The 122,442-nt window shown below is 39.4% G+C and overlaps 3 protein-coding genes across 4 annotated transcripts; 2 read left to right on the plus strand and 1 right to left on the minus strand.

Moving 5' to 3' along the window:
- Window positions 1-5,214: 5,214 nt before the first annotated feature.
- On the minus strand, window positions 5,215-109,464 carry CDC73 (cell division cycle 73). The gene is made up of 17 exons (XM_033067299.1): window positions 109,300-109,464; window positions 103,730-103,835; window positions 102,694-102,763; window positions 101,629-101,691; window positions 101,488-101,540; window positions 101,076-101,164; window positions 99,505-99,721; window positions 89,070-89,168; window positions 87,757-87,835; window positions 77,894-77,958; window positions 24,548-24,605; window positions 21,512-21,547; window positions 21,026-21,113; window positions 12,613-12,774; window positions 10,833-10,933; window positions 7,635-7,776; window positions 5,215-6,811 (listed from the first exon to the last, which is right to left on the minus strand). The coding sequence occupies exons 1-17, from the start codon at window positions 109,428-109,430 to the stop codon at window positions 6,775-6,777; spliced, it is 1,596 nt and encodes a 531-aa protein (XP_032923190.1). The 5' UTR covers window positions 109,431-109,464; the 3' UTR covers window positions 5,215-6,774.
- Window positions 45,978-54,146, plus strand: LOC117000020 (beta-1,3-galactosyltransferase 2). Its single transcript, XM_033067300.2, has 2 exons — window positions 45,978-46,575; window positions 51,323-54,146. The coding sequence occupies exon 2, from the start codon at window positions 51,455-51,457 to the stop codon at window positions 52,721-52,723; it is 1,269 nt and encodes a 422-aa protein (XP_032923191.1). The 5' UTR covers window positions 45,978-46,575; window positions 51,323-51,454; the 3' UTR covers window positions 52,724-54,146.
- Window positions 109,465-114,400: 4,936 nt separating the features above from the next.
- On the plus strand, window positions 114,401-117,538 carry GLRX2 (glutaredoxin 2). 2 transcript variants are annotated; one of them, XM_033067174.2, is made up of 4 exons: window positions 114,401-114,485; window positions 115,399-115,468; window positions 116,187-116,363; window positions 116,876-117,538. In XM_033067174.2, the coding sequence occupies exons 1-4, from the start codon at window positions 114,436-114,438 to the stop codon at window positions 116,993-116,995; spliced, it is 417 nt and encodes a 138-aa protein (XP_032923065.1). In that variant the 5' UTR covers window positions 114,401-114,435; the 3' UTR covers window positions 116,996-117,538. The 2 variants fall into 2 exon arrangements, with proteins under 2 accessions (XP_032923065.1, XP_032923066.1); XM_033067175.2 differs by lacking the exon at window positions 114,401-114,485 and adding an exon at window positions 114,491-114,563.
- Window positions 117,539-122,442: the final 4,904 nt, after the last annotated feature.

A 122,442-nucleotide genomic window follows, 5' to 3' on the forward strand; every position in this document is an offset into this window, starting at 1 on the left:
GAATTTATTACCATTCTGCAGACTTGACATGTGACGGATGAGAATGTTTTGAAGACACCTGCTTGACACTTCACATCTCATATCAAATGGGTAAATCCCTGACATATTCCATGCATTTTGAAGACTCCTGGCACATTTTATTATCCTGAAATTCTCAAAGGCTATTTATTGCTCTTGGAAATGACCTTCAGTCTGTATCAGTGTAAAAACAAGCCCTGAGAGGGAAATTACTAAATGCAGAGTTCTCCTTACCTATGATTTCTTATGTAGCTTAAGGTATTGATTATTGTCTCAGGCTGTATGCCCAAATGTCAGCTGTGTTCTGAAAGGAATTAACACATGGAGAACACCACACTTTAATTTTGATACATTACAAAAGTCATGATATAAAAAATAACAATGTACATTCATGATGGACGCACATTTCTCAGTAGAACAGGAATGCACATACACATAAACAGAAAATTAACTGCTATTATTTACTTGCTATTTGGGTGAAAGAAAAGGCAAGATGAAGGCAGACCAATAGCTACTGACCAAAGCCAGAAAAATCCAATATGAAGTGAAAATAAAATTCAAGAGGAATTTTAAACCAGTGAGTGAATTTTTGATCACTCAATTTGACAAAGGTAAAGCAAGATTATTTGGAACACAATTTAGGGTATTAATCCACACAGCATAAATCTGTTGCATAGAGACTTTGCAATGCATTGTTCCATATGCATTTCAGTTTAATAATTTCTATGTTGTTTGGGTTTGGTGGTGGTTTTTTAAGTTGATTTTGTTGTTGGGTGGTTCCTGCAGGTTGTGTGGGTGTTTTTTCTTTTTTTGGTTGTTTTGGTTTTAATCTTTAATCCTATTGTTACCTTTTAAAAAACTTCTCAGCAACCAGACTAATTGCTTCCATTGTACATAAAACATGGGCTCTTTCCTACAACTTTTATTGCAGAATAAAAAGATGTCCTGTCTCCAGTGGAACTTGCAATCCAAGCATGGACACTTCTGCTGATGAGGGGTTCAGCCCAGATGTCCCACTACAGACACAGCTGGTGAGGTGCTGTTCAGCCACACCCTCTTTTTCTGTGACCTCTTTTAAGTTCATGCTGCAATATTTACTGATAACTCCTAGCCCTGGAAAACCATCAAATCCACGCTTTCTGCTCTTGGGATTAGTATTAGTTGCTGTGCTCATCTCATAATTCTTACTCAATTGTAAATAGCTCTATTATAAGACTTGACTAGCATCTGAAAAACAAGTATCAAATTTTTAGTTTTTCACTGTTCATAATTTTTTTTAATTTGATCTGTCTCACTAAATCAGTAACAAAAGCAGTGTGGTGCTCCTCTACCCTTTGCCAGCTATGAACAAAGGCTGTCAGGTAATTAAATGTTTAGATTTCACTTGGTCTCAGGTTAAGAATGACTCAGTGGAACTCAGGATAATCACTCTGCACCTAAGACTAATCTGCAGTAACAGGGAGAACTCTGCAGTTAAAGGTCCTTGGAGAATAATTAGCGACAGACCAATAATTAAGGAAATACTAACAACTGTATGCCTTCAGTATTTTTATGTTCAAAACTTCAAAGCTTCATTGCTACAGGTCAAAACTAAACTAGAAAAAAGCAGGATGAAATACTCAGTAGGTCATACATGCATTTTTACCAGTTTTGAGGTTTTTGTTTGTTTGGGGTTTTTTAGATTGTAAACAGCTTTCAAACTTCAGGCAGAAGTTTGTGCTTCTTGTGCTTCCACTGCCCTGTCTGTGCCCTGTCAGGGCAGAGGAATAATTCCTAAAGGTGTGCTTACACAGAAAGACTGTGGGCTAGGGAACAGTCCCAGTCTGGCAGAAACAAAGCAGAACAAGTCAGGGAAGCAGAAGGGTGGCTGGACAGGGCTCTGGAAAGGATTTCAAGAGGGAAGGAACAAGTGAAACATTAGAAGCTGTTTCTTTAAGCTATTTTTTACATCCTATTTCACCAATAAAATACATTCAGTGTTACGAAACTACAGGTTTGGTCTTAACTGATAGGAAGATGAGAAACACGCTTTGTTTCTTCTTTCAGGGCCTAGTTGACTGTTGCAATTACAAAGACATCCCACCTTTTAAAGGCCACGAGATATTTTTCCTAGGAATTTTCAAAAGCTGGACTTGAGCTAATGCTGAACTGTAACTCTGTAAAAAATCATTAATATAGTTCAGATCTTAAATAACAGGTCATGTGACAAGATATTTCCAAAAATTTAAATTTAACAGTCTATTAAACACAAGTTTATGACAGTTATGTCATAGTTTAAAGGTTTAAGTCTAATTGAAATTTTATTTTCTCTGTCATTCAATAGCTGTTCCCATAGGGTTCTTTTGAGATTTCACTTGAATTTCAACCTTCAAAACCACTATTAAAATTTGAGCCTACTGACACTATAAGGCCAGAACTTATAACCCACACACTCATAAAATCTACAAACTTTCAAGCAACTGCAGCTGAAGATTTACCTCTGACAGTTTCCAGTGAGACATGCAGGAACCTTGTGAAGCAAGTAAACAGTTTTTCTGCACTTGAAATACACCAAAAGAATTTACAGATGGAAATTAAAAATAGACACTAAGTTATTTTTCTCACAGATTTTCTGTACCACCTCGTATCTTTCATTTTTACATGTGAACTAGTATCTGCAATAAAGTTTGAAACATTTGAGATTGCTCTTCACATTTGCAGAACATGCTGAGTTGGAAGGATCCACAAGGATCATCAGAAGTTACCAACTGGACCACTGTCCCATCAGACACCATGTTTATCCTTGCAAGTGCCCGAGCTGCACTCCAACAGCTCCAACCTCAGTTATCTGTGTCCTGTCCCTGCCTCAGAATCCTGGTGTTGTGCAGTCTCAAAGTAAACCCAAACCTAAGACAGGAAACTACACTGCTGTGATTGAAGCAACCGTTCAGCAAAGGAAGCAGGACTGCCACCTTTCAAAAAAATCCATTCAGTTACAAATGAGCAACTCAAGATATGACATTTGGAGATTCCAGTTTGTGGTACATTTTTTCACACATTAGCTGAACTGTAACCTACTTGGCCAGCAGTTTCTTCAGGCAGGGATTTTAATTTTTCATGAACACATTGCTCTAATAAAGTACTTGGCATTAGTTATGGCATTTGAATTAAAATGCATTCATGACATTAAATTTTAAAACCACTAAGCCATTAATTTCGAGCAGCTTTTTTTTTTCCTAGTACAGTGTTTGCAAGAATTAGCAACTAAATGCGTATTTCACCAGCAAAAGAATAAAGGCTGTACTAATAAAACTTACTTTTGCATGTCCCTGTAGAAAATGGCAATATTTTATACATCAACTGCACAGCAAATGAAAGCCAAAAACAAATTTGCTGTTCCAAATTTGCTGTCAAATACAACATAATAGTTTAACTTATGATGAAGGGCAACTTAGCACACAATTTGCTATCTAGATTTTCTTCTGAATTCAGACATAAAAAGGTTTACAGCACAGCAGAACAGTTCCATAAATTGTCTAGCTCAAGCCCTGACTTTAGTACCTATTTGTAAAACCATTCTCCTACAAAAATTTTCAGGTAATAACTAAATAGCTGAGCCTACTCAGCTGAGGATGCTGATCTGCCATTTCTTCAGGTATGCAAGTCTCTGCAGTTGCCCTACTTTACCTTACCAAAAAATTCCCCTTTTGTCTGCTTTGTTCAGACTAACATTCAAAAGCTCAAATAGTATAAATCACAGGTATTTAAGTTTTTTATGTAAAATCATTACTTCAGGCACAACTACTGGCCCCACTAACCCTGTTACTACAAGCAATGATCACCTGCTGACACTAAATGAAGCCAATAACAGACTTCAAACCAGTCCTCAACTTCTCATGCTTCATCTCACTCATCCCATACTTATGGAACAGTGCAGTTAGATTACACACTGAGGGTGTGTAATAGCAACAGCCAATTTGATATTTGATATTTGATTCTCACGCTCGTGTCATTCTATTGTTCAATAAACTGCAGTCAGGGAAGTAGCTCAGCTACAGCTGTGCATTTGAATTGAATACAATTTACACACTTTATACACCTCTAAGTAGTGCATCAGATTTGCTCAGCAATAAGAAAGCAGCTCAGTAAAACAGATGTCTGCTCCTTCAGCTTCCCCACTTCATAGTATCAGTTTTCTTTACTACTTTACATTAACTTGTAGATAAATTAAGCATAAGTGTCTAAAATTCCAGCTGTGTTGCAAAATGCTGCTGGTAAGGCTAAATTTTTAAGTCCAAGTAGTTTCATAATCTATGTGCAGTTATTTATGAAGGCAGCAGGAATGCTATTCTGACAACCTAATTAAACTTCCAATAATGTCAGCAGGAATCTGATTGCAAAATGGCTCATTTTATAAACATCACTACTTTTATGACTGACAAAAATATGCACAATCAGGTGCCAGCTCCTTCATAAATTCATATTGTATAACTTGGGTCACAAACTGCTTGCCAGTATAAAATTCTAAGATGTTAAAGGTCTGTCCTCAACCCACAAAAATCAAACACAGGTCACACAAAGATTTCATGGATGTTGCTCTTCTGCCCATTCCACATCCATGTAACTTCAGTAGTTTCAGAGGACTTAACTGCCAATAAATACACAAATCTACATCTAAACCAAGCCATCTCCTGTATACAACACTGGATCTGGGATTACACCTGCATTGAAAACACAAATGAAGTACAGGACACAGAAAAGATGAGTGACCCTTGCCTATTGCAAACCCACTCTATGGTCTGCACATCACACTGCATGTGAAGCACACACTTCTCCAAAATTTGCTTTTCAAGTTGATTGCCTAGAAGCCTCTTTAAAACATTTTAAAGCAGAAATGAACTGTAAATTGAACCACTTGCTTGTGGTACCAGTTGCTGTGTTGGAAGAAGCCATTACAGCTTTGCTCTGTTCAGTACAGGTTAAAACCAAGTACTCAATGTTTCAGCCAGCTCTAGTATGACATGACACACTTCTAACATGCTTAAGTACAGGGAGAACACAGTAACAGGGTACTGCCCACCTGCCCACACAAGCAGCAGACATCCCAGTAGCTCTGTAGTGCCCACTCTTCCCAATCACCATGCTGAATTAATTCCAAAATCCAGGGTCAGCTGCTTCTTACCTTGCAATTCACAGGGGGTTGTTTTGGCGGTTTGAGTTTTTACATTTCCATTAAGACCATTTGAAAATGGTCTCAATATAGCAGGGATGGTAACATACAATTAGAAGTACAACCTCACAGTCTTCATAAGCTTAAGACATAGTTCTAAAAATCTCTTATGATTATGTGACTTTGGGTTTTATTAAAAATGAAATTAACATCAAATAAAAACCAAAACAGAATAGGTAGAACATTTTATTTTTGTCAAACCTTAAATGTAAAGTATATTAAAAAAACATGGTTTGGAATTTCAAGAACAGGAATATAAACATGTATTTTCTATCCCAGAAAAAAAAATCATGCAGGTGTTACAGTATTTGATCATTCTCTACATTCACTGGTATGCAACATCAACTTAATGTTATTCCATAGATACAGAAATGCTGTAAATTGGTACAAATACCAGGATCCTCTGGCCTCACACTGTAGATGAAGCAAATCTGTTCTTTGGTAATTGGAGAAGGCTGATTTTCCATTCCAATGCAGGACTCTTAGGAGGCCTTATTAGCCATTCAGCTCAGAAAATTACAACTCCTGTAGACAGTCTGGGCTACTTTTTTCACAAGAAAATAGTATTAGAGGTAAAAATGCAAAGAAGTCAAAATTATTCGTTCCTTGTGGTGGCTGTTCCAGGAAAAAAAACATTCCAACTCTCTCCTCCTCTATTCATCATTTAATCTAGGTAACATTTAGACTCATATGCAAAGGTATTTGCTAGATGGGAATGTACACATGCATACTTTAAAGAAAGAGACGTGTGTGGAGAATGGCAATTTAAAGTTAACATGACTTGAAGGTATGTCTATAATAGATTTAATAAACTGGGACATTACAAATCCAAAAAAAGTGTTATTAGATTTTTGATCTTCCCTTTTTCAACAAAGACTGACAGAATATACATATACAGGCTGACATTTTGATTTATCGAAAACAACTTCCACTTTGCTCAGTTTGCAAGTCCTACTGACTAAAATGTAATATCATTCACAACAAAATATTTTCAGTAAGTGAAACAGTAAGCAAAGAAAACCCCAAACTAAGCTCAGAAGCTAAGTGGTTTAGAAAGCCTGGGAACATCTATGTGTGCATCAGTGTGTCTATAACTTTTTTGTACACTATATCTATAGACACACCCACACATTTATTTACACACGCCCGTGCGCACACGCACACACGCACACACACATGGGGATCCTGCCGTGGAGATCCAGCTATTACCTACTCAGGGACAAAACACATCATTTAAAAATGTGGCTAATTTAACAAAACAGAGAAGAAACTGCTGCTATCAAAATATACAATTTGGATTGCAGACTAGAAGGCTAACAACATTAAAAAAATAGTTTTAAGCAAAACCCCTTTGCTTCTGAATAACAACAGGTATCAACCTGCCATAGCATGAATCATCCAAATAAGATTTTATAAAAAGTTTAAACTGTGACCCTTCCTCATTTGTAAAGTTCTTGACATATATAGTGCGAGCTCTGGTCTCCAAACTGGAGCCCCTTTCATTGTTTTCAATACATACTTCAGGAAATAAATGGCAGCTGAAGGATTCAGAATCTCAAGTGAGATTTGTGCTTTACCATATACCTGGAAAGAAAATTAACAGAATACAGCATTACTACCCTTGTGGCATTTATAGGAGTTTCATTCATAGCAATAAAAAGTACAGGCATTGTTAAAAGAGACCTCTTAGGGAATTAGGAAGTTGCTAAAGAGATGCAATACGTTATGCACAGGATCTGTCCCACTAAAAAACAGCCAGCTACAGCCTTTCCTCAAAGAAAACTCCATTTTCCAAGGCACTGCATGACCTCTAACATTGAAAGACTGTTGTATGGACAACTAGCTCAGTCTGGAAGTTCAGATATATTGTTCATCTGAGACTTTTAAATAGAAAGCCACAGAAAATTTCATTATTGGAATTATTTTGACAATTCCCACAGGATTTTTCTTTTTCACTCAATCATTCAAGCAGCAACATGAAAAAAATTAAACATTCATGAAATGCATGGGCTTTTCTCCCTTCCCTCAATATTTCTTCAACTGCTTCCTAATAATAAAGTTTCTTCTCTACAACATGAACAAGGTAGTGCAGTGAACTTCTCCATCTCTGGGTTCTGACCCAGAAAATCAGTCAGAAGGTGGGGAACCATGGGACTAATCAGTGATTAATGGCAACTACCCTTCTTTTAAATCCACATTTTAGAGAGTATTACTTACAGTCTGTAAACATGTACCACCACATTTTATTAACTGTATCATCAGGGGAAAATTAAAAAACCCCAGTATTTCCAAGCTAAAGCATTGTTCAGATGTCTTAAGCTGTAAACAATTCCCTGATAACCAGAACTTTTAATTCCCACCGAAACCAAAAAGCATGACCATGAAGGACTTTGAGCAGGAAGCATACCTGTCCAAAGTTTCCCAGAAGCGTAGGAATACCGGCCTGTCCAAGTGTCTTTTGTGGTAGCTGAGCTCTAACACTGTTACATCCCATTTCTGCACGTTGGGATCCAGGCGCACCTCATCGTATTTGAGATGAAAAGCTTTAACTACAGCAAACAAGAAAGCATTTGGTACAAACATGAAGACTTTAGTGTCTCTTGATTGGTCAAAGGAAATTTCCACCCCACTCTGCCTTTTCCAGAATGAAGCCTGAGAGTAAAATTAACAAGCCCATAATCCAAAGAAGTCAGCTACTCACTGAAGGGCACAGTTAAATATAGAGGTCAGGGGCTCTCAGGCTATTCCAGGATGAAGGGAAAGGGCAGCCCCTACTTTTAGATGCACAGATTCCAAGGGAACAGCAGAAACACACAGTCAATTCAAGTACATTCTCTTCAAGAAACAAGTTCTTTCTGAAAATCTCTCAACTGTGAAAGAATTAAAAATATTAAAAAAAAGGTATTTCTGAGACCTTTGAATAGGAAACCTGGCTATCTCCTAAAAGAATCTCTACAAGATTGATAGTAGAATGCCAGTGTAACCCCCAAAAGCTGCATAAAGCATTCTGAGAAATTTAGTAACTGCCTATTTCCATTGATCTAGTACTCAGTTAAAAATGGTAAAATATTAACTGGTATTTTTCTCTTGGGAAGTATTGTCACATGTTAATTAGGTAAAGCCTAAGCATTTACACAGTGAGCATTAAAACCAACATATTGTACAATTCCTATCTGGTAACCCAATCTGATGATTTCAGTAGTACTGGAAAAGTAAAACAAGCCATCAGTCTTGTGGAAACTAGTTATTTTTAATGCCATGGTTGTATCTTCTTTGGATACCAATTTTGTCTTCCACAAAATCAGTTCTCTTTTCCAGATCCATATGGGAACTTCCTAGAAGGCTTGCATGTGAAATTAGCTCTTTTTTTTGGTTGACAAACTAAAGAAATTATCATCTGACTTGTATCTCTGCCAGATAAATTTCCAAGCTCTGTGATTAAGAATACATATACATTATCTCTGCTATACATTGTTGCATGTATTCATATAACTTCAGAAAAAACAAATAAAGATATACCAGGGTCATGCATTTACAGAAAACTCCAACACCTGACAGTCTCTGAATTCAAGTTAAACATTATTAAACACAAGAGGATTCACTTCTGAAACAAATCACTATTAAAGCTGTGATGTGCTCTGGGAGGAACACCTTTAAAATGGTGGTCAAAATTAAGTATTGGTTCATGAAACTGAGAGCATTCAAAACTTCATTACAAACATTCAGTTGTAAATGTGAAGTTAGGCTGGTTTGGTATATGAACATGAAACAGTCAGAAGGCCATGCTTAAGGAAAACTAAGGAGCACAGTTTTAGAGACTCGGCTAATGAAATGTGTCTGTGACAAAGCAACTGATCACATAAAACCAGTTTGGCAGGCTCTGACCCAGTACACATTTTATTGAGGAGTTCTTTCTGGTAAGCTACCTGCTTGTTTTTCAAGACAGCCTTGAATACATGGTAACCACCACAGACCCAGAGACAGAAGAAATGCAAACTGCAGATGAAACAATGAACAGCTGCAAATCCCAGAAACCACATTTGTGAAGACTACTGAGCACTATAAATATGGTAAAACAATAGCTTCAGACAAAAACAGATACATAAAATTTGACTGACACTGTCTGTGCTCCCTTAATTTACCTGTTTTCATTTGAGGGGTGAGCAAATTCATTAGGGACAGTTCTAGAAATACATTTCTCTCAGTAAACTATTTTTAAAATACCATGCTTTGAAGGAATGGAATGCATTTCTAAATTGAAGACCCATTTCAATGTATGAATCAAGACCAGATATCCCTCTTTCACTTGAAAAACATAAGAATTTGTACACCTTCAGCCTGAACTGTGCAGGCTGTGACTGTGATCTTTTGGCATGTGGAGACCAGGAATACCAAAGCAAGCCAGAGCAATTCCTATGGCCCTCCATATATGTATATATAAAAATGATAAAATTAATAGGAAGCAGCATGTAGCTGCTAGTTAGACCTTCAGTATTTCACTACATTTTTCTTGGCTTTGCTTTTCACAATTGCCATTTTCTCAGTATCTTTACTTTGAAGTGCTATTTCCTTCTTTCATTAGTCTCTTTTGTTAAACTCTCTCCTGTGGCATAGTTTTACTTTCACAATTACTTTCAGGCTCCTTCTCTTTCCCTACTCATTCTCAATCCCCTCTTTAAGTGACTCATTCTGTTTTCTTGTTCACAGACCCATCCTTAGCTTCCTGTCCCACTCGAGTTTCTTCCTTGCTGCTCACCAAAGCAGCATTCTCTTTCCAGATTCTACATCCCATACCAAAGATGGGAACACAAAATCTGATCAAACCTGTTTCCTCATCACACTGACTGATGACAGGACTGGACTAAGGTGGGTTTGGGTCTGCTGCCTTTTGATTGTTTTGGGGGTTTTTGTATGTGTGTGTGTGTATATATACATATATGTATGTGTTGGTTTGGCATTTCTTAAAACAATCTGAAACTATAGGAGACCATCAAAAGGTCTGTTTTCTAAGGCAACTCCAAACTGAAGCAACAGAGAAGCTGACAGATTCCTTAGATATAATGGCCTATCCCTCTGTCAGATGGGTGACCTATGCCAGAGAAGTGCCTCAAAGCACCACAAGTGTGGGGACAAAAAAAACCTGTTCAGATCTGTACAATGCTAACATCTACCTCACTTGAAACTTAAACATTTTAAAACTCTCAAGCTTTTGTCAGACACCAGATCATATTTTCAATGCTTTCTGAGTGGCACACTAGGTGATTAATCCTCTCTTCAAAATAGCATTGGAATGTGAAGACAGCCTGTAAACCTGTTACCCATGAATTGTTGGGATATGCATTGTCTGTTCACCCTTTTTTTAGAAGATTTGTACACCAGCTATTTGTGACTCTTACAGCTGACAGCTCTGAGAATATTTCCATGAGTTTCCACAGATCAGAGCAGAACAAACCACAGGGGGCATGGGAATACTTGGCACTGTGAGGAGACCAAAGCCCGAAGTCTGCTCAGCCACCTGCACCCAACAGCACTTTGGTAGCACTCTGTCATGAGCATAAACACCCTACAAGAAACCCCAAACCAAGGAACAAAATAAATCCCTTACTTTTTGCAAAGATATCAACAGGAGATCCATCGGGCAGGAGCCAAGGCCAGCCCTTGAACTGCCAGGCTGGCCCCTGGACAAACACGGCCACCACGCGGTCCCTGGAACACACAGAGGGATGGACATGGGCACAGCCTGCAACATTCCAGTCACCTGCTGTCCTGAACAGGCATGGCTGCTTCTTTTATAGAGCAGGACAGCACATCTAACAACCACACCTCCAGCACAATTGCTTTTCCTCTTGTAAAGAAAAAAAAAAATTCCTGTGATTCCTCCAGGCTTTCAGCCTTGTCCCTTTGCAGAAGGCAGCTCAGTTTCTCAGGTTACAGTTTTTGAAGTCAGTGTTTATTCGTGGTCATCATTACATTGCTTTTGAAAAGTGCTCCAACATTTTCAGAGATAGTCTGGAAATGGCACTTGAAACTGAGATGTGCAGATTTAAAAGCCTTTATTCTCAACACTGTTGACTTCCAGGATGAAAATTAGCGAGAAGCAACAGCTGCTAAATTTCTGCAAAGTGACATTTCAGCTATTTGAAGAGTACACAACAAGTACCTGTGGTCTAAGAAAATTAATTTGCAATAAAGATTAAGCTTTTGCATTAGTAAAACATTTTAAAAACCACCTTTGAGAATAAATGACCTCCCCACGTATGGTCTTGAACATTTACATCATCCAACCATGGGTCCTACCTACCACAACAAATAATTACCTCTCTAATCCCCCAAATTTATCATTAAATCCACTAAATCCAAATGAAAAGGAATAATCAAAATGAAGTTTTGTGGTCTGAAGTGTTTTTTTGCAGGTTTTATAATGGCTTCCTTGGGTAAAACCAAGATAAAAAACCACACACCACTTCATGTCTTTGGTCAGAAGTACTTTAGAAAGTAGTTTAGATGGTTCTTAAAGGTTTGATCATTAAACATTTTAAGTGCTATTTAATATTCAGAATTTTAAATGCACTGATTTCTGATTAGTTCAAGTTCTAAATACAGAGAATAATTGATTAGGAACAGAACCCTTTCAAAGTATTCCTTTGAAATTACAAGACCACCAAATAGGTCACTGTCCACATCCCAGATCGTCTCGCTTGTGAGGAGGAAGTAAAATGCTGCATAATGCACTTTATCAAATAACAAAAAGATGTCAAACAACAATAAAAACACTTCTCCAGAGTTTTGGCTACAGACCAAATAATCCATTTCCAGCTTTTTCATAAAAGGAAAAACTATCTACAACTCCCTTTCTCTAGCTAGGGCTCTTCCTTCAAAAGTAAGATTCCAATAGTTCCAATACTGGAATCACAGTTCAGTCCTCACTGTCTGATGTATTTTCTTTCTTTAACTAATGAAAAAGTTGGCATGTCAGACACTGATGGCCTGCACAGCAATCTTCCCAACAGACCCTCCCTCAGAAAGCAGACAGGAGAGGAGAGGTTTTCTTGCACATCATGGTTCAGTGACTTGCATGTTACACTACCACAAACCAGAACAATAACATGAACATTTCTATTGGAATTTCTGGAACATTCCTGGCAAACACAATAATATTAGCTGTGCTGTTCACACTGTTAAAATACAAAGTGCTGCAAGTTTCAAAGATCTTCTAGATTAATTTAGTTTCATATTATTTTCAGCTGAAGACTCCTATATAGTTAATAAAATCCATCCTTATAGCTGTATCTTCATTTTCAGTAGATTCCAGAGCATTTTATTGCTCCCCTCCAAATTCTGCACTGTCCTGGGTAAGAAATTGTGTGAAGGAGAAATGTTCTTACCAGTCTTGTGGCATAAGTTTCAGAGGTTGGTCTACAACTCGGTAAGGGACAGTGACGCTGACTGTGGTTCCCCCCGGCTGCATCTGGTCCTTCCTCCTCTGTATCAGAGTCTCATTCTCTCGCTGACAGCCCTGCTTCTTCTTCTCATCTGATGGTACAAACCTTAGGGAATAACAAACCCCTCAGTAGACAAGGGCAATTTACTTGATGGAATCAGCAGGAAAAGAAAGAGCTTTATCAGAACCTGGCATTACTGACAGCAGTCACTGAAGTCACTTCGTTCTCACAATCAAGTCTCTGTCACTACTCACTCAGAACACCAAAAAAACATAAGAGTAATATTTCAGAAGCACTCATGATAAAAACAGTCACACTAAAAGGCCCTCAGTGCCTCATAAATACAGCCTGACCTGTTCTCAGATATTTAGGGCCTTACACAAAAACATTTGCAGATGAGGAGCCAGACCACAGTCTGCAAAGTGACCACAACTCTTCATTTAGTGACCAAGGGTAACCTGGACATTAAAACAATTGCTTCCTGGAGCAAATTTTAAGAGCTCTTGGAGCCATTAGAATTATTACCAACTAGAATTCTCTCAAAAAAGCTGGGATTTTTGGTCAAAAATACTTATGAGTTTTATTTTTTTGGAGGATGGTGATTTTGCATTATCAATGATTCATCTGGTTACTATGATGCATGACACTACAGGTTTTTCTGGGTTTTTTTCTGAACAAATTCTGTGATGGAATAAGTGCTTGTAAAACGCAGATCATGTGGCCTTCATGTCATATATAACCTCCACATGACAAAAATTAATGCTAAAATGCAAAAATAAAGATGTGACACAGCTTTCCTCCCTCTGATTAATTACAGATCCTTAATCTTTCAACCCCCTCACCTTAAAAAACAAATGCAATTGCATTTCAAGGCCCTCTTCTTTATGGTGATAATAAAACACCCAGAACAGGTCTCAAAATTGGCATCATAAATGTGAGAGTAGCATGGTCCTTTTAGCTGATAAATCTCAGTGGATTTTGAGATAGATAAAAGAAAAGTAACAGAGTCATGCCTTTCACAGGACTGGAAGTGTGTCATGAAAAGGGAAGTTGATGTGACCAGCAGCACCTTCCAGGCCAGCACAAGAACAAAGTTCAGGTCTGTGTTCTCCTAATATTCTATTCAGAACCACCCAGCTGCACTACAACCCTGTCTGCTGCTGACATTTCATTGCCAAAGCTTCTGGTAAAAAAAAAAAAAACCTCTGTTTCTCTTAACTGCAGTAGTTAGCAGGAGGATTTGTGGTACATTTTAAAAGCACAGTACATAGTTGGTAACATTTCTCTTCATTACAGTGCACACGGTGCTTTTGAGCAGTTTACTACATCTTTTGGGTAAGTTGTTTGCAGCATTTCTATTTGTTCTCGTCAATTTATTTCTATTTGAATACTAAAAACCAAATTTGAATGTGCTTTAACAGGCAGACTGCACTTCCTATTGTTGGATAAACAGGAAAAAAGAATGCAAGATTGAATATGAAGAAAGTTGATTATTCACTGAACTGGAAAACAGTAGTTTTCACTACATAACCAATGAGAAAATGGCATTTTGGGGAAAAAAAACAAACAAGCAAGCAAACATGTTTTAAGGCAGCAGGTGAAAATTGTCAATAAACCTCCAAGCAAAACTGTTTTACTTTCCCAATGTAAATTGGGATGACATCCCCTCACACTCCTCATGATTTAACAGTGTTTCAGAAAAATAAAGTCAAAGCAATTTCTGAAATGTGTGTCCAAATGTATTCAATTGATACAACTGCACTGGGAAATTAAAAAACGCTCAATACCTGCAAATAACTCTGAATGGTGCATTAAAGCTGACTAGAACTGCAAATACAGAAAAAGTATCACAGGTGATAATGAGGAGCCATAAATTAAATTATGCTTGTCTGTCTAGTACATGTGAAACACCATCAAAGGAAATACAGATAAAAAAGCTGTACAGGACACTGGGAGAAAAGAACACACTGGTCACCTAGAACATATTTTTTAGAAGATAATAATTTCCCTAATAATTGAAGTAATTAGCAAACAGTTAATATTTACATAGATTTTATCCATCACAACAGACTGACACATACAATTGCATGCTACACAGAGGCATTCAGTTCTGAACTGGAAAAAGCCACCCAATGTGCCACCAGAATTGAAGTATTTCTCATCAGTTTGCTGATTTAAGAACTCCAGAGTGAGGTGTACCTTGATAATCAACACTCCTAATGCCCTGTCCTGCCAATGCCTCACAGGTTCTGCTTTGTCAAGAGTAACTGATAACTCTGGAACCTAAAATGAGGATTTGTTTGGTGGTCCTTCAGCTTTTAATAAAACTACTTGTGAGTCTCTCATCACCCATTAGAACTAAAAGAATCTGGGTTGAAAATAAAGAAGATAATTTTTTAAAAAAATAATTAGAGAAACAAGCCCTCAAACACCTTTTATCCAACTGGCAGTGTTTACAGGAAAAGTCAGGGTCACCCAAAATGGTGAGCAGCTTCAGAAGAATTTTGTTATTCTCCATCCCCTACATTAAACAAGAACAAACTCTTAGAGAATATGTAAATAAAAACCAAACAGCTTTATACACATTACAGTGATAATCAAGTATTCATCTGAACAGGGATCTAAAAGGTCACATTTTAAATTTAATTTGTAAATGTGAGGAAGCAAACACATTTTAAATGGAAACAGGAAAGCAAAGCAGCCCTGCCAAATGAGAGCAGAGGCAATATAGCTGTGTTGCAGAGTAACAACTTCACCACCCCGAGCCCTTCACATTCTCTGCTTTAAGTGTTTCTGTGTTTAAGAATTCATTTAAACATCAGGTTTGGGCACTTTCTGCCCATTTCAGCCAGAAACTGTCACAGCCATTGAAGCACTATTCACTTGCACTCAGTTATGCCCCCTCTAGACAATGGCTTCAGCTTTATTTCCTGGAAAAAATCTGAATTTTTGAGTGCAATTCTCTAGGACACAACACAGAGCTATCTTGTTAAAAAAAACTACTGATGAGCAGATTCAAAAGGCACAGCAGAGAAGATAACTGTCACAAAGCAAGCACTGAAGCAAGCACTTACATACAGACAAACACAAAGAGTGTAAGAATAAAGGACAGCTTACAGAAAGTTTATGGAATATATGTCTGCATTTCCAGGAATCATTGACTCAATAAGCACAGTAAAAGTCATGTGCTCAAGAACTGACAATCAATAGAAATTACTGTATGATTATATATATATATGGCCTATGTCATCACTACCCAGATATAAAACTCTAGTGTAAGAAAACTCAGTATTAAACACCAAAAATCCCATCTTCTCTTGGAGATTATTGATAATATTACTATCTAATACTATAGCCAGGGGTTTAACTACACATTTTTACTTGACAACTTTTAATACACCAGAAATGGGTTCTGAAACCTGAGTGTGCAGGAGCTTACAGCTTCTTGCTGCTTCTCCCAATTAATATTCCCTATTAAAAAAAAAAAATCCATATCTTAGAATGCATTTTTATGCCCCTAGCAGGGGTAGGAAATTGTTAGCCCTCACTGTTAATTGCCAGAATCATTATCCACATGAAAAATGGTGCACTCTCACTTTGCAAAGGCAGCAGGTCCCTTCCCTAAGGTAACAGGCAGCAATTGAACATCAGACTGTGGGAGGTAGCTGGTCACACACCATCCACTGAACTGCCTGAGCCACTCCTGCCTGGGCTCTAAACTCACACCCACTGGCAGCACAGCCTTTAGAACACTTGCACTGCAGCCACGTCAGCACCCTCTGGCCCCCAGCTAGGGCACACTGAAAAATGCATGAAAGCAGAATAAGGCAACCTACCAGCAACTGAGATCATCACAATTCACATTTGATTGTGTTCAGAACTGGAGACTTATTTTTACCACCCTTTCAGTATTTCTGTTAAATTACAGTATCAAAAGCTTTAGACACCTATTTTTGCAGCTTCTTTACACCACATCATGTCTAATCTATCCCAGATACTTCACTAGGTATCAAAGCTGGATAAATCTCCAGCGAGTTGCCTGGCCACATATGGTTAAATGTATCACAAGCAAGAGTATCATCATAATAAAAATACATAATCACCATTTAATCATTCTCATCTGCCTGATGGAATTACTGCTTCACTTTGGCGCCATTTAAAGCAGAAGCCTTGCCTCTGACAAGCCTGACCTTGAGTCACGATTTCACACAGCAATTGTGATATCCAGTGTTGCACTCAGATAGTAAGCAAGAATAAAATGTATTATAGAAAATATTTTAAAGAAGCAACACAACATACCAGAATGCATTGCAGTTCTGATTTTAAATTAAATGTTATCTTTTTACTATTTTAGAAACTCTTCATTTTATGTTGTACTTGGCTCCTTAGAAAAGTAACCTTTCAAAAAAACTTAGCAAGAATATTTGCATATTATCTAGCAGGTGAATTATATATATTTAAAATCACACACAGAAATGTCTCCCTTCAAAATCTAAGTTGCAACAAATATATTGAATAGAAAAATTAGATATCTTAAACCCAAAGCATGGAACTGGTTTAAGATTTTGATTTTGTCATATGCACTTCCTTCTGCACATGATAATTTTCCTGCTTTCCATATTCTCTACCTTGAAAGAGAGCCTAACATAAGTGATAAAGTAAGATGCTAAGCATCATACAAATGTCAGCCAAATTTGGCATGGAAAACTAATATACTACAGAGTTATGAAAAGGCTTAGTAAAAATCTTGGTATAATAAATAGATTTCTCTCAGTTCTTGGCAATTCAATTTAAGTCCTACCACAGAACTGAATGAAGAATCTCCTGTTTATTTTACAACCATCACCCTAAAATACCTGGCAATTACACCACAAATAATTTTTTTCATGTCCAAAGTGATAATGCATTGCAGTCCAGTTCCTTTTAAAAAAAAAAATCAATCCAGGATTGTAAACAAAAATATCCTAAAAGACAGATTCCCAGCTATGATTTGATCATATTTTTGATCTCTATTTCTGATCTTTAATTTCAGCTGATTTTTTTCCTTCTTTTAAGAAACATTTAAATGGACAGAATCACAAAAGTTGGTTTATGAAAGCCAAATTCTGGTTCTTTATGATCACACACTTCACAGACTGTGCTGCCTCAGGGATATCCATATCCCAACCACTATGGGGGGGCATCATCCTCCCAGTCTTCTACGTTTCTTCACAGTATCCTCTTCCAGCTCCAAAAATATCTCCTGCTTCTGCTGTATCACCAATCCTCTCTGATGGCAAATACAAGCAGGGTATCTCCAGAAATACAAAAAATGCAAATCTACCTGCATCTTCCTCAGCAAGGGTAAGGGAGGGAAAATTAATTTAGGTGTGTCTTTTCTACCTGGACAATATTTCTTTATCCCAACATTTGTGGCAATGAAAGGAGTCTCTGAAATCTCTGCTCTTCTGTCAAATTCAGCTGCAAGTGGGGAATGAGTTAAAGAAGGTGCTGACTTAGAGGCAGAAATTAGCTAAGTCTTCTTTCCTTGGAAAACCATCACGTATCTATCAATCACTCTCTACATCAAGGCTAGTTCTACACTCTGCATACCTTAACAGTAAAAACAAACCCTGAAGCCATCCCTGAATAAAGTACTTCCATCAATCTGAATGCAAACAAATACAGGCCAGGTGGCATATTTTCCAGAAGAGTGCTAGACCTGTCATGGCTAAATTAATATTTTACTCTTCTGAATTCTGCTATTGCACTTCTGATTCATTAACATACCTTGCTTCTCCCCTTTCTCTTTCATGTAGGTTAACTACACAGTTTGAACCCCTAAACTTCCTTTCAGTTTCTTATGGATCATGCTCATTGCACTCTAAATATGAGCATCCTCTTGGGATGGCCTTGTCAAGTTGACTGCAACTCTGCCCCAGTGGAGCTGAGAACAGCAGAAAACTCTGACTCCTGGCACAGATGCACTTAGACATGACAGACCGACTGTCCTGGCTTTGCCTTAATTGAATTTTTGGTGAGGAGGAAAAAGGGTCAGCCACAGAAGTGACTTTCCCAAGGACAAACATCACAGCTTCCTTCACAGCTGACAGAACCAATAGCAGGCTGGCACTGAGAGCACAAGAAGCACCTGTAGACCCAGGTGAGATTAACCCTTGCAGCACTGCCATGAATAACTACAGCCACGATCAACTGAGAGCAGCCCTGCAGCTGCTGCCTGGTAGGGATCGTGTAAACCCACAGCGAGAGGCAATTCCCTGAGGCAGGGCCTGGGCAAGACCACCCTTCTCAGCACTGAAAAATTCCATTTGAGAACTAATAAATAGTCTTCTCCAAACAGAGCAAAGGAAAGGTGAAGGCACATGAAGAAAACAACAGAGCAACACCAAGGTCAGTGAAGAAGGGGCCGAATCCCAGAGGAAAAAAAGAGAGGTGATGCTCTGGTTTTGGAGATGAAAAGCTTTTACAAGCCAAGGTGAGAATACAATACACCAGACTATTTCCCTGTAATTCATAAAGTGTATGAGGGGACGCAGTGTTCATCCACAGCTGAGAAGACAACTGGAAAATACAGATGTTGAAAGAAGCTGTAATCTGACTTGAACAGAGACAGAGAAGTTTGCTACCAGAGACAGAAGAGAACCTATGCTTCTATACTAGAACAGTTCACCCTTAAAAAATTGCACTCCATAAACCAGTGACCCACCAAATTGTGAGAAGATTGCCAAAACGTGGGAGGGACTTCACCATTGCAGATTTCTGGGTGGGCTGCTGCTTGTGAAAAATAAACCCGGGAGAAATTGTTTCCTGTATCATGGCAGGAGAGACTCCTCTCCCTAAGCTGAAGAAATTCAGATTTCTTTTCATTTTTAGAAGTGGTAAACTGTCTCAAAATCCCAAGTTTTGTCTCATTACATTGTCAGTGGGAAACAGAAAGAGACCAGGGGAGGAAAGATGCTCTAAAGTTTTATTTTAGTTCTTATCATTCTCCTTTTAATTCTGTTAATAAAGTTTTCTTTACATCCTTTAAAGTTTTGAGCCTGTTTTGCCCCTAAAGTATTTTCTCCTAATCCTTATCTCAACCCCATGAGCTTTAGTTTAACTGGTTATTTTCCTCTGCTCTGCTCCAATTACAGCAGAGGAAGATGAGTAGATGATTTTCCTGAGTGCACTGGCATTATCCAGCAGTCAATCTGCTGCACAGGTGCTTCATTCCTTTCTGGGAACATCTGTGCCAGGAGGTCACAGTTTTACACAGGAATTACATAGCTGTAAAAGCCAGGGCTTGTGAGTTTTTCCCCTAAATATAAAAACCCACATCAACAAAAAATACTCTCCATCAACGCAATTAGGTCAGTGCTGTGATGGCTTGCACATTAAACTGTAATGTTAAAAGCCAGCCTTCTCTCAAAGTATTTCAGCAGAGACACAGAGAGTCCAGTACACTCACTGGATCTCTGATGGCCTGTGGCAGTAAGATAGGAACTGGGACTAGCTGCAGATCAGAAGGCACCTGTATCTCAGAGCACAGTTTTAAACAATTCTAGGGCATCTCCAGCAGAAGCTGTACCACCACAACAGCCTGGTTCGGAGGAAAAACAGTGCAACAGTATCACAAAAGATGTGTGCTGGAGGTGATAAAAAGATGACCCTTCCATTTTTTGGACATACCATTGCATACAACATACAACAGTGTATTTCTCTGTGAAAATGACTGTGTCAAAAAAATTACCTGATATTTACTGATAAGCAAGTCTAAAAACTATGGTCTGTTGGACAAGCAGAAAGATTCATTCACTCACATTGAATTAAATCTTAGAATCAGATGTGTGATGCAATAAACAAGTTTTGTCAACTCACTGAAATATGCCTGGATGCATTTGCATCAATACTTAATGACAATATCTGAACTTGAGAAAAAATTCTTTATTTGCTAGGCTGATATACCCCATCTCATCACCTCCTTTACAGAAACTGTGGTCCTGCCCCAAAATCTTTTCTGAGCTCCATGAGCTCCCTTGGTCAGCTTCTCTCAGCCTTCTCCTATGGGAAGGGTTCACTTGCATGTGGCTGCACAGATGTGACATCAAAGAAAAGCACTGCACACATTCCAACTGCTACTGCAAGAGTTTCCTACATCTGCCCACAGGTCACAACTGAGCCAAAACTCTTGATTTGGGTTTTTGCTTTTTTCCTACTAGTCAAAAGAAATTAATTTCTTTTACACTCTGGTCTGTAAAACTAGCTTGTCACAAGAGAGTAAATGAACCCTCTAGCTCAATTACTAATTAGGTGCTAGTATAACTTTGTATCTGAAAACAAATTGTTATACAGTATGTTCTAATCAGCTACTTACTTCAGATCTTGCAGAAGGTCCTTTGCATTAAGCATTGTTATTAAAGAGGTCGTGGCTGCTGGAATAATGATTATGGGAGTTCGAGATCCTGTAGAGATAATAAAGTTAAGACTTGCCTGGAGGGGATTTTTTTTTGTTGTGTTTGCTGTTGTTTCCTTCCCTCTTTTTTTCATTAAAGGAACTGTACATAACAAAACCCTTGCTTAAGAGGTTCCAATCATGAAAACATAGTCAAGGAAAACAGTAGTAAAGCTTTTCTAAAGTCAAGGTTTTCATTCACCAAAAAGCAGATCCCTGTATCACGAGTCTCTCAACATGTGTGGGATCCATATTTAGCAAAACAGAATGCTATTATGCTGCACAGAATACATGCTACATAATACTGCTTGCTTATATTGTTGCTTGTACTGTCAGAGAAACAAAAATGGAAACGTGGGCACAATTCAAACAAAAATGAAAAGGATCATGTAACTAAAATTGACTCACCTTTTTTCTGGTTTGGAGGTGGTCTTGCCTGAGAAACTGGGGGAAAAAAAACAAAAAAACCCCATCAGAATGACTAGGATATAAATCCAAATGTCATTGCAAGGCATCTGTTTAATTGCAGGAGTGAATAGGGAAGAGCGACACTACAGTTATTAGGTCATTTTTACAGATGTAAGACACCAAGATGAAGAAGAGATTTATAATTTGGGTTTGAGTATTCAGAAAACAAACAGCTTTTGACCACCTGAAACAGATCTTAGAAGAATTGAGTCAATCTCTCCCAGTTTTACTGAATCTACTCATCCCCCCTCCACAAAAAAATAGGACATGACACCATGGACAAAAATTCCCAGCAACCTTGAAAAAGGCTGCTTGTAGATCTTCAGTAGTGCTGAACCAACAGGAAAATCTTAACAATGAACTGATCTTTACACTTCACTTTTTCATTAGTAGTTATTACTGCACACGACATCCATAGGATTTAGCTATCCTGAACAGATACAGAGCTTTCAACAATCAAAACCTGAATTTCAGATTTATTCAGGTTAATTTAGGATTGCAGTTTGATTTACATGAGGTCTTCAGGAGCCAGACACAGTGAAGCTTGACATTGAAGGGGAAAACCACCCAAGCAACCAAAAAAAGAAAAAAAATATATAAAAAGGGAAAAAAAAACCCAAAGAAACCCACAAAACCACTGTTGGACTGGTAGAAACCAAAAAACTGCCCCCCACCTCTCCAGTAAAATGTTTCCCCTTCAGTCTTCCAGGTTGTGACCATCTCAGCACAGGAGACACTACGCTCTAAGAGTGGAAAAGCATCTTTGTTTCTTCACTTTGGTGCTATTACTGACCTACCTGGTTTCCCCAAATAAACATTTTATAGTTCAGTTTTCAGGAGCCCTAATTTCAGGAGAGAAGTGTAGCACTTGATAATCATCATCATCCACATTTATCATAATTCAGAAAATGGTGAGTAGTAGAGAGATTGATGCAGACTAACTCAAGTCTCAACTGCTACTCTGCATGACAAATTTCATTAATTGACTTCCAATTGCTTAGCACCAACTTGCTCATGTTTATTTATGACCAACTGTTTCACAAACTTCCTAGAACAGTATAAATATTCACAGCACATACTTGCCATTGTTGAAATATTGAGACCATATCCTTAATTATCTTTTCCTGACACTGTCAAATGCCCAGATATAATTGGCAACACTATATTGAACTACATGAACTTTACCTACCCAGTGATTTTTAATTTTTTTTTAATCTAGGTATCTCCGTAAAGTTAAAATGTTCTTGAAATGATGGGCAGAGCCAGCTGTCTTAAGGCGAAAAACAACAAAACAAAAAGGAGGGGGAGGGAGAATAAGCGTCTGTAAGAAATTTAACAGCTGTACAAAGACAGGTTAGGAGAAAAGTTGGTAATGCAAAATGGTGCCAAAAAATATGATTTAAGAGTGCCTCTCAATATTTTCTTTCAATCACTACTGTACAACAGTAGTTAGCCTAATTTAACTAATGCTTCCTATGTGCAAAGCAGCATCCTCCTGGAAACAGCAGGTTTCAGTTGCTTTGACTGCTAAGAATAGAACAGCTGAATTCTTTAAATATCCAAATATCAAAATGCAAAAATATCCTAGACTAGGCAGAAAGAGAAACCTCTTCTAACTACACCTGTCTTCTTTATTCTCTCTTCAATTTCCAATATAGATGCAAGAAAATGGATGGGTCTGGTCTTGGAGCACAGCAGTATCAGTATCACCTATATAATCTTTTGTATATAATATACAAACTCCACACTGCTGGCAGGAAATGCCCAAGAAGTCACAGCCAGCAGCAGGGACTATGACAACTCAGTCACATTTCTGTTCTTGCCACTTCTACCCTTTTCATACTGCTGTCTGTCAACTCCATCTGCATTAGGATGCTTAACGGGGCTAGTGAGATAAGTGTGACAGGCAGCATGACCTTTCCAGTTCCAAAATAACCAAACAGAAGGATCTGTGCACAACAGTATTTAGGCATGCTGAGAACATTCAATATTAGAATGGATTTTGGGTGAAGAAGCAGCTTTACAATATTAAATCTCAGCATTAAATCCTGCAAACAAATCTCAAGGAATTAGCAAGGCGCACACGGAAAGCATTTAGAGTCTCAACAAGGACACAGAGTATCCCAGCAGTACTTCTAGAAAAAGTATACTCATTTTAACTGGTACTTTGTTTCCAAGCCCCCCAGAATATCCCCAGGACCTTCATGACACCATCTTGTCCTGAAATAGCAACTTTCACTTGAGACCTTCTTCCACCAAACCACCAAACTCTCAAAGTATGCAAACCAGGGGCAAATCTGCACATCAGTGTGCAAACACTGTCCCTCTTATGTACTGGTCTTACACTCTTCTAAAAACTCGTCCTAAGGGTTTCCTATTTAAACAAAGTACATTTATCATCCCATCACTGCATCAAAACTCGAGATTCAATCTGACAGACAAATGGACTTGGTAGCCAAAATCTACTAAACAGAATTTAAAACCCAGTTGAGGATTTCTGCCCCATTACAAATACCTTATGTGCTTAAGAAGCGTGAAGAAGTAATGATAACACATTCAGAGAACTACTTAAATCTGATATATTAATTCTAGAAGTAAAAATATATCTATTTTTGAGATTTGCTATTCTGTTTAAGTTGTTTATCCCTGGAGTATTAACCAGCTCTTGTTACATATTTGAGTGGGAATTTTGTGAAATTTTAATTGGGGACATACCAAGCCCACAACCAAGAAGTTCTTGACTTGAGCAGTGCATCCTTTCAATGGGCTAACTGGGCAACACAGTGAAGAGCATGACCCTAAATCCCATGGTATAATGTTAAACAAAATTGGCTATGGGTTTTTTCCAATATATGCACAGTTAAAGGCCAAAAAAAAAAGACCCATACTTCATTCTTGAGCTAACTAAAGCTTTAAATAAAGTCCTTTGAAACTCATGCACAGGTGGGACAGAAGCACACGTGACAGCCACCTTACCTGGTCGTGGCACAGGCTGTGCTGCCGGAGTTTGTGTTTTTCGAGCAGATGCACCTTCCTTTGAAAAGACAGAAGAGGCAACATTATCAGCCGACCTTTGTGTCAGGTACACAAGTTTTTCAAATCAACACAGAGGTACAGAAAGTATCCTGATAATGAGAGCAGTTTCCACTAAAGAGATGGAAGAAAATAGAGAAAATATTCCAAACTCTTTACAGATCTTGGTTTAGGCTTAGGGAAGACAGACAACCTCAAACTTTTACAGTCTTAAATTTTAACCAATCATAAACTTAATTTAATATATATTCAAAGAAACCTTTCCTACTTACAGTATTGTTTCATTTTACCTACTATTACTTTCACCAAAGGTTAGCAATGCAAATATAAGCAACTGGCTGTAGAAATTTCCAAACAAGATCCATTTATGCTTTGGATGGAAAACCAGGACCAAGAAGTTGCAATACATTCCTGACTTGAGGAGTTTTAGTGCCCAGAAATAGCACTCTCATGATAATTAGTTCTGCTCATGCCTTATCCAATTACCTTAATGTAACACACAAAAGACCTGCACTACTGTTTATTCTTGTTAACTCCCCAGAGTCAACACAGCATCAGAGAAAACAGTGAGGTCACATGTCTGCTTCCAAAGTAACATAATTCCTGCAAGAACAAATTCTGCTCTCAGTTACTGCTGTGAAACCGCACTGAACATTACACAGCATCAACATGCTAAAAAGCTGCAGTATATTCCAATTCTATTTGCAGAGCTGACAGGAAAAAAACCTTTTTAACATGAAACCATGGATTTTATCTGCAGATTTCTTAAACAGTATGTGAGGTATCCTACAAGCATAAGAAAGTGAGAGAGGTCAGAGATCCCACCAGGCAAAAACCTGTTGGACAGGACTCCAATACAGCATTATCAGACTTCTTTATCCATGCATAAGTAACTGCGTGTTTTGTAATGCAAAATAGAAGAAGGCTAGTGAGAGGGCTCACTCCATTATTTAAACAACACTTAGAGGAACTGCTTTTAAGTTTCCATCATGAAAGTTAGAACTCTTTATCTCATGATCTCTGAAGTACAAATAGAAGCTCCCAGACAAGCCCATAGAAAACACAAATTTACTCAGAGCCTCTCTTCCCTGAGCGTTAGTGAAGCCACCCATGATTAGTTACAATAAGCTGGAGCTGACATTTGGTGCAGTGAGCAGCTTTTATAAGTTTTACAGGCAGCAACCTCTCATTAATCTTTAGTATAAGGATTTAACCCTGCACTGCAAGTAATGGGTCTATCCCAAATTTTGCTGTACTCTTTTCTGATTATTAAAATACCAACATTTATGTAGGGCAGTTGAGTCAGTACCTGTTATTTTAAGACTTGCTTTTACAGCAGCAGAGGAAAGGTATTTTTGCCAATGTTCTTTCACAATAATTACTCAGAAAATTATAAAACTGAAAATACAACCACATTCTAGAGGAGGAGCAACAGGAGAGGCTGACTACCTTTGAGACAAGCTTTGCAACTGAGAAACATCTTTCTTTTTACTTCCACTTTCCAAGACAGCAAAAATAAAACATTTTGCACCTCTTTCTGTAGAGAGAGATACCATGTTCTGTGTCAAAAGAATGATTCTGTGCTGCTCATTACTCACTTTGAAGAAACCAAGAATTCCCCCATAACACTTCTTTAAATTCATAGTTGATGAAATGGAAAGAAAATTATCAAGCTAAAGAAACATCAACTCGTGCAATGCCAAGTTTCAGGTTTCTAAATGCAGTTCAGATGCATAACCATTACTGTGCTGTCCCACACCTTCATTTCTCCTTCCACCCCTATGGAATCAGCAGAGCAGCCTTGCTGCCTCTCAGAGTGCCTCTGGCACTCATCCAGTGCTTCCCATGTCTCAAACACACCCTGCAGTGAAGGGAGGCAACCAGGAGCTGCTGCAGAGAAACTTGTCAAGAATTATAACCAAATAAGAACCAAAGCCAAAACAGTGGCTTGACCCTAATGAAGTAACTGGCAAATTATCTGTTTGGGAGTTCTTCACACTCTCCTCTGAATTCCTGCTCTACAGTGATTCATGGGCAACTTAGTGCAGGTGCCTAAAACAAAAAAGGAAGGCTTTGAGAACATGGCAACTGAAAGAAATAAAATACATCTCCTCCAAACCAACAACAAAGTACAGGGGGAAAAAATAACACATAAAAATATTTGATTAATAGTGGGAAATAAATTCATTTAAATCAGTAAGTTCTACTTCCATGCCAACGACCATTCTATTCATAAGACCAAATTCTGCAAATCAATAAATTATGGAGGTCACAGCTTTAAGTTGTATAAATTGGTACTTTAGACTATGATAATCACAGGAATAAACCTCTCTCAGCTCACAACTCCTGATACTGAGGTATCCTCAAAGCTAGGCTGTCACCTGATTGAAGGTATACCATCAATCCTTTGGAGAGATTTACACCCCTTTTCTTTTCACAATTTTCAGTGATCTAACCATCACCTCCTATTCTGTAAAAGCTGCAGTCAATGTAGCAAAAGAAACTCTGATAAATATTTCACCCCCACATTTCTCAGAAGATTTGTACAGAGAAATGTATACTGCTAAGGCGAGGAAAAGATCAGAAGTACAGAGCTGTGATGGTTGACAACACCTGCAAGCGGAGAGGAAAACCTGTTGTCAGTAAGGAAGTCATTATCAGGATAATTTTGTTAGTGTTCTCCTTAGTCCTGCTAAGTTTGGATTTAAAATTAATGGTTTTCCAACGCATTCAGATAGAGACATAAGCTTTTCCTATGACAACACACTGATTTAAGACAAGCTTTGTTCTTAAGGCAGGTATAACCACAGAGAACTCCATGCCACGATTTCTCCCAGAGAAACAGAATATTCATCTGACAGAGCAACCTCTGTAGCTGCTTCATCCAGGCACACAAAGGAGGTGCTGCTGCTGATTTGTGGCCTCTCAGCAACTCAGAGGCAACTCCTTGTTTGCTCTCACTCCCTGTAGAGGCCACAGTTATTTCTCACTGAGCACACAGGAAGGCATTTCAAATCTTCTCATGTGACAGTTTTAATCTAGAAGTTACTCTTAAGTAAGCAGCATGCTGCAAATTCGAACTCCAGCTAAGGGAGCTTTTGTTCATGCAGCTGTACCCTAAGCATCACAAGCAGCAGAAATCACTGTTTAGCTATTTAAAGAACATTCATTTCCTCAAAATTTCTGAATACTTAGACAATTTTGCTCGAAAATGACATACCTAATTCTCATGCATAAGCTGTTTGACACTGCTAAGGAGTATATTATGAATATTCATAAGTTGAAACTAATTTAGTAACAAAACCATGTAATTTGAAAAATACAAATCTTCTTTAAGACAACCACTTAACGTTGTTTTTTAATCAAAAACATATTACTTGGTTTACTCCTGCTAATGTACCATAGAAGGTTTTATATATATATATATATATATATATGTATGTATCTATATAGTTTACTTGTGATTTACATTTTAACCATCCAGAAGCAACAACCTGACACAGAATGTAACCAGCTCCATACTTTCCTGAGCCTCCTCTCCCTACAGTGCTGGATCTGTTTCTCTGTGGGACTTATTTTAGTGCTTGTGTTCCCTGTCATTTCAGACATTTAAAATATCTCTGCTCAAAAATGTTTTTGTGTTTAGTGTTTTGTGTTTATTTAGCACTGTCATACCTAAACACCTAAAAAATACTGGGTTCACAAACCAATGCGTGAGCGGAAAGCAGGCTCAGTACAGTGGTTAGTAAGCTACAGTTGCATTTAAGTTTTTTAAGAGTGGGTCTTGGGGGTTTGTTTATTTGTTTTCTTTTAGACATTTTTTAAAAACTTGTGGAGCATTTCTGATCTTTCTAAAAATAACAATTTTTTAAAACAGCAATAATGTGTACTAATTAACAAAAATCACCCATTACCAATATTTACCCGACAAATTCATCAGGACCCAACTATTATTTTCCTATTTTCTTAGGTCTAAATGAGCATTAACATCCACAGTTGGGTTACCTTCATTTCCCAACTGGAATGAAAAATTGCCTGAGCAGTAACTACTGCTACACTGTAGAAAATAAACCCGCCTGTTTAAAACCAAATTATTAAACATATCTTATGGTAGCTTTGCAGGTTCAAATGGTGGAAGGAAAAACTATTTCATTGCATATTCCCTATCCCAACTGGTTTCTATGTAGAAATCATAAGAGCCTGTAGTATTTTGACCTTTAAAAAAAACATTAAGAGCAAAGGACAGAGTTGACAATTTGATGCCATCTTGTGGCTTTAATTTGGTAAATTTAATTATTGTCTTCTTCCTTAATAATATTTAAATTAGTCCCTGAATTTCATCCAAAAATCTGAAAATTATTGGGTGGCTTGCATGCTTCTGCCCAGAAGCAGTAGAAGCAAAAAGTAACATTTGATTCTGCAAGAAGTGTTACAACTGCTTGCATGTAAAACACAGAGCAGCCTCCAGCTTCGCCAGCCATGACAGAATTCACCCAAAAGACAGCTCTGTCTGTGAAGAGAAACACAGCAAAACTTGGATTCAAAATAGAAAGAAGATAAGTATATGTGGATTGCAAGCTTGTAAATTATTTTTAAGAGCAGACTTCAAGGCATCTATTCAATTTAGGGTACAAGAGACTGTAAAAACCCACTTTAATTACCAGCAACTCTGTTATCATTTCCTGACTTAAAGTACTGAACCTTTGAAAATTTTAGTAAAGCCAGCCTAAAGAACTATAAAAAAAAACCTGAAACAACTGCACAGTTAAAAAAGAATACGACTTTTCTGTAAATTAAATATTGCATATTTCAATGTACGAACAAACAGCCAAAACAAAGGGTTGACTTCAAAGCAGGTATCTACAAACCAAACCAGATGCCCTACTTGAAGCCTGATAGAATCATCTATTTCATATAAATTGGATTCTGAAAACACAGAGTATTGCTCAAAAAACTTAAAGTCCATAGAAGCCTTGGAAAAAAAAAAACCAAGCCTTTCAAAGACTCATGCAAAATAATCCAACTCACTTGCTCTACCTCTGCAGCCTTCCCAATAATTATGTGACTTCTGTCTGCATCAAGAAAATTTTAATAATATTTTAACTAATATTTCACATCATCATTTTATTTATACATCAAACTGGTGTAGTTTATTTTCATACTTCTATGCACACACAAATCTGCATGCAGTCCCCCAAGACATACTTAAATAATAAATTGCAAGCTTTTAACTGCCTTCCTAATTTTAAACTATGCAGTAAAAAAATAGAATTTGATAAGAGGATCTAGCTATTGTGCAAATACTTTTAATATTATAGTCACTTTCACTTCCATTGTTTGCAATATTAATGAAAAGGTCATATCTACTGTTTATATTGTTTCAACCTGCTTATTCCCTGGAAGGGAGAGTGGGAGTTTAAGCAGAATTAAAGATGTTTTTTACAGAACAAATTTTAACAGAAGAGAAGTTTAGCAGTATTTATCAAAGGACTCCTATACCAACTACCTAAAGAAAGTAACAGCATAGATTCACTTTTTTGTACTTGGAGAGCTAAAAGAACTGATGTGACAGGACAAAGAGGACTGATAAAAAATATATAGAACATGTTTATTTCAAAATACAAAACTCATCATAGAATCATTAAATTTGGAAAAGACCTTCAAGCTCATTGAGTCCAACCTTTAGTATTTTAATAAAATGTATTATACTGAAGGTCACGTCCTATGCAGCACAGAAGGCTTCCAATCCTTAAATTCAGTTTCATGCCAGAAAACTCAATGCCAACCTTACAAAGGTAACAGAAGCCTCATTATAGTTTTCCAAATAATGAATTACATATAACAAATTTCAGAAAAGTAGGGAAATCAGAATGAGTACAGCATTACAGGGATGGAGGAGAGGGGGAAAGGAGAACCAGGGGAGGGTGGCACAAATAAAACTCTGCTGGTGCCACCCAGGGACTACCCAAACTTTAACACTTGTACCACACCATGCAAATTAAATTTTGACTTACAAATACGGTGCTTTATTAATCTATTGCAGAATGAAAACTGACAAGATTATCCAGATTCAGAAAGCTGACACTGCTAAACATGATAAACAGAACTGATGGGTGTTCTCAGCAGCAGGTTAGACCTGGCAATGAGTGTCACTGAACGAAAAATATTCACTGCAGTTTCCTGTTCATTATCAGGTTAAAAGAAATTAGCTTTAAACATGACTGAATTAACTGGACTGCTTATTGATACCTTAGGAAATATTCTGGTTCTGCAAAGAAAACAAACCAAATCACAACTGAATCTGAAAGAAAACTGTAGTGACTAGTGAGCAACTAGGGACAAAAGCATATTAAAAAGATGCAATAATAGCAATTATGGCAATCACTGGAACAGCTCTTGAAAAAAATTAACCAAAGCCACAACTATTAAGATGATTTAAAACCATTACCCCCAAAGTTAAGCTATCCACCCCCTCTGAAGAGTCCTCTCAGAAGTGTGCTAGAGTTCCTCCCATCTTTATCCTTACACAGAATATCTGTAAAATTAAGAACTTTGTCTTGAATTTACATCAGTCAAATAAATTCAAACTGTTGCTATAGAAATAGCAATTTTTGAGAAGAGGGATGCTGGTGACAAAGATTAAACATGTAAGCACTTCCATTTTCCTGAGGATAAGCTGTTTTCATCAAAAACAACAACTCTTAATCCTGAGAGTTCCAGAGGACTTGTTTGTTTGAAAAATAAAAGCTTGTCTATACCTAGCTATGTTCATTTTAATGACTCATTTCCTTGAAATGAATGAAAAGACAAAGTCAATTATCACTAAAACATTATTTTTGCTTAGAATTCTTTCCCTTTGGGTTAGTTCTCTAAGCTGGCCTCACACGTATCACTTGGCAGCCAGGTAGGGTTTTGAGAAGCACAGTCTGAGTATTAAGGGATTGTTTAATCTTTCTCACAAGCCAGGTGTAAAGGTTTCTACCCCACTGGTTTTCCCCAGGACACATCAGTTCAACAGAACTGGAATTTGTATCTAATTGTGAATTTACTACAGTTGGCACATTTTTGAGTCTCTAACTTACAACTTCACATATTCATAACTATCTAGTTCAAATAGTGCCTCTAAGGACAGGGACTAGTCACTCACAGGACTGAAGTGGTGTTTATCAGAAATATCACAGGGCTCAAGCAATCCATTTGCACAAGAGCATAACTGGTGTGTAAACTCCAAGCATACAGAGAAGCACTATTGTTTTTGTGTTCAGATTCAGCTTTGAAAATGGGATTCAAGGGAACAGTCACACTGACATTACAGCAAATGCTGCTCAGTACAGAGCAGCAGGAAGACCCCCACTTACACCTGCACTCAGTGAGCAATACATAAACAGAGGTGTAAGTGACCTCAGAAAGGTTCCTTTGCAAATTCAGAAAGACTCATGAAATGCTTTGTGTGACAAGAATATTTTAGAAGCTCTGCAGGTGCCTAAATGAACACAGATGGATCCTTGACTTCTGTATGAAAATTTCTCCAAAAAACAAACCCAAAATGAATCAAGACACAAGTAACTGAATAACTTTGTGGGATGGTGTCAAACATCTCAATGCAACAAAAACTGCTGAGGTCCTTTTCCAGCCTTCCCCTGCTTCTACTGACTCCCACTGCTACAACACAGGGGATGCTGGATTAGAATTCTAATACATGGGCAGCTATTGAAAGACCTTGGGTTATTTCATGATTGCTTGTTCAACAAATTATCCAGCACTAGTTGTTCCCAGTTGTACTTCATCCTGATGTGATCTTCTCCTTTCTATTCACTGAAAAGTAGTTTTAATATCATTCTTCTGTACCTCACCAGCTTTAGCAATCCCAGCACTATGCTTATATATTACATTATGTTGCAAGAAAACACAATTATCATGGGTGGTCATGGGCAGAGAGATGAAAGCAATTTTCCAAGTAATCACCCAGCAAGACTTAAAATATCTGGGGAAAATCTTGAAACTGAATTCCTTGAGGAGCCAATGTGCAAAGCTGAACAGCAGAGCAATGAACTCCAAGTTGTTTGTGTTGCCTAGAAAACACACTGCTGAGTTCAAAGATGTGTTTTTCAGGATCAAAAGCTTTAGCTGCAGCTATAACAAATTGTAACAAACAAGCCAAGAGATGAGGGCTTGAGTGATGACAGCGATGGATGTGAGCATTCAAGAGACTATAACCATTTGGATATGGAAAGGGCTACTTTGAACTGCCACAGGCCAGAACAGGCTAAAAAAACATTCAAACTGCACAGTGCCTTGTACTCCAGGTTTCCATGATGAACAACAGTTCATCTGCCATGCAAATACAGCTGAAAATGCAAATATGTATTTTTTAAACCCCTAAAGGTGATGATTGTGAGATCTGCTGTAACTGTACTAAGTTGCTGGTAATACTAAATCTCACATTTAGAGACAGTTGAGTAATACCAGTCAGATTTTCTTTGCAACTCTTCTTGGACATTTTCACTTTGTGACTTTTACACAAGCACACCCCAAGGGATTCTTGTGGATGCCCACTGCTTCAATGGCTACAGCAAAGTTAACTGACAGAACAGTTGGTATAGGTGAAAAAGGAAAAAATTAATGTTTTTCTAGAAATTGTCTATGTCATTTGCAAACAGAGCAGTGAAACCCCAGCATGACATTGGTTAAAGCCCTCAGATCAACAACTGGTCTTGTTCAGACAGAGCAGATTCACTATCTTGGGTACTGGTGATAAAACTATTGACAAGATACTGAGACACAAGAGAGAGCTGTACAACGTGAGACAGGCAAGTTAGAAACAGAGCAGTAATTCTCTGCCAAAATGTCTGAGTTTTAGTCCAACACTAAAGTGTTAAGACTTCTGGACTTGCACATGCTGCAGTTATCCACACCCTGTAATGCCCCCAGATGGGGAAAACTGGGTATTTTAATCTGCTTACAAGATTACCAGAATTCTGTCTCTCAACATTTGTCCTGCCCCAGCTTCCCAGTTCACAAGTTCAGTTGGGGGGGAAAAAAGTTAAAATTAACCAAAGGAACACCACAGAATCCTCAGGTCCTGTTCTACTCTTACTCTACAGATTTTATTGCTCTAACTCATTTAAAAAAAAAAAAAACAGACTGAAAGGAAGAAAATACAGTAATTTCACGAATATAAGGCGCACCCTTTTGACTAACATTTTCCCTCGAACCCCGAAGTGTGCCTTATAGTCCAGTGTGCCTTATCTGATGTACAAAGTTGCGACATTTACCACCCCGGAAGTGTGAGCTGTGAGCCGTGGGGGGAGCCGGCAGTGCCACGGTAGCTGGATGGAGGCGGGCCTGGGGGCCAATGGCTGCCCGGTTGAGGCGGGGCCTCGGTCAGCAACAAAAAAAGTGCGCCTTATAGTCCGGTGCGCCTTATCTGATCTACAAAGTTGCAAAATTTGCCGACTCCTGGGGGGTGCGCCTTATAGCCCGGTGTGCCTTATGGTCGTGAAATTACTGTACGTTGTCTACCATGAAGTCAGAAAGTGAATCAAATCAGGATGCAAGCTGAGGGTTTTTTTGGGGTGAGAGGACAATGGGTGAACAGATTTTTTTTGTTTTGTAACACTGCAGCTAATCACCCCTGTTCACAGTGGCAGCAAAAGGTATCAATTCTCCTCGGCAAGAACGGGATTTGGTCGTTTCCCTTTTCTCAGATGCTGAACTTGAGCTTTGCATTTATGGCCTGTACAACTGGAATAGCCCCTGGGAAATGTTTGTCAAGCACTGCACATCCACACAGCATATGCAAGATTAAAATGCAGGGGTACAGCAATAAAAGCTTCAAACAAAGCTTTCTGCACCAGATCCACCTCCACCTGGGGGTGGGACTTCTCCCATACTGCCACCCCAGATATGCTCCCCATCTCCTTTCCTCATGTGCAGCCCCAGAACAGTCCTTGTTAACAGGCTGATAACGTGTTCAGAGGAACTGAGCTACACTCAGATTTTATCACAAGAAGATGGAAAATGTGCCCCCAAACACGAAGTTACTGGTCATGTTGTGAATGAGTTTTCATTTCACTAAAAATAGTAAATCAGAGAAACAAGCTGCTGTGAACATAATACTTTACATTTCCAATGTCCAGGCCTCCTATAAGGTGCCCTATGAAAAAGCCTCATTTTGAGAACTATTATGACTAGAGTTGACATTTGATTGCAGGTGTTTCTTTCTGCCTCATGACTTTATACATTCACATCAAACAAAAGATGTCAACACAAAGAAAACACATCTATTGTTCGATTGAAATGTTTATATTCAGATTTCAACAATACAAACACACCCTTGGAAACATTTTCCCACATTTTAAGACAGGGCACAGAGGCAATTAGAGATTCAAGACAATATACACATAAACTTCAAACTTATATAGTTCCTAAGCAGTATATGAATAGTACCTCAATCTTTAGGAGTTACTTACCTGCAGCTTCCCATAGGTAAGTTTAAATATTTAACACAATAAAACATCACTGAAAAAAAACTTGTGCTCTTCAGTGTCCTCAAATGGCTGCTCCCACCTAGAGTCAACATCATTAACCTATTTTTCTCAGTACAATATTCTGAAGTCAGCATTTCCAAAATTTGCAGTAATAGCATTCCTCTCACACCAGTCACAGCTCTGACAAAAACTGCCTTTCAGACTACCTTTTCTTTGGCTGCAGGATGTTGAAGTTTCATATGCAGCATCATAATCAAACACCCCAAATAAAAATGCAAAGGGTTTGGTGCTGTTATGTGCCATTTATCACCCTGTCCTCCATTCTCTCTGCCTCCAGCTTCCCCTGTGAGATCCATTCCAACACATACTTTTCATTGCAAAACTCCCATACCAGAAGTCTGTTTTAATTAAAATTTTCTGTTATTTACAATTAGGAAGGAGCACTCAAATTAGACCAAAACATTTATTATTCCCCGTTTTTCAAGAAATTTCCATTGAGCGCAGTTGGATAACTACACAAGGCCTGAAGTTTCCCTCTCTGGGTACAGATGTAAACAGATGAAAATATTAAAGTATTTTGCAGGTATCACTACTACGGAGCACAAATTCATACTACTGTATGTGTCAGCAGAAAGAGCCAGGCAGTCACCTGAACCCAAAAGTCTCTATTGCCTCAATTAAGCCTTTATACTTACCCTATAGAATCCAAAATTAAAGAGCACAAAACCCAACCTAATAATCCCCCAAACACAACAATAAATTAAAACCTTCTGGTTTATACCCAGAGAACAAACAGACAACACACATTAAAGTTTCAGTTGTCTCCATTTCAGCATGTTCTAAAATCTGGTTCTTTGCCAAAAGTAATACAGTCTTTGGACATGGCTGATTTGCTTCAAAAAGAAATCACATAGGGGGACCAAGCATGAGAATCACAATATTAATCATCACCTAACAAAGTCAGCTGGGACAGAAAAGCATTCCAGTCACACATCACAAATTCATATACTGGGGACAAACAACAGAAGAATATATACTGTGTTTGCATCACAGCAAAGCTTTCTACCTGTGTGCTTCCTGAGAAATAGAGATGTTTAAAAAAGTGCCTTCAAGGCTTTTAGTGCTAGCATGGCTTCAACAGGACCTGTGTATTAATGCTACAATACCATACACCAAGGAGATTGTGCCAATGGCTGCTGGTGTTGGTAACCTGAAGAAACAGATCGTTCATACTACCCTGCTGGAGCACGTGAAAGCTGATGATGTTACATGCCCATATCAGAAACTAACTGTAGTGGCAATAAATCATGCATTAAGTTAAAATACAGGAAGGTTTCTGGCTGTATCACAAAAGGGGAATTTTTCCATTTGGCCTTCTGCCTTTACTTTCAGCTTCCTTTGGCATTATATCTAAATTCCCCATTATTCTTCTCTTTTTAGTTCAGAAGATTAAATTAAGCCCTTCTCAAAGCACTAAGATGACAGCATTCAACTTTCATTTTTCCATTTTACACACAATCCATACGCTAGATAGACTATCTCCAAGCTTCTACCATTGCATTAGAAGAACTGTTTTATCACATGACTGTTCTCAGCTGTATTTTTGGTAGTGCAGAAATGCATCCTCTTAAATAAAAGTCAGCTGACATAGTGTGGGGACATCCTATTCAAAGATGTGGACAGGATAAGGGCTCCACAGAACCAGTGGATTTCAGGAACTTCCTGGTACACTGTAACTTTTATACAAGCTTCATCCATCACTGCAAAAAAAATAACCCCTGACTAAATGAGCAGATCAAAAGTGCATCACAAAACAGGTTCTGGAAGTTTTCAAACATCTGTGCCCTCTCACTCTGTACACACACACACACACACAAATTCATCTTTAAGAACCTCCCACTGTGAATAACCACCAGAGATGACAGATTGCCAGTCAGCACATTCACAGGTGAGGTTCCCTACAACCATCATTTCTGCTCCTCACGTGTTAGCAACCATCAGTCATCCATGATGATCCTGGGGATTTCACAGTTTATCTGAAGGAAATCTGCCACAAGCAGCAAGACCTCCTCAGCTCTCACATCTGTCCTGGTACTACAAATAGTTGTTTCACCTTTGTCTAATGTCAGTGACAAAAAAACAAGTAAGTTGTTTGTTTGGTTTTTTTCTACAGCAATGTGTTGCAAAGTTAAATCCCCTCACTTCAGAAAACTGACCACTTAAGTGGTAGGAAATACAAATTAATAAACAACTAAGAGCAGAACAGTGTTTTGGAATAGAGTAGACTTTCAATGCCAAGATTTCAATGAGAGAAAAAAAAACCAACACAAAGTGTAACAAGATTCCTCTGTTATGACACCCTGGAACTTTCTGTACGTGTTTGGGATGGCTTTACCAGTCACAAACAGATTCAATTTCATAGAGACTCATCCAATAACTTCCTTGTCTTAGTCAGGTTGCGCTCTACTTTTATGAGAAAAATACCAAAACAAAATAGCAGCATCACCTTTTGAGCAAGGGCAGCAGAGTAATTTTACATGTAGCTTAAACAGGCTGATAATAAGTGCACAGACCAGAGACCTCACACTTTTCTATTTATTCCCATGCTTCCAAAAAGACATTTTGAAAATGTAAGAAAAAACAACTAATCAAGATTTAATGCCAGACTACATATTTCTTCCTTATTTTGCAGGTTCTGCATTGGCATATTCTTGGGGGAATGAGTATGTGCCTATTCTGTAGGAAAAGCAAAAATGCTTATCTCCTCCAACAGACATTTCTTCACTGACTAGTGCCTAGTTTGAAGAAACACATCTGAAGGACTGCCACTATGCAAGCTGTTCTAAGAAAAACCCCAGCTTATTATCACCCTCAGATCTCAATCAGCTGGGATCAGATATCTCCAGGTAGAATATTTTCCATTTGAGATGATGGAGATGCCTCAGATTTCACGATTTCCTTAGCTCGGGGCAGCTTTCCAGAACTCCTGCTCTCTTCCTCCCCAGGCCAGCAGGCTTCAGCCACAGCACTGCTGCTATTTATAGCCCGTGCAGGCATCTCATGGATGCCTCAGCATTGTTCCCAGAAGGAGCAGGCAATTCTGGACAGACTCATCAGAGCCTGGGAGCTCCAGCCCCACGGGAGCCGAGGGCTGCACCAGCCTGTTCTGAGCAGGCTCACACATCTATTCCCACGTGGTCGGCATTCCACAAGGCTCAGGAGACTGTGTGCATTACCCTGTGCATACACAGATCCCATTTTCTTTTGGCACTGGTCCCAACCAACCTGCCAGGGAGAGGATAACAGAGGTTCCAAAGAGCTGCTCTAACCTGCTATAAGTGCATAACACATTATTGGCTTTTCGCAACTATTAAAATAAATACTGTATGTATAATGTTAAAATAGCTTTACTGTATAAATATGAGTTTTTTTCTAATAACAAAAGTTAAACATACTTTTTTTTAAAATAGTATGCCTAAACTACCCACTTAGTTAAAATAACAGCCCATAAACGTGTAACAAAAACCCTACAACCAACACAACAATTATCAACACTCACCAGCTACAAAAACCAAAACCACCACCTGAATTAAAAAATAATAAAAAAATTAAAACCACAAACCAAAAAACACACATGCTCTAAAAAAAAAACCCAAAAAGTAGCCATACTAAATAGTTCTCAAAAAAAGTTAAACTAATTAAACTATGCATAAAAAACTATAAATATACAAGTTAATATATTATAAAATGTATTTTAAAAAGCGTTCCCAAAACAACCATATGCTCTTCACAACTTGCCAAGCACCCAGCCATTTTAACCCTTTACTTTATATATATATCTCCTATTATCTTTTTATTTAACCTTTTAAATCTTACCAAAACAGTCAAACATGTTTTTCACAAACCTTTCCTGCTGTACCCAGCGCTCCCCACTTTACTGACAGATCTCCTTGCTCACCCCCTTCCCCCCATGCACCTCAAATAAGTGACATTTAATTACACAGAATTAAAAAACTCTTCCCCTCTTGTCATTAGGCAAACACAGTATAAGAGTACAGATCTGGCACATCATAGGAAAAATAGAAAAAGAAAAAACAAAGAAAACGGTAAATGTAAATTTTTCACAATAGGGAAGCCTTTTCCTTCTGAGGTGACCTAGATTCTCAAACAAAGGGATTCCCTTTCTGTACTGTATCAAGCCTTATTAAATTAAGAAGGTTTTTTTACTCTGCTTATTACTTTGCTTGTTTAGCTAGAAATGCAATAGAAGGGCTTTTTATATTTGGCAATATAAGGAACACCAAGGCAAATACTAACATGGAGATCCAAACATGTGAAGGAAAGAAAAAAAAACAGAAAAAAGTGGGTCAGATTTGGTCTCATCAACACTTCATTGATAAAACAAGCATGCATTAACCAAAATTTACAGAAAAAGCATGTGTAGAAGTCTGAATGTTTGATTACACAAATCCTCAAGAGGAGAAGACTTCAAAGAATCTACAATATGCAACCCATCATCCAAGGTAATGAGATTTTGTGGGGTTTTTAAGAGGATGACAGGTTTTTGTATGTTTTTAAGCAGCTGGGTGGGTTTTTTTAGATGACAAATGCTCTCTATAAATTTACTTTAGCAAGACAGATCAGCGATAGAACTCTTTACAGATGCTGATTGCAAGAGTATATACCTAACAAAAATATCACCCTGAATTTTAGGCCGAATTTTATGAATCCAGCATTATTATATTAAATACAACCAGTACTTTTTCTGTTACAGGCATACCTCCCTACAGAATGCATTAATGATTCCCAATATTATGTTTTGAGGAGGACAAGATGAAAGAGTTGTCTCTGATTTCTTCTTCTGTTAGAAGAATAAATTACAGGAAATAAACCACCTGGAATCTCAGCTTTAAATATAGCTTAAGATAGCAGAAAATAATAAAAATTCTCTAGTTCTAAATCAATATTCCCTGTCAATTTACATCATACAAACCAGACTCTGAGGATTTCCCCTAAATCACTTATTTGTGGACTAGGAGTCCTGATTACTGACTCTACATCAGTAATTTATGTGAAAAAAAAATCCTCAGGCTCATGAAATTAATCTAGAGTCTTACACAGATTACAGAAGGAATTATGAACACAATTATTCAGATAAAATCCATTATTTCCACAGCAGAGCTTCCTTTTCCTTGGAAGTCACTCAAGAAATTGTATCATCTCCACTGATTGGGAACTACAGCAAATTGAAGGAAACACAAAGGTGGAAAACCAGGAACACATCCCCAGTTGGCCAGGCTGAAGCAGTTCAGTCAGACTGGGTGATGTGCAAAGTGTTTAGAGGAACTTCAGTTCCACCAACATGTCAGAAAAAGGGCACCAGGAAATTCCTCTTAAAAGGGGATTTATTCTCCATTTTATGATCCAGGTCTTCTGTTGGCTAGGAACAAATATTGTTGAAATTTATTACACTAATAGGACCTCTTGAGTCACTGGAGAAAGGATATTTTTTCCACAGATTTTGTTGGTTTGCCTTGTTTAAGCATCTGTACTTGAAATAAAGGATTCAGGCATTTAAGGCACTTGCTAAATCTTGGTTATTTCTGCTGTAAACCTTTCATGTCCCCCAGAATTAGCTGTAAATGAGGATACCTACAGGATGGAGCTGTAGGAATTAACATACTAAAGCTACTGAGAAAATGTGACAGATGCCAAGTCAGCACAGGTCTTAACCTCAAAGCACAGGAAATTCTGTCAGCTCTGAAAGTCCAGTTCTTCGATTTCACATTATTTAACATTCACTAAACAAATGCATCAACCAATTTCAGTACTAAAAAATTTTGAGGCTGACAAAATGTCTCCATATTCCTGTACAAACATATAAATGGGAAAAAAAAAACTTAGTGAGAGGATGAACAGTTGGAATTGCTAATCTCTTAATTGGTCTCAGACAAAAGAAAAAAAAATAATATATGGAGCTCCTCCAGCATGGAAGAGTGCTGGTGGGCAGGATGTCTGCATCCTTTGCTGAACCTGATGAGCCAAGCCTCTTTAAGTTACTGGGAGAGAAATGTGGGACTCCTCAAGAGTCTGAGGATAGCCTGAAGGAAAAGGGGTGGAAAAGGAAGGAATGTGGCAGAGAAAAGGCTTAGACAGGTGGCAGCAGCTGGAACAAGACATCTTCCTTCCTCAGCACAAAAGCTGGTGCCTACTATCTCCAACAGGATGCCATCTTCTTTCATTCTATCTTCCATGCTTTGAAACTGGTATTTAGTAACAGTTCTTCCAAGAGAGTCGCACTTTCTGTAAGAACTGGAGTTTTTATTTCTAATTCTCATGCTGGGGTTGTGAGGATGGGTGTTAGGGGTACCTTAATCATATAGTGCAGGCAGGTGGATGAAACAACCCATGAGGTAGGGGGGAAAACACCAGCCCATTTCCCACATAAACAGCCTGTGAATTTTGGTACTTCAGCTGCTTGGCCTCCTCTCCCCTGCTGTGCTGAATCAAAGCTTCATAAAGTCCCTGCTCTTCTCAAAATGCAAAAGCAACACTTGTGACAGGCAGAAAATATTACTGCTGGCACTGGCTTGTCAGTTCATCAGCAGAGAACCACACTACCAAAAATCCTGCACAATACAAATGAAATTATGTTGTCCATTCCCTGGAAGAATAAAACGTGCATTTAGCACTTGAGATCAGCAATAATTGCACGAAACGCCTGGGGGAAGATTAGAAAAATCAGAATACAGAAGAAAGAAAATATATGATAAAGCAAACAACACAGTATTGAAGAAAGAAACACATCTGGAAAGAAGTCTAATATACATCTGCATAACACACAAAACCAGAACTGAATCAAAGCAGACCAAAATTTTCTACTTTGTACTTTGGCTTTTTAAGTGAATTTTGAAGCACTCCAAACCCGTGTTCCTCTAAGGAACCTGTGATAGAAGAACAGATTGAATCCTAGCTGAACATCTAGAACATCAGTTTACTTAATAAAAAAATACAAGCTTTAAAATTACAGAACATCTCCTTGCAATGTTTCCCAAGAAACACCCTTCTGGAAGAATTGAAAACATCGCTTGGACTTTCTGCTCTCTCACAGTTTGGTGAAGTTGAGGATGTGCTTATATTCCTTATGGAATAAAACATAATAATCAACTACATAAAACCTGATGCATATTTCATAATAACTGGGAACCTTTTCTAGTCCTTTAGATTGATCTCTATTGCTGCATTCAAGTTCTAAAGTTACAATACTCAACAGTTAATGAAATCACCAAGTTTATGGTTTGGGTGTTATTAGAACAGAGTGCAAAATATTGACCATTTATTAAAAAACCCACCAAGTGTAAAAGCTGGGTATCACTACCAGCTAAGCAATAGTGAAAATCTACTAAGCAAAATAAGGCAGGCAATACTGACACTTGTGGTCATTTCTAGATTGCTATTTTTCATTCACTTACAAACATGTCTGGGATAGCTAAGAAACATGCTGGGATCTCAAAGTAGCCAAGCAAATTCCATGTATTTGCCAACCCTGTCTCCATTCCAAATGAACTTACTAGAGAAGCATTATTTTTGAAGAAAAGAGAAGAATGGCCTTATACATATATGTTGTTATTATTATTATTATTATTATTATTATATACATAATAATTCCCAACATAGAAAATTAAAACTAAGCATTTATGACACTCCGTATTAATACATTTCCAGAAGATAAAAATAAAGCTTAAAAATGAGAATAACCAAACTGGAAAATGTTGCCAGTAATCATTCTGAACTGTCACTTGAAAAGTTTTCAACACATTCCAGTTGATATAATACTCCATTTTACTATGATAAAATGAACTTTGCAAAGTATTCATGGAGCATCCAGAAAACACAGTGCATATGGGAATAGTGATAGGTCACCTATGGCCTAAATATTTCAACTCTCAAGAGGCTGGTGCCACCAGGCAGAAGTTACCAAGCAGTACATGCCTGACTACTGCAATTACTCCAAATTAGTTTGAGGAATTTCTGCTAATATTGCCAGGACAGAAGTTCACTGAATGGCTCAGCCTGAGAGTTTATTACAAAACCACTCAGACAAAACTCTGCTGACACCCTCTAAAAACAACACATGAAGAGTTTTTAAAGTTTTTTGAAGAAAATATTCCAAACCACCCCAAGTTTGTTTTGCACTGGTACATTTTGCTCAGCTCCAAGTGGTGATGTGCACAGGGTATTGTGAGCAGCCCTCTCGTCTCTGTCCCTCCTGGTGTGTCTGCAGCACTCACTGAGCGCTCCAGTTCCTGGTCACAGTAACTCCACCTGCTCCTCACCCAGGCTGCACATCTTCACTTACTCCTTGGAGCCTTAATAGGTGGCAGCCTTTCAAACACTAACATTGCAGCTTCTAATTTGGGATGTAACCATAGTAACATTACAGAACACACTACTCCCTGCATGGAGAACAAGCAGTCAACTGACCCTTCGCACTGAGATTGCGCTGAAACAAAGCTCATTCCAACCTCTAACCCAGCAACATCACCAAAACCTGCAGTTCCTATTTCCAGCCCAAAGCAAGACCTGCCCTCCTGAAATACCCACAACAAATGCACAGTATCATAGGAAAGTAGTAAAGAACAAAGCGCTACTAAAGAGAAGGAAATTCTTCCCAAAACTTTGGCTCTAAAGCTAAATCAGTCACTCCCAGACAGAAAGCAGTAAAAAATAAAAAATCAAAGTTTTTTCTTACTTTTCTACAAGATGAGCAAAGAACTGCTCATATTTTTTTGAAAAAAGAAAAAAAAAGGAGAGAATGAACGAAATAAATCAGTCATTAATATTTAAGAATTCAATACTCAATTTGTTCACAAGGCAAGATGACAATTTTTTCACATACCAACAGACAACAGCTCTGCCTGAACTTTACAGGCTACTCACAAGGGATATGGCCATTTAATTAAAAGCTGAAGTTGATGTCTGTTCTCTTCTAAATTTACTTTTAAAACGATTCTCTAGAAAAACAGCCCTTGGGATTTCTATACTTTTAATATTTACTAATGAGCATTTATAAAAAAATAAAAACAGCTCTCCCCCTTCCAATGTAATACATGGATGTCCTACCTATCTTTCCCAAGCTTTAGGAACCAGGTACAGTGAAGCAGTAGCAAATAAATTAAACTGAAACAGCACAGATTTTCATAACCATTCTGTTGAGATCTGAACTCATATCCCCAAGTAGAAGGTTACATGTCCTGTCTGAAAATTCAAAACTCAGAGGCAGATGTACATGCTGGTGTTTGACAAAAGCATTACTTCCTTCTGCCTAAGTCCCCATGGATGCACTGACCACATGAATAACATACCTGGCTTCCTACTCAGAGCCCAGAGTGCAAAAATTGGGAGGACTTCTGGTTGCTCTCACATGTTTGAGTACTTCAGCAACAGTCTATATAAAATTCAGGATATTATACAGGGCAGGCATAAGAAAGTTTTGTGTGTTTAGGTAGGAAATTGAGTAGTCTGGGCATATATAGAACATCTCAATGCACGGATTCTCAATTATTCATAAAGGTCCCGGATCAGTAAGTGGTGCTGGACATGCCCTCTTGTCATGCTCCAACCCCCACTGACCCCTCCCCTCCATTTTTTAAACACTGATTTATTTAGATTGGAGGAGATACAAAGTCTTTATTGATATGCATTTTATATTTCTAATTACTGTTTAGGAAATATGCTCATGATCCTAAATGTCCTCAGATAGGATCAAAGGATTTGTGGAAATTGTTATTAAGTTAGGAAATGCATGCATTACAAACAAGACTAAATTAATAGAGAAAGTTAGTGTACATAGATGATTTAGTTAGGAGGCTCTAAATCTGATTACATTTCTAGTAAATTATCATATTATGCATGTAGAATAATAAAACACACTGACTGCCTGGGGAAGCTTTATTTCCCAGTAAGGGATATGCTCACCCCCAACCCTACAAATCAGACACACCAGGTAAGTCACATTTTCTTTACGCTCTGGTTAAAAAAAAAAGTAAAAAAAAAAAAAAAAGAGAGAGCTAGTCATTAGCTTTTCAAAACAGAGTGGGCAAACAGAGTGACTAACAAATACCTGGTTAAGTAAGCTGCTAGCTCTTTATTTTCTCAGGTATTACGGTATTTTATTTATACAGTAAATATAATAAGAAGCCTCAGCACAGAAGGGTCAGCCATTGAAAGGAGAGAAATGAAAGGAGTACAAGTTTCCCTAGGACCCAAAAGACAGATTTTATGACACATGTATGTCTGTAACAAACAAAAGACATTTTAGGTTCATCAATAATTGAAATGAAGTGCCCCTGACTTTGCAATGCCAGAATGTTATTAACAGCAGAGAGGCAGTGTAACAGCATGTGCTTATACATCAGGGTTGACCAGCCCAATTGAATAACCTCAGACAACAAAAAGCAGCTTTTCAAGAGTAAGCATGTGTAAAGGAAGCATGAGCAAAGAAAGACACTTTATCTTTTCTTTGGCATGAAGGCACAGACCATTCATACTCCAAGAGAGCCAAATGGGTTAAATCAAGCTTCAGCATTTAAATGCTTGTAATTCCCTTGCACTGCAGAACAGCTTTTGGAATATGGGAATAGAACGTCTAGCATTAAAAATCTCCTAGAGAACCGTAAGTTACAGCGTGAAAGAAAAGTGAAAACAATCTGTAAAAACCATCAAATTTTCACTTAATGACAATACAATTTTTATACTATTCACCTACCACCGTGCATGAACTGAGTATGTATCATTTATCAAATAAGAGCAAGAGCCTGTAAAGCTTCCTGTCTGCCTTGGATTTGGTCAAAATGAATGCAAACAATCACGTGGGATTCAGCCAAGCAGTGACGTTAAATTCTGCTCTGTCAGAAGACAGCATCTGTCAAAGCCCACATTTAAACTGCTGCCTGCCTGTGCAGCAGCTGAACAACTACGGAATGGATTTTATACACCACAATTCTGGGTTAAAACAACTCCAAACCATTTCTATTACTGCCTAGCAACAATGAAAGAAGGAACAGAGGGAGATCCTGTGACTGAAGATAACTGAGGCACTACGCGCCAGCACCGCCTGCTAACATTTCCAGCAGGAATATGGATCCTGAGCAGAGGAGAACACAGCCCTGTATTGTCCGAGCTGGGAGCCAGCAGATGTGAGAGCCCCCGAGAGCGGCGGGGAGGCCAGGCAGCCCCGCGCCCACAACTCCTGTCCTTTTGTCTGCAGCATGAACAAAAAGCGCCGAGACAAGGACGGCACCGGCGAGCGGGGAAGGTAACGCGGGCAGATGGACACGGCGGATCCCGGGCGCTCGCAGCGAGCAGGGCTGCCGGGGGATGTGCGCATGGTCCAGAGCATCTTTTCTGCTGAAGTGATGGCGTGCCCAAACTATTTTCTGTGGGTATAATCCTGCACCATAAATGGCCTGACCAAGGAAGGTATGTCAAACCCTTGTGTGTGATATTCATTCGCTTGTCTGTTATCTTTTCAGCCATTACAGATAATGATCGTTCCTAATTTGCGGAGCCCTGAGATAAGACTGTCTCTGAGCTGGGAGAAAGAATTCTAGCAGGTTTTGCTCTCCCCCAGCACAATGTCACTCCCTTACACTGGCTAAATGCACTGCTCACAGTCTGCCAAGGCTGGTGTGGCTGGAGAGGAAGGATTAAAGGGATAATGGAGTTCCTGTAATGATTGCTTTTAACTGAGAAATTAAAAACTCAAACCCCTCCAATACAGAAAATCTAGTCAGAAATCCTCTCAAAGTAGGTCAGAATTAATCCTTATCTGAAGTAATCTTAAAGCACGGTAAAATGGCCATAATGTGACACAGCGAGAGCACTGAACCATCAAAACAGACCACACAGTCAAAAGGCATTATCTTAGAAGTCCCCTCAGCCCTTTTTACACTTGCTTTTCTGCCCCCCAAGCACAAGCAAAATGTCACAAGGGCAGTACCGGCCAAGCATAAATTGGGAGCATGCGAAAGACTGGGCATGATTTAAACCATCAGCAGCGCAATCAGGCACCACGATTTACAAGTAACATCAGGCTCCCTGACATCCCAAAAGGAAACCTTCAAACATTGCACACTCAAAATGGTAAGCACGTAACTCATCTCCTGCCATCACTGCAATTTCTGTTTAATATGAAAACACTAACTGTTTGACTTGGATTGTAAAATGACATTCCATCTAATTGCCATTCATTCCTATTTTTTGTTGAAATTTAAATACTTTGCCACTAGTGGCAAAAAAAAAAAAAAAAAAAAAAAAGAGATGAATATTTGCAATAAAAATTTAAGACCAAAATCTATAGCAATTCAATACACCACAGAAAGAAAGTGCTTATCTGCAGAATCTACCAATACGCTACAATAAATCATTAAATGTCAATATAAATGTGCTTTCTTTGCCCAAGGCAATGCCAACATGAAATAAAACAACTGCAGCTGGAAAGAGTTGACAAACCAAGGGATGCAGAATACATCAGACACCAGTTTCAAATCAGTTTTAAGACATTTAGAATATAAAGTCACTTGACAGAACTTTTAAAAAAAACAACAAAAAAAATGCACCTTCAGGCAACACTCCAGGAGAAGCACACCTGGCTAATGTAAGATATTGGTATAAGGCATTTAAAAACCTGCACATCAAACCTTATCCCAAACACTGTTCTGTGCAAAAGATTAATGGAGTTCATAAGGGAAGTCAGGCACGTTAAATGAGGCCCAATATGCAACTGCTGTTCATCAGAATACAGACTCAGGCTGCCTTTTGAACTCTTCCCTCTAATTTAAGAGTTTGCCCACAGAGCTAATCAAAATATGAAAATCCAAGACATGTGAATAGGAAGTCAAATGCTTCAATTTTCAAAGCTGTAATTATAGAGCAGAACTGCAAGTACCAGAAACCAAAACACCAGCAGAGCACAGACCACAAATAAAAATTCAAGAGGCATTCACAGTTTATGTATTTGGCATTTGATAATGCATCAGTGACTGCATTGCCAGGTGCCAAAAATGAAGCAGTAGTATCATAAATAATATCTCCAAAAAGCAGTTACATGAAACAACACGCTCTCAGAGGACAAGATGAGTGTTCTAGAGACCCTCTGCTGTACTTAGGTTTCTTAGTTACTGTCAATAGTTGGTGCCTGTTCATAACCTTTCTGTGAAATGGAATTTTAAGTATTTGGGCAAAAAAGCAATGCTCTAACCCTAATTAAGTGAGAGAAAACAGTATTTTTATTATACAATTTGATGGTGGGTTTAATATCTAGTGAGAGTTTTTAATATTATTTTTAAACAATGCACCCTAGCATGCAGTATTTTTTTCCAAAGGTGCAATTGTTGTTGTTGTATTTTCAATGCTTAATACCTCATTGTATATTTTGAAATGTTTTACACACAGCTGCAAAGAAAATGAGCCCCCATTATTTGGGTTTTTTCAGTCAATAGCTCTATAAAACTGAAATACAGATGTAGGTGCTTCCCCTATTCATTAAATGCCTTTTTAAAGGGCAAAGAGACAGATTTCCTATGACACGCCTACCTTGAAAAATCAAGGAAACATGTAAAAAATCAGGAAAATATGACTCTTAAAATGTCTTCTGATTCTAGTTCTGTCCCTCAGTATAAAACTTATTTTCATATGCATTATGTAAGCATGCAGCCTAATAAAAAAAAGGCTTCAGCCATTGCAACTGCCTTTGCTGGGACACTTTCTCATTGCATCAGGGAATCACAGCACCTGCAAACTGCTTTCAGTTTACACAAATATTTATGTAACTGAAGATTCTCACTTTTGCCTATTGCCTTATCCAAATAGGTGCTCATCAAAACACTACCTCAGCTAAAGATTAAACAAAGATTAGTAGTGCAGTGCACTTCTGCTTCAGCATTTCCATCTAATGACTGTAGTTTTATAAGTGGAACAATTCAGTGTGACAAAATTAATCTTGGCTCTAGCTGCTACTCCACATTCGTGAAATTGTGGCTTTGATTTTCTTCCTAAACTGTGGATGCATGCAGTGGAGCAATAATTAATCAAACATCCCCACTGCTGCCCTCCAACCTGTTCTCAAACAATTAACTTCCCTGAGATCTAGGCTATCCTTGGAAGTGGCATTTATGTTTGCTTAAACAGAGATTTTCCCGAATAGCCGAGTGTTCATTTACAACTCACTGCCCACTGCAGACAAAGCACAACTTATGAGTTTTGAGGGGAAGCTTCTGTTTTTCCAGCAGGGAACAGCAGGTGCACATGGTCCCATAAACACGAGTCTCGCACATTTGGGGCGTATCTTCTTTTACATAAGGACAACTCAGGTTCAAGTAGCACAAGCATGGAGTGTCAGTAATTCCTGAACTACACAGATTAGACACACGAGTTTATGATTTCTACGGAGACAGCTGGCTCTCCGGGAAGTAGCACCAGCCCCGACCAGGTAAATAAGAACCTGAGGCACTTTGAGAAGCTGTCCAACCGAGCGCACGGAAGCAGCCGAAGCGCTCTCGGGCGTTCCCGGACAGGGCTCGGGTGTTTCCGACACGGCTCGGGCGTTCCCGGGGAATCGCCGCGCGCGCGCCCTTCTCGCGTCACACTCGGCGCGCAGCGGCGCCCCCTGGCGGCGGTCGCTGAGGCGGCCGTGAGGCAGCTCCCGCTCGCTGCGGAGCGTGTTTGTAAAGAGAGCAGCAGCGAGTAAAATAAACATCACTTACACCCCTCTCCCCACCCTTCCGAAATACAAATATTCCCTCTCGTGAACAGGGCAGGCTGAATGTTGCATCACACACGTACAACGTAATAGCCTATTATTCGACTGACATCTCAAATTACTCCCTTACAACGTTCAACCCTCTAATTCCCCATGTAACGTATCACTTAGTTTTTAAATGCACAAATTAATCCAAATATTGGTTTAAGAAGATAGCGAAGCAATTAATAAATTACATATTTCTATTAGAAACACCATTTTCTATGGAGTCTTGTTCAACTGCCATTCTTTTTCCTATACAAAACCCTAGGGCCCAGAAATAAATTAGAGCAAATTGAAAATCACAAACGAATTGCTATTGTACAGTGAAGGCTCATTTACGAGATGATGTGATCAGCTTTTAATATGCAGCATCATGAAGCTGCCATATTGACTCTGCTCCTGAATATGAACAAAAATTTAAGAGAAAATGAAGCACAGACTACTTTGGCACTTTTTCCTACAGCTACAGCTGCTGGTCAGAATACTTGAAATTTCCAACTGCTATGTACAGTACTTACAAACACTGCTAGAGAGGAAAAATAATCCAGCCCAGCATCATGATCATCAGATAGCTGGCCAGAAACTTAGTCCTGAGCAAATTTATTTCCAGTTAACATGATCACTACCCAAGATCTCTGTCTACTGAAAATCTAGAGCTTAATTTCAATTCAGCTGCCTCTGAGCCTGGCACCACAGCCCAGTGCTCCATGCAATGTTTTCCTCCAATGCGGAGCCGAAGGTGAAAGGTGCCTGAAAGGTGACCGGGAATGTTATCCTGCACTAGCATCTGAGGGCTGTGCAGTGAGGTTACTGGACCCTGAAAATTAATTTTGACAGGTGCATCTTCTCACTGACTTTGCTTGCACAGTGGGGGCCAGTGGAGACGCGCCAGGCGGTGTCCTGTGACTAACACAGCTCTGCCATCGCCAGCCCTGCGCCGTCTGTCCCACCACCAGGCACGGTCATTTGCAAAAAGGGCTTTAAAACTGTGAGCCATCCTAGCCTCTGCACGTCAAATCAATTTTAATTAATGCCATTAAACCTTCCATCTGCCAGCAAGGCTTTTTCATTCAGTCCTTCTCAAACACTCTACAAGGATTTCACAGCCATGGGTATGAAGCTATTTACATCTCCTTCACACTTTTTCCTGCTAACACAACTTCTTTTTTTCCTCTTTAGCTTTGGTATCCACAATGTTTGTCAAAACTTTTACCAGGCAAAAAAAGTATTTTTAAAAGCTAACAAATCAAGTTAAATCATAAAACAAGGTTGGCTTTGAGCATAAGTCAAATCTTGTTTCCATTGATATGGGTTGTTCTTTTAAAAAGTGAATTTAACTCGATTTTATATCTAGTTTCTATTGGTAACTGTTTTTGAATGTGTAAATAAAAGATTAGTGATTTTTTTTTTTTAAATTCTTTGCAGAGTGAGCCATTTGCAGACAATTACTCAACTCAAAGGAAAATGAATACCAAAGAATAGCAGTGGATTCTAAACCAATTGGAAAAGCCTTTTCCTTGAGCATTGTCTCATATCCCATTACTGGATCCTTACAACATGCTTCAGTGGAGAAGACGACACTGCTGCTTGGCAAAGATGACCTGGAATACCAAAAGGTCTCTGTTTCGCACCCATCTCATTGGCCTGGTCTCTCTGGTGTTTCTTTTTGCCATGTTTCTGTTCTTTAACCATCACGACTGGCTGCCAGGCAAGGCTGGATTCAGAGAAAACCCCATGTCTTACACCATCCGAGGATTCAGATCTACAAAAAGTGAGACCAACCACAGCTCTCTAAGGAGCATGTGGAGAGATGCTGTGCCTCAGACACTCAGGCCTCAGACAGTCACCAACCCCAACAACACAGACCTGTCCCCACAGGGAGTCACCGGTTTGGAAAACACCCTCAGTGCCAACGGAAGTATTTACAACGAGAAAGGCACTGGGCACCCAACTTCCTATCATTTCAAATACGTCATCAACGAGCCTGACAAGTGCCAGGAAAAGACCCCTTTTCTAATACTGCTCATAGCTGCAGAGCCAGGCCAGGTGGAGGCCAGACAAGCAATTCGACAGACCTGGGGCAACGAGAGCCTGACACCCGGCATCCAAATTGTGCGGATTTTTTTGTTGGGCTTAAGCACCAAGGTAAATGGATACCTCCAGCGAACCATCCTTGAGGAAAGCAGACAGTACCACGACATCATTCAACAAGAATACTTAGACACCTACTATAATTTAACTATAAAAACTCTGATGGGAATGAACTGGGTTGCAAGCTACTGTCCACATGTTCCATATGTAATGAAAACTGATAGTGATATGTTTGTCAATACTGAATATTTAATACACAAGCTTCTGAAACCAGAACTTCCTCCGAGGCACAAGTATTTTACAGGTTATTTAATGAGAGGTTATGCACCTAATAGGAACAAGGATAGCAAGTGGTATATGCCACCTGATTTGTATCCAAGTGAACGTTATCCTGTATTCTGCTCTGGAACTGGTTATGTTTTTTCTGGAGACTTAGCAGAAAAAATCTTTAAGGTCTCCTTAAGCATCAGACGTTTACATTTAGAGGACGTGTACGTGGGGATCTGTCTCGCCAAGCTGCGGATTGACCCCATGCCCCCACCCAACGAGTTTGTCTTCAATCACTGGCGAGTTTCTTACTCCAGCTGTAAATACAGCCACCTAATTACCTCCCATCAGTTCCAACCTAGCGAGCTGATCAAATACTGGAACCACTTGCAGCAGAACAAGCACAACGCCTGCGCCAACGCGGCCAAAGACAAGGCCGGCAGGTACCGCCACCGCAGACTGCACTGAGGGCCCCGCGCGGCTCGTGTAAATAAACAGCGCTGAACGCATGGACAGTGACACCGAGCAGCCCCAGGCACAGCCCAGACTGAGCCCAGCACACAGGGCAGCGGGAAATTATTTTTTTAAGTTAAAAAAAGTATATATAGCTCTTGAAAATTATGAAATTATAACCAAAAGGTTTTCCCAGTGAATTCAAGATTAAAAAAGAAATTTAAAAAAAAGATGGTATATAAGGAGTTCTGTGTTAACGTGCAATAATAAGCATGCACACTTTGGTGGTACAACTGCTGATTCATGTGCCAGTAAAATATAATTGAGCATATTTTCCACACTAAAATTTTTATTTTACGGAGTGCATTCATAGGTCTAGTTCTCTTCCATGTAATTTCATATTATCCAGAGCTGCTATAAAATGAAAAATTAAACACTAAGGAAATGCAGAAAGGGCAGATCAGTTTTACCTTCAAATGCCACATGACAATTATTATACACTACTTTAATGTACCACACATGTAGCAATGTCACATTTTAGCAAGACACTACCAATAAATTCTAAAGCACTAAGAGTGTACTCCCTTGAAGTAAGTCCAGTTTTAGTAAGTTGACTTATTTGGTTTGGAAGGAGAGATAAATAAAATCAAAGTTGCACAGTTGCTTTGTACATTACCTTCAGAAATCTAAGTGGTGTTCTGGATCCAATTCTCAGGCCACAAAGACCTGACTGAAAGTTACTTCATTCTCTAGATGTCACAGGGCCAGCTCCTAAGATCTGGTGCCAAGTAACATTCATTCCACTTGGAACCTTCATGCAAATTCATTGGATCTGCTATTAATTTCCCTACATAGCTTGAAGGTAACTCAAAGGCTGATGAGAAATGCAAAACATAAGTTCCAGTCCTGCACTGTTCTTGACAAAATTTCATTTTGTGCAAAGCAGGAGAAAACTAATCAAATGTGCTGCTTTGCTCTTTCCTGTCTGACAAAAAGCAAGGGTCAGCCAAGTGAAAACACATCTGCTGGAAAACAAAGCCCCACACCTGAGTTTAGAGGTGGCAAAGACTAGGTCACAATAAGATTGAGAGCTCCGGCCAACAACACGGCCAGGAACAAGATCTAAGCAATTTAAAGTCACAACACGTACCACTGAAAATAAATTGTGAGAAGTGGGCTAAATCTATTTACAGGTTTGCAGTTTTCTAACAACAGAACTTTTAAAGCCTATTTTCCAACTGTTACAGCAGAGTTATATTAGATTCAGGTTATTACTGCTTGTCACAGTGCCAGGGTAACCAATACCCACCTCTGATCATCAGCAAATGATCAAACTGCAATTAGTTTTCTGTTTGATTGGGACTTATTAATTGGATAAAATACAAATATTTGATGTACTTTTATTATTTAATAAAATTGATTCTATTTATGGTCTTAAGATTTCACTTTTTCTGGAAAAGCTGCTCAGGAAGAAATTTCTAGCTTTAGCAATACTAGGTTTTTGTAGTGTTCCCTAGTCCTTAAAACTGGGTTTTCGTGCACAGCACAGAGATGACAGCAGGGTTTTCTCCTTTGTACTGAGAAGACAAATCATATTACTGACCATTCTCAGCAGTTCTCAGGCTGTCTCTCTGCAGGAACTCTCATATGTGAACAGACAGCAAGGCACTGGATGTACCTCTGAAGCAATTCCAGCAGGTCCTCTAGAAGCTGGATGTGGGAATTTGCTCAACACCTTTTTTTTGTGATCTTGCACTAAATTTTTTCCTCTATTGTATTTGGGGTTTGCTAATTGTACATTTCTACATTTTCAACACACCTCAGATCATATAAATGTCTGGTTTTGGGGAAAGCAAATACCTGTAAAAGTAGTAATTCTCTTCTGCAGAGATTTCTCCAACTAAATTCAAAGTTGTTACACTCAGCTCACTTAATGCCTGTTGGCATTCATGTGAGAGAGCTGCCCTGGACAGATGTTTGGGAGTGTGCTTTCAGCACCCACTGCAGTTTTCCCCACTCTGTGCTGCTCGCTCCCAGCTAACTAACACAGGTCACAGCTGACATGCAGCTGAAAAAGGCACCTGGCTGGAGGTCACTGTAGGCAGGCTCTACACCACAGTGCTAGCTCCAGACCCCAGAGCAAGCGTGGGAAGCCAGCTACTACTGCAGGGACTGAATTTTGGAAGATATCCAATGCCATAAGTGGCCACTCCACAAGCAGTGCTGGCTAAGGACGCAATCCAGCCTCCTGGAGAGGACTTCAGCGCTGCTCCCAGCCCTTGGCACTTTCCAGCCCTGCTGTGATGTACTCAGCTTTACCAGCTCTGGCTAGTCCTAAATGCTGTGCCTAGCTCCTGGGTGCAGTCCAAGAGGTTAATACTAAACCTTAAATACTTTGGCACTGGAATCATCAAGTTTGGCAGCCAGACCACCCCTTGGGTGCTGGGCTTTGGAGTTCCTGCATGATGCTGATCTGCCCGAGCTTGGCAGAACTTGGCACACTGCCCATGAGTTCAGCATACCAAACCTCCTGCTACTTACAGGACTAGTGAGGAGCACCAGAAGGCTAAATAAAAAGCCATTCTTAATGCCTTTTTAAGGGTCCAACATGATTTTTAAAATTTGTAATAATGTTTGGGTGTAAGTTATAAACATACTTGAATCCTTATCAAGATGGTCAAAGGCTACTAAAAACATTTGCATCCAAGTACTGTTTTCTTGCACAGCTTGTCGCAAAGCTTTCAGAAACAAAAGGGAATCATTTTGTATGATGAAATATGCAATTACAGAATGAACGTTCTACATTCTTTCCTCTGAATGTTTTACTGTTTTCTAGCTTGTGTTTAAGCTATTTGCTCACTCCACTAGAATATAAAAACAGTTCATGTTAAAAATAGTGCAATAGTTAATTATATCATTAAAAGCTTGGACAAGTTCTCTCACTTCCTTTCCCCATACAGCAAGAAAAAAATGCATTTTTCATTAGCAATACCATACAAACTTGTAGCTAAAACTCTAACATGTCTGCAATGCAGTTTAAAAAAAAGGATATAACTATTCATTGAATACAGAAGTACAAGAGTTTGTATAATACTTGCTTTAAATGTTTTTACTTTTCTGTATGTCTGCTTCAGGTTGAACACAAATATAAAAAGTCATAATGCCTCAAAAGTTATGATGGGAGAAAAAAAATTGAGACATCATCAGCACCATTATTATAGCAAAGAAAAATCTTAGAAAAGCTGGCCTGGTAACAAAAATCAGAAATTGGAATTCTGTCAATTCCCCATATTTATTTAACTTTCAACTTAATAAAGATTTACACATTGATACTACAGAACCAAAATGAAGTCCCACTAAAACAAGTTGTTACTGAACTACAGAACTGTTCTTTTCACATCTCCAGTTAAATTAGTGGTGTGAGATATTTGCACATCCCACACCAATAGAATTATGAATGCAAAATACACAATTACAGCTTTTGGTATAGTAGAACTGATCCCATCCCGAGTCACTGAGGGATCTTTCATGGGTAAATTTAGCAATCTGTTCTAAATTTTTAAAATTACATGTCAAGGTACTTCCAAGCATCAGTGGTTGTTCTGAGAGAAAATTCAGTGCCCACTACGATCTTCACTTAAATTTATAAACTTAAATTATGGGATGGCAGTGATCTAGAAGAGATGAGACAGACTGCTTTTCAGGTTAACCTTACTAGAACAGCAATTTAGAATCTGCTTTTCCTTGCAGTGCAGTAATATAAAACGTGTCAGTCCTCATTTACAAAATATTTGCAGAATATATCAACATGTTAAGACATGCATTAACTGTCTCCAAGCCCAGGCTAAATCAGGCACTGAAGGGGAGGGAAGCACCTAAAGGCCATTACTTTAGACAGCCTCCCTCTTCCCACTTATTTTCCTGATATGTTAACACAATACGTAATCACACATCAATCTAAAATACCAACATAATCCCACAGGGCCAGAAAACCTTTTCTCTTGAATGCCTGCTCATTGCAATGCGTGGAAATGGCCTAGGAGGAAATGAATGGGATAGGGAAGATGCTAATATACAAACTACTACTTCTTCTATTTGTGCTTTTGAAAAGAACAGGCTTGTAACTGATTTGCAAAAACATCACTTGTTATTGCCATATTTTCCCAATTTTAGATGCTATTTCTCAATTCCTCTTTTGCTGTCAAATAGCACAAATAAGAAAAGACTGGACAATCACTCAGTCACACTGTGAGAACTGCACCTCTCAATGAAGGGCATTATTGTCCTTTTCATTTCACATTGTCCTTCCAAAGCAGGATGTGACTCCGGGCACAGTATCCCCCCCTTGCTGAGCACATGTGCTGGACATGGCACTGGCTGTTATTCCCACAGATCCAATCTCCAGCCCATCCAGCACTGCCTCCCTTCCCCAGCCCTGCTTCCCAAGCCCAGCCACTCCATGGGCAGCCCACGGGAAGGAGGGAGGCAGGGAAGCTGCACTGCCAGCTCTAAATGCTGCACTGTGCAAATGTAGGTCAGCAGGGACAGAACGTGGGCTCTGCTTTGTACCAAGAGTGAAGGCAGAGGCTTTCCGGGCAGGAGGCCGGGGGAGGGCTCTGGAAACAACTTCTTGCAGCAAGTCAGTGAAAAAGGAGCTTGAATGTCAGAAAACAGAAGAGTGAAACTAAAGATGCACAGCTGATCAACACCACATAGGTTGGAAATGCAGGGCAGGCTCAGTGTTACCAAAGTGAGGCCAAATGAGAAAGCAGGATCTGGAATTCTAATCACAAGTGTTCACACTTCTGCACTGAGAGAAAATAGGAACCTATGAGGTAAATCCATTCTTCTAACAAAAATTTTAGTTTGCGACTGCAGTACATGTGCTTTATTAAAGCTTGAACCAAATTGCAAGTCATGACACCATGGCATGGACAGATCAGTAGCTCCACAGAGAGTACTTTACACATAGTACACAAGCAAACCAAGAGCAAAGCAAATTAGATCACTTGTGCCTAGGATTTGTGTTTAATCTTCACACAAAGAGTTAATTTCAGCCTTCATTTGTTCCAGCTCAAAAGAAACAGAGCCTGGTATAATATGGTACCTTCCTGTCACAGTTAAAAGACTGCAAAGGAATTTAGCTGAATATGGGATATGGATGAACACTACCACGTTGCTTTCCTGATATTGCCATGGCAACAGTTACAAGCGCTCTCTTAAGCATTTAAATCTGACAGTTTTCCTGATAACACTAACTGAATGATAGTAATGATGCGTTTTGGTTCGTGAGCTAACTGCTCTATAACCACAGGGTATGAACCGTTCCCTTCACTTTCCTCAAGACTGTGCTTTTGGTCAAAATGTTCTGACCAAGACAGTAACCTTGAATTACCACCAAAAAAAAAAAAAAATGCAGTCCCTCCAGCTCAGGGAGTACTCATGGCTTAAAGCTTTATGTACTCTCAAAGGTTTCCATTTGAATGCTTAAGTTGTGCAGTGTTCAGGGTGGAGAAGTCAAGACTGCTAAAATCTTTGATGGGATTTTTCTCAAAGGGCTTTCATTCGCCTGGGAAGGCTGGAGAAAAAAAAACACTTTCTGAAGGGTGGATTGAATTGTCACTGACCTTCAAGATGTCCTTTGCTCAAGAAAAGAGAAGGAGGAAGAAACTGGCATTTTTACACAATCTTTATCAGTTTGTAACCAATATATACTTTTCAAAATAACAAAACACTGCAAGTTGTTGTAGCTCAGTGCAGGCCAAAGTGCACTGAGGAATACACAGTGTGCTCTGAGGACAAGGGCATCACAGCAACGCCTCCACCTTCTATTAGCCCATTTGGCTTCAGCTAATAATAAGTGGCATTTCAGCTGTTTAATAGGAATATTCTGTGAACCACTCACTCTGATCTTCCAGATGCTCAGTGTGGGCATAATTGAGAAGTCTCTTTCTTTACCTCATTAAAAAGTGAAGTGTGTGAAACATGTTTGTCATCCTAACATTTTAAGGATACCGGTTTTGATAACGTCTTGCAATATATTCAACTAAAAATACTGAGATACTGAAAACCATGTGAAATATTTTAAAATTTCCCAAGATGACAAAAATTCAGATTTCAGAAGTAAAAGTCATGCTTGGAAGGATCTAAGAGAGGAATCTTTTTAACACAAAAAAGTCCTCAAAAGGTAAAGTATTCCCAGTTATTTTGCTGTTAACACTTTTTAAAGTTTTATATTAAATTAAAAATTTAAAACATCCATGCCATCCTAAAACCACCAAATCCCTCCACGCTCTTGAAAAACCACAACCCCACCACATCTTTTCTTCTGGAAAGGCCAAGTATTCCCACATCTCAGTCAGGCTCGAAGTTTAAAACGAGAAAAAACCAACTGCCACAAGAAATCCTTTGTTAATAGAATATCAGACAATACACAGAAAGAAACTAAAACCTTCCTCATGCCTTTCCTAAATATTTAACATACCCTGCATTTAAACAAGCTGAGGCCTAAGAACTATTTTGAGAATAAGAATAGCCTTCAATCTTGCAGGTTTCATTCAGGATTTATGTCACTGTCATCACTTTCAAAAGAAGCATCAATCTACCTCACATTTTAAACCTGTTCTGCCCTGACACATAGGTTGATACAAGATGACAAATCAAAAAAAAGAAACACTGGAAAGTACCATCTGTAACTCAGTCAAAAATTCAGTGCTGCTACTTAATGGAAATACCAGTCCTTTTATAGGCATTCTTCCACAGTCCACCCAGACACCAATTTTTGCTGCCATAAAAATTCAGCTCAATTATCCAGACTTCTGAATGAAGAGAACCAATTTCTCATGGTATCATCTTTAACTAATCTAAAATATTCTATTTTATTGACTGGTTTTTAAAAGATAACATTTTTATGTCCCAAAAATGTAAAGAACTGAGACAATTCAGAGGTACTCTTAATGTTACTCAAGACTCTAAATTAAAGGTAAATAACTCATATATACCTGAGGGAACAACTAACACCTCTATTGTTCAAAATAAAGCAAATTACAAACCTTATGCTGTACCCACAGTGAGGCATATCAAAGGGAAAAAAGAAAAACCAACCAAAATCCAGCAAACCCCCATAAATCACATTGTTCATATATAGATGTACCTTCATCAGTAAAGTATTTTCAATAATACCTCCATTTATGTCATGACAATTTCAGATTTGGAAGACAGAATTTCTTTTTTAGAACTTGATGCAGCAGTTTGCATTTATTATTTGATAAAATTTTAAATTATTTAACTATTTTGGATGTTATTCACATTAATTGAAAAACCTAATCTTTTCCCTGAATTCTCAAAATAGTAAAAAAAAAAATAAAATAGAGCAACAATGATAGATAATGACAATTCTCTTACTTTACAAAAATTAAAAGCTATCCAGCTGTGAATTATCCCCTTTTCCAAAAGCAGGCAAATCTGTTAGCTACATCCATCAAAAGTATGATTTTTTCCTAACCAAAATTCAGTTGAGAAATGGATGCTGCAAACAACTTTAGATATCCAGCTTTCAATAATGTTAATAAAGCAATGACAGCCCTGTGACAATAACTTGGAGGCTCTAAGCCTGAATGAAATACAATGCTGTCCTAGTCATTAAGAAGTGCAGTGCCTGGATCCCTCAAATATTTTAATTTTTTTTCCCCTTCCACCATTTCTATATTTTCTACTAGTAGAAGTTAAGCAGTTTGAATGATTTATTGTCCAAATTTCATGCTAGAAGAGCGGAATGGAAAAACTAGAATAAACTACATAATGAAATTTCTTCCCTCCCATCCTCCTATTCATTAAAAAGATTTACACCCATGAGCACACTTTTGCTAAGTAGCATCTTCTGCACACATTCCAGAGTTTTATGAAACACTGCTTTGGTTTTGCCTGTAAGACTCCTTATGACAACCAGGTAAATATTAGTGTTTTACCTTTTCCAATTCTGTAAGAAAAACCCCACCTATGAATCTTGCATTATTTTTTTTCCTTTGTAGAATATTTTACATGTAGTAGAGTCGGGGTTTTTTTTCCCCATTTCTTATCACAGTACTCTCCTGGACTTACGAGTAGTAGCACCTGAAGCACTAACACAGTCCTCAATTCATCAGACCCTGATTTACTCACAGAACAGATAAATCATACAATGTTCGTGACAGAACAGATGATCAGGAGCATTAAGTGTTGTTTTTTTTTCTCACAGCAATGGAATTGCAGGAAGCAGTCCATGTTGACATAGCCTGGCTAGGACAAAGTTCTTCTGCTCCAGTTCCAAGTGCAGCCACGCACACACATCCAGTTTAAATGCAATATAAACTGCAGTTAGACAATACTCACACTCTGAAAATATTGGACACTTCTTCCACAGATTGTCTGGGCAGCCTGTTCCAGTGCCCCACCAGCCTCACAGGAAAGAATTTCTTCCTGGCATTTAATTTAAATCTCCCCTCTTAGTTTAAACTGTTCTCCCTTGTGCTATCACTGTGTGCTATTGTCAAAAATTGCCATAACCCAGGTGCAGTACCTTTTGCACGTTTTTTTCTTGCAGGACCTTGTTGAACCTCATTAGGTTCACGTGGGCCATTACACTCTTCATCAAATTCAGTTGTGTAAGTCAAGGTGCTGGACCATTTCCTTTTTTTTTTGGTGACACTTTAAGACTTGGGCAAAAATAGCTTTACATATTTGTTGAACATATCTCACACTGGCTTTGTCAGTTACTTGAAGTGAAAAATTATGACAATGAGATGTGTTGCCATAGAAAAAAAAGACTTCCTCCCACCACAGCCAACTAAAACATTTGGCATTTCATTCGTTTCAGTGGCCAATACAGATATGAATGTGTTTGTCCCTGGATTTTGGGAAGTTAAAAAAAAATATATATAATTACAGTAATTTCACGATTATAAGCCGCACCATTTTGATCAAAATTTTGGTCCAAACCCAAAGTGTGGCTTATAATCAGGTGCAGCTTATATATGGACAAAGAACGAGAAGTTGCTGTTTTAGTTTGGAGGACAGGTGTCTGCTGAGAAAGGCAGGAACTTCTCTTTGAAATGGAGAATGTAAACCCCCTCCCTCCAAATTATTATAATCTTGAAATCAAAGGGCTTTCAGGTAAAAATATGGGAATTAGGAATAACAGTTCTTTTCTAGGGAAATTAAAATAGAAATACAGTACTACAAAGAAACAAACTCCAAACCCTGACAAAGCCAGAGTACAACCTGACACCCTGTCAGGCAGGGCGTTGGTAGCAGTCCCATTAAATGGTGGCTGCATCCTCCTGCAGTGACAGATGTGGCTCAGTTGGAGCAGTGCTCCTGTACAAGGTGCAGTTTCCCTCTAAAGGTCCAGGGGTGATGTGGAGAAATCCGGTTTTCCTCTGGAGTCCAGTGGAGAAAGGGGTTCCCTTAGTGTCCCAAAACCTCTGTTTTTATCTTGGTAAGAAATGTTGGGCTCTTCCCCCTGGCTGGAGCAACTTCCAATGGGATGCAGTAATTTTATCAGTCACACAGTGGGACTCAATGGCCATTAGCAGAAAATGACTCGCTGGAGGAAGGATGGGTTGTGAAAAGATAAAGAACAATGCCCTGCCTGGTTTCAATGGATGGTCCATTAGCAGAATATCTGCCATTGAGATAAGGATCACTGCCCCCACCCTCAACAGATGGTGATAGAATAGATACCTTTTATCACACTCTGTATTGTAACATGTGGCTTATAATCAGGTGCGGCTTATATATGGACAAAGAACGAAAAGTTGCTGGCACCCAGAAGTGCAGCTTATAGTCAGTACGGCTTATAATTGTGAAATTACTGTATTTTTTCCAACTGTCAGTACAGTTTTCTTGTCATCCTATTTCCCTTTTACAACTACCTCTTCTCAGGCAGAGGTTTTCCCAAGTTATCAGAGATCTGCTAGATCACTAGAAGCGAGTCTTTGCTAGATGCAATATGAAAAATTGAGCACTTTCTATACAAATCCCCTAGCAATTTCCTTCCTCACCATAACACCTCAAAACCACATTAAATATTCACTCTCAGAGAAATTTCTAACTAGTCCTTTTAAACAAGTGAACACTATCTCCCTAAAAACCAATACTTTATGATTCAGAGATGACACAAACCTGTTTCTAATAAATACCAAACTACAGTTTCTGAATTTTCTATACAACATTTTCAAAGTTTACTAGTAAGTTTTAGTTCTTTAGAGAACTGATCATATATTGCAGACCAACTCTTTTCTAAAGTGGGATCAGATGATACTAGACCAAATCAAAATTACTTGTTTCAAAGAAAACCAGTAAGCATAAAATAAATATTGACTAGGACTGTTATTACCAATACTTACTCCTTAAACAGTTGGTAAAATTCTGCCAACAAGTCACAGAAATACTAGCCAAGTTTCCCCATTTACTGAAAAATGTAAGGGCAGAAGTCAGAAATTCACCTATATACATTCAACTATAGGGATGTTGCAATCTAGGACTGTACCATCCTCAACACATGAAGAATGGGAGAAGAAATTATCAGTACATTCATTCTGTGCTGCTGCTAGCTGCATTAAATGAAAAATATTTTTTAAAGCTGGTAGAAATCCTTTAGAATAATGGACAGTAATTACAAACTTTCTAAGTTGTGACACTTTGGTAAGTATGACACAGTACATCCCTTTCTATCAAACAGGGACATAAAAGATGCAAAACCCACAAAATCATACTCAGGGGAAATACACAGGCAGGACAAGAACGTAAAAGGGAAAATATTCTGCCCTAAGGAGCTTACATAAGTAAATAAGTGGACAAATTTTAAGTGGTAGGCTTCAATTCATCAGTTTAAGTACTGGAAATGAGTGGTTTTTTTCCTGTGTAATGACAATTGAAGTTAAGTGTGAAAGCACTGAGTATGCCCAAAAATAAACAGCCTATTAAGCACCCACAGCAGTTTAATTTCCTATTCCTTTCTCAACTTAAACATCCCAAACATAAAACTGAAAGCAAAAACAAATTACCCTTGTGCTTGCCAACCAAAATAAAACTGAGAGTTAAAAATACCTTTACAATTTTTAACTCTCTCCATATATACATACATGCACACACAACAAGGGCATAATGAAAAACTTAAATGTACTGAATTTATTGCTGGATGTCCATGACATCTAGAGGATCCTGAACTGTGCATTGGGGAAAACATGCAGGCTTTGCAGGTTAGTTAATAAATACTATTGGGGTTCTGTATAATCCAGACATTACTGCCTGGAGTGAAAAGCAGCAGTTGAATTTTATTTGTGGCTCTGGTGCAGATCAAATCTGTAATCCCATGTAAGCTACACACAGCGCTAAGAAATGGGACCTCAGCAAGCAGAGAAGCAGGAATCAGTCTGGGGAAGCTGCTCCCAAACTTAATGGGAGTACAAAGATCTGAAGGTTTATCAAGATTCAAGGAAAGGTGAGAAGTCAAAACATATTAATTTGAATGCACTGAATTCCCATCTGAGTTTTCCAATGCAGAAGTAAATTGGCCTTCACTCACTGTAAACCAAGGAAATTAAACTACATACAGCTCACTAAATTAATTTTATTCCTAAAGACATCACCAGCCAATGGCAATTTAATGCATTGTAACTTATGAATGTTGATGTTGAACACTTTGGTAATTTGCTTTAATTTGCTTGAGTGCCTTGATCTAGATATAGCCTTAAGGAATACCTGTATATTGCCATTTTAGATTGCATCATCCATTGTATTAAGGAGAAAAGGTTATTTGTGAATGGCAGAACTATCAAGTAGTTGCTTTAACAGGAAAATACAGACAATTATTGAAGACTCTTAACTTCCTAATGACTCCCAGCCATGCCTAGGTGTCAACAGCTCCACCGTGGAAAGTCCTGATGTGTTTCATTGCAAATGAAATATGAATTAAGATTTTAACCCATTAAAACAAATCCTGCTCTGAGGAGCTCAAGAACTATAACAGAAATCTGGAAGGAAGTTCCACAAAGTCTTCAAGTCCCTGCAGGGCACTGACTGACAGAGACACCAAGGCTACCAGGAAGCACCACAGTCATGTTTCAGATACAGGGAAGGCTTTTTTCATCCCAAAGCTTTCCACAGCTATTTTTTTTATTGTCTTTTGTGTGAGCACAAAAGCACCTCCAGAAACCTAAATTTCTACTGCAGCACCTTGGGGCTACCTGGCCCTGCAGCCAGGGCTTTATCAACAGAAAAGAAAAATATTAGAATATTAAGCAAAAGAACTGAAAACTACCTAAACTAAGTAAAATGAGCCAAGATAAAAATAATGTAGGAAAGTTCTGAGTTTTAAACATTTAAAAGTGAAAAACAAAGACGTAAAAAGCAAATAAAATTCACAGTAACACCTACATTTATCCTGAAGCGTAACAGATTCATTACAAATCAGTGCTGGAGTAAATGAACTACTAATACATAAACCCAGAGTACATCTTTATTTTTCCATCAAGATAATGTCAAAGAGCACATGAAATGTATTACAGAAAGTTATAAATGCCTTTCTGCAATTTAACTAGAAGCAAAACATTCCCTCCCACCACCATTATCTTCAGACTTGCCAGAGAAGCTCATGCTACTTCCTTCACCCCTGAGAAAATAAAACATCTGCCCACCCCATCAGCTTTTAATCTTCTTATGGACAGAATTAATTTAGCTTCCTTCTGGGGAATATGATGGGAGAGGAAACTGGCCAAGCCTGTTTGAGCCAAAATCAGTCTTTTGTTTAAAGGAGAAAAAAGGAAAAGAGAGGGGAGGAAGGGGAAAAAAACCATAAGCTGTGAATCCTCTTTAGTTATGCCACATTTATTAAGTATCAATACATTTCTATGCATTTTGCCATAGTTTAAATATGACTTCACTAAGAAACATCACTTTACTGAACATATGGCAGAAACTCCCTGAAGCATGCCAAAGACTAAATGTCAGGCTAATCAATCTCTTCCATTTCACTCAGGAGAGAGAATCAGAAAAAGTTACATTACTTCCTTAAAGGTATGATTTTTATTCATAACTGAAAACTTTCACAAATATTAGTATACTAGTAACACTATCCTAGTGTTTAATCCATTCTGGATCTTAACCTGGAGGATGTTGAGTACTTATTACCTTTTATATTCTATTTCTCTCAGCTCCATATAAAGGAGTAATAAAATAATAGTTGAAAATATTTTCTGTGTACTGCAAATTTCCATCAATAAAATGTTCCCTGCATATGGATTACTGTTATGGTGCTCATTCTTTAAAATTATCTAATACCCACATTCGTATTTGAAAGGATTACAATTTACAGTGTTTGGTATTACAAGCCAAGTGCAGGCAGTTTTCCAGAGAAGAAAATAAAAGGACATTAAGAGTCTTGCTGAGCCCTGCCAGGGGAAGGAATATAAGAGACATACTGAATCTGTGGTTTTGGTGTGCACTACAATAACACACATATGCAAGCTACCCATATTAAATATTTAGCTCACCTTAGGTGAGCAAACTGCCTGATTAGGCACTTGCATTATTCTTAATAGAAACTGTAACAAACCAGCAAACACAGTTTGCAAAGTATTTCAGCTATGAACAAGGAAGCTGATTTATTTATTAAAACTTCACCTTTGAAATCTGAGCCAGCTATAAACCTACCCTTTAAAATCAGATGTACCATTCAGGCAGTTCAGAGTCCCTTTAGATTTTAATTTCTAAGACAGCATTACAATCCATTTAGGATTTTAATATGTATTTTACTACTTTAATCTGCATTTCACCTGCTGTTCATGTCCAGATATTTTTGGAAGTTTTTTCTTTATATTATTTTCCAGACATAATTATACATGTGAACTCTACTATAAAAATCATTATTTGCTACAGCACACAACATCACCTTAAAACAGAATGGCTTTTATAGACCCATATGAGGTAGCTGCCTATGTATTATATCTTCTGTGCATTATTAGCTACAAAATATTTGTGTTAAGGCATTATAAAGCCCTCTTTATGCACAGGTCTTTTGTTTTAGTCAGCAATCATGATAAAACACAATTAATCAGGCAGGTTATCTGCTTTAATGATGACTGTATTCCATTTTTATTTCAGTTATACGTAAATCTGTTTGCCTGATTCACACCAGAGGTAACTGGGAAGTAGGGCAGATGAATAGTGCTGCATAATGCACTCTCAAGTCTCCTATGCTAAAGCAAAAGCAGAGTTGGCTTTTTCCCCACCACAGGAAACAGCTCTTCTCAGTCTGCTTTAGTAACATTCCCTCCCTTCTCCCACAGTATGGTTCAAAACTGCTTCCCAATTTCAATAAAACCTGGAGAAAAGTTATTGCCTTTGTCAACTTTTATGAAAATTGCTGGCCAGGGAAATTAAACCCTCAAATTACTGCTCCCAGGGAGTGAAAGGCAGGCAGTGCTTTTTCTGTGTCTCCTCAAAATGGCAGCACCATGCCACCCAAAATCACACATCTGTAACTCAACAGCTGCACTTCAGGCCAAGGGAGGGCATGAGGAAACACCCACCTCACTTCCAGGAAGAGAGGCTCAGACGATTAAAGAGACAAAACCTGTTATTTATATGAAGAAACCTAGAATTTATAACAATATTCTAAATTAAAAGTACTATGAATTTACAGCCAGTAGGCTGACAGTTAACTACAAGCAAACTTATCACATCACTACATCACTTTGCTTAGTCACACCAAGTTTTCCTTCGCACTTGAACTGAATTTTAAAAGCGTATCTGTTGCTCATGCACAAAACCTACTCATATATCTTGATGAGAGACAGAAAGGAAGAGATTTAAATTCCAAAAATACATCCTAAGTTTCTTAAAGCAGCAAGCCAGCTGAATAGTTGGACTTCCTAAACCTTCATTGCTAAATGCAATGGAAACATAAGATGAAATAAAAACATACTTTGTTAATATTCACGGTGTATAAAGTCTGACCAACAGCTTGTGAGAAACAACTTAGTGGGAACTGGCTTTTGCAAAATATGACATCAATTGATACTATAATGTTAATATTAAGATAATAATACCTGTTATAAAGAGGTGAATGCTTTACAATAGCGTAGTTATGGAATTGGTTTTCACAAGGATAGTATGGTTTCGTGTGTTGTAATGTGGGTTTATGAGTTGGCATTGGACAGACTGTTGCTAGCCAATCTTTTGAGACACAACCCAAAAGGAGTAGAACTTCATCCAGTGAGGACACTGATAACCACAGTGACAAAACTACATCAGTGCCAAAAAGAGTGACATGGGCCAAGACTACGTAAAACCAACAATAAATATGTATAAAGCCGATGCAATATCGGGGTATAAAAGGTGAAGTTGCCATTTTGTGCATGAGCCTCTGGCATTTTGCCACGCTCCCAGTGCTGTCCCTTTTATTTGATGGGTGTTTTTTGTTCTCAATATAACTTCTATAACTCATTCCCACTTGGGGTCTGGGTCGCTTACAACAACAGGCCAGCTAATTAAATGATGTATTTGTAAAAACACACTTGTTCTCAAAGTTATTTATAAATTTCTTTCAATTTACCAACTGCCTTAGACAAATTTGACATTTTAAGTACATTGGAACAAACCTTCATTATTTAAAATAGTTACTCACTACAGATCCATAAATCCAAGATGAGCTTTTATATTTTAAAGTAAAATCAAAATGTTTATCTCTCAAAGAAATTTTCATTCAAGCTACACATTTACTGATTCACACAGGTAAGGAACCAGATTTATTTTACCAGATCACCTTCTTCAGTGATAAGTTTTAAGTCCCATTTCCATGAGGAGTTACTTTGAAAAATCTCAAACCAAAAATATCCAGAAAATCCCACAAACCTTTTGGGAACAAAGAGGGGCAACAGCGAGTGGTGAATGAGAATTAAACCAGCCAAAGCATCATTCAGTGCCTGCCTACGTGCACTTGCATACACACACACCTCCCCTTAGCTCAGCTGAGTTTGAGATGAATAAAGAGGCAGGAGCCACCCGTGCAGCAGCAGTGGTGCAGTGGTGTCAGCAGCAGCATATTGCTCAGTGCAAACACCACTCCAGCTCCAGATGGCAGCTCAGCAGCTCGCACTCACAGGTATATTCCAGGAGGAATGAGCAGCACTGCCCAACTGCCAGGTGAGTGAGCTGTAACTAATGCACAGTTCATTGTATGGCCTTTACAGCCACTCACTCACCTAACAAGAAAGCCTGTGCTGAACAGACTGCTATCCAGAATCATCAGGAGCAAACCTGAGGAATTTGCCTACAGACATCCTAAAAGTATGGATGCTGATTCAACAGCAACAGTGTGTCTGCATAAAAGGCACGGCAGATTAAAACCTGCATTTAGATGGAACACTAAAATCTCACAAATTTCAAGACCTAAATATAGTAATTCTTAATTAATTACCTCCTAAAATGGTGCAAGAAGGAACTGCCAAAAAAGCTTTAAAATATGTCCTATTTTGCTATTCTAACTGGATCTTCTCATTAGTTATGTTGCTCTACCTGGAAATCGTGCCCAATGACATCACTTACAATCCATCCCCCAAAAGACTAAGAACCAGGGTTCTTGCCTCAGCATTTCATCAACATTTGCCTCTAAAGCTCTGTCTCAGTTCTGAGCTCTGCAGGTTTAATGTGCTTTGAAAAGACTATTTTTGCCTTATGTACTCTAATTGAAGAACACCTGCCCATGCCACACTGCTGTAATAACTGTGTACCTGTGAACAAAATCTGCCACATTGAGATACCCTCTGGTATCACATACTCCCAGTCAAATACTGAAATAATTCAACAGAAGGGAAAAAACCTCAACTGAACAACCAAATAAACCCACAACTGCAAGAAAAAGGAAAGAACATGGACCTTTAAAAAGAACACCACCAGAATAAAGTCCACAAATTGAAACAACAGTCCTCAAGTGTGTTCAAAGAGGGCAACAATAAGGACTAAGCACAGAATATATAAAAATAATTGCAAACAAACCATAAAGGAGCACGTGCTCTGGCTTAACTAAGTAAGCAGTAAATGGCATGAGTGAGATGTACATGAGCCTGGGCTCTGAGGCAGTTCCTATGGATATTGCTAAGGTAACAAGCTATCCTACTTTCCAAGCTCAGAAGAAGGTATGACTATGATACTAAGTTAGATACAAGCAAGTACTTCATGCAGAAAAAGCAGAAAACTTGTTTCCACAAACAGTGAATTCTACCTTTACTCTATTATGAGCAAACAACTAAGTAGTAAAGTGTCACAGGCAATGGCAATGGTATCATCTCAGAAACTGACCAGAAAAGGAAATCTTGACTCAGTTCTCACATCCATTACATGAATTACTCAGATGATCATTAAATTCTTTAATTGTAATTTTGATTTAGTTGCTGTATCATGAATAGCAAAGTGTGCTAGAAACTTTCAAAACTTTGTTAAAACTCCAATTCCAAGACATGAGAATGGCTACCCATAACCTGCAGGGAGAAGAAGTTATGTTAAAGCGAATTTTTTTTGATCCCTCATCTGACACATGCCCATTTCTGCTGGGTCTGCAAGACCTTTACACCACCTTCAGCAGCTGTGAATAAATTACAACCTAGATAACAGCAGAGTTGTTCTTTCCCCAGAACTGTCAGGTGAACATACAGTTGTTAGACATTCATTAGATGTTTGGAGATAATTTGTAGAGGAAAAAGTGTTGACCCAGATGTTTGAAATAAGCTTGTGCAGTGATGGTGTCTGGTTGTTCAGAACTATTAGTACAAAGTATAAAAATCTGTAGCTCAGGTTCAGCTGAGCAGCACCCTATAAAACTTGGATTACACACAAACCAAAAGACCTGAGGAACACAAATGAAACTAAGCAGAATCCTATACAGGACTCAAGTAAAGGTGGACATCCAGTCCAAGGAACACAAATGAAGTGTCCTAGGCAGTTTTATTTGGGGCTATGTTTCCAAATGAGAGTGACTCCTGAAACATTCATAAGGGATCCCAGTCCTAGAGCACAGTGGAAGATGAGCTTCTCAGGGGATACCCCTAGTGCTGGCAAATACACTCCTGTCATGCAGGAGCTCCTGTCATACAGCTTGGATCAAGACAGGTCTAGGAGGTCACCTCAGAACTCATACTAAGCATGTCTGAGCCTCTCAAGCCCTTTTAAGTAAAGCTTCCCAGCTGTCTAAAGCTCTTACTGAATGTACACTCATAAATGCTTTGGGTTCTCATATTTGGCACTCCTCCATTCAAAGCTCTCAAGGACCTGCCAGCCCTGCCATGAGCACACTGAGCACTGCCACAGCTGTTTTACATCCAGCAATGACTCCAGGCACGCTCATTCAGGGGCAAAGCTGCACAGCTCCAGCTCTTGCTCCCTCTTGTTCAGCAGCACACTGGTGCCACACAGCAATGCCTCACTTCCTGAGGCATGACTGATTATACAACATCGCTGTCTTTACTTGAATTTGCAGTTCTCAGCCTCAACATCAAAGAAAACCTATTACAGGGAACAAAACAGGCAGCTCGATTGTGTAATGCAGTACAACAGTCAGATATCTTGGCACAGATGTACACGATTTACAATCCCAAAGAAAACGAGTGCACCATTGTTCAACCTAACACATTTTCTTGAAAGCAGCATTTGTATGTGATTTTTCTTGGTCTGTATGAGCTTCACTATTTACACTAAAACTCTTTAAGGGAAAGCAATGTCATATTTGAAACACAACTGAGGCAATGAAATGCCAACCACTGTAACTGTTGTGTGGGTCTTAAATATAACATACAGTACAGTAATTTCATCATTATAAGCCGCACCATTTTGACTAAAATTTTGGTCCGAACCCAAAGTGCGGTTTATAATCAGGTGCGGCTTATATATGGACAAAGAATGGAAAGTTGCTGTTTTAGTTGGGAGGACAGGTGTCTGCTGAGAAAGGCAGGAGCTTCTTTTTGAAATGGAGAATGTAAACCCCCTCCCTCCAAATTATTATAATCTTGAAATCAAGGGGCTCTCAGGCAAAAATATGGGAATTAGGAATAACAGTTCTTTACTAGGGAAATTAAAATAGAAATACAGTGCTACAAAGAAACAAACTCTAAACCCTGACAAAGTCAGAGTACAACCTGACACCCTGTCAGGCAGGGTGTTGGTAGCAGTCCCATTAAATGGTGGCTGCATCCTCCTGCAGTGACAGATGTGGCTCACTTGGAGCAGTGCTCCTGCAGAAGGTGCAGTTTCCCTCTAAAGGTCCAGTGGTGATGTGGAGAAATCCGGTTTTCCTCTGGAGTCCAGTGGAGAAAGGGACTCCCTTAGTGTCCCAAAACCTGTTTTTATCTTGGTAAGAAATGTTGGGCTCTTCCCCCTGGCTGGAGCAACTTCCAGTGGGATGCAGTAATTTTATCAGTCCCACAGTGGGACTCAATGGCCATTAGCAGAAAATGACTCCCTGGAGGAAGGATGGGTTGTGAAAAGATAAAGAACAATGCCCTGCCTGGTTTCAATGGATGGGCCATTAGCAGAATATCTGCCATTGAGATAAGGATCGCTGCCCCCATCCTCAACAAATGGTGATAGAACAGATACCTTTTATCACACTCTGTGTTGTAACCCAAGACAGTTGCCGACACCCGACACCGGGACGTGTGGCTTATAATTGTGAAATTACTGTTATAGTTCTTCAGAAATTTGGCTGCATTTTATCCACTCTCATCAGAGCAATAGAGACACATAAAGCTGCTTGTCTGCTACCCCAGAGCAGGGTAAGGTTGTTGGCAGACTGTTCTTGAGAAACATCCAATTCTCCAGCTAAAGGATTTTTTGAGTTCATGGTCATGTCCTGGCCCTCAACCCTAATGGACCAAGGACCTCATGGGTATGTCTGAATTAGTTACAGAGGAGTATACTTATGGTGAAAAATCATTTACAAACCCGATAAAAACAAGTATCTACCTCAAGTATCATCTATGGAAAAACATCTGCTCTCATGTAAATCTATTTAACTTTATGATTCCACATTATTACAGTTTCCCTCACCTCCTCTTGCTGGTTAAAAACTGAATAGAATGCACAGAGAGAATTCACAGAATGCTGCTCAGCCTGCAGAGGGGAGTGGGGGTGTAGGCAGGCTGGTATTGCACTCACTTTGGGAATAATAACCACCTTATGCACAGGCTGCCCAAAAATTATGTGGCATTTGAGAGTCTGTTTCAAATATTTCAGAGAGTTCATTGTTTTGCTGACTCCTCCCTCAATCCCACTGTCCTCCAACATTTTAATGAGATTAGACATGACACAGAAAATTGCTGATGTGGATAAGTAGGTATCTCACTCTCATCTCTAATCTTTAAGATGTATTAAGTTTTTACTTCTTTTTAAAAGTACTATTTATCTGAACACCAAGAGACAACATCCAACTCCACCATATGCTTCTAAACAGTCATTGTGAATTTTGGCACTGAATCACAAATTCCTTATGATCAATTATAGGATCCTGTGGTTTACCTACTCACACAGAAGCATATCAATTTTCTTAAGTCTTTTATATAAAATACATGCACACAGCATGTTGTTTCTGCCCCAACTGCTTCCTCTCCAATGGCTCAGTCGGTAAAGTGCCATAATTTAGTAATTCTGTTTGTTTATACTACACACTATTCCTTTGAAAATACAACCTCTCAGTTAAAAAAAACAATTGCAGAGATTACACCCAACTCAAAACATTTTGAGGGCAATAACAGTAACATGCTTTGATTAATGAATTCTCCAAATCTGATACTGACTGAAAAATGTTATTGACCTTCTGAAATTAGACCTGCTTGTAGTGTGGTTTACATAAACACTCCGTTTTAATTACTTGGTTTCTGTTCAGATTATGAAATGTATTTGTTATAACTGAAATGTAATGCATTTACTTTAATTATTGATCTCATATGTTTACTCAGGGCACTTTTACCCAGATATTGCTGTAAAGCCTGGCAGTGTACAATGGTAAGAGGAATGTTACTATTGTCAGTTTGGAGCAAAAATATCACTCAACTCAGAAGCACCAAAAATTTACATAGAATTTCTTACTTTAAAAATTTGAATACAACACAGAAATTTGCATTTGAGTTTGCTGTAAGTGAAGTGGCTCCAGTAATGTCTTCACTAACTACACTGATCATCCAGGTGTAGCTCCAGACTCTGGGAAGGCCATCAGCTCAATCCTACAAGAGCTCTTGCACCTGCCTCTTTACTCAACTGGAAGAGAAAGAAATGCCAGCAGTAGCTTTGGCTGCTTATGAGTGCAGATAATCAGTGACACATTCCATTACTAGCAGCAAAACCAAAGACAAAGGAAGCTCCCAAGCTTCAGCAGCCTTTAATGCTAAAAGAAATCCCAAGCTGAAAACAGCAGAGTTTTCCAGAAATTAGGAAAGACAAAAAAAATTATTTTTACAAAGGCCTACTGCAGTACTAGGCAGTTCTTGTTCACTTGAACACAGGTTCCCAGCATCCTGAATCACAGCTCCTGACCAGCCAGGGCCCTCAGAACTCAGAGGAAATCACCCTACAGAGCTCCACAGCCTTTCATGCTAGTTCTTTCTTTCATATTAAAACTATAAGAACCCAAGGATAAAAGCACAAAGATGAATAAAACCAGCATCACCATGACTATTACTGTAATGGATAAACAAATATGATTTGCAAGCGCACACAGTCAATACAAAGCATGCCCTCAGCTTGGAAGAGTTTAGCTTGGCACAGCCAGCTTTATCAGGTGTTCACAGAACAAGGAAAATCTTTCTATCCTGCCCTAGGTTCAGAAAACTGCTCTGTTCTGGTCTTTGTATCTTGAGCTACACTAACAGTTAAATGCTTTCACATATCCTAGTTACAGAAATACATAGTCCAAAATTCAATTCCATTGTATGTAAAAGGTGAGTCCACCTTCTAGGCTTCCACCAGATGATACTGGTCTCAAAGTTAACATTACCCTTTAGAAAAGCAGGAGGCTAAAGCCCCAAATATGTCCAATTTACCCAAGTAACAAATAATGTTCAGAATATTAGCTTAAGATTCTCTCTCAGCATTACCTCACACCCTGTGTGGTACAGAAATACAAACATACTTCTGTTCCAAAGATTGATCCACCTCAAACACCAAACTTTGCTAGATAAAAAACAGAAGTTGTTCTGCTATACAGGGGATTATGATTGGAAGTGAAGCCTGCAGAGAGACCTGAAGGTTCTGAAAAGTCAAGCTGAACAGTTTGCTACATGAACTGCTGGGGAACCAGATAGCAAGAGCTACCACCACTAGCTTACCTATTAATTTTCCAAAACATCATAAATCCAGGCAAATAGAAGGTGCCACAGGTATTAAAAAAAAAAAAAAAAAAGAAAAAAACATCTTTAAAAAAATCTTTCTGAGGAAAATGCCTTGCTATAAACAATTCCAGGTCCAGAATAATGAGATCATGCCTTCACAATAAAATTCAATAAATCAGTTCTTCCTAAGAGAGAGTGTGCCAATCAAGCAAAAACCCTGTTACAGAGAAGAACTGCCAGCAGTACAAGTTATTTTAGCTGACATTACTTCAGAAAAAGCCCACCATTCACCATCTGCTCTGGCACAAATTCTGAATGCGAAGAAAGTTTCCAACATCACTGATGAAAAGAAAGCAGTCAAGATGAAGAAGTTTTTGTTTTGCTGTTAAAAAGAACAAGCATCTAGGACAGCTCACATTTCAGCAAGAACAAACACAAAACATAAGTGCACATTTCATAAAAATAATTACAGAGAATTACAGAAAGGTAGAGTGCAAGTGTAGGAAATATAATACAAAACAAAAACCTTTTACAAATTTTGTATGAGAAGCAGGTGAATCACTTCACACTGGAGGTAAGAACTGCAAGTTTTAAGGGAATCTGACCACCTTCCAGAAATACATTAATGGAAGCAAACACCACAGAAAAAATGGAGGAGCCACCATGTCGAGGAGATCAGTGGCATAAAAAAAAAGAAGCTTTCAAACATGAGCATTCATCTGGAAATCAGAGGTCTGAAGTCTGAAGAGAGCCTCTAAACAAAAACTACCAAGCACTCTTAATTCCTTTGAAAGGTTTGATGGGTTCCTCCAGGGGTTATACCAATACTATGAGGACAGCAGATGAGATCATGCAGGTGGAATGAATTCCAATGCTATCCTCCACATTCCTATGATTTAGCCAATGAGTATAATGTACTTTCCCATTAAACACCTAGGGAAAGCAATTACTTTCCCATTTCCTCCCTAATTTTGTCTAGCATAAAAAAAAATATAAACAAGCCACAAAAAACCTTGAGTAAAGGCAAAATATGAAACTTGCTAAGTGGCAGGAGATGAACTATTCTCCACAAAAATACGATCTGATATTAAGGGTTAGAACTGTGTGGTCCATCACTATGACAGAGTTTAGACAAAAACAGATGAACATAATTAACAGATTTATTTCTCCTCCATAAGAAACACAAAGCCAGGATGTCACTGCAATTTATGAATGAGCTAAATATTGAGGGCACCTTTTTAATAGTCTGGAAAATAAGGCTCCAAAAATCTCTCACCGGTTCTTTCTTAGACAAAAGCTGAGTAACAGATGGAGTTTTAATATTTCTCATGACACCAGATGATGCTTTATGTGCAGTCATGCACTCTAAAATAGTTATTTCAAAAAATTCTGGTTTGGGTTAAAAAAAGGTTTATTTGTAATTTAATATCTGTTATATTTCCTTCCTAAATGGAAGAAGTCAACAAGGACAGTTTAAAAACCTCAAAGCCCTAGGCAGTATGCTCAATACATGAGGTAGGATTCCTTCAACAAAAAGCCTTACTTATTTTTATGACCTTAAAAAACCATATAATTTCCAGGCTTACTGAACATCCCTTCACTTTTAGATATTTTACACTGATAAGCTTACAACATTTCAACATTTCTGCTTTACACTATAATCTTGCTTTTCTCTTCTTTCTTTTTCCTCCCCACACAGCAATTTAAACAGAACCTATTTATTAACCCATTTCAAATCCTGCCTCTTGAAGCAGATACAATATCCCATAGAAACCTGGGTTTGGTATAACAACACTGATTCCTCATAAAGTAGCTCACAATTCATGCAGAGTTCAAGAACAAATCTTCAGACATAACAGGTTATCTTTTTTCTTCATCCAATCAACTTCTGAATTCCTCTACAAATTACATTATTTACTGCTAAGTAGATTCTTCCCTTAAATATTCCCTTCCATTTTCTTTTTCAGTATCCTAGGTCAATAGGAGCTGGGAATGAAAGATTTAGGAAAGGACTTTTATCAAACAAAAAACCTTTGAAAGTTTTTCAGAAATTTCTGCTCGAGATGGTATTTTACGTTGAGATGAGAAGTAGTGCATGGTTTTAGGAGAGTGTTTAGTGCTGTCCATTCATCACATTTACATAGGTATGCAGCTGGCAAAAGCCTTAATAAGGGCACTGCAGCAGTTTTCTAGCATCTATCATATTACCAGCAGATCAAAACAGCATTTATTTGAGAGCATTCAATCCACTTCCACAAAAACAGACAAACATTGGCCAAAGAAAGAAAAGGGAATCTCTTTGAGGGTGTCTTATCTGTGAATGCTTCAACTCCCACTGCCAGCATGGTACAGTTACATAATAGAAGTATCCAACTCACCAGGCTAGTAAGTTTTAACAGTAATGCTGAGGTCTAACTCTTCCACTACCAAAAACATTTATTTTATTAAAGAGCAACACTCCAAACCTGGGTTTATTACTTCAGTTTTCTGGGTATAGTTTTATCACTTATGATTATGATCACTTACATCCCTTTCAGACACACCTAATCAGCAAAAATCTGGGTATATTCAGTGTAACAGAAAAAGGCTGCACCTCAAGGAGCCTTCCCAGCACACCTTTTTACTTCAGACAAACCAACCCCTAGGGCACAGACCTCTAGAACAGGCAGATCAAACAAAACACATTTTGTCTTGGAACTTCCACCAACTGTTACTCAGTTTAAGTGACCTTCCAGAGCCTAGACAAGAGATCTCTAGCTCTAAACATACACTGCATATATGTTTACACTAATAGCTATAAAAACTATTTAAGCAAAGGTTTTCCACTCACCGTCACAGACTTCAGAGTCATCCCGTGGTAAGTGCCCATGGTGTCGATCTTGAAGCCTTCCGTTTCTGCAAAGAAAAAGAAGCCTCCTGTAAATCCTTGTGAACACAGCAGTGTCATGTCTAAATGGACAACACTGGAGATCTCTCTGAAGTTATTTTGTCAAAAAAGACATCTTGCTGCTACTGCTGGTTTAGGTTCTGTTGCCAGTACAAAACCTGGGTTGTCACTAGGAAATCTGCTTTCTTCAGACAGAGGTCAGTTTGATATTGCTACTTGCTCTAACCAGGCAAGTTTTTCCTGCTGCATGGATTAATTGAAAGCACTTCACAGAAAGGCTACGAACCTAAATCCTTGTGAGAATATGTTACAACTTGCATGTGGTCTCAAAAATTCTCCTCACTACAAGATGGAGAAGCCCCATTCATATCTCACAATACATTATAATGCAACACATCCAACTTGTATTAATGGAAAAATATACCTAAGAAACTGATTTACATGCCAACTATAAAAGTGGCCATTTTCCTTGATTAATTCCCTTCTGGAGAGCTGAAGAGTAACATTGTCATTGTCTTATGATACAGAGAACAGAATCTGCATAAATACACAATACCAGACTAAAAGGTATAAAAAAGGGTGTTCTTGGGGTGGGTTTTTTAAGTAGTTTTAATTAGATTGAATTTATGCTAAGTGCCAGAAGCCTGCAACTGCCCAAAGACTAAACCTGCTGTCAGTAGCCTATTTGCTTTTGAATACTCCTTCCCTGCCTCCCTATTTTCAGGCTTTAAGATCAAAGTCAGCACCTGAGTAGTGAGTGCCACAAGGTCTCCAAAAGAAAGCCTTTTTCCTTTTGTAAATTCCCTAGCTTCATGTATCTACCATCAGCTGATCCCATCACCCAACCATCCAAACAATTCCTACCTAAAATGGCATGATCATCACCACTCAAACCATGATAAACAAGCATTTGTCTACATTTAAGCAACTTTGGGCTATTTCAACTAGATTTGGGTAAAGGTAACTGATACCATGCAGAAACAGCTATTTGGAACTGGTATGTTTTCATCATTTCTTATGCCCCCTGGATTTTGCGCACCGGCACAAAATCATGATAAATGAAGAAATAAGGCAGAACCAAAGCATGGCTCCTACCTACACCTAAAAGAAGTCCAAGAAAAATATTCAATTTTCAAAAGTTTCTTGCCCGCATTGTGAGCAAATTAACTTAAACTGAAACCCAGACAATCTTGAAAGCAATACACATGCTCTGGGAAACATCTGTGGCTGCTCATCCTTTCTTCCTTAGATGAGGAAGATCATCAGGCCCTCAAAGGAAACAAGGCAGAAAGGTTTCCCAGATGTAAGAACTCTCCAGTGCCTATAAAAAGATACACCTGGGGTTTGGAACTTATCATACTCCTCTCACCACAGAGACAGCTATCTCCTTAGTGAACAGTTTGGGGTTTCACCTTTTCCCCTCTCACTCCATCAATAATGTCACTCACAACCAAGTCAAGATGCCCAGTGTCACTGACCATGTTTTGTTTCAGTCACCTCAGTTCCAGCTCTTCTTCAGCTTCACTTCCTAAGGACACCCCTCCCCTTCTGCCAGATTAACATTTCTGAACTACAGACATAATTCTTGAGTCTTAGCTCAGAGGTCACATCACTGAACTTGAGCTGAGGGTGGTCAAGATGTGACTGCACAAACACTTCCATGGAGAACAGTTTGCTCTGTGAGTTTATAGGTTACTGCTGCAGGGCAGGGAGCATGTTAGTATTTCAGGTGGTGCCAGGAGCCTTGTGGAATACTTGGTAGAACTCCCTAAGTTGAAGGGATGCTTTTGCTGACTTGGAGTGACATAAATCAGGTGTCTAACCTAGGCTGACAGTTTATGAATTTCAGAACATCATCCCCAGAAGAACCTTTATCCTTTCCAGATTGGAAAAGACATCCTATTATGGGTTCCTCATGCCTGTGACACAGAGCATTTCCAACTATTTTGTTTAAACGTTCTTTCCAAAGAATACAGACACCCCATAGCAAGACCAGCACAGCCTGTCCTGCTGGGGTTTCTTTCAGCACAAATTCTGACTTTGTAATTAGTTCTCCGTGTTTGTTCCCTGTCTCTATCAGCATTGCAAAGGGAATAAAAGCCCACAAAGCCAGCAGTACAGTTAGAAAGTAAATCAAAAGGGAGAGAGGCACCTGGCAGGGAACAAATCTCTACTCAACTGCCACTGGTTTCATCTTTTGCAAAGTCTTCCCAAGTCTCTCATAAAATCTGTCCTGGTTCATTTAATGAGCCACAAGAGCCACAAACCACAGCTCTGGCACTCATCAGCTTCCTGCTCCCAGCCTTGCTCTGACCCTTCTTTCTGGCAGGAGAAGTAAATAACTTGGATGAACAGCCACTTGTTGCCTCCAGCAAACTCCAGTTTCCTGCCTGATGAATGCTCCCAGCAGCTACACAGGGGTCCCAGCACTATTTATAAGCTACTCAGGTAGCAAATAAAAGAGTTCTGATTACTAGCAAATAATGGCCTAGTAGCTAGTACTAATTCAAATAGAAGGCATGTTAAATGGTGAGTGTAGGTACCCACATACATTCCTGTATTCCTGTAGGTACCCCCATACATTCCTGTAGGTACCCCCATACATTCCTGTATTCCTGTAGGTACCCCCATACATTCCTGTAGGTACACACACACATTCCTGTATTCCTGTAGGTACACACATACATTCCTGTATTCCTGTAGGTACACACATACATTCCTGCCAACAGTTACTGCAGCCCATGCTCTGCTGTCTGCAGTAGGGTGGGATCCGTAGAAGAAACCACCTCCCAAACTGCCCACTAGCTCTCCAATTTCCTGCTCAAACTCTCAAGCAACTGGTGAATTAGAGTTCAGCATCTCCAGCTTCCAGAGGGCCACAGCAAATCCCTCTGAAGCAGTAACAGCACTGACACAATTCACAGAGCACAGCTTTATTGAATCAATCCTCTCACACGCACCATGTGATATTGTACCTGTCAGCCAATCACTTCTCTTACACAAATAAACATTGCCAGAAGGAAGAGCCCTGCACACCATTTTTTAAGGTCTCAATAGTTTATACACTTGGGTACATCCAACAGCAGCCCCAGCTCCACTCACTGTGCACAGCCTGGACAAAGCAGGAAACAAATGTTTCCAGGTCAGGGATTTCACAGTTTGAGCTTCATTCCCACTTCAAAAATTGCAGGGGGTGTCAACCAGGTTAATGCTGTAAAACATATTCAAGGACTAGGCTAGAAAGCAGAGGCACTTCTTCCAGATTATCCTCCAAGGCCAGGGTCTGACCCTGGTACAACTGCTCAAAAGCAGACCTGGGATACAAGAGGAACCACAGTAAAGGGGAGAACAGAGCTCGACCCTCAGCCCCCATCAGCACAAATGCTCTGCCACACCCTCCAAGAACACAAAAGCAACATCTCCTCTCCCTCCCCAAGCAGCTCCAGCCTGTGCTGCCAAGTCACACACCAGAGTGAGATGAAATGGTAATACTTGGCCAAGAATTAGTTTTTAACTCCAGCTTCAAAATCCCAGCTTCACTGGTAGTAATAGAAGCAATTAAAATTATGAACTATCTGCTAAGAAAAGGGTGTTTAAGAAAAAAGAGCATCATAAATAAAGGTACCATGAGGGAAGACTTTGGACCCTTGTTTTTAAGCTTGGAATTAGATGCAGAACAACTATTAAAAAACTTACTTGAGGGTCTTCAATACACTGGGACTTTTCAATATAATTACTACAAAGTTATGACACACATTTCCTTTAGGCAAAGAGCAGTCCATATTAAATGCTTCAATCACAGGTCTAACACTATAGACTACAGAATGCAAGCAAAGCCCAACAATAATTTTGTCATGAAAAACTACTGCAACCTTTTGTTTCCAAATATAATCAATTTTAGAAATATATGCATTGTTAAAAACATATGCCTTAAAACTACATCTTGAGAGACTAAACACAATAACTAGAACTGAATAAACAACTCTAATGCTTCAAAAACATAACCTATCACCACGGGTTTTTTTCTTCTTCAGTCACTGCATGTATTATGATCACAGTTTCTCAGTGCCACGACCCAAAGACTGGTAAAAGAACCATAAACATTTCCAGTGTGGTTCATCACAAGTTACCTTTCCAGTATCCCCATGAAGCAACCTGAGTGCCTTTTCTTATTTCAAATAATTAGGCCTGGAAATGAAAATATGCAGCCTAATGCATCAGCTTTTTGGAGTGATAATATTCTCCATCATCATTTGGTTGCAGTTCCATTTCATTGTATGTAAGTATTAATGCTCAGAGTGCCTTCCCTTTGCTTAAAGCCACTGCTCCACATCCATCTAGGTCAGTCTGCACTTTGATTCTGCATCTTCTGCAACTCAAGTCATCCAATCTGGCTACAAATTTGAGCTCTGATACATTACCAAAAGAATAAAAGCTTGAAAACGACTCAACCTGAATTTCTGGAAGGAAGTCAAGGGAAATAAACAGAACAAAGAGCATGTCTCAGACACTGAAGAGTTCAAGTTAAAGACTTGGTTTGAATTGTGGATGAATAAGAGTGAATAACCACTTATTTTTTTCAGCTGTATACTCTTCAAGTCCCAGATTGCAACGCTCTGCAGACTGCCTGGAAATGATTCACTACCCCACTCCACAGCCCCAGTAATTTAATCCCACTCTGCATGGGTTTACTGAGCATTCCTTTACAAGTAAAAGTGTTACACCTAAATTTCCAAGTTACACTAATTACTTTATAAATTCTCTGTACAGTTCATATATACCAGCTCTGTAATAATCTTACCAGTAATTAACACTAACACCTTAAGTTTCTCACAGCTAAAAGCAATTTATGTGTGTTTTCCAGCACAGAAGTGAATGTAGAGTGCTCGAAGTTTTTAAACTAGTTGGTCATACCAAGCCAGAAAATACAGATAGAACACATTCTTTATCCAAATGTGCATCTCTTGCACATATTCTCTCTTAGGGGAAAAAAAAAGAAGAATCATATAAATCTTAAAGTGAATGCAATAAATAAAAGTTTAAGAGGTTAAATTAAATCTGACCAGTAAAACTTCAGAACCTTCTATCTCCTGCTACCAATTCTACTCTCCTTGTGTAAAAAGATACCACACAATTTAAAACAAAATAACTTATACTGAGAAATGCTTTATAAAGAAACTTTCTTAACAATGTATACCAGAGAGAAACAAAATGTTATGGTCCAGAGTCACCTCAAATATAATAACTTCACAGTCCTCTGTTTCCTGGGCTTAGCACTTTGGACTGAAACAAAACCAGACAAACTTCTGGGAAATGGTAGCTGTGACTGAAAATCCAATAAAGTTATAAATAAAATATAAAATGAAATAGTAAGAAGTCAACAACAAACTTTGCTGAAGGAAACACTTGAACACAGTCAAGAATATTCTTTTCACCATTGTGGGCTGATATCACACAGCAAGACTCTGATTTACACTAAATAGGACTGAATATTGCTGGAGGCTTTGGGGGTTTTAGCAACAATTAGCTTCTACTATGTTGAAACAGTGAGAACAACAGGAACACTCCCAGAATAAGCCTTAAAGACCTAACCTTGGAGCAGCACTGGGAAACTTTACTTTGCCATCTTTACTGAGAGATGCACTCAATGGGTCACAAAAATGTTACATCTTCAAGACCACCATCCCAGCACTACTGCATACTTGGAAATTACAGAACAAACAAGTATGTGAAAAAGATGTTCTGAGGTAAAGCCACCCAGGAAAATGGGGGGAAAACAAGGTATAGCATCCAAAACATATATGTATCAATAATGTGTATTTAAATATCAAACATTAGGGCACACAGGAGAGGACACAAAATAAAAAGAAAAAATATCCCCAATTGTAAAGATGCACATTAATAAAATGTAAAAAAAACAATCAAGTGAGTAAAACAAAGGAAAGGAACAGGACTACCAAGGTAAATGCAGAGAAGTTTAGCACAGGATGGAGCTCTGTGCTGTTGAAAATACCATCACTAAGTGCCAGCATGAAAGAAACCAAAGCAACAGGAAGGAAACAGCACCCAAGGAAAGTGATTGCAAGCAGTTCACCTCCTCACCTCAAAAACATTTGAGCAGTTGGGCAGGATGGCTGCACTGCCAAGCAACATGTTCTTCCACTTTGCATGTGGAAATACCCAGGATGCACAATTCCTACTGCAAACAACATTCTAATGCATCACAGAACTTGAAGAATGTCAAAGGAAAGGTTTCTCTGTCCTGCCTGACCACAGCTGCAGGAACAAGACCCCCACTGGAGAAAAGGTGGCCAAGCCCTGTCCCTGGGCTGCTGAGGGGTTCCACTGACTGCACATGGAACTCACTGTTTGCTCTTCACCACCCCCTCACACTGACTATTAAACCACTCCAGCAGCAAAGCCTGTCCCATCTGGCATGAAAATGTTGAGTTAGTCTACCAGAGAGGCATCCCAATACACTGCATCAGAAACAATGATCCATCACAAGGAGCAGAGAAATTTGGCTGCAACTCAATAGCTTACTTAATGCATGTTAAAATTCCTAAATTTATTCTCTCAGCTCTACAAGCTTTGAATTTCTTATGCTAAGGACAAGACAGCTAATGGAAAAACTCTGTATTAAAGCACACAAATTTTCCAAGAAAAACAGTTCACCTCTTTGCTGCCTAAATAAAATAAATACTGTAGTATTATAAAAAATTGAATATAGGCAATATGCCACAATCCTGTTGCAACTAGAAAAGGACCACTGTGAACTCTTCCTAGGATTTCAATACCTCTGAGGAAAGAGCAAACAGGTGAGACACAAAGAAAGAAGCCTAGAGACATTGCCTTCTCGCTTTGTTTCAATCTTTAGCCAAACCCACCGTGCCCATTGTTGCACGAATCACACAAACCTGCTTCCCACAAATTGTAGCCAACCACAGGCAGTCAGAGGGCAAGGTGTGGAAACCCTTCAGAATGGCAGAAATCTGTAGCATTCAACTTTATCACAGGTGTTATCCATCATTACTAAATAAATGTGGATACCATGGCATAAAGACTGAGTTATTACCCTTTCCCTGAAGTCCCATTACTGCAATCTTTCAATCTTTCCATAAACATGTGTAATTCCAAGTTCTTACTAGACTTATTGTAAAAAAAACAGTTTAATAGAAAGAAAAAAAAAAGCCTTTTTTATTTTTATTGATGACTACTTCTGCTTGTCTCACTTCTACATCAAATATCTGGGAGCCACAGCTTCAGTTTGAGGACAACTAAATTAAAAATCCCTTAAGGAATGAGTTCACTTGTGACAGAGCTGCAAGTGATGTGCATCATTCAGTTTTAAGCAAATGAGATTATCAGTGCATTAATGCCTAATTATGACAGAAAAATCACAAATTAAAAGTTAATTGTTTTACAGTAGAAAATCCTACAAGTAAATGAGATCTTTGCTATTTTCTGAAGTTAATGTGAAGCCAAAGAAGATCTCAAATATCTCTAGGTCCTCTCCTAAGAAATCCAGATGTTAATTACTAATTCTATGTAACTTCCATAAGTGATGTACCAATACCTTTCATAAGTCAATCTCATGTTTAAAATACCTTTTCTCCAACACGTCATTTTTATTTCCAGTGCTAGCCTACACTAAGCTAACTTGGTATTCTTAACCTATATATTTCCTTAAATATCCCTAGAAACCTGAAATACAAAATTAACTTTGTGTGACTACACCAAATATAAGTAACCAGAATGTTAAGGCAGATAAACACACTCTAGAATGAAGCATGACAGTGAGTCAGGCAGGTAGACTATGACCACACCACAAAAATATCTTTCAGCTGGAACAACTGCTGCAGTCCAGTCAATCCCATTTCAGCACCAAGAGAAACCCCAACACCACATCCTCAGAATCACACAACACTGAAATGGATCTTTCACCACTGCTAATTACAGACAATCTTTTTCCCTGTCAGTGATTTGATCTGATCTCTGCTTTTTTGCTCAGAAGTTTCCACATTAAGCTCACACTGATGAGCTGCTCCATAAACTCTTCTGGGTTCTTCTTTCCTACCATGCAAAACCTGTTATTTCCTTGTTCCCTCCTGAGCCACACATATGTGGTAAAAGTAAAGAAATCCACCCAACCTGTTCAGGACAGATGTTTTCTGCAGGGCTCCTGACCTGAACCACATCATTTTGGCAGCTAGGAGGATTCAGACCGTCCCTCTACCTGAGTTTCTTATTGTAAAAGTGTCCACAGGCTTTGGCACATTTGAACTGTCACACTTTACCATTAATTTCTTGCTCTGCCTTTTTTAATTTCACACTGTCCAGTTCAGATATTTACTACTTTTAAATCTTAACAGGATATGGTATTAAAGAGAAAACTACATGGCAGATAGATGAGTTTTGAAGGTTGAAGATACTAAAAGAAGGAAACTGAGTAAGGACTAGCAAAAATATTCATGGAAGGGTTGGTTTAGTTTTATATTTTTTGTTTCTTTCCCAAATTGCCCTGGCTTTTCTTGAAACAATTAATTCCTCACAGAAGCTACTTGAGATTATTTTTCAGTGCTGAAAAGCTACCAAACATCCTGCTCTGGCTTTTTTCCTCCATCCCACCATGCAACTGACAATGAGCAGTAGTAAATAAAACCAGTGCACTGAATTGTAAGTATATGGAGGCCAACAGGGAATAGACTTCAAGAGGATATAATACAATATCTGACCAAATTTCCCATAGGAAGTTTCATACACAAACACCTCCATAAACATAAAGGATGTATTCACATGTAAATGTATTTTTACAAAATCTTTTTTTTAATTTAAATCATTTCAGAGATGAGTTGGCTACAGTTTCCCTAAACAAAAAATGGTAAAAACTTGGACAAAGCCAAATATTCTAAAAAATGCAAGTTGAATTGTTTACCTACAGTTAAAAATGGCATTTAGCAGCATATAAGTCCCTGCAGACAGAATAGAAAGACATTAAAAACATTAAGCCCTATAAACATGGGAAGTTTCATTAAAGAGGAAAATTATTTTGTTTGAGAACTAGGAGAACAAGGCAATTCAGAAGTGTAACAAAATTTGCATGACCTCCTGCAAGAAGCACAAAACCATTCAAGCACAACAAACACAAGATTGCAAAATGAAACCACAGCAAGACATAAAAGTGAAGTAACTGAACTTGTGCTAAAAACAGGATAAAAAAAAGCAATGGAGACAGAAGAAAAATTGCATTAGAAAGACAAATCATCACTCAAGTTCAATGTTCACCATTTTAAAACTGGTGAGAATTTTCAATATTGTAGATTGGTTCCATTTCCTCTCCAGAAGGGAGTTTGTGTTTTGCCTGCTGTTCCCAGTTTGTTTTCTAATTTAAATGGACACAACTACATAATATTTACTTGGAATTACTGGAGACAAGTTTTAGAACAACTGTGATTGTTTGAGGATGGGGAATCTATTACATATTATGCACCTGACAGTTATCCTTGCACTTGTGCTTGTTTATTAATTGCATAGGACCCTCCCTAAACATTTTTTTTCCCCAAGTAGTTCTGGTTTTAAGCCTTCAGTTTGCTTCCTAAGAGATAGAAATAACGTCTACAAAATAATATGTTTGGATTTTAATACTTGGAAAGCTATCCTGAGGCATAGTTACATCTCTTTTTCTGTCTTTTCATAGGTTTGTGAAATAATAGCAGAGAAAAATCCCCTAATATGAACTTTACGACTTGTCAGTTTGGGTTCTTTCTTTTATTTCTTTTTCAGAAAAAACATTGCAATCAACTTACCCTCTTTGCCTTTAAATCTTTCCTGATCATATCTGTTGTAGGCAGCTGGAATGGGTTGCTTATTTCGCAAAGTAGGATCCTAAAACAAGTTAAATAACATTTGTAAAACATACTAAAAGGTATTTGATGGTTTTTGAATTTCATGAAGAGTTACTTAGAACTACTGAAGAGTATCAAACCAGTTCATTTTTGCAGGAGTTTCAATGCATTTGAAACCTTCTGATGTTTCCATTCAATATCCACTTAACAGTCATACAGAAACAAAGTTTAGTACTGAATGCAAAGAGAACAACCTGAGGCAAAACTAAAATAACAAACAGTAACAACTACATTACTAAATTTCTACTGAGTTTTTGTTACACTTAAAGAATTAGTGAGGGGGAAAAATCAACTGACAATTCACGGCTAAGGTCTCAGCCACACAAAATTTCCCTTGTCAGCCTGATTAAGATAAAATTTTGCTAAATAAAATAAATAAAAACAAGTTTTGAGGAAAAAAAGGCATTCTGGGGGAAAAGTTTTTATAAAGCACCAATCTAGAAGCACACTCAATACCAATTCAATCCTTTTTGTGGATTGGCTTAGTTATGTATTCACACCTATTCTGAGTGAGACATTTGAATAATGCCATGCACAATTTGAGAAATTCAACACAAAGCAAATATTTACATGTTGGAATTCATCTTGTTATTTAAATTTAGTTCTTTGTTAAATGCAGTAGCAGCAAAAACAAAACACAGTATGATCAAACAGTTTTTAGAGCAGACTACCACCATGTTCAAAGATGTATTAGGTTTAATAGAACACAACAGTAAACACAATTCTAAACAAATCCTGTCTAATACCTAGATAGAAGTAAACAATACAGCTCTAAGTCTGTCCTGATTTATTACAGGCAAAAGAAAGCTGGTTCGAGCTGTTCCCACTCATGAGTCATGCTCCAGATTCTTAAACATTTGCTACCCTATCTGTCAGGAAAGCAGCAAAACAGTTCATTTGAAATGGCAGCACTCTCATCAAATACATTTTTTCAAATAGATGCAGCATGTGGCTATTGCTTGATAGATGCTGAAGCTGGCACTAGCAGATTAATCTCTCAGTAACAAGAGCATATTGAACTAATTAAACTAATATATTCAACTCTTTAAATATCAATAAATGCAACTTAAGTCAAAGAAGAGCTAAGAAGTTATGCTTGAAAAACATGCATTTTTTGGAAGTACACCAAACAATTGTGTATGTAGTACTGAGAAAACATTGTACTCCCACTTTTGGTGTCCCAGCCCTCGTGCTCAGCCAAACACTGCTCTTACCGTTGGTGCCGTGTTCGGTGCAGGCCTCTGCTCAGGTGCTCGGCCTTCTTCTCTGGCTTTAACTGATTGAAGAATTGCAAAAATATTCTTGGCAAAGTTCTGAAAAAGATATCAGGTACCTGTGAACCTTACTGACCATCTGCATTTCACCTAACAACCATCCAGGTGGAATAGTTAACTTGGTTAACTTACGTTTCACCAAAAATCAAAACTGGTGCACCAGTTTTCTACATAGCTGATTTCTGACCCCTTTTTTCTGTGACAGGATCCAAATATTAACAGGGTTTCAAAGCATCATTGCTACCCCCTATTCTTCAAGGCCCACACCTGCTAAATCTAACTGGCTTTATTACATCACAAGGTACACCAAACTCTGCTCAAAGCACTTGTAACCTATAAGGTAGAGTTAAGTGTACACAATGTCAATTTTCACTAATGGTTCATCAGCAAAATAGACCATTTATCAATTAGGGAAAACAGCTTTTTCTTTTACTGGTTCAGAATAATATGAAGTGCTCACAAAAAGTTAAAGCTGTTCCAGAGTATTGTATATTAGCACTGAAGTGGTTGACACTACTGGTATCATGAAACAAACAGATGAATTACAAAACAAAGACTTCTGGGGTGAATTTTGTAGAAATCATTTAGAGAGCTGTACTGCAAAGCTTCCCTAAGCCTACTCACTTGACCTCAGGGAACATCTTGTCAACCCACTGCAAGCCACCAAGGGCAGGAACTGGAAAACCACCAGAAACCACTTACAAAGGCAAAGCCCTGAGCAAACCCAGTTCTTTTGACAAAGTCTGAAAGAACCCACACAAAACTGTATTTCAAGTCCTTTTCAGTCAGAAGAACCCCAGGTAAAAACTTTCAAGAGTTTTACACATATCAGTTATATGAGGATACTCCCAAACCATGGCCTAGGCATCATATCAACCACAATTCTTGTCATTGCTGTGCTTTATGACAAACTGTCTCTAGAAAACAAGGCTACTCCATCTTCTGAACATCACAAGGAGGAACTAATTAACAACAGGAGCAATGTTATAAGAGTGATTATCCATGCAGAAGCCAAATCTCCCAGTCACAAGGAAGTTACAACCAACATTCACATCCATATTTTACTCATAAACCCCACAGTTAACATAGCCTTACATGGAATTTGAACTTCAAAATATGAACTTTTCAAAGGCCTTTACACATACTGTATTTTAATAGCCTTAAATTGCACATCCTGGACCAAACTCAGGTAAAAAAAAACCCACAAGATTCTTTCTCCTATCTGCTGAAAACAAACCACTAATAAGCATGGAATCAGAAATGTTCCTGCTGATGTCTTTTTTCCACAGCATGAAAATGCAAGTCCCCCAGGGCTACAGCTAATGGCTGTTTGGAAGGGGAGAAAACCAGCAGTGTTTTAACAAGCACTCAAACTAACATCATCTTCCTGCTGGTCACTGGCTTGGTCAGGGATGTGGGATTATATTATTGTGACAGAAAAATGATTGAGCAGGAAGTCCACTGCATGTACCAGCTGATTTGTAAAGCCCTGCAGAGTTGAAGACTGCTAAGTTTTCATTGTTCATCCCTTCAGAGATCAGAATATGAATATTCATTAGCTTCTGCCCTAGATTTAGTTAAACTCAATAATCAAGTGCAACAGTTTTACTACCAAAAGAAATTGGTCTGGGGAACAGAGCAGAAAAGAAGAGGGGGAAAAAAACCCCAAATATCAAAATACTTGTTTCTTTGCACAGATGGTCTATCCCTTGCCAACACCATGACTAACATAGATCAAATCAAGTTACTATCATTGGTGGTGATTTAATGCCAGGATAGCTGTGGAGAAATCCCAGGGCCAGTCAGATCAGGTTGTTCTGATGAGGAAGGCTTAATGAAGTCACATCACTAACTAAATTTCTTTTGCAATAAAAATGCTTCCATCGTAATATATCACAGTTTATTCTAAAAAATTGCAGTCTTTAATTTCTGTAGGTCACCATAACCCTAATTCTCATTATGAAAGATTTCTAGTCACGACAGCAGCTTTATCATGCTAGCAAAAATAAATAAATATTTTTCTAATAGTGATCATCAAGGATAAATATTGGTTCAGCTTCATTGAAAACAATTCTAGAGGAAAAAAATTAAAGAAAAGTATACTTCATGTCTATCATCTGACAAAAATAAAACCTTAAATCTAACATGTAAAACTAGAAGTATATACCCTGTTACACAATATGGGTTACAGTGCTTAAAAACTTGCCTATAGCTAAGTTGTAACCAATTTTTAATCAGATTTACACTCTGGTGTTTCACTGCAGAGAAAGAGGAGTCTAAGAAAAAAACATACAAATTTTAAAAAACTTTTATTTGAACTGACAGTAAGGATTTCTTGGATGTGCATCCCAGGAAAATCAAGAGCTGCTGAATGCTGTAAACATTGTCCAGACTTAGAGTAGGGCTGGAGAAGGAAGACTGAGCCCCAACTACATTTCTTTACACATTTGCTTAATATGCTGAGACATCCTGCTAAATCCTTTACAGCCATTGGCAGAGTGAAAGGCATGATGCTGTGCCAAAAAGGCAATATTCCTATCACACATTTTCAGTAATTCCTATATATGGCATGACAAGAAAAATGAAAACAGCTTTGAGATGGCTTCATAAAAGTACAGCAGAAATTAAAACACTGCTCATAAGGAACATGAAGTGATAAACTGCATATTTAAAAGAAAATATTTTGCACATCTAAAATTAAAGCACGTATTTAAATCTAGAATTCAAATCAAAAAGTAAAAAAAATTATTTAAGGCATCACTCTCCTATGACTCAGAATATGTATCTTCAATTTGCAAACTGCTCACCAACTTTGAAGTTTTCTCTCCTCCCTACTGTTGTAATTCACTCTGCAGGGACTCACAGTACCCCTCAAACTGTTCTCTGCACACTTTTGAGCTAGGCAGGCCATGCTGGGGCACACAACAAGCACACTACCACAAAGGAGATTGTGGATTAACCACCTGAATAAATAGGTGTTTGTGATCCTGCTTTCAGGACAATGATAGTTTAAGAAATTCACATTACACTACTGGAATTTATATTGCTAAACAACTGAGAGCAGAGCACATGATGTCTTTGTCAAGGTTCAGATTAGGGAGCCTACAAAAAAAAATTTATAAAATTGAACTTGTTACTGACTGTTGGAGGAAAAAAATAAAAATCAGACACTCCTTTCACAAAAAGTTAATCTGGTGATTTCTTTTAGCTCCCCTCAAAAAGTTAAGTGTGTATTACTAAGGCTGAAGTGAAAACATAGCTGTGAGTATATCTGCTCCCTGTGTAGCTGGGGACTATTCTCCCTGTACAGTTCCCTGTACATTTGTGGGCTATGTGTTCAGTAAAAAGGTGCAGTTTTCACTTGTTCTATGTTATCTTCGCTAAATTTTTAGAATATTATATGAAAGACAATTGAAATATTTAATCTGAAATGCTAATTCAGAAGTGTGGAAGAGCAGCAACACTGGAAAAGTCTGAAGATACAGTACAGCATAAAATCTCAAAAACTCCAATCTCCCTGATACTTAATCCTAGTTTATTTCTCCAATGAATGCAGCATACGGAAATAAATATTTCTTTAATAGTTAGTGTTTAAAGAATCACTTTATAGTTGACCTAAATATTCTTTCAGTAAACATAATGCTTTAATCTATAGATTTTTGGGTTGAATTCAAGGCACATATAGACAAAACAAGATTTATTATTGCTCAATATAAATATAATTTTTAAAATCTGGCCCGTCTTTCCTTTAAATGCAACATTCAAAATGTTTGCAGTGGCGCCTGGCAGCAATAAAAGAATCTGCCTGGTTTTGCCAAGGAAGCCAGTCCTGCATAAACTGGAGCTTGAGTACTCAAGCTGTCCCATGATATTTGTGCACAGCCACTCCAAACCCACCCTCCTGCTCTACCTGAAGGACTAATGAGGACCCCAGTTGCTATTAGCCTGGTACACCTTTACTTTTTCAATTTGCTGTTGAAGTCCTGCTGCTGTGAATTTCAAGAAGGTGAGACAATTCTGCCACCTAGAGCCCACACATAAAGATGCTTTTACAATCAATTTCTTTCAAAATACCCAAAATTTTACTCTCAGACCTCTTAGTTGTCTGAACTGATTAAAATACTATTCAAATACTATATAGTCTTGCTTCAGAATTGTTTTTTCAGCGAAATTAAATTACTGGAACTTTAAGTATAACTGTAGTATCAACCTCCTCATAGGTGACTTCACTACTAAGAATGGTCAAGAGTCATCAGAACAAAAATCTGAGAACTGAAAGTAACTGAAAACATGATTTCTCACATTTACTTCAAATACAGTATTTACTGAGAAAAGGATCAAACCTATAAAGAAAAGACATGAATTTTAAAAATAAAATATGCAAGTACTAACTGCAATAGTAATATTTTGCAGGTGGTAACACAAAACTAAAAATCACGACCACCACAAAGATCAGCTATTTATGTGGAAGTAAAACAGTTCTGCTCTTTAATACTTGTGTACAAGAATACAGAAGACCACAAAATGACAACATTCTGGAATAGTTCAGATGCTGTATTAGATAAATTTGCAGTTGTGAGTTACATCCAAGGTAAATGCCACGCAGCAGGAAAATGCCAATCCCTCCAGCTATGTCAGCTATAAACTCCAATCATCCTACTCAGTTCTGGTCTTCTCTCACCCTGCACACAAAAATACCCAGAAGCTGGGGGTGGCACAGTAGGGAAACAAAAAGCAAGACTATCAAATTTAATACATAAAACTCACAGTCAAGTGCCATGAAATTAAATTGGAGCTAGAAGTCCATTCCCTTCTGTATTAATATCTTGTGTCATGGATAACAACACACTGGGCATCAAGTAACTCTCCCAAAGAAAAGTACAGATAACTAGTACATTACAACAGGGCTGCAATAACTAAAGATATAAAAGCTGAAAAACTACGAAGGTTTAAAAACCAAAACTGTTTATTTAATCATATTACTTGTTATACAGTTTAGGATTTCCACACTTTCAAAACAAAACTTAAGAAAATGTGCTGGATAGCCCAGACTAAGTCTTTGACATAAGAACAGAGGATATATAAATATAAGGATTAAGGCAGGAAAACATTTTATTTGATTCAGGCTTAGCTCACACCTTGTTGGAAAGAAAAAAGAACCATTTTATATAAAGAAGAAAGTTGTAATTTAGAATATTTTCTTAAAATTTTTGTCTGTTTTAACCAGGGAAAGTATCACTACCCAGACTGCGAGAAAATCAAATTTAGCAGTCTGTAGCAGTGAAGCAACAGGGAGAAAAAAAACAAACAAACAAAAATGTACAACATTCAACCTTGACCTTGTAAGTAATATACACTTACAAAAAGATACAATTTCATGATGTAAAGATTATGAAACTACAGGGACTCAGCTCCACCGAACTCTGATCCCATACCAAGTCTCAGTAGTTTTTCCATTAAAAACAGCTACCTGCAGAAAGTGCGCACATCCCATCATTCTTAAATTTTATGCATCTCTAACTCCATTGGAAATATGAATACCTCAAAAGCCAATTTCTCCTGTCCAGCTCTCATGGTTCTACTTCAGTGCTTTTCCCTGGACTGTCTCCAGGCAGGCAGTAATGTTCAGATACCATATTGGTCACTCTGGACTCCCAGTGCTCAGCAAGGTCTTCAAAAGATTTACACAAGGCTCAGGGAAGAGAAAATATTTACAGATATGCTAAAATCTGAGAAATGCACCAAAGCAACAGCTGGGCCAGCTGCTCAGAGATGTGTAAATGTGTCTGCCTGGACACTGCACCTGCATCAGGAGTGTGCAGCTACTGTTCAGCTTCTCAGCTGAAGAGATTTAGAAAGGTTATATGCTATAACCTTAAAGACTTCCCATATCTTGGTCAGACTGCATTATGTCATTTTCTTGTACAGAGGGTTAGAGTTCACTTGAGAAAATATAATTCTAATATACTTGCAACTGTGAGAAAAGATAACTGAAGAGTGCTGGCCAAAATTTAAAGTTTTAGCAATGATCTACAGCATTTTCCCATGGAACTGGGTCTGGTTGAGGTGGAGTTAATTCTGTCCTAGCTTCCCTGGCAGTGCTGCACTGTGCCTTGGTAGCCAGAAAGGTGTTGACAGTAGCCCAGTGTTTTGGCTGCTGCTGCTGAGCAGTGCTGACCCAGCAGCAGGGCTGCCTCCTCACCTGTCAGCTGGGGCTGGGCTGGAGAGGCCAGACAGCCAGGACAGTTGACTCCAGGGGTATTCCCCACCACAGGACATCTGCTCAGCAGCAGATGCTAAGAGAAAGTAGGAGGAGGGGCATTTCCTTCTGGAGCAACTGCTAAATGTACTCAAGCCATGCTCCCCAAGAAGAGGCTAGAGATTTCGTGCTGATGGGAAGTGGAGAATACACCTTTCGTCCTCCTTTGCTTCCCCACACATCCTTTGCTTTTATTCACTGCCTTTATCTTGACCCACACACTTTTTTGCATCTTATTTTCTCCCAGCCATCCTGCTGAGGAGGGAAGCAGTTTGGTGGGCACCTGTCATCCATCCAACCAAGGTCAACCCACCACACTCTACAAAGAAAAGGATGAAAGGTTTTATATTTTTTTAAGAACATCTGAAATGCTCAGAGCTGCCCGTATCAGAACACTGGTTCATTTCAAAAAGTTACCAATTCACAAGGCCAGTATTAGTACATTTCCAAGATTGCAGCTTTAAGATTTCTCTACACATACGTAGAGCATGTTCAACACAGCCCACCCAGCTACCCTGTTGCTTATCTAAGAAATAGTTCTGAGCAACACGGGAGATTAAAAATAAATAACAAAATATAAATCAAGTACACCAGCAGTCACAGATAAAAACACACTCTGCAGATACACCTGTGAATGCTCAAACTCCTCCTTCGTCTACTTTAATTTGTTCCCACAGGAAAAATTCAAGTGCCAAATACATTTACAGGAGGGATGAAATTAGGTGGTTTTTCCTTCAGAAAACATTGCTGTTGCCTGCTACAGAAGATTATAAAAAGAAGAGGATTTTTAGGAAAGAAGATTATAGGAAGGATGTGAAAGTAAAGAATCAATTTCAGTATAAACACAATTTTTTTCTAGATGTTCAATGGCTTGTTTTACAAAACAGCCTCCCATTTATCTAAAAACACACACACAACTGAAACCTGTGCAGAGCACTGATACAAAACTCAACATTTCAAACACTTATGATAGTAAATATTCTATGTACGGATTCCAAACTCTTCCTGAATTAAATTTCCTTAAACAATATATACTGTCAGAGTCCTAAAATTAAGTTACTTTGAGAAGGAAAAAAGTCCTTAAACTAAAGAGATGCAATTTGTCTTGGAAAAGTGATCATGTAAAAATGCCACATTATTCAGAAGAATCTAGAAGACCACATTACAGACTTGGGGAAAGCCAACAAATATTTAAAACAGACAGAGCAGGATGACTCCTCTACTCGGAATTAAATCAAACACTGGCTTTCCAGGTAGAACTGCATCATAATCATACAGAAAACTATGGAAAAATATTTAAAAAACCTTTTTAAGTAAAACATAACAATAAGCAAGCAGATAAATGCAAATGCAGAAATCTTAAAACCAAAAGAGGCCAGGTGAACTGAAATATCTGATTTTACAAACAATAGGAACCTCACAGAAATCAGTAAAAAGACATCCAGGGATCAATGTAACATACAGACAAGGGACCTGTGTGATGCATTACAGAAATTTTAAGGGTCAAATAAACTGGGAATGACACAGCTGCTGAAGCACCTCCTACAATAGGAGTATCAATGCACTTAAATTACACATTCTCATAAACCAAAAAAAAAAAACCTCACAGGCAGGAAAAAAAATCTATCACTGTAATTTCAGCAAAGGGAGACTTGAGACAATATAGATGCTGGCAACAAAAGGACAATGCAAGTATCATCAAAACTTTTTAAAATGTTAAAAAAGAACACTACATCACTGGAGACTTAAAAAAAAACTGGAACAGTTCTATAAAGCAAATTTCAGAATTGGGAAGTGTGTCCAAAAAGAGGAACAGTAAATGCTTCAGAAATACAGTTAATATTATTGGCATCTATGAAGAATTTGGAGGAGCATATTGCTGGAGGAATCAATATTTTCTTCAAACATATCAAAACCAGAGGAAACATGACAGTAATCTGAAAAGGTCAAGAGATTTTCTTTGTACTCTGGCCTGATCTTCCTGGTGTTTCCTTCTTGCATCTTAAGCTGTTTCTGCATCTTAGCTTATTACAGAGAACACAGGGAAAACTCAGACACACAGGAGTGTTTCTCTGTGGAAAAAAGCTTTAGAAGCAGCCTTGGACTGAAGCAATTTTTGCAAAGAAACTACAAAATTTACATTTAGGAGTCCTCACTATTTGTTACCATTCACCCAGCAGTTCCAAAAGAATTCAGATATTAAAAAGGCAACGCTGAAGTCAATTTTGATTTTAAATACTCTAGGAGGATTCAAGAGACTGCAGATAAACCCATACCAAGCAGATAGTGAAAATTTATAATAAAAAGAATTATCAGGCACATCAGCAATTCAAGTATCATACAGAAGAGTCAAAACAGCATTTGCAGAGCAGCATCATGCTTTCTGATCAAAATTCTTAAAAGGAACAGGGGAGAAGAGAAGTAATTATTTGCCTGAGACAACATATCTGAGTTTCTTCACAACTTTAAAGAAATTCTTCACAAAGGTTCTTGAAACAGAGAAAAGAAGTGGGGAAAAAAAGAAAAAAAAAGAAAAAAAAATTTAAAAAATGAAAAAGGAAAAAGGAAAAAAAGGGAAAAAAATTTTAAAAATAAAAAAAAAAAAAAAAAGAAAAAATAAGAAAACGAAAAAAAAGGAAAAGAAAAAAAAAGAACCAACCCAAACACACACCAAAACCCTCCCAACCAATGTACAAATGAAAAACCTGAGCTGTTCTGCAATAAATCACAGCCCTCAGTAAATGTGATGTTTCCCCATCTACTTACTCTCACTGCTACTGGTTGGAAAATATAAACATTAACACTCGGTGATTTCTGTCCAAGCTACCAAGAATGTTCCTGCATCCCTGCACAAACCGAAATAGAAGATTTGCTGTTATGCCCATACACTCACCAGGCTGCTCACAGTAACTGCATGCTAGAGCCCAAGAAAAAACTTCAGCTCTTGTTTCTTGTCTTTCTCCCTGGGTCATGTTTTGCTTAAAGTCACTACCTCATCTCACTACAGGGACACAACAAAAACATTCATCTCTTCTCCACTATCTTTGCAATTTCACTTGGAAGAAAAGTAGAGTTAGGATTGCCATGAATGACTCACAAAAGGAAGAAGATCTACACAGATTCCTTCAGTACAAACCTTTGCAATGATTAAAATATCTACGTTCTTTATCAATTTATCAGCAGCTCAGCAGCCAGGCTGCTACAAATCTGAGACTCAAAGAAGTAACTCTCACTCTGTAGGTGGCACACAGGGATGTGCCACATACCCAGTAATTACCCCATAATTCATGAATTAAATTGTTCTACCACTAATGCCCTGGGACAATACTGGGAAGTTGAGAGCTATGTAAAATACTGTTAAAAATAAGACAAATGAAGACTGAGAGCTCATTTACTTCTAAACATTCTTTTCCTGTGACAATACTTAAAAGAAGTAGTGAAGGCAAAGGATGCAGTTTGACAATAACGTCAGGAAAACAGACCCTTGAAATTTTTTATAAACTGACTTACTGCTTCCTTGAGAAATTTAGTGCCAAGTAGCTCTGCAATAAAGAAAGCCTTACTGTCCAAAGAGAGCAAGCTGTCAGCTGTACTTGTAACCATGTTCAGAATAGCACATAACCAAATGCAGCCAAAAATAGCATAAAGGAACAAAAACCTCTTCATGGTAACACTTCATGATTTTGTTCATTCCAGCATTTTTCCTCCTTACTTCTTTGGTGTTTTCCACAATGTAAAGGTCTTTGGACTTTCAATGTACCTGCATTGCTCTTTTTACCAATTACTCCCCACTTGGGTCTGTTTCCAGTCCACAGGTATTTTCATGGAGCCCTCCCCACTGCGGGGCTCAAGCCAGCTTTGGTTAAGAGGAATTAAGTGATTACTTAGTATGTTTTAAGGGGCTGAAGCAAATAGCTGGAGATACAATTTAGGTTTACTGTAATGTGATAAGGACAAACTCTTCTGTCACTGTGCCAACAGCCCTGCAAGCCCGCCTTGACATGGAACACTGAGCATAAACCCCCTGTCATCTCTGCTTAACAAATTAGACACAGAAAATAAAAACGCAGTTTGTCATAGGGATAATAAAACCCAGCTTAATATCCAGAGTATTACCTTGCCTGTGCTTTGTAAGATTGTAGTTCTTGTCCTCCATACTCTCTCCCTGCTGACAATATCTCTAGTTACATCCACTTCAGCATCAACAAAACTTCTCTGTTTAAGAGCAGTTATGTCATCATCCAGATCAGTTTTGATAGTCGATCTTTTCTTTGCCATGATTTTGGCTTTGATAGCAGCAATTTTTTCCACTGACATAGCTTCAGACAAGGACCTAAATGAGCAAAAGTAACAGTAGAGACTGAATAATTGCACAAACAACTCTTCTGAAAGAACTTGTGAATGAGTAACTTCATCCTGCCAAAGTTTAAGGCTGGGCTATAAACCACAAAGCAGTCCCCTTATATATACACAAAATATTATATGGGCTTGGCATTGCTGTTTTGGCCATGTGAATCCAATTTGTGACAAAATACTCATAGTACTAACACAAAGACCATCCAAAAATCCCAGCTATACCAAACAAAAATAAAGAATCCAAACGTAAAGCACCTGGACCAACACCTTCATTTACAACAACATACAAATTTCAATTCCCTGTTATTTTTAGTGGATTACAGTTTTGTGTCCAGTCAACCAACCCCTGGCTGCTCCGAGGCTTTCAAAGCATTACTCTAAATCTTGGCTAAGGTGCAGTTATGTGGACTTGGTCCCTTGGAAGAAGAGGTACCTTCTAAAACCATGCAGTCCAGCAAACAGATGGTGGTAACCTTGTCCACACTAATCTGAGTTTGAGAGAACTCACTCGAGTCCAAGAGTGCAACACCTATGTGTGTTTGCTTTTAACTGTAAACACAGAATTGGGCTGTCAGAGAGCCCTACTGTTTTGCAGGTGAACTGAAGAACAAAAGATAAAGACTGAATTGCGCAATACTAACTGTCCATACCAAATTCACTATTACATGGGGTTGTGTTTTCTTTGAGAACACATGAAAAATTCAATGCAAGTACTGGTTGTGAAACATTCTCTTTCATGACTGTGTTATGGGAAAGGGAACTTGTTTGTGTTACTATTTGGTTCACAGCAGGGTCAACCATGGAGTTCAAACTTACCACCTGTAAATACTTTTTTAAAGGGGTCATCTTTTACATTCAGCATTAAAAGAACTGGTAACTAGAGAACAGAAACTAATTCAAACAATACTTGGTAACTCTCACTGCAGTATTACAAAGTCGTGATATACTCAGGGTAACATGCAGATTAATCATTTGTACAAAATCACAGGTACTTTTTGATTTGTTTCATTCTTATGCTTTCTAATCATGCTTCAGTCTGATTTTTTCCCCCATAGTTTCCTTTTAAGTACAGCTATATAAGAAATGGGAAAAAGTCATTCAAAATACATATTTTTCACGTAGTTAGTTACAATTATGGATTTCACAAATGCCTCAAACCCGCGTTGTCATAAGTGTTTCAAGGTCTGACAACTCAAACATTGAGAGTATCAACGAGAGGAGAAGTTCCACTGAGAGCTGCTGGACAGCAGTAAAACTGGCTGCTTTGAACAGCACAAGAATTGTTCTCCAGCCTGTAATGAAGCATTAGGCATAAGGAAAAGTAATCCCACCTGATCTGCTCTGTTTGCACGATGCCCTCTTTATGTCCTTCCAGCCGAGCTGCCAAGCGCTCCTTGTCGAGGCGCACACACTCTTCATCCTGGAAGGAACAGCCAGGTTTAACTTCTTGTGCATTTCCTTTTCCAATACCAATGTAGCTACAATTAAAGCTATTCAGAAGTATTTTCTTCACATTTGCAAGGACGATCTTTTTTCCATCATGATTTTTGATCTGGGCACTAGCATTAGGTGCAGAGCTATTGGAAGCCTCCTCAAGAACCACAATTCTCCAAGTCTAACTTCTAAGCCTTCCAGTTCCCATCCACATGAACAGAAGGACACCAAAGGAGAGGTAACAAAACAGACAAACACCCTAATTTACCTCCACCCCCAATTTGTATTGATGACAGTCTCTGTCATTACCTCTATTCTTGGTTTCTTTGCTTCTGCTAATATTTCATCTGCTGCTCTTTTAACTACAAGAAAAAGAGGACATTAAAAATGCAAGATTGTAGTAGATTTTTATACAACAAACCTCAATGTTATTTTTCAGTTAAACTGTACCTTGAGTGGATCGTTGAAGACCAATTTCAAGTGGAGCACTTCTATCTATGCTTGATGAGGTTGCTGCACACAAACAGAACATTCAGTTTAAATAGAAAATATTTGCAATAATATTTGGGTATCAAAAAAAGGACAACAGATGAACTGTAACAATGGAAACTCTACATACTATATAGCAAAGGTGGTCAAATGCTGGGACTGGAGTGGAATGGAGATATTCAGAACCTGACTGAATGTAAAGTTAAATCAGTTACTCAGGGACATTTGGCCTGTCTTGGAAAAGGGGATTGAATCAGATGACCTCTTCTGGTCAATTCCAACATAAATTAATCAATAATTCTATGATCTCTATATACCACTCATAAAAGAAAACAGAGTCACAATGAGAATAAGAACCTAGAATCAAGATCTACTGGTTTGTCTAGGGTTTTTTTTTTTTTTAAAAGACAACCTACTGATCCCTTTAATATATACATATATATAAAGTGATTTTACTCATCATATTACGGAAATAATCTCATATTCCAGGATACTTAAAGACCACCCACGAAACAGGGCATCTTACAAAGGTGAAATTTCTGTTTTTCTCAGAGAAATCTCTTTTGTCTGACTATTGTTAACAAAAAATTTAAGATGATGAAATGCTAGGCAAATCTGACAGACTGACAAAGCAGTGATTTAATATATTTTATTAAACTGAAGATTCCATCCCACACATTTCTTGCATTCAAGATCAATGTATTACTGAAAGCTTCCCATACTCTAGAGAAGGAAAAAGCAGCTAAGCATTCTAGCACATAATTAACAGTTAACAGGTTAACAGTAATAGTAATGCTAATCTCAAAACATGCATGTAGGAACACAGCTCCTATCTAAGCAAAACACTTAATTTAAGAACACAATTAAAACCAGAAGAAATAATAACTTGAGAAGTTTCAGTACATTCAGTTAAGATGCAACCTGCCTACTGTTTACCCAATCCTCCCCTCCTACCCCTCACTTGTGCCATGAATATGAAGCAGTAAAGAGCACTGTGTGTCCAAGTCAAAAGAACACATTACTCACATGTTTCCCCATTTAGGTATGCAAGCAAGTCTTTCCTATCAGGTCTTCTTACCACAGGAATGTTTTCAGTCTGAAAAGACAGCAGGTGTGACATTAAACTGTTCTTCCCTCTTGGAGAAGATTTTTCACTTTTACTGGAAACTACTCATTCACACAAAGACATGCCCATGTGTCCTGCCACCCAAGGAAGCTGAACTATCAAGCTTCAAGTGCAACCACATCCCAGAGGATGTTCAGCTACACAAAATTAAACCTGCTACGAAAATGAAAAAGAAGGCAGCCTTTTTCCTCCTCCCCTTCAAATTTGCAAATAAGATTCAGAACTAGCTTTTACCACAAACACACACACTCCTCTCTGCCAGGAGTCTGTGTTGATACATAGAAACCAAGTATCTCCATTGTGTTGCTCCAACACAGCATAGCTGTCTCAGGTAACAATGAAGCACAGGAAAAGATGAAGAGGGGCCTCCTAGAAAGCAGCTGAATGGAAATCAAAAGGATTTTTTAAAAATTCCTGTATCTTTAGTTGTAGGGCTTAACCAGTATTTTTTTAAATTGGATTGCTTACTTCCAAGTCCACTCCAAAGCTGTTCTGCTTTTCTCCATTCTGCAGATCCCTGCCATCTACAGCACTAAAGGATCATTTAGACTGGGATCATTCCACACAACAGATTGACGAAAGTACTCCTGAAATAGTTTAGTGCTGGAAACAACTAAGTCCATAGAATATCAAGATAAATGCTGCCATTACTGTTAATAATTGGTTGGCAAACCCTTGTTGTAAACATAATTTGGTGGTTTGAAGCGATATCTGTTAGGAAGTGGACTGCCAAGAAAAATACTCCACCCTGACAGGACCTGCCATGTGATCCTTCTGCAGAGGTGACTGTTTTTAAACACTCACACACTCTGCTGCATATCATTCTCTCTTTCCCCAGCTAAATTCATACACACAAGTGCTATTATCATTCCCTGAAAATAACTACACACATTCATCATGACAAGACAAAAATCACATTTTGTATGGTGTACTTACTGCAGCCCGACGGACATACACAGGATGGGAAAGGTGCACATTATTGAGCAGGAACAAGATGGAATCCAAAGTGTAGTACTCCCTGGGCTGGCCCTCCTTCCCTGTCCTGTAACACAGGAAAAGATTGTAACATTTAACTCCTCCATGTCTGTCTCAAGCACACTCTCTTTTTGAAGAGGTCTCTTTTCAGTTTAAAAAGCAAGCAGTTAATATTGTTATTAGGCTATTGCCAAACTAGTGAGCTCTCAATTGTGCTAAAAAATACAGGTGAAGGAGATGAGTTCTTGCAGCCTCTTTAATGAATGAATTATTAATTTATTAATGAATTATTAAAAAACTTCCCAAAATAATCCAAAATAAGAGCTGGATGTGTTGCAAAATAAACAAGCAAGATTTGGGAAATTGTAAGTACTCATTCCCCCCCATTCACACTATTTATTCTGATCATCAAAGGACTTTCTATCCTATGTGAGACAGTCAGAGAAACAGAACTTAAATAAAGTATTACATCATCTTCAGGTGCAACAGGTCAGAATTCTCAGCATTAGAGAAAGCTCAGTGAGAACTTGGGATATCTAAATTCCACAAAGTCTAGGGAGCAAAGGGTTCAAAATGAAAGATTAAAATAAGGAGTGACTACAAACTAATTACACACAAAACCAGCAAAACCCTGAAGGGTACAAAATCACAGTGAGCTCCCATACTGAAGTCAGACCACATCAGAGCAACACAACAGCATCAAGTCCAATCTCAGCTTTCAAACTTTGTTTCAAAGATACAGCTTTTAAGTCTAAAAGGGAACTTGTTCTGTGCAACCATTCACCAAAAAAATAACTTAAATAAAAAAAAACCACACCACACAAGGCCAAATAAATCCCTGGCTCAGTTTGGCTCCATGTACGTTGAACATAACTTCTCCCTCTCACACATTCACCCACTATGCTGTTACTACAAGATTTTGTAGGGGAAGCAATGCCTGTCCATGTTTTAAAAAACCCTACTCCATGAACACTCCAATTGCTCTGAGAAACAGACCTGGCAGCCAGGAAAGCAGCAAGAGCAGCAATTCCACTGCCCACCCCCACTCTGGGACCTGTCATAGCCAGCTCCAGGCAGGACAGGGATCCTCCACATTACCCAGTCCCTGCTCCTGACCAGCTGGCTCACCTTAAAGCCTGAGGAAGTCACCTCAAAATCAACCCAAAGCAATTCTCTGGTAGAAAATTTTCAACAAACAAGAGATTTCAGGAAGAAACCCTTCCTTTAAGAGTTTTCCCTCTAAGTACAGTGGCTTTACTCACAGCTCATCATCAGCACCAGAACACACAGCACAGAAGTGCCAACCTCACTGAGGGAAAGGAGAGGAAACAAAAAATACTCAGTCACAACTTTATGGAGCCTGAAAGAGCCACACAAAAAATCTACTAAATCAACAGAAGTGTAAGTCTGTTTTCTCATTACTGTGGATTTAATGCCAGCTACTGTTTTGCTTGTCATTACTTTTCTGAAATTAGCCAAGAGTGCCCAGTAACCTGTTCAGAACTTACTGTTAGCAGTAAAGTTCAAAACCTCACTTTCACAATGATGCCTGAGAAAACCAATATTAGAAAAACATGAAAAGGGATTCAGGATACCAAAATTGTACAATAAAAGGTCTATGGTACCACTGTCTCTTCTGAAAACTTGGCCTGCATGAGGTGGAGGGTGCCTGTACTTTTTGTTGCTGCAGAGGAAAGGGAGTAGACAGAGGACCTTTCTTTCAACTGCTCAGAAGCCAAAACTTGGCTTCACAACTACAGGCAGCCACCAGAACTGGATTCCTCAGCAAGGAACTGTTTGAACAAGCAGCAAAGCAGTAGGGATCTTTGATAAGGTGGTGTCTAAACATACTGGAAGCCCTAGCAGAAACAAAAGCTTCCTGCACACAGGCTTGGCTCCGAAGCAAAGCCATGATGTCACATGACACAGTTGTCACTTCATTTTAAAACAAACACTTCAGATTATCTTAGTTCAGAATAACTCATTATTCCTTTGAAGTGTGCCACATGCACTGAGCACGATAGAAAAGTCCAGCTGGTCATCTACTCAAGCTTTAACAATATCTAGCAATAAATGACAACATGTATTTAAAAAAAAAACAAATACTGAACCATTATCTATTAATTGAAAAAATACAATGTTACAAAGCCACAGGCATAGCCAAAGCTCAGCAGGGCACAGCTGGTACTTCATCACTTTAACCAGACACACAAGAACTCCCCATGCTCATTATGGCTCTAAGAGAATGTTTTATTAGGAGGACAAGATATTGCACATTAATGGGAAACCATCAGATGGACAAGCAGTTGCACACACGGAGAACACTTCAGCCTAAACTGACATTTCAACATCAGTGTGTGCTCCTGCTAAATAAACAGAGAACTAAAAACAGGCAGATCTGAAGGCAGTTTGCCTCATTCCATTTACAAACATCCAAAGTAGAAAAAGAAATTAATTCTGTTATCTCCCATATTCAGTTAAGGCATCAATTACTTAAGAAAAAAATTAAAATCTTAGGAGGCAGACCTCAACAAACCCAGTGACAATCATTAAAGCTAAAATACAAGGAAGAGTTTTATCTCTTACAACATAAACTCCAGCTTAAAAATGGAGAAAATGTTTATATAATAAGAGAGAGCAAGTTTCACCCGCTCATTTTTAATACCAGAAACTCTACTTCTTTCTCATCCATTCACCTTCCACCTGTGGGCACCAGGAATTTATTCATTTTTAACAGCTTTATTTCTTCTTTCCTGTTTCAAAGCCTTACGTTTTACAGGGGTATTGAGGACTTGTCTCTCATACACAAAACCAAGCAGAAATCTTCAAAAACACAAGACAAAGCATGCTGAGTATCACACAAGTGACAATACCCAGGGTCAGCTCTCACTGTTTAAAAGCTCAGCTGCATATCCAAGCCCCTTGACTAGGCAAACTAAGCAATAAATTTCTCAGCTAGACTGATTCCTTCCTTTGGTTTTGAAATAGATTCATTAATCACTCTTCAAGGCCCATAGGTCAAAACACACAAACCGCTTCATCTCAGACCACCTAGCATTTTTCTTGTGTCAGCAGGAGCAATTATTATCTGGAAACTAAACTGGATTAAAGTTACTTTCCGCCTCACTTTTTTTTTTTTTTCCCTCCAGGTTACCTTGAACTTGGCTTGATTCCTCAGACCAATTCCCTGTTAGGGTGATACTCGTGCTAGCAGAGAGAGAAGGCAATGCAGGGCAGCACTGCTGACTTCTGCCAGCGAAGCTGCTCGAGGAGCCACAGCTAAATGTCTCATGGGACTACTTCTAATTCTAGCAGGGACAAATGCCACTGCTGCTCCTCAGCCTAGCATTACTCTCTTCAGGCTGGAGATGGAATTACATCAACTATACCGTGGACACCTAAAACAGAACTCTAGGTTTGTTCTGTTAAAGACTAAGCTACCAACACCTGCCCAGTGCAAGTATAATTTAGATCCCGGCAAGTGACCTAAATATAAAATGGTTTGAAACTTGAAAGTTTTTGAAAAGTTCCTCCTGAGTGTGGCAATTACCTAAATTAGCAGCTCCTAAAGTGTGGCGTTCAAGCTACTGAGCATGGCTTGTAGAACTGGTCTCATTTTTACAGTGTCTTCAATTTAAAGCTGAGACATGCAAAATGCCACAGTGGTTGACAAGAACTGAGAGCAGCCTGATCCTATCAAAAGCTCAAAAGCCACTGGTCTAAACCAAGATTAACTAACTCACCTCAACCAAACCAAAGAAGAAAACCCCTCAAATTCTAACACACATTCACCCCAGGAGGTGAGTGTGTGGTGGAACATGTGTGAGCATGTCACTCACAGCTCTGACAAGGAGGAGCTGCTGCTGTGCTCAGAGAATCCTCTGCTCACCCACACATCCTTCTTGACTAGGAAGATAAACTGTACATAGCAAAGTTTGCTCTTTAGGTTTTTGGTAACAATTTCAGGTCTAATCCAAGCTCTCCTGAGCACTAGGATAGGGCTGGCACACCAGTTTCTTGTTCCCTGCAGAAGGGCAATGAAACTTGTTTGTCTACTTAACCACTACCTGTTAGCACTAGGGAAAAGCAACTTGCAGCAAGGAAACCACCACAACTGTCTACACATTGCCCAGCAAAAACACAGCCAAGACTTCTAACTGCTTATCCAAATATTCCTCTTCCTCTGTAGCCTACACACCAGTGTCCCCCACTCAGCCAGGAAGCACAAATAACTCCAAAAGTTGGTTTCTGAAAGCCTTGAAACAGTTAATGAAAGAGTACATTTCTAGCAATATATAAAGTACAAAGTAAAATCAGCAAGAAAAAGTCCACCTACAACTGAAGATAAGCAAGTAGGCTTATTTCCTTTCTCTCTCTCAATCTAAGGGTAATAAAAGCCACATCATAATTATGAGACAAAAAAAAAAAAAAAAAAAAATTCCTGGTCAGACTTAACTACAGGTTCAGGGGTTTTTTTTGAGAAAACTGCAGGTACTTCTGTTTTTCCACAAAGGTTCACAAATAACATGTCCTCTTTGATCAATACTTGAGCTTTAACAAGAAGCATTTTTCCCTCTTAAGTTTGAAAAAGATTCATTGGAACCCTTCTAGTGAGGACACCAAGAAACAAGCAGCTGCTAAATACGGAAAGGCAAACAAAAAACTCCTTTGCAATGCAAGCAATCCATACTATAGCAGGAAATTCAACAGGTAAAAACCCTCATTTTCTACAAGCTTTCTAAAACCATTTTATTTTATCTTATACAATCATTAAAACCACATAAACACTCTCTCTACTTGTTTATTAGATAAGACCAACTAGGAAACAGCCTGCACCGGCTCCTGCCGAGGAAGAGGCCTCAGGTGGGGGCAGAGCACCTGCACAGCCCATCACAGGCAGCGTCGGTCTGGACCTCGCTGGCTTTATTCCGGTGCATCAAAGCTCCAGGAGAAGAGAAGCAGCCCCGACAAGCCAAGGCAGCAGAATCACAGACTACGCCGAGTGGGAAGGGACCCATCAGGATCACCCACTGCAACTCCTGGCCCCGTGCACAATACCCCAAGAATCCCACGATGTGCCCGAGAGCGTTGTCCGGACAACAACACAACGCCTCTTTTTCACCAAACACCCGGAAAAACTTGAGAGAAGCTGCCTCCAGCCATCTCATCGCATGAGTCTGCAGGACGCGGGCACGGACAGGAGCGCCGAGAGCCGAGGAACGGCCCGGCCCCGGTTCCGCGGCTCTCCCGGCCCCAGGCAGGACCTGGGAACGTTCCCGAAGGGAGCGGCGAGCGCTCCCTGCCCGGCCGGGCTGCCAGCGGACAGGGATCGCCCACGGGACAGCCGGGCAGGGCGCCGGGGCCCCGAGGCCCTGCGTGAGGCGGCACCAGCCCGCCCGATCCCACCCGCCTCGCCACCTGCAGAGCGCCCGCGGGGCCAAGGACGGCGGGACCCCCGTCCCCGCTGCCCGGGCGCAACTTCGGGGCAACTTCTCCCCCCGCACGCCCCTTCCCCCGGCCGCGTCGCTCACCCCCAGATGACATAGTTGGTCTTGACATTCTTGGGCCAGGAGAACTCTCCGAAGATCACCTCGTCGCCCTTGACCACGATCTCCTTCTTCTGCGTGTTGTACTGCCGCAGCACGCTCAGCACGTCCGCCATCTTCGCCCGGCCGCCACCGCTCCGGCCGCCGCCGCCCGCCGCAGGACCCCGCCGGCGCGCCCCGGGCTGCCCGCCGCGAATGCCTGAGCCAACGCCGCCGCGCCGCCCACTCGGAGCGACGCCGGACGCGTTGCCACGGGAGCGACGTGAGCCCGCCCCGGGGGGCGGGGCCAGAGGGGCGGGAGGCCACGCCCCCTTTGCCTCACGGCGGGCGCGTGCCTGGTGCCGCCCTCATGGCGGGGCGGCGTGTGTGGGAGTCGCTTTTACCCTGCTGAGCGCTCAGAGCTTTCTTGTGTTTTATGTGAAATTAGAGCCTTTGCACACCATCACTGCTTATGTTTATCGGCGCTGCTTCTCCTCTCTGGAGCTTTGATGCTGCCGGGTGTCCGCCGAGTCACGGCGCGGGGCGCTGGGATGGTTTGGGTGAGGGTAACGAGGAGTTCCGAAGAGGTTTTAGAGGTGCTGGAAGGGGGTTGGTGTGCTAACGGGGTTTTAGGGGTGCTGGGATGGACTTGGCGATGCTAATGGGGTTTTACAGGGTGCTGGTTGGAATTGAAGATGCTAACGGAGTTTTACAGGGTGCTAAAGCACAACTAAAAAGGGTTTCGGGGGTGTTGAGGTTTGTGGGAAGATTGGGGATGTTAGGATAGTATGTACTACACTGGGAGGAGTTTTCGTGGGGCTAAAGGGATTTTAGAGGGTACTCAAAGGGATTTGGGGTTCTAGTGGGGCTTTAGCGTGTGCTGGGATGGTGTGAGAGAGCAAAAGTGGATTTGGGGGTGCTGAGGAGGATTGGGGGCGCTGGGATGGTGTGCTGGGGTACTAACAGTGGTTTTAGTGACACTAGAGAGGCTTTAAAGGGCCCTGAGAGGGGTTTTGGGGTGGTAAGAGGGTTTTGTATCATTACAGCCCTGCAGCACGTGGTTGGTATCAGCTGGGACAGCACGGACACAGGAATACCTCAAGGCAGCAGTGTGAAAGGACCAGAGGGAACAGCAGGAAGCAGCATCAGTGAAGTTTATGCTGGACATCAGGAAAAGGTTCTTCACACAGAAGGTGGTCAGGCTCCCCCAGGGTAGTGGTCATGGTCCCAAGCCTGCCAAAGCTCCAGAAGCTTTTGAGCAATGTTTTCAGACAGATGGTGGGATTACTGGGGTGTCCTGTGCAGGGACAGGAGCTCGAGTCCTTGATCCTTGAGGGTCCCTTCCAGCCCAGGATATTCTGTGACTCTATGATTCTCTCAGGCACTGTGCATACATCTCACTCTGCAGGCTGGAGAGAAAATCTCCTGTATCCTGGATATAAATCTGGGTTTTAAAAAGATAGAAAAGCCCCTGCTTTATCAATCACAGAAATGTCCTTTAATTCTGATACAAATAAGCCATCAAAAGACCATAGCAAAATAAAGGTCATTAGGAAAATGTTGCCTGTCAATCTGAAGAAGGACAAGCAGTAATGCCATGGAGCACATCCTAGGGTTACCTTGCAGAATTTGGGATCTCAGAGCTCAGTTTGCTCTGTTTGCTCACCTGCACAGCTGCAGCTGGCACGTGCTCTCTGCATGTTCCAGGTTAATTTCTTCTGCTCAAACACACGAAAACTGGGAGCACAACATTCCCAGCAGAACCAAACAAACTGGTACCCCCTGGGGAATACTGATTGCAGGATTTGAGGCCCCAAAGCAAGCTCTCATCATGACTTATTTTAACCTTTGATGCTCATGATTTTCTTAACACCCTCCAACACTGGCAGAAAACATTATTCCATCTTAAATTTGCAAAAGGCAGAACTGGGTCATTTTTCTTCTTGTAATATGTGCTGAGACTGACAGACTAAAAGCCAACAGCCTATAGAATTCCCTGTTTCAATATATTAGTGATACCCCTATCTGTGTCAGCATGCAGAGCACCACAAGTGTATTTAAAACAATTCAGATATGGTATTGAAATAGTCTAGCACACAAATATGTACCACAACACCCAGTAACATGGTGAATTATACCAATCACTGCCAATATTTATTTGTCAATGCATGTAGAGCACTATTTATGTGTTCAGAAGACAAAGCCATAATGAATAAACAATATAATTTCCTGAACTGGATTTGGAATTTTTACTGGAGCTACAGCTCATGAAAATTGGAGCAGGACTTGAGTGCTTCCAGCAGGCCAAGTCCCATTTCCATGCCTCATCCAAATCCCCAGTGTATCCCCTAAACCAGTGCTACCTCTTCAGAAACACAACCTGTACATGTGCTGCACTACAAGTAATGCTTCTTTTCAGTGAGGCACACAGTCACTGCATTACAATGACACCAGAAAGCCCCTCATTTCAATTCTGCTCCAATCTGCTGCTCAGGGAGCAGGGAATGCTGCAGTGCACAGTCAGCTGCACACATGGCTGCAAAGAGATTTATTTTCAAGTTTCCACAAAATGTTGCAGTTCTGGTTTCCTTTTTCATTTAAGGCTGCCTTCACTGGGGAGAACACTGAAAAAGCAAGCTGAGCAGGGAGGGTGTGCATTGGCAGTAGTCCAGCAGGGACAAGCTGGCTGCACCCTTAGGAGCAGGATCCCTGCAGGAGCTCCATGTGCTGCTCTGGGAGGAGGGAACAAAGCAGGGAGCAGCATGGAGCGAGTTTGTCTCGCCCTGCTGAAATCAATGCAGGTATGAAACAAAGGATGGAGCAGCACAGAGGTGCTGTGGTCATGCTCTGGCAGGCACAATGCAGGTAGCAGGAGCTAAGCCAAAGGAATGACCCAAACCATGACCCAGCTTTGGGTCAATAACCCCCATATGTGCTCATGGCTAAAATCAAACTGCACTTAAGCGAGAAATTGTGTCAGCCCTAACTTCACCCGCTCCTGTCACTCACTGAAAACAATATAAATACAGCTTTAGTGGTGAGGGAGGTGAGAGGCTCCATCTCGGTATCCTGGCACTGACAGAGGGCTGTACCTGTCTCCTCAGGGACACCTACAGGGTAAGACTCCAGCTCAGCTATACCGGGTGCTTGCTCAGGAAATCCAGAAAGCCAACCTGTGTTTGTGACCATATCTTAGTGCTACTTTGGCATGTCTCAACTGAACGTGCTTGTGGCTGGCTGTATTGTTCATATTTCATGTGCTCACACACCCTTGTGCACACAGGGTACTCACCACCAGCACAGAACCACAGAGTGGGCAGGATTGGAGGGAACTCCAAAGATCATCTCACTGCAGTGCCACACCAGCTCTGCACGTCTGCTGCTGAATTGGCCATGGCTCATAGACATCAGGGGTAAGTTCATTTAAGATTAATCAACATCCAGAAAGAAGATACAAAGATGCATCACGCATGAACACATATTCCCTTTTTTTATGGCTACATGTGAGCAGAACCAAACCAGTACTGCATTTCCTTGCAGTATTTTTTAAAACATAGAGTTGAGCACTGAACAGTGACCCAGAGGACAATTCACCCTCTCAACTAAGAGGGGGATAGAAAAGTTTCTCCACTACTGAAATATTTGTGCAGACAACAGAGGGGATACTCAGAGGGGATACTCAGAGGGCATTCCACAGAAGTGCTCTGCCAAGGACACGTATTTGACCAGGCTCCACAGCAAGCTATGTGGGGATGAAATACCAGAATATTGCTGAACAGATTTTACTGGGCAGACTGAGGAAATAAAAAAAAACCTCTCCACATAAAGTAAAACTTCCACTACTTTTTTTCCCAGGAGCCACTAAAAACATTCCACACATGACATGATTAGCCAACTCTGCTAAGACAGCTTCCCAGGTACCAGGAGGAGTTCTTCATCCCCTACACATTATTTACTCCGTTCCCAACGCTCCTGTTTCACAGGTCAGTTTCTGACTGAAGAACTGCAAAGAGGAAAGAAAGGTGAGGAAGAACAGGCAACAGAAACAGAGGAGATTTAAAGTAAGTTTTACATTGGACAAAGCAAAGGCACCACCAAAACTCCTGCATCTGGAAGCCGGCCAGGCAGGAGACCAAATGTCCCCAATTTCCCCAGCACCAGGAGCAGCTCTGGGGACTCTGGGAAATCCAGCCCTTCCTTACACCTCTGTGACCCGTGCTGGGAAAGCTGCCCCATTCCATGCTGTCCCTGTGCGTCCCTGTGCTCTCCCTGTACTGTTCCTGTGCCATCCCCTTGCTGTCCCTGTGCTGTCCCTGTGCCATCCCCATGCTGTCCCTGTGTGGCCCTGTGCTCTCCCTGTTCTGTCCCTGTGCCGTCCCTGTTCCATCCCCATGCTCTCCCTGTACTGTCCCTGCGTGTCCGTGTGCCATCCCCATGGTGTCCCTGTACTGTCCCTGTGCTGTCTCTGTGTGTCCCTGTGCGATCCCCTTGCTGTCCCCATAGTGTCCCTGTGCCATCCCCTTGATGTCCCTGTACTTTGCCTGTGTGTCCCTGTGCTGTCCCTGTGCTGTCCCTGTACTGTTCCTGTGCTCTCCCCTTGCTGTCCCCCTGCTGTCCCTGCGCTGTCCTTGTGCTCTCCCCACGCTATCCCTGTGTGTCCCTGTGCTGTCCCTGTGCTGCCCCCATGCTCTCCCCTTGCTGTCCCTGTGCTCTCCCCACGCTGTCCCTGTGTGTCCCTGTGCTGTCCCCCTGCTGTCCCTGCGCTGTCCCTGTGCTCTCCCCGCGCTGTCCCTGCGCTGTCCCTGTGCTCTCCCCGCGCTGTCCCTGTGCTCTCCCCGCGCTGTCCCTGTGCTGTCCCCCTGCTGTCCCTGCGCTGTCCCTGTGCTCTCCCCGCGCTGTCCCTGTGCTCTCCCCGCGCTGTCCCTGTGCTGTCCCCCTGCTGTCCCTGCGCTGTCCCTGTGCTCTCCCCGCGCTGTCCCTGTGCTCTCCCCGCGCTGTCCCGGTGCGGTGCCTGCGCTGCTGGCGCTCCCGGCGCACCGGCAGCGCTGCGGGCAGCCCCGCGAGGCGGCGCGGGGGCCTGACAGGAGCGGTGTCGGACCGCCGTGAGGACTGAGGGGAGCGCCGCCCCTTCCTGCTGGCGCCATGGCCCTGCAGGGGGCGCTGCGCCGGGCGGCGGCGGCTCTGGGGGGGCGGTGAGTGCGGGCCGGGGGCACCGGGCCGGGACCGGGACCGGGATAACGAGCGGGATCGGGACACGGATAGAGATATGGGTCGGCACTGGGACTGGGATAAAGATAAGGATCGGGATCGGGACACGGAGAGCGATAGGGATCGGAACCAGGACTGGGAATGGGACTGGGATAACGATCGAGATCGGGACACGGGTGGAGATAGGGACCGAGACCAGGACTGGGATTAGGGTCGGGACAGGGACCAGGACCGAGACCGGGACTGGGAGATCGTCAGGGTTCGGGATCGGGATGAGGATAGGGATCAGGGTGAGGACAGAGATCAGGGTGAGCACAGGGATCAGGGTGAGCACAGGGATCAGGGTGAGCACAAGGATCAGGGTGAGCACAGGGATCAGGATCAGCACAGGGATTGGGATCAGCACAGGGATTGGGATGAGGACAGGGATCAGGGTTAGCACAGGGATTGGGATGAGGACAGGGATCAGGGTTAGCACAGGGATTGGGATGAGGACAGGGATCAGGGTTAGCACAGGGATCAGGATCACACAGGGATCGGGATGAGCACAGGGCTCGGAGCGGGCGGGGTGCGGGTGTCCCGGCAGGGCAGGGAGCGCGGGGCCGCTGCCGGAGTGTCACACGCGGTGTCACAGGTGTGTCACACGTGTGTCTCACGTGTGTGTGTGTGGCTGTGGCCGGCGCCCGGAGCGTTTCCCTGTAACGGCCCCGCCGGGCTGTTCCGCAGCCGCTCCCATCGCGCTGCTCCCCTTCCCCGCAGGCACCCAGGGAGCTGCGGGGCTGCAGGTGCTGCGGCTCAAGGGAACTTGCGTGGGGAACTCAGTTAAATATCCAAACGAAGCAGGGTAACGTGGCGTTTCTTTGAAGGCTCGAATATCTGTCTGTCACTTCTTTTTAGTTCTAGAATGGGGAACAGCCTCACCGCTTCTGTAGGATTGTCTAATGATGCTGCTGTGAATCAAATACAGGTAGCATTATTTATGTTGCTTTTACTGATTTTTAGCATTTATAAAAGCCAGTTACTTCAAACCCTTTCTTATTTATACAAAGAAATAGTGTAAATAGTTCTGCCTGTTGAACCTGTTCCATGTTTATTATGGTTATCAGGTTGTGCTGGCAGTTTTGTTTATCCACAGCCCTGGATCCTGATCTTCCTAGGCTGTAATAAAAAACCCATTCTATGGTTTTTTCCAGACCTCTACTCAAATTCAGTGTTGCTGTTGACACTGGGGAGGGAACTTTGTAAAATTACTGATATCAAGTAAAGTCAAATATTTTAAAGAATTTTTAAAAAATAAATTTAGTGATAGTAAATGATAGCCTGAAATCCCTTTGAATTTAAAGTGATAAGGGTGTATCTTCTGCCCACTGCTTTTGGTTGCTCTGCTTGCCACTGGCATATCCCAAGTGCCTTACAGAGAGAGAAAACTGTCCTAAACAATTTAGGGGGATGCAGGGAGTTGGGCAGACTGCAGAGCAGAGTTGTACCACACACTCCACCATCCTTGAGCTCAGTTTGGAGCCAGGTGCAGGTCAAACCTGCCTTCAGAGGTGCCAGCAGAGATTTTCCTGTGTTTGCTACTCTAGCAGCAGGTTTTTAACTTGTGTCTTACTTTCATGACTGTTCAGTAGTGCCCAAAGTGCTTGGGCTTGAAGCTCGCTGACTTCTCTCTTTTGAGCACGCAGGACATTGTTTCACACAACTGTGTGGTGATTTTCTCTAAAACAACGTGCCCATACTGCAGAATGGCAAAAGAGCTGTTTGAGGGTTTGAATGTGAATTACACAGCTGTGGAACTGGACGCAAATACAAACGGAAGGCAGTTGCAGGATGTTCTGGAACAGATGACTGGTGGCAGAACAGTGAGTATATTCTCTTACACAGAACAAGTAACAGCTTGGGCTACACACATCACTCTGGGGTTATACCATGGCAAGTCCCTAGTTGTTTTGTGGCAGTTAAATTTGGGATACAAGCTCCTGAATACTGCAGGAAGGTTCTGTCTCTTCTTCTAGAACCCCTCTGGCTATCCCTCAGAGTCAATCTTTTGCCATACTGCCACTGAAATGACTGGAGTATCAATGCCATTTTTAATTTGTATATTAAAACCATTGTGTTTATCACTTGTATTTTATTTTATGTAGTCTCACTTGATGCAATTACTGGAATTTATTACAATCACCCACACAGTGACTTCATCCCACTTTCAAGGGGCACGTGAAGTTTCCCATCTCTGTAAATACTCTGGAGAAGTATGGGTTGTACACTACTATTATACACACAATAATTGTGTGTACTGGAGTCCACATGGGCTTGCTTGAATATTTGCCTTTTTTCTAAGAAGTGACTAATACAAATTTTGTTTTCTTGATAGGTCCCAAGAGTGTTTATCAATGGGACTTGTGTTGGAGGTGCCACAGATACTCAAAAGCTTCACAAGGAAGGCAAACTGCTTCCTTTAATTAATCAGTGTCAAATGAAAGCAAATTACTGAGCAACCATCTCTAGCTTAGCTTCGTCTTCCTTTGCATGAACAGAATGTCAGATGAATTGAGAAGATCACAGACACATGGCACAAGCTGCACTCAACAACCTCCAACCATGGCTTTCTGAATTACAAATCACTCTGACAGACTTTATGGACTTGGTGAATTACTTGGCGTCCTTGCCTCAGCTTTCCCACAACCCAGATGGTCATTAGCAAACGTTATGTAACTCTTGGGGTTCTTAGTGAGACAGTGATGTCATTACAGGGTGAGTACATCCTGCTCCAAGGAAGTCCAGGCTCTGCAAAAACAATCCTGTGGGTTTTGCTGCACATTAGTTTGCTTTCTAGCTTTGTCTCAATAAATTGTCGGTTTAATTTAACGGTTTCTTTAAATATAATTGTCAGTCAAACTGAAGTGAAAAGCAAACCCAGTCTGTAGTGATATTGGTGTGTGCATGCCTGCCTCTCTTGTATTCCAGTGCCTGATCACCCAGCTCCCAGTGTGTGTCCAATGGAACAGAAAAGGGAATAAAGATTCTGGCAGCTTTAGAGAGTGACAGCTTTCATCATTACTCTGCACTGTGAGGTGTCAGTCTGTACTGCCATCCAGGCATGTCCTCCCAGGGGGGCCAGGCAGCCCAGGCACTCAGCTGCAGCTGCACACCAGGGTACAACCAATGCAACAACAGCATGAAACGTAAGACCAAGTGAAGCAGGTCTAAAATGCATAGAGTTTATTTAGTACTTAAGTTCTACAGTCAGAATGCAGTTTACTAGCCATTTTAACTCTCAGTTACATGTCTAAGAGAAATTATTAAAATTCCATAGTTTCAGTACAATGTACATCCAAAGCCAGACCAGGCAATGCCAAGACTCTTGGTTATTTCAAAGAAGTTCATATGCAAGTAGAAAATTACATCCCATTCTTCAGTCAAAGGGACCATTACACAACTAAAGGTGCACATATTAGAATAAAATCGTTAGTCAATTAATTTTTTACTCACTTTTTGTGAATTAAGACTCCTGTTATTTCCATTGCTTTCAGCATTGCATGTACCTAAACTACTTTTTCCCCTCAAGGGAAAAAAACATCAATCTTTAATTCCAGCTAACTAGGATGGCAAGAGTATCATTTAAACTTGACAGCTTCATTTTTGTGATGCAAGTTTGAACTAAGTTTAAACTGCATCATTTGTAGAAAGTCTTCAGTATACAGTTGTGCATCTTTAATATGTAATCAGCTAGTTCAACACACTGACCTTGTTTCATTTTAATTATTGCAGTTTACTGTATGGTGCTAGGACACAGTAATCAAGGTAAACACACAGATGTGCATCTCTCTGAATTTACACTTAATAAAGCAATTTATTTTGCACATGCAGTCATATAAGAATACCAAGTATTCTTTTTCTCTGTGCAGAATTCTTCAGCCAGTGATGTTTTTACCAGAAGCTTAACTATAACTTTGTCCCCAAAGCTGATAAACCCATCACATAAAAATAGTAACAATAGTATGAAAAGGAATTTTTCAAATACCTTTTCATTTTGTTCCCTGTTTAGAGGCTTGCTTTTTTAACCAGTAGTCTAAAATACCCCTTTGAGTTCCAAGTTGTGGAAATCCCAGGGCATTGTCACTTCAGACAAATTCTCCTGCAGCTGTTGGTACAAGCTGTGTGCCTGCAGATGCAAGTGAGTGCCCATCATTAAATAGGATCTAGCTTAAGGCACCCAAAGGGTTAGTTATATTTCTTTTAAATCATATTAAGGCTTCCCATCCACACAGTTTTTTCATTGTGTACAATTTCACAGAAAGTAGCAGCAAGACAGTGCCTTTATTACTGGATGGCACAAAGCCATGTTATGCTTAAGTTAATTAAACATGATATGGCAGTTAAAGTATGGTTTTAATCTAGGGGGGAAAAAAAGAAACAAAAAATATCCAACCAAAGTTAACAACCTCAAGAATAGTACTTTAAAATTTCCATTTCCCCCCCCCCCCAGCACTGTCTCCAGGACAAAGCTGTTTATCTTAAAATATGCCTTGTCCTGGGATCTAAATATTAAAATTTATCCATAAGAAGATCTGGATACCTGCTCATCCATCTTAAATCCCATGCTTCTAAGAAGCAGAAGCTGGAAACAAACACTGAGTTTTTTAACGAAGCACACAGAGCTGTGAATGTGCCCATGTGTTGCTTTTTAAATGCAGAATTATTTTTAAAGAGTACAACTACACTTTTACAGGAGAATGAAAAGACATTTTATTTGTAACTAGTTGTGCTTAACTCTTAAGCGGTTAACATTAGGAACACAGCTATTTCTATTCATTATTTGTTAATGAAGCGTGAAAGTTCTCAACATACCCCATATATATGCAAATATATATATTTCAACTTAAATTCAGAATGCAGAAATACCTAAGGAAACCACGCTTTGCAGTATCAAAATCATAAATCCAGATATGTAAGCACACATATCTAAAGACACCATACCTTCTGCTGAAATTAGCTAATCTTTTATGATTTCCCTCAGAGCAGCATATCCATAAAACACTGTCCTGGTCAGTGTTTTACCTTTTCCCCACAACTCCCTGTTACTCCCCTGTGTCATGGCAGGATGAAATCTCTACCATTCCAGCAAGAAAGTCATTAGAATAGCTGCTTACAGCATATCTGTGCACTGCAAACCACTGCAGACAGCAAAATAAACCTAGAAACTGGTGGAATTTCATAGAACTAAAGGAAAGGATTAAATGCACAAGACAGACAAATGGTTCTTCTCTTAAGTTTACTTCTACAGCCTATTATTCAAAGACTCTCTAGTCAATACTGCAAAGAAGCTGCTTGTTTATCCAGAATATTAATTTAAATGTTTTCCTAATTCTGCATGACAGCAGCTTGATACTATTTAAAAGAACGAAAAGTTTCAAATCACTGAACTAATTCTAGAAAAAAGTTTTACATTTGGAAAGCCAATTGTAAGAGGTTAATTTTTTCAAATAAACCTATTCACAGGCAGATGCTGGATTTTTGTAATAAATAAAGTATACTTTTGTCACTGATTTTTACACAGAGTTTTACCAAAAATCTGACAGATACAGAAAATTAGATGTTTTATAAGAGATGTATATAACTAAAGAACAGAAAAAAATATTAATTACTAAAAACCTTAAATACTATGCCATCAGTTCTCGTGCAGGGAACTAAGTGAGCACACTCAGTGACAGCAAGAAGGCAGAAGAACAGAGGCAAAAAATGTAAAAAAAATGAATGGATGACAGCTTGTGAAAGAAGATTCAAGTATAGGCCTGAGGTGACAAGATGGAGAAAAAAAACCCCAACATTAACAGAGAAAAGGGTACAGCAAAAGAAGAAAGAACAAATTGAACCAAAACTAAAGCTTCTGTTATGACCCCTGTGAGCTCAGGACAGGGTTAAGCAGAATTTGCAATGCAGACAAATATTTTTATAGTGTTTTTACAGACAGAGCCATTATTAAAATACATTTCCCAAACTGCTGGTGTGTTTTTAAACCAAGAATGCGTACTTTGAATAGCCTTGTAAAGCCATACCTGTTTATGGGCACCAGTTAACAACAGCAATGTAAAAGACCAACATAAACCCCTTAAGACTTATGTTCAACTAACAGGTTTAGCAGTGGTTTTAAGCAGCAAGGTATTTTAGTGTTATTAGCAGTTATTAGCCTTCACACAGTGGGCATTTAGACTGGCTCTGCTGACCTCAGAACTACACCTACCTTTAGACTTCTCTCTTTTGAAACACACAGGACTGCAATCTAATTCTACAAGCACCTCAAACTCTCCTACTCCCTGCTCCAGGTCTAAAATTCCTGACATGAAATTCTATTTCTTGGCAAAATTATTATTATCATTATTGAATTTATTACACAATGTTGATGTGCTCACTGCATTATTTTTAAAAACTTGTGAGCCTCTTGCCCTCTCCACAACGTTGTGTCCCTTCCATGAAGAAACCTGACCTTGGATCTTCATTCCTTACAGAAGAATGTTTCATCTCTGCTGTGCTTTCAGCCACAACGTGCTTTTCTTCTTTCCTAAAGAGCCTGAACGTTGCAGTCTTGTACACAATGGTCTAATGCTCCAGAATTGCCAAGGGGGTCACAGAGAGATGGCAAACTGAAACCATGTTAGCTATCAAAAAACCTGCATTTGCCTGGTCTGCAGTTGCACTCTGCATTTAGACCTTTTTGCATTCAGTATTTTGAATAAATTAACTAGTCTTAAACTTGTCCCTGCTCAATGTTTACTGATAAACTGCAGTGCACAATTAATTATAGCCCCATTTCTGCTTCTCCAGTCAATGTTCCTCCAATGCAAAGACCACTATTAATTTCAGTCTCCTTTTGGTGAAAGGGTAAGGTTGTGTTTGTTGTACACTGAACTAAAGCTTAAGCTTAGTAATTTTGTCTTAGCTCACTTTTTTATTCTTTCTGAAGCATTACAGTTATTATTGCCTCTTTACATGTCTAGATGTTGCTTTGGAAATTACCAGTTTCATAACCAAAGACTAGAAACAGGACAAATGCATCTTATGGCAAATGAGTCGTGCAGTCCCCTAAAATTCAGTGTATGGGCAGATAAAAAAGATCCAGTCTATGGACAAGGAATATGCAGCATCATTCTTCTACACCCCTTACTAGAAAAGAATGGCAAAACCAGAAACTCCCAGAAACAAAGGTTCACACACTATACAAAAATTTCAGCTGTCAGCATTTACTTTCATTTCCCCTCCCTGTGCAAGTCTTGCAGGAGGATCAGATGGCAGCAGGGTCTCATTGGTGCTGGTCTTACATCACACAAACCCCTGACAAGGTTTTTAGTCCAGAGATACTATAAATGTTTAGGAGCATATTCTGTACCCCAGCAGGGATGACTAACCTCTAGCATTGGTCACAGCTATCCAGTGTCAACAGATACAGGGATCTACAATTTCTATCAGTCCTACTGAAAAGTTCATCTGTACTTCCACACTCTAGTTCAAGGAATTGCATTTTAAACTGGACTGCTTCCAAAGATGCAACACCACTATAACCATACATTTAAACTGTTAGTAACTACTCTAATTTTTATTTTCAATAAATTTACTTGAAAGTTACTTGAAACACCTGTTTTTTCATTTTATATTTAGTCCAAAATATTTGCTATTACTCCACAAATACTACTCCAAATAAGAAAAAGTACTTGCAAAAGATACTTATCTATCAGTTATTTTTGACATCTCTATCTTAGAAGGACACACCTAATCAGATGTTTGACTATTGTGTCATTTAAAATGCGTTACTACCAAACCCAACCCCAAAACATCAGTGCATTTACTTGAAATAATTATTAACAAGTATTGAGCAAATGAGTTTACTCCCCATATTCACGGTGTCTTGTTTAGACACTAAAAACAATACGGAATTTTTTATGA

The sequence above is a fragment of the Catharus ustulatus genome, chromosome 9 (assembly GCF_009819885.2).
Source record: "Catharus ustulatus isolate bCatUst1 chromosome 9, bCatUst1.pri.v2, whole genome shotgun sequence".
NCBI classification, from domain to species: Eukaryota; Metazoa; Chordata; class Aves; order Passeriformes; family Turdidae; genus Catharus; species Catharus ustulatus.

Excerpts from the sequence above, each read along its gene's own strand:
- LOC117000020 (XM_033067300.2), top strand. The coding sequence starts at position 51,455 with ATGCTTCAGTGGAGAAGACGACACTGCTGCTTGGCAAAGATGACCTGG.
- CDC73 (XM_033067299.1), bottom strand. The coding sequence starts at position 109,430 with ATGGCGGACGTGCTGAGCGTGCTGCGGCAGTACAACACGCAGAAGAAG. Across the intron at positions 101,692-102,693 it reads ATACCTAAATGGGGAAACAT|CAACCTCATCAAGCATAGAT; the intron begins GTGAGTAATGTG and ends GTTTGTGTGCAG. Across the intron at positions 101,165-101,487 it reads CAAAGAAACCAAGAATAGAG|GATGAAGAGTGTGTGCGCCT; the intron begins GTAATGACAGAG and ends TGTTCCTTCCAG.
- GLRX2 (XM_033067174.2), top strand. The coding sequence starts at position 114,436 with ATGGCCCTGCAGGGGGCGCTGCGCCGGGCGGCGGCGGCTCTGGGGGGG. Across the intron at positions 115,469-116,186 it reads CTGCTGTGAATCAAATACAG|GACATTGTTTCACACAACTG; the intron begins GTAGCATTATTT and ends TTGAGCACGCAG. Across the intron at positions 116,364-116,875 it reads AGATGACTGGTGGCAGAACA|GTCCCAAGAGTGTTTATCAA; the intron begins GTGAGTATATTC and ends TTTTCTTGATAG.